A 144,179-nucleotide genomic window follows, 5' to 3' on the forward strand; every position below is an offset into this window, starting at 1 on the left:
ATTACCATAATTAATTTTGCTCATTGCTGTTTCTAAGGCAATATCAAATTAATTCAACAACACTTTGGAGATACTTCCTCTTCTTACCTAACTTGTTAGTAAATTGCCTTAAACTTAAATAAATACCTCTGAAAGGCTGGTACAAAACTAGCAACCTCAGTGAATTAATGTCCAAATCAACTAACCAGCACAGTTAGTGAAAACTATGTGCTTGTCATTGTCTGCCTCCAAATATGATCTCACTGCAGTTGGTTGTCATGAAAATATAAATCTTGGTTCCTCATTCAATAATTCACTCCAAGTTCTGTCTTATCTGTTATCTTACCTGGGGTTTGCCTCAGACAAGAAGTATTGTCTACATACTTTACATACTTCTACATATATAGTATTTTCCTGTGGGATAAGTTAAGGGTTTGCTTTGACAGTCTTCATTTATGTGAATGGCAAAGCCCTTGCAGTCTGGTACAGTCCAAACTGGGTGGTCCATGTTGGCCATTTTTTTGCAGAAAAATGCTGAAGACTTGCATTACAAGGTCAGTACTGAAGTAGTTTGGCAAAAAATTATGCAGAGAAGCTTGCACAGCTCTACCTTTACAATATGTGACTCAAGTCAATGCTGTCAGTGAATTGTTTTTGAGTGTTTGCAGTTACTTGTATCTCTCTCTCCTAAATAAGAAAGTCATAAAAACAGACAGACAGACTCAGACTTTTTCACTGGGCCTTTATTTTTGTGTGTATATCTACACTCTGTGCAAGTATATACCTTTGTGTACTCACACACATGTATGTTTCTCTACTGCATATATATATACATGTAAATATGTATGTGTGTGTGTGTGTATATATATACGTATAAATTTATATGTGTATGTGCGTGTGTATGTGTGTGTGTATAATAGAGAGAAGAAGCATAAGAAGCTGTGGCAGTCCAGACCTATTCTAATCGATACCCTATTTTCATATGTCAACACTTACATCTTTTTTTAGGTGGGATGCTCAAACTGCTTAATCAGCTGATCAAATGTGCTTAATCAGCTGATCATATGGTGTTTCTGTTGCAGCTTGTTATCAAGTGAAGCTGTTTGTTAGTGAATTCTCTTTGAGATCTATATGTAGATCATTACAGAAGCTCACAGGTTAAGGAATTTTTTTTTTAATGACTTTGCATCCTAGGTGAAATATTTTACCTTCTCTGAGTCTTGTTTATTTCTTGTAGTTCTTGATGCGCATGTAACTACAGTAGCTTAAGAACCTCTTCTTGTAAAGTTGAAGCCAGCACATAATCCTTGTGAACACTGTAAGAAAGGCAACTCAACAAAACAAACCTCTTGCTCGGCCTTTGCCTAGACAGGCTCCCTCAAGGCCATGGGGAAAGATGTAATTCCTAAATTTAGAAAGACTGTGATATTGTTCTCAGGAAGTTGCAATAATAGCATTTTGGCATCTAGTCATCTAGTGACTGTTTAGAAAAATGCAGCTGGAACACATATGGGGAGAAAACAATGAAGGAAAGGAAAGGTGGGACTAGTGAAATATGTTTGCTGTAGAAAAAAAAAAACGACCGTAAGTTTCTGGTCAGGGAATAAGGATTAATTTCAAACCAGCAGTACTCTCCTTATGAAACTGCACTTGGGAAATGCCTTACAATCAACCTTGAAAATACTTAAGTACTATAATAAGATGGTGTTATTGGAGAAAAAGGTAACAAATGAGGCATGGTTGCTTTGCCCAATTGGGATACAATTCTTCTGGGTGCTAAGCAGGCTCTTGTGATCTAGCCCATTGCTTACGTACAGTGGACCTACTTATGTGTTTAATGTTATGAGTGTGTTTAAGTGCCATGTCAGAGCAGAGCCAGCATGCAGAATACCTGAAGGAATGGAGCTGTGGGACAGCACTCCCTGGGTGCGTGTGACCTTTAAGTGACACTTGGCATTTGTAGCTCCGGAAAGAGTAAAATCCAGGCATTTGAGCAGAGAGAGAAATACATACGTACAGGAAAACCATCCCAAATAATTAAATATTCATGAGGCTCTGATAAACACGGTTAGCGTATTTCCAGCATTGTTCTCCAAAAGTCAAATAATGCTTATATTGACTGAGATCAAGATTTAGCATTTATGTAAGTAGATAATTGAAAGAAAACCTAGCAAAACAATAGCCAAATATTGATAGTTTACATTAGGTTCTGCAAGTGCCTAAGTAGGTATGCTAGTGATGTTTTTCTCATTTGCAGCTATTTTCTAAAACTTAATTTTTAAGGCTTTGTAGAGACTTTCTGAAGAACATAAGTAGGCATTGGACAGTTGGGAAGTGGCAGGTGAATAATGCTGAAATTGAAAACTAGGGAAGACTTGTAAATGCCTTTGGTAGGAATCTCAAAAATCCAACAAAAAAATAGCTCCTAACAGCCCAAGAGAGAGGTCATTTCTAATGATTGAGCTTGTTTAAGGCAAGTGGAAGTACATCTGCATTACCTTTAGACACAGAATAGGATTTGCCTTGTCATGCTGATCTTTAGAGGAACTCATGAGTTTCAGATCTGCGGGTAAGTTTTATGGTGTGTAGCCAGCTCAAATCTAAAGTTCTGGTAAGAGTCAACATACAGTGTAAATGTGCTAAATGTCTCTCAGAACTAACTTATGAWTTGAATTCATATCATAAATGAAAAAAATCATTTGGAACATTAGGATTGGCATTGTTAGGACCATCAGAACTTGCATACTGTGGCAGGAGATTCATCAGCCAAAATGGCTGAATCAGTCGTGTTGGCTGCTTCTGCATCAAGCCAGTGCTCCAACTCCTTCGTCTTGTGTGCGCTAAATTGTCACAAGTCTGTTTGGAATAGAGAAATCACTTCAGAGGAATTTGAAAATCCCTGAACACCGGGCTCATAGAGCATTTAATTGTCTGGCCTCTTTTTGACCTGCTGGTTGCCAGTGTGTAACATTCCAGCAGTTATTGCTTTGAAATATGTCTAGAAATTTGTTTTTAGGAGTGTTCACCCTCTGCCAATGTCTTTTTTTATTTCTTGAAAAAGCTGAATTGCAGCAGCTGTTGGACTTTTGTTCATTTTGTTATACGAGGAACTTAAATATCTCAAGCAAGTTGTGGTCAACTTACTGTTGAATGCAGTATCTCTGCAAATGGATGAGGCTATAGGTGTTGAAGTCTGCTGTGTGATTAAATGGATAGCAGAGGAGTCCTGGTTGGTCTATCTGTGAGTAGACTGTTGTACTAACAAGGGTCTTTATGAAGACAATTTGGAGAGGATTTGATGGAGGGACAAAACTATGACTTTTCCAGCCGGTGTGACCAATGGGTGGCCCTGCTCCTCTAAACCTTGTATCACTTTTTAGCTCTGCTCCTCCACCTTGGTGTTTTGTTTGCCTCCAGATATCTTCAAAAGAACTTCAATTTTAGGTGAGTTCAATAGTCTCACTTTAGCTGTGAAGTCACTCCTGTGGGATAGACTAGAAGTAAAGTATCGGAATTGCATTCTTCCATTTTTCACCCTTTCAAATGCTTGGGAAAGTCTTGCTTCCTGTAACAAATCAACTGGTCTCATAACAGCGCGATGCAGCTTGTGCTCATTAAACAGCATTTAGCAGAGCTGTGAATTTGTAAGAGCAGGTTTTGTACAGTGCATATGGCATATGGTTATGATTCTTCAGACATTGTGCGTAGACACCTACAGACTGCTGCGTATGCCATATTGGTGAAAGTGCCTGCTGAGAAAGTTGCCTTTTTTGAGATTCAAGGTGGAGAAGTATTCCACTTGTTTAATTCTGTGATTTGTCTCAAACTGTTGAAGGAGATAAAACACTGAGACCAGATGTTTGGGAGGAAAAATGCATGTCCTGTTTTCCTGTTTGGAAGCACGCAGTTCATAAGGCAGAAAACTTCTTCACTTGCTCCAGTAACATTGCATAGTAAAAAAAAAACAGATGTGAACAGTCAAACCAAGGAAACTTTGATTTTTCCTGTGTGTTGCTGTCTGCCAAAACATGTTTTGAGAGTTTAATTTTGCTCCTTTGAGAAGAAGAGAAAGTTTAAGGGTGCTCAGGGCTAATTTTTGAAGCATTGTTAATAAAATGTAAACAGTATTACTGCAATCACTTCCATAGTGTGTCATATTATGTAGTGTCACCTCATGTTTCTACCATTTCCATCAGATTTGCTTATGTTGTGATGTCAATCCTTTGCACTGGAACTATTGATATTCCATTTTTTTAAATCCTATCAATGCTTAGAAAATGCAAAACAATTTATTCTAAATTTCTTTTAAACTCCTGCAAATCTGGACAGCAAATATAGGGGTGCTGTCAAAGAGCTGCAATAAGCAAGTGGAGGTTTCCTCTCCACTGCAAGGAGACTAGTAGGGACCAAGCTCCTTGGCGTGTTTGAGCTGCCGCAGTGGTGGGTTTATCTGGCTCATGGATGGAGCTCCATCAGCTCCCTGGAGTCTGTGCTACCGACCTGTTTCCAGGAGCAGGAGTTGGTGGTARTGTCTAATTTTATGCTGCTGCACAGGGGATTGTGTGAGAGATCAGGTATAGCCCCTGAGATACCTATGGACATCTTTTTCTCATATAAACAGTAACCTGTTACTGCATTAAATTCAAGATTAATTTATGCTGGAGAGGCCAGTGAATGGATAGGAAACTGTAGCCCTCCCTGAAGTGCTGTGGTTTGGCACCTGGGAATGTGAATGTAGAAAGTAATGTGAAAGCCTGTTGTTTTATTTAAATATAAATAGCAGAAGCAACTGCTATTATTATACTGAACTGACTGGTGTAGTGTGAAAGCCAGAGGCATCCCTAACAGTGTGGGGACAGAGTCAGAAGGTGCAGCACTGTCATAATCCATGAATGTTGTCGTTGTCTGAAACTGTTCTGAAATGTGCTGAGATTATATACTGAGGTTATGTGGGGAAAAACAGGTTTACATATTGGCTGTTTAGAAATATAGCGTGGCTCACCTGGTAACAATATCTTTTCAAGAGGAAAAATGGTTTTTGTTCTGTATCTGATGCTGAAACTAAGGACCAAAGAATAATACAGCTACATTCGAGGGGATTTTTATCCTGATACCTGAAAGCTCATCTTCTCAAAAGGGCCTGGATGGCCCTGTGCACTGTCATTCCCGGTCGTGCCCCATCCCAGGGATGACTGCAAAACCAGGCTGTCCCTGGAGGTGCTGCGTGCCCATGTACCACTGTCATATGGGGCCACCTGCTGCATTTCTGAGCCAGCTCATTTCTACACAGTACTCAGCAGAGCAGAGAAGATTAACTTTCTGAAAATGAAAAGGACAGATAGAAGAAGAAGTGCTGCTTATCAAATATGCACATTTCAGATGGAACTTCACACTCAGTAGAAAGATGTTAGATTGCTGTTAGCTCTCTGGAGCGCTCCTGACAATGTGTTATCAGGTCATGTTTGCATGACAGTGGCAGCCCATGCAGGAAACATTAAGTCATATGACTTCTAAGATGGAATCAATCAAGTGAGCAGTACAGCTCCTGAAAACTAATTTCACCTTCATAAGGTCTGGTTATCCGTGCGGCAGACATGAGGTTTGTCAGCCCCATTTCAGCCTGACCAAGCTCAGCACTGCATCAAGAATTTTAATGAACCGATACTGTAATATGTATGAAAGATGACACTGAGATGAATTCATGAAAAGCCAAGTCCCCATGAAATATGAACAATTACTGAAGGCTTCATCCCCCACTTAGCTCACATAAAATGCCCATTTAAAAGGCCTTTGTCTTGTTAATCATTTACAAGTTTGTGTATGCCTTTCATCATCCTTAAGCAATGTCAGAGCTGCAAATGAGGGGCTGACACCAAGAGCTCAGTGTTTTTGTGACATCAAGGTAACATGACCATGTTAAACACAAAGTATTAATTTTCGTAGGACCCTTCATAATGTCATAAAATTATTAGCTCGTAGTCATGTATTTTCAGAAAACAAGAACAGACCTTGGGGAGGGTTGACCATCCCTGCTGTGAACTGTGGGGACATTTTGGTGACTATTGTAGTCTTCCTGGCTGGGGAATAACTGGAAACAGACATTCTGTGGTACTTGCTTTCAGCTAAAGTTTTACTGTCGTTTTTGCTCTAAACAGAAAAGCTACCTTGAGACAAAAAGCTGTCTTTAAGTCAGGGATCAAATTACATAACTGTTAACTCTTCAGTTAATTTTGTGCACTCCGTTACCAAAACACACCTCATCTGGATGCTATTGCTTAGCATTGTGTTTCCCGAAGACTATGTTATCCCAAAGGTGGTGTTTGAGAAAGAGTCTCAATCCATGCAACGGGCTATGGGGAGAAGACTGCAATAGCTCTGGATATATTTTTCCAGGTTTTGGAGAGGCTGTAATGGGTGGGCCTCGAATCCTTGGACAAGGACTTAACATGATTTTATTTAGTGAAATATTCTTTTCTGATCATTCTGGTAATTTAATTGCAATTTCTTATATCCTTGAGCTTGTTTGCTCAAAGATTGCTGTAATGTCTTTTTCTGCAGTAGCACTCATTAGGTAGAACATGGTACAACATGTCTCTGCGTGTTTTAGGATACTTGGCTTCATTTCAGTGCCTGTGCTGCGGTGTGAGAGTTATCCTTCTCTGGACAAAGAAACAGCAGCCTCTYATGGGTGTGATGGGCAGCTTATCTATTCATCCTTCCTCCCTCTCTCCTCTATGACTGTGAGGGTTTATAAGCTCTTTCACTTTCTTTTGGGCAGCTTGTTGCTGAGGAAGGCGTACCAAAACTGTGATGGGGAGAGGTGGTTTAAATTGCTCAGGAGGTTCGAATATAGAAAGAGGACCAGATATTTTACAATATCTTTGCGTTTTGTTTAATACCTATTTGTGAAACACTGCTTTTTGTTTTGCAGTCAGTCTTCCCTGATTCATGTCTAAGTTTGAATTACCAGTTTTGTTCACATACAGCTATCAAATTGTGCACAGACACTGGTAAAATCCAGTGTTCAAGGGTGGAAATCTTCTTTAAGCGTGCTCCTTAATCTTGGGCATCATGCTGTGCTTTCTATTTTATCAATAGAGCCAACATATTCATTTTTGATGATTAAAGAGATATTGCGAGTTGAATATTGTTAGGACAATCCTTTTACACTGTAACAATGTGTTTGAAACCTTGACTCCAGCACCATATTTCTTAGCTATAATTGAAAAAGGAAGTCATTGTAAAACAAGGCACTATTTCAACATATGTATACCCTTCTTTTCTGTATTGCAGTGAGTGACAACTTAAATATCCATTTTACCTTCACATATAATATCTTCATGACAAAAAGCCTATTCTTGATTAAAAGCTTAAATAGATGTACGTGACTGAGTATGCAAGAAGGCACTATGTCTTCCAATTTTAAATAATTTTTTTTAATGCTTCAGTCCTTATTCTCTAAATCTGCTACTGCCATAAATCTGTACTAAGAGGTTTGGCAATAAAAATGAACATAGAGACAGTAGTTTAATGATATGCTGTCCTGAGAGGTGAGTACTGTTTAGGAAGTCCCCCTCCAGCTATGCCTTTCTGTGTATTTACGGGAGTGCTAGATTAACAGCCATTGGGACCATGTTGCAAAACAGCTCATAGAATTGATCCGGGTTAAAGAAGACAATCAAAAAAGCAAAATGAAATGAGGGAACAGGGTCAGTTTCATTGATGAGGTTATGCAGTTTGTTTTGGTGAGTGTTTGTGTGTCAGCACAAGGGAGGGAGAAGTGGGCTACCACCCAGCAGCAGGAGAAGGTGACCACAACAGGAACGTGTGTGGCACCCCGGGGACGGGAGTGTCTTTTGAAATCTTGGAATTACAGCACAAGGTCTGATAGTTAGTGACTCTGTAGTTAAGGCAGAGGGACCAATTTGTTGAGTTAACTGCAAAGAACCAGAAGGGTATAAAGTCTGCACCCTGATTGTGTGTGATGCCATTTACATCTTGCCTTTAAGAGCTATTTTTGTTAGTAAGGTATACTCCCAACAAAAAAATCCAGTCAATAGTTTTTTGCTTTTCTTTTTTCCTTTTTTTCTTTCTGTGCTTAATCACATGTGGCTCAAAACACAAGGCTTATTGTGGATTTTTATCCATCAAGAAGTGCGTTGAATCAACCTGACCTTACTGCATCTCTAGGGAGGATTRCATAAAACACATTATTAACTTTTCCTTAACATGCCAAATACATATTTTCATTTCAATAACAACCTTTAATAGGAAATGTAAAGATTATTGCCCTTTTTATTAGGACTTTTTGCCTTTACTTTCTTTTAAAGCCTTTTGTGTAGTATTACAACATAAAAACTGGGAATTGTCTTTGGTGCCAAAATAATCCAAAAAGAATATCATTTGTGTGTATGAGAAATAAAATGGTTCTTGAAAGTTTTTTTTTCTTTTTTTTGGAAAACACTGTGAAAGGTTAATTGCTAACATTCAGTGACATTAGACTATAACTGAATTCAAGAATTCTTTGCTCCTGTTCTCTAACTTATTGTTCCCACCTCTTTTTTTTTTAAACCTCATACCCATCTAAGGTAATCTTATTTTCCATTAAGTGGAAGAGAGGACTTCTTTTTTGTTTCTTTTTAAGAAATTAGAACACTATACACTATATTTAACTCAATAGGTCAGCACTGATATAAAAATACTGAATTATATGAAATCAGACTATGAATAAATTTGGTAGTCTATATTCTAGTAAATCATGGATTCATTACAATATCCCCATTAAACACTTGTGGTCGTCTGTTCTACCTAATTAATTTTGCAGTATTGGAAACCATTGACATCCCAGTGACATTCCTGTTCTTGTAAGAGTAGAAGTTGACCATACAACATCTACAGATACTCATTCAACATGAAATTTGGTGAAATGAATGAACAGAAATTCCTCATGTCTTTCTTTAGGATGCAAACATGCAATCTCACGTATGAGCTCCGGGCAGAAGCAGTAAATCACGCTGCATACGCTAACTTGTAATATCTGGATTAAATTCTCAAGTAACTTCTGATTGCTGGAAAGTGTGCTTGGCGTATCGTTGATTACTAAAATATGGGAAAAGGAGACTAATGACACAAATCTGCTAACACTACTCAGAAAACCATCATATTGAATTCATTGGAACCATTTGGATAAGGAAGGACAATGCAGTCTGGCTTTCAGGGTTTAATTATTTGTTGGCTTTTCTAAAGTGTTGAATTAAGTTGAGGTGGAGCCTGCCTGTCCTGTTTGAAGCATGTGGATATTTTAGCTTCCAGAGCGGTTTGTACCTACATACAACTTTTTACTATGTCTGCTGACTGTTCATTACCACTGGCCAGTACTAGATGTACCTGTTTTCTTGCACTGTCTACTTCTTTTTAAGTGAAGACTGCTTCCCTAGCATTTGTAGTGCAGGGAACAAAACTCTTGTTATGTTATATTTTGGTTATGTTTGTATTTCAAACATAGAGTTTAATTAGTTTAATTTTTTTCTACTCTTAATAACTTCCAAAATTGTAATTTTGTGGAAGGAAACATAATGTGGTTAATTCACAGGAGAATACAAACCAAAGTATAAGACACTTTTTCCAAAATAATTCCTTGTCTTTTTTTCATTAGCTGCTCTTGGCTTCCACCATGAAAAATCCTTGTTGGTCTAACTGTCTGGCAATCAGATTGCTTTGTGTGTGTATGGGGCCAAATTCATCTCTGGTTTAACTTCATTGTCTTCAAACGAGTTTCACCAGGCATGAATTTGATGCTTAATGTCTTCTCTTTCCAAGGCACTGCATTTGTTTACTCAATAGGAAAAATGTTCATAAAGGAATAATGTTTGTATTTCCTGTGCTAATACAGCTACATTATATCACTTCCAACAAAAGAGAATACAATGATTTGCAAGCACATAATAAAATAACATTTTTCATTCTATATTGACTTAGGAATCATACAGTGTTTTTATGAGATAATGTCTAGTTAGGATGAAATAAAGTGCATTATTTTGAGGCAATAACACAGTGACTGAAAAGTGACTTTACTGGAAAGCAATGGTAGTTACACAGGATCCTGTGTTAAGCTCAGTACTTAGTAGTAGTTTAATCAGGCTTATACCTGGATTGTAAAATTGAAATTCTCAGGAGACTGATTAAATACCCTAAAGTTGCTTAAAGTAAACTTATCTGTGAGAAGGACCCTTATGTTGTGTTGCCATCTGAGGATTTGTCTTCTCTAAAGATTTGAGACAGATGCACCTCAGTGGAAGAAGGGGGACAAAAGGCAATGGAAAAGTTCCTGGAAGGGAAATCACTGCAGTTAGGAGATGCTGGAAACAACAGATTCATGTGGTCTGAGCTTGGATGATCCATGAAACAATTTGGAGACCTTGGAGGAAAAAAGTATTAGCTTGTTAAGCTGAGGTGAACTGTCTTCTGTGCTAGAGAAAGAAAAGAAGTTATACAGGCAGGTAAGAATGAATGGGAAGTTTATGAAGTTAATAGGGGCTTGAATGCAGGTTGGGAGAAAGAAAAAGCACTTCTTAAAAACCTGAAGGAGTCTGCCCTCAAAATAATCAAACATAGGTCCATGATATGTTTTGGACCCAGTTACCTGTTTGCGATGGTACTGTGATTATAGGCAGAGCTTCACTGCATTATGAAATTGCACTTACAACTTCTGCTTTGATTTAAAGAAATGAATTCTTCAGCCTTAAAAGAGAGTAGTCATTTTTCTCGGTAGTCTCAGTTCAGTTCTTTATCGAATATCATTATTTCATTGACTTTTGAACATTCAACATGATTTACCCCATTAGAAGTGAAATGAGGGGATGGCAGGCTGTTTTGAAAAAGGAAAACTTGGTGGGGAGGAACAGGGCAAAGCAAAAATGCACTGTAACTGAGCCAAAATATTTTAGCTGTGTAACATTAATGGGGGAAGAGAATTAGTTAAATAACCACTTTGACTCCTTGTCTTGGCTAACACTGAAGAGTGCAAAGAAAAAACAACAACTGAGTTCTTTGTAGAATTTTTCCACAGAAAAACAGTCTGTTCTTGGAAAAAATGTTCCCAAGAAAGTAGACACTAAAACAAAATGATGGAACTAGGTTAGGTCCTGTCCTAAGGATGTCCTACAGCTTCACCCAGGACAACCTCAAAGAAGAAATAGGAAGGAGGAAACATAGGCCTCTGAATGCTTCCCAAAATAGTCATGTTTTATGCATACAAAGATGTAAGCATAGAATCCTTCTTGCTATTTATGGCATGCGTCACACACTCTAATAACAGTGTCAAAAGGAGAGAAGTTTTCATTTATGGGGGAGTACAAGAGGTCAACTAATTTTCATATTATACACAAACACCTCTTCTGTTTTGGGTGGAGATGTGACCACAGGATTATTTTACTGTCTTAAGATTCTGGATTCTTTATTGAGTGAAAATATAATTGATGGGTGGCTGTACAGGTCCATCTCTCTATAAGAATTTGAGATGTTAGAACCAGAGCTATCCCAGTTGGCTCTGCAACTCATCACATAAAGAAATATTTTGAGAGGGTCCCTGTGTGCAGTCTGACCTCCGATTCATTGCATTTATAGCTGTACTGCACCTAATACAGCATGATGTTTTCGACTTCATGGAATATGGGACGTTTTAGACACTTATCAAATATAGCTTCCTATATTTTTTGGCTAGCAAAGTATTAGTAATCATAAACTACTCATTTATGAAGAAACGCCCCCCCCCCAGCTTTTTATTCATTCTAAGATCCTTCTAGTGATTCTTTCTACTTGTTTGTTTTGTTTTCCATACTTCTAATACTTTTTTTTCCCTCCTCTCCATCACTGTTGAGCAGTAGCTCTGTGACGTTATACATTTGCTGGCAGCTCTGCTAACTATGTCCATGCATTCCTTTGCACCTTGCAAAACTGTAAATGTAATCCAACGCCAGGCTGTCAGAGGAAGCTGTGGATGTGGGATACTGCAAATCAGAGGTGTGGTAGGACAGATGAGTGTGTGCAGTAGATAACTGTACTTGATTAGCTAGATTTAAATAGTGTTGGACGAATTTGCCAGGTGAAAATAAAAATTGTCAGTTCAGTTTAATTTCATGGTGAATCAAACAAGGAAATTAGATTCTGCTACTCTGTTAGTTTGACATCTACAGAAAGTGACAATTAGAGCTGATGAGAGAACTTATATTTATTCCAGAACTCTTTATTTTTTTTTCTGATGGGCATGTAGCTTTTATTTACCCTTGCACTGCAGAAATACCTAAGATAATAATATTATTTGATTGACAACTTGTGGATTTTAGCAATTCATTGTTATGTAGAGATTTTTTTGACAATGTATTGCAGTTAGATTTAGAGATAACCTGGCAAATTCTGAAGTCTGCATTTCATTGAAATGACTTCTTGGGATCAGGCCTTTGAGCCACAGGGGGACTCTGGGTGGAAGAAAAGTGGTAAGAGAAGAGTCACGCTAACTGCTTGAACAAGCAAAGATTACAATTTAATGAAGTAACGATGAAAGCAGTGTGGAAGAAACTCCTTTTGCTATACCTGGTCATTCGGTTTGGTCCTAATTTTCTTCATTAGTCTTGGAAGAAAGGATTAAATAACAAATGAAAACACAAGCACATTTTTTAAAAGCACTCACGAAGTCCAAATTCAAATTAACTGAACTTCACACTTAAATTAGGGTTCAAAGAGCATGAAGAATCAAGCAGAACTGAGGCATGAAATGATTATATATGAGGTTGTATTCACTTCCCAGCCTATGCAGTGGAGTTTCTATCTAGGAAACCTCAGCTTCCCAAGCAATGCAGAAATAGCGTGAGGAAATTATTTCCCACCTTATTTTTCCACTTCAGATAGAAATTCATTGTTGTCTGGCAGTTGCAAGGAAATCATCAAACAAACATAGAAAAAAAGAAAAAAAACCCCAAACATTATGACACATTCTAAAGGAAAAACACATCTCATTCTGCAGTAGCTTACCTTACACAATAATACACTACAAACAATATCTACTTGTCCTTGCTGCAGTTTTGCCTCCTGTAATATGAAGAAAATATTTCTTTTATTTCGTCCTTTGTCTTGTCTAGTTCTCCTTTAAGATCTTGAGGGCAGGAGTTATATGTTTCTTTACAACCCTTAGGAATCAAATGTTATCACTCTACATAGTCTGGGAGCATTGCTTTGGGCCCCCATTGTGTTCTGGTTTTCAGAAGCTGCTCTCAGACTGCCAATATTCATACATGTTTAGCTTGAGCTTCTTGTGTATGGTTAGTAGCATACTCACGTAGCTTTGCTCTGCTCTGCAGTTCCTTCATATTTCATTTGTTTGCGAAAAAGAGGAGACATGCATATGAGTCCTCACGTGTGGGCCATCTCCTACTGCCTTCACCCTCCCCATCAAATGCAAACTCTTTGAAATGAATCCTCAGGAAAGTTCTTAAAAATGGCGATATTTGTYGTGTCCTGCATAACCAGTGTCTGGGAGGGAACTGATTGGGATATACATCCTTTGTGATGAGCTTTATGTTTAAAAATATCCTTTAAAAATGGCTTAAAGGCTGAATTCCAAGATATAACACCCCCCAAAAGCTTTATCTGCACTATAGTATTTTACATAATCGTATAAAACCCCAGAAGATCCTATAAGAGAAACTTGGCCTGGTTTCTATTTCACATCYGCTGAAGTACTATTTGCATCTGGCATGACTGATGTGACCACTTTTACACAGCTCTTCACTGAGGATTGTCTTAGTTTTTGTATTAGCAAGGCAAATATTTTATATTTGGGAGGATTTTTTGTCTTTTGTTTTTGTTTTTTTTTTGTTTATATCTTCACAGGCCCACTTGTCTTTCAGAAATTTGGGTGTTAGAAAACTAATGAGACGAGATTCATTGAAAATTTGGAAGAAAGTGGTTTGTCCAATAGAGATTTACTTCAGTGGCTTTTAGTCAGTGTGGAGTACTCAATTTGCTGTGGTGGTTAACCACTGTGTGTGGAGCCAGGAAAGTACAAATGGGAAGAGAGTTTTAGGAGAAGAAAAAGTTTTAGGAAAAGTAAGTCTGAGCCTGTCAGTTCTGTTTTACAGGAATTCCCGTAAGCGCGAGGCTGCACTCACCATTGCGGTAACCTCTCCGGGGTGGACTACTTCTGTTTGCAGAAATGCAGCCTGTTTGTTGAAACTACACTGGTTGATAGTATCTTGAGAAATTAAACCAAACTTGGATGCTAGAGTGAAAATTCAGCTAAAAACATTGCATCTGTTCTGATACATTTTCTGAAGATGTTTCTTGGAAAACACAGGTTTTTAACAGTAACCTCCCCTCCCCCAGTTTGACATAAATAGTCCTGATAGTAAAACCCAGTTCCCTTGAAGGTAATGGTGCTTCCGAAAATATTGTTAGCATTTTGTATTAAAACTGAGTGAGTGCTTTTGTGCCTATAATCTTTACCTACAAACCTCGAACACTTTTGAAGGGGGTGGTTTTGCTGTTTCTTTCTTTCTTTTTTTTTTTTTAATAATGAGCTTTTAAAATCACTCATAAACTTTTGAAAACCTCACAGAGCTTTGTGGTTCCTGACTGATGCCAGGACTCAAAGCAGAAGTAATAAATTCCATGAGAAAAGATTTTTTTCTCAGTAGTTAAAAGCCAGCTAAAGCCAGAGTGCACTGAAAATCCCACAAAAAACATGTTATTGTGAGTCTTTCTGCCTAATTTTCAAACCAAGAAGTTTGGAYAACTTGAGATTTTTCTTTTTGGAGCCAATTTGAACCTCATTTGTCCATCATTATTATAAAAACCACCTCCCACAGTGTGCTTGTTTTTAGTCCAAATTTATTTGGGCCTGATATTCATGTCCTGGAACTTCTCGAGAGCTGGAACTGCAGAGCTGCATGAAACCACATGGTTTCGTATGCACATAATGTTCATTTCAGTCCATGTAACTGCACTGAAATCTCATTTGAAATTTTACTTTCAAACAAATACTGTTTTCAGAATGAATTTCAGTAGTTGGTTTCAGAGCAATAATGGGATTTTGAAGCTAATTCCCCAGTTGTTACCACGCAACCTAGATTTCTTCTGGGGAAAGCTAAACCAATAGCTCTGCTCCATGTGCTCAGTAAATGTACTCTAGCCCTTAATGGGAATGGAAAGGCCCAAGCTAACAAGCCATCCCTAGACAGCTTCGAACTATACACATTGGGGGGATGTTCAGTCCAGAGGACTAGACTAAATTTTGTCCAGAATAAATCCCTGAAAGACTTGCAGTAGACATAGGGCCCTCAGCATCATCTGCTTTGATTTAATGATCTCTCCCTATTGGGAGTCAGTTTTAGTAACTGAGAGACATTTTATGTGTTGTGTCAAAATATTAAAAAACTCTAACACAGTAGATAAAAACCTGAGGCAGGACTTGAAGTCCAAGTTCCTCCCTGAACTTTGGACGCAAGAGAGTAAGTAACCAAATAATTAAATCTCTAATATTTTTATAGTTTAGTTTCAGGGTGAGATTCCTAACCAACGGGGACCTGTTTTCTAAACTGCTTTGGATATTGCCCAAGGTGGCAGGAATTCTGCTAGTAGAGCTGATATCTAATTTTTTCCATTGAAACAAAAATCTTACAAGAACAACTTACTGGATTTTCAATATTATTTAAAATGTTAGCAGCCAAAGTCAGACATTGCCTTGGATTCCAAATTCCAGCTTGAGCACAAGCATGATTTTAGTTGTGAATTTGTCCAACTGTATTTGTTCTTCTGATAATGGCACAGGACAGGGGCCATGGGGGCTAGGTCCAGGCTACTGCCATATTTTAATATGATTTTTAAATAAACTTAGATTTTTTTTCTCCTGTGTTCCTGAGTTCCCAATCTGCAAATGAATACAGCAGGACTTCCAGATRTCTCTGAAGTGTTCTGGTAGCTGATCGGCTCCTCATTTATGAACAYGGCAGGTGTTGACAAGCAGTGAAGGAATGGTAGTCCCTTATAAAACTGTGGTCTGATGTTCTCTCCTAGTGGCACCTCCTTGCCTGGCTGGGGACCAGACAGGTCAGAAGCTGCTGTGGACACCAGCAGTGCCCCTGGGCGAGACATGGGGATGGTGGTGGTGGTGGTGGTGACAGTGGCCTGCCCTTGCCTCTGCTTCTTTGTGGCAACTGCTGTGGCACAAGAGAGTCTGCAGTGGTGATGGCCAAGGGACCTCACTCAAAAATCTTGATGCTACAGGAATGGGAGGGAAGTGAATAGTTAGAAATGTTAGTGGATGGTTTTTAAAGACTCTGATTTAAATCCAAAAGAAATATTAGGTTAGTTGAGTTTTGTGTTTCATGGTTCTAGAGTAAAAATTTGATGGGACTGGGAAGTTACTCATATAGCTTTGACTGTCTGAGGTGGAAGTACAGACCTGCCTTTTTGTGTGATCTGCAAAAGGGGACCTTGCAATAGCAGCCTTTGTGCATGGGAAAGTCTGTGGATTGCTGTCTGACAGCCTTTTGCAAGAAATGACTAAGTGCACAGAATGAAGTCAAAAATAGAGTCATGATTTCTCCACATATCTGTATAGCAACAGAAGAGAACGGTTTGTCACATTATACTGACAATTTAATTCCACTGTGCAATCAGAAAAGTTCAGTAGATTTGCTTATATGTATAATGAAGGTCTTGTTGGGAGCTAGATGTGAAGGCTAAACTTGACATCTCTCTGTGATTAGGTAGTGTCAAATAATATTCCAAGTTTGCTTGTAGCTCCATTTTGTATGTAGTGTTTGGATAAAATTTGAAGTTAGTGGGTCAGCTCATTGGGCAGCTTCAAGCCAAAGAGTTTCATCAGTAAATGATGATACATTGAACGTGATGTGCCTGGTTCAAAGCGTGTTTTTATCAAGTCCATGGAGGCCACTGGGTTCTTGGTAGACTGTCCCAAAGGAGACCTTGTGGTTCCWGTCCCTGGTCCTCTGGCTTTCCAGTAGGACCCGCTTCCCAGGAAACTGAGGACTTGGCAGACCTGGAGGGATGCCAGCTGGACACCAGCATTCACCAATGAGCTGCTGGGGGGATCTACCATATTGGAACCCCTAGGTGCTCATAACTGAACCTGACCCTGACTCTTGTATGTGCTGGAAGCTTCCTCACCTGGTGGGAGAAGGTGGCCATCCACACCTGTTGAGTGGCCTGCCTGCTTATTGTTAGCAGTGGAGACCACACCAAAACTCAGTTTTTCTGAGCAGGATCTGGAGATTATAAATCATTTCAAAACACCTAGGTGAGATGAAATTGCCGCAGTATTGCTGCTTGCATAGATTATAACTTTATTCCAGTCCAACTCAGGCAGAAAACAATTTAAAAAAAAAGCCCCTAAGATCTCTGCAAAATGGAAAATAAAAAGAAAAATTTGCTTTTTCACTGGTTCAGGATGAATATAAAGAAAAAGCTATACTTTTTTTTTTAAAGTATATTCTGGCACTTCATAGAATATTACTAATCAAAATAGGAAAATAGCAAAGCCTGAGTAGAACCTAATTTGTGGATGCTAAGAAGTTTCACTAGCAACCATAATGTCAAACACAACAGCAAGCTTACCAGTACAATGGGCTTCTGGAAGGAAAATGGTACATGAAAAGAGAATGCAGTAAGAAGCAATAGAGGCACTGATAACATAGCCCAGAGAAAGGGCTGAGATGGAAAGCATGGACTTCAAGATGGTTAAGATGGTGGTTTTACAATTCCTGAAACTGTAAGCAGAGGCTTCTTTTATTTTTTCCCTCCTATTTTAGGGGATTATAGTTATTTACACTATTCAGAACTGCATAAAAGACCTCTGCCAATTTTATGTTCTAGTGGGAACTATTCATAAGTCCCTGAACTTTAGCTAACTGCTCAGCTTGAAAAGGAGTTCTGATGTTTTTCCTCAGTAACATTGAAAACTGGTGATACATTGAAACTTTAACAGTAAGAAAACAATAGCACCCTTTCCTATAGAAATAAGTTTATGTATTTGAGCTTTTTTTTTTTCTGTTAAATAAACATACATGCAGCAGGTAGGCTAGATTAGGTCACATATTTTAAAAACACTTGCTTTTCCTTTTAGGCAAAATACAAGAATAAATGTGTTCTTTATTCTTTCAGTAGACCAGTACCTATTAAACTCTTGAGCTTGTACAACTGATTTAAATGAGTAGCAGAAGTACAGTGCTATCTCTAATAATCTAATAACCTTCTAGCATCTTAGCACACCAGTTACTCCATGACCCYGAAATCTAGAGAAGCTTAAGAACACTCATTCTAAGGCACTTCTTACATGCAAAATTCAATTGCCTCAATTTAAAAAAAATCCCTTCTTTTCCATTTTAAAAATAAAGTACAATAACGACAAACAACTTGAAAGAAGAATAAATTACAGCAAGCAGCTTTTCAGCATTATAGAAGTCTCCACATTTCTACATTTTTTATTTTGCTGAGGAGGCTAACTGATGTTCAAGTGTACTAGTTGAATCATATGAACAAGGTAAATATTTAGAAGTGGGCTATCTTTTGGGAACTCCAGTGAAGTACTTGCTGACTTTATTTTTAAAAACACACAAACAACCCCTTACCCCCAAATCCAGCTACATTAGTGGAGACCACTTCCATTAACCATGCTGTCTGAATTATACACAAAGACGTCTCACTGTAGTCCTGTATTTGCCATTGACGTTAAAGGGAGCTAGTCAAATGCTGCTGAGAGAATGTTCTCTGTTTCTGAGAGGACTGTTTAAAACATTAACTTTTAAAATGTTGACTAGAAAAGAAGTAAAACTTAATCTAACCAGATTTATAAAAACCTCAGTTTTGTCTGAAAAAAATATACAATTTAATTCTCTGAATTCTAAAATATTGCCATATAAAGATAAGCATATTTTGGATGAAGTTAAACAGAAGAGTATCTAGCCCCTTTTTTATACTTTAATATGAATATTTGCTTTTTAATCACTTTTCAGCGGGTGCTTGTGTGTTTATCTCAAAGTACAACTGTCACTGCTCAATATTTAGGCATGATTAGAAATATCATTGCAATGCATCGCAGACTGCATAAAACAATCTTCCAAAATATTAATTATCAGTTTGAAAACTATCTATCTCAGCTGTAACATAATGCCATGGTTCATTACCTGCATATACTCTTTCTTCATAATATCAGTGGTTACATGCAGATATTCCAAATGACTTCATAAACAGAAGAGCACAGACTGTTAAGCAGTGATTAATTTCTTCAAGACCACGTGAGGTCCCATAATTCTTTAATGGTGCCAAAGTGATATATAGCATGAGTACTTGCATTGTCTGGCTCAGCAAAATGCCCATGGGAAGTATCAGGGACACATCTCCTTGGCGTGCTTTGTAGGGATTTAAATCACCTTGAGAAACAAACTATGGACAAGATACTCGAATGAGCAAGTTCTTTGGTTAAAAAGGAATTGTTCTTTTCTCTTAAAGGTGTAACAGCTCTTCTTCTAATACTGACATGTGGAGACTGTACAAAGAGATTGTACTTTTTGGCAAACGCATTTGACATTATCAAATGATAGTATTTTCTTCCTTTTTTTTTTCAGTTCATAGTTTACATTGTCTTGTGTGTTCTCCTTGATACTTTATTCATCATAAAATAAGCTCCTTCTGAATAGTTAAACTGATAGCCAGTTCCATCAAGAGCAACTGAATCCATCCAGAAAACTAAGCATGTTTCTGTAGCAATCAAAATTATTCAGTGATGTGCTCCAGGTTTCAAATGAGCTAGTAGGAGTGATATTGTGATGTCAGCTGGAACGTGCTGCCTACAATACAAGTTAGTTGCTACAAGCAGGATAATAAATAGATCAGATATATTCTGTTTTGATACAGCAGCAAATAGATCAGCTCTTTCCACGTTTTGTGGAAAGTTTTTGTGCCTTGACAAGTTCTGTGGAAGTCCATGAGATTCCCATCAGCATAACACTCTGGCATGGATAAGAATAGTGGTCTTTGGGTCAAGATAATGGTCTTTGCTGTGTTTGCCTTCCTCACGTAGGCCTTGTGTTTTACTAATCATGCAGAATGGTACCGTAAAATCAACAGAATTGTCTGGCGAGTTAGATGCACATCAGTGAGTGAAGGTGACTGATTCAACCCCACTCACTGTAACATCTCTGGGGGAACAGAGCTGTCCTGCTCAGTGCTGCTTGGCTCTGGTACACTGTAAAGCAAGATCAACGTACTAGCATGGCCACARATCACAAACAGTGGTTATGGAAAGTCATAATGTGTTACACCATCAAAGACGTAGAGAGAAAYGAGCCTGTGGAACATCAGCACATACAACTTCTCTTCAGGTTTGGCATAGCAAGCCTTGTGTTTGCATCTCAGTCCTAATGTGCTTTTCTGTTTGTAGGCAAGCTCATCCTTGAGCTTAATGGTCAAAGTATGCCAAATGGCATGTTGATTTGTAGCCTGGACAAACATAGCTGAACGGAAGTCTCCAGTTTCATTTGCACTTCCCACTTAAGACAGTCAAATTGAATTTATAGCCCAAAGGGTTTACAGGCTACATTCACATTTAACCATGTGAACTGCTTTTTAGTAATAAAGCTTTCTGAAAATTATGTTTTGTTTGCTATAATACAGTTTCTTTCATTGAAACAAATGCAGTTATGTTTTTACTCCTGTGAAATGATAATTTTAGCACACAGTTGGATTTGTAGGATTTTTAAAAATGTATGATGGGATTAGGCAACATTGAACCATTGGTGTTTGTTTAAAGGATATATCTGTTGTCATGAGTCTTTTTAAAAAGTTGCTCAAGACTTCTCATTGTTTGTAGAAGCTAAGGGTATAATGCCAGCTTAGGCAGTAGGAGAGTAGTAATAACAAGACATAGAAAGCCTTGTTCTTACAGAGCTTTCATCAAGGCTTAAGATTGTAGGAGGAAGTTATAGAGTCTTTCACATTTAGTACTACAGGTTTGATTGATGGAGATTAAAAATGAGAAGGAAACAGCTGCAACCTGTGGAGTAGGGAGATCGTTCTTTGCAGATAAAAGGGAATTCAGAAAAGAGATAAAAAGTCAGGACTTACTTATAAGAAAGTTTGTAAACAACTTTCTGTCTTCCTAGTGAGGTTGAATCTTGACTGAGCCAGTGTTTAGACAGTCATACCATATTGAAGATTTAAAATTTGGGAAAGAAAGCTAAGCTTTACCTGAGCCATTGACATGTAGGTTATAAAGCTGGGAGAACCTGCTTTCAGTATAGACAGGCTTGAAGTGGTCAGTGGATGTCCRTTTTAGAAAGAATACTGGTGATTGTGTTGAATCATATGGAAACAAAATAATTCATACTTGTACTTGTAGATCTTTATGCCTGACTCAGCAGTCAATGTAATTGCATGTATGTGACTACACTCTATACAAAGTTATAATGGTTCATTAGTTCAGCTCACAAATTAATTTCAAACTGTCCCATCCAAAAAGTCCAAAGTAGCAAGCAGAGAGAAAGAGGAATAGACAGTTGCTGGAGAAGAAAGAGAGGTTTTCTGACAGTTATGGCACTTCTCTGTCAAAATCTCCCTTGAAGTATCAGTTCCTGATCAGAGTAACTCTTTCATGACTATGTAATTGACAGTTCCTGGGATCATCCAGAGATTATTATCTAACTTAAAGCAGATACTTAGTTTTAGCTGCTCACCAGTGTCCTGCACAAAGAAGCAAAGTGGGTGTATATAGGTGTCATGAGCTGATGATGGGAGCAAACCCTCGTTCACAGGGAGAGTGACTCAGGGAGCACTGGAACTGGGCTGAAATCATCCCCAGAGTTTTAGCTATGCCTCTGTCTAATTTTCTGCAGTGCTCTGGTTTTTTTGAGTACCAGTCACACACAGAGATATCTTGGTGGTTATCTGGGTTGTGTTCGTATGTTGGATACCACACATTTGATAAGCAGCTCTTTCTGAAGATCCATTGAAATCAATGGCAAGACTTCTTGGTATTTTAATAGGGCAACAGCTTCAACAAGAACATTTAATGGACTTCTTTCTAGAAGGACAATACTGTAGCACAACAGCCTTTTTGAGGAAATCATAGAATTCCTAGGTGGCAGCAGTCTCCAAGCCTGTTTCTTACTAAGTTGACCTCTTTTCAGCTCTATTTAGTATAGGCACAAAGTTATTGGTTCAAGTGTACCTTCCTTCCCTTTTTTTTTTGAGAAGACACAGCAGACATTTTCTATAGCCACTTTTGTATTTTCTTATTCATGGCAACTGACTAGATGTCAAGTAACCTGTGGATTGTACATGTGGTCTGTAGTTGTGGGGAAAAGATGCTGCTTTTTAGATTACTTGTTTCCTGAGATATGTTTGGAATAGCATTAAAGGGTTCTTTATTTTCTAAATATGTTTTTGCATTCCTTTGTTGTTGTTATGAGTTTTTTAAATTTCTTTTTAAGCCTTTCTGGGCTGAATAGATTAAAAAAATAAAGAGAACAGTAAGCAAAATTCACCTAAACTAAAAAAAAAAAAAACCACCAACCACCTCAACCTTCATAAATAATCATGTCAGTCACAGGGCCTTTTGAGAAACACTTAGAATTATTTTCTTTTAATTGTTCTGCAAGATGTACCCAGTGCAAATTTCTATGATTTTTGCTTTTATCTTCTTTGAATGACAAGCCAACATTATGAAAGAGTGAGAAATATAGCTTTAGTTGTTTTGTGAGTTATAATCATGCCACAATGTTATTTATTGATTTATTCATTTAATTTAAAGCAATTTCAAAGCTTGATCCCAGGAAGTTCAGAGTGCTTTTAACTCTAATTCATATCTCAAGGAAAGGAGAAAAAGGTGAGGGGAGAGCAGGCTTTGTAAATACAGAATATTATGTATGAATACAGAATCTAAACCAAGCAGGTAAAAGCAAGGAAGAGCTAAAAGATTAAGGAAATTTTTAATAGTTTCAAATGATGCAGTGTACATCTACTGCAAACTTCAGATAAAGTTCTGGCTACATTGAAGGTGATGGGAATGTTGCCCTTAAATTTCAGTCAAGCATCAATATTGCATTACTAGCTTTCTCATAAGGCTTGCAGAGCTTTCTGGTAACCCTTCTTTTATCCACAGTGGTCATCATCAAAATGCATCTTCCACTGCTTCACAGAAGTCTTATTTTTTTGAATAAATGCCTCTCAGCATTATATTTTGGAAGTTCCTGGCCACAGCTGGTAGTTCTGGTCTCTAATAAAGCTGCTGAGTGGCGTGTCAAGGTGCTGTTTGCTGACAGGGGGGCGGTGGGGTGCAGGCTGCCCACCCAAATCTGCCTTTTGGCTTTGGTGTACTTTTCCATGCAGGGTTCCCATAGGCCATTTTAAGGGACTTTACATGATCCTGTGAATAAATAACACGGCAAGAAGAAACCCACAGTAGTTTTGATTGTGTTGGCATGCAACGTCATGCTCAGGAGACACGTTCTGTCAGGTACAGGTTTCTTACCTCAGTTAAAAAATGTATATTATTATCATCATTGTAAATGACAGTTTGGTGATCAACATTTACTGGTAAACACTGAGCACATACATAAGAAATAACTTTTTTTCTGTCAACAATATACCTGGAATTTTGCACTACTAAAAGCTTAAACATTAAAAATCCACCCCTCGCCAAAACCTATATCCCAACCCTTCTGTTGTCTTTAACTCATAGGCTGTTGCTTTAAGACAGTCATAATTCAATGGTATAATAACATTAAGGGAAAAAACAGTTAGAATTGTGGTGAGTAGCAACATTACACAGTACTAATCATATAAAATTTTTCATTAACGTTAGTCTTCCAGGATGAAAGACAAAGTCATTCTAGTGGAACATTTTAACAGGTATAATCTTGGTTGCCCTGAAAACAAATAACTCAGCTCAGCACCAGTGTTTATGTAGCAGCAGGATATCATTGTCCACAGCAGCAATCTACTTTTTCCATATCAATGTATTGCACCACAGATGTTTGTATTATTTCACTGAATATTATGTTTTATTAAGTCTGCTTCATAAAGCATCCTGTGACACTTATTGTCAATCATCCATCAATAAAAAACTCCCCATTTGCTTCCCTAGGATTAGTTTTTAATGAGTGAAATTAAAAAATTAAATCTATCTTTTCTGCACAGCACTTGGACATCCTGGTGTTTGTAACAGTCTGAGAAATTTAAAATAATAGAAAAAAAGTAGAAATAGAAAAAAAGGTTGGCTTTTCCGTCAAATGTTTTTGCATATATGCTGGCATAGCATGTAACAACACAGTTATGATTATGACTAGCAATTCAATAGTACTTTCTAGATTTCCTTATCTGAAACTGTGTTGTCAATGGTTGGTGCCACAGGGTGCTGCCCAGGAAGGTCACAAAAACATCGACAGAATTATTTTCATCAGTTAGGAGGCCCACTGGAAAGTTTTTTGACGTGCAAAACAGGGCTTCTGGACCCTTGTTCAGACCTGACCAGCTGTATTTAGTGTTATAAACTAGTTACGATTTGTCCATTGGCCTTTGTGAAATGGCTTGATGTTCCCTAACTGCTTCTTATGGGCTGTAGGTCTGACCTGTAAAGTCAACATCACAGCTGGTATCAGCCGGTTCTTGCACAGCGGAGCAGGAGGACGGTGTTTCCCCAGGTGAGCTTGCTTGTGCTATGCTGGTTGGGAAAAGGGACAGATAACAGTCAGCATCTAAGCAGTGGTAAGAACAAACTCACCTTTTGCAAATATATTTCCATGGAGTCATTAGACAAGGAGCGTAGGTAAGAATATAGAACAGCTTGAATTTCTAGTTAAACTTGAATAGGTGGCTTAGAAAAGCAGAACAAGTGAAAACAGCTATGACTATACACTTTTTCTACTTTCTATCTTTCACTGTCTTCCACTTTTTCTCTTTGGAATATTTTCAAAGATGAAGAGTAACACACACCTTTTAGTATGAACTAGCTATATTTCAGGTAAAGTTGCATCAAGCAGAACAGGTGAAATCACCCAGACAGAGTATGCTAGGTGGCTTCTTAGGATGTGACTACAGACACTTCAGTGACAATACCCTTAGGCTGAGAGAGTCCTCAAACTTTAATGTGTGGTACATATTAAAATATCAAGATATCTTTTATTCTTTCAATACTTATTCTCAAACCAGACAATTCTTTAGAGTCTGAGCATGTGAAAAAATATCATTATAAAGTTTTTGTGGTAATCTGTAGTATAAGAAGTGGAATCCTACCTTCTATATGAGGATACTAAATATTTATTCAGACTACGGAGTCAATTCAGTCACCAAAAGAATTGTTACCTCAAAACCTAGTTTATTCATCGTCTTCCAAAACAATGTTCTCTCTGTGACAACTAATCAAACACAAAATAGAGATAGATTTTAGAGAGATCAAAAGATCTTAAGATCAAATTAATTTAGTGCTAACAAATGTTAATCTATTGTTATTTCTCAGTGCTGTCCCTAATAATATTTCACACTTCTTCTGAGGTCTAGAGACTGCCAATGATTTGCTTTTTGCAGCCTAGTCTTGACTTCCTGATGCAGATTTGAAGAAAGAGGGAACTGTCTGCAGTGATCTTGTGTGTGAAAATCTTAAGGACTCTTGTGTTAGATACAGAAAGTGTTGGAATATTTTTAGAGCTTTCTTCCACATTTGTTACATTATTGAGAACCTATAGTGCTACATCTTTGCAAGCATCTTTAATACTATCTGGGCCTGTAAAGGGATGCCACAGCAATCCTGGGGCAATAGATATCCTCCTGCCTTTGTCATCTTCCTTTGCACGGCGAGAAAGAATGTGTCCATGCAGAAGCTGCTGTGTGTGCCCAGTGTCTAGGGACTCTGTTGTGGCTCTGTTGTGTTGCCTTGGGCAAGGTTTTCCCTGCAGTTCTGATAAAATATCATACTCTGGACCATAGCATTTCTGCTACTCCCTTTTTAAATAGCTAATGATACTGAATTTTTGTTCATTGGGTGAATGTTCCATAACAGACAACTCATCATATTCACGTTCATGTTTGTTGACTTAATCTATCCAACAGGGCTTCCGGGAGTGAGTTAATTCATATCTTCCAGCACAACTTCATGTTGCGTCTTTAGTCTGGGTGCTTTGCAATAGAGCCTTACTGCAGGTAGAGTAATATAAAATGCAGCTGTTATTATGTGCTGAGAAATAGCCCACACATGCACTTAGGCATTGGCTATTTTTCTTGTGAGACAGTATAAAACAAAAAAGGTATGAGAAACAGAACAATTTTGTTTTAAGTGAGATCATCGTGACTTATTGATCTCTTTCTGAAATAACATTGAACTTTAGAAACTCCATGACCTCCTACACTACAAATGCTCCTAACTTTTTAATAAATTTAATGGCATACATTTTGGCATATTTTATATTATTGTACCAACAAATGAAATTAAATAAGAGTAGATTGCAGAATTAAATGTTTTAAAATGAGAAAGTGCCTGATTTAAGGTTGATTGAGTCAACTGAATCTGATCTTCTTTTGCATTATGGTACATTTCTTAATTTTATGACTTCATAAACATTTTTTTTCTCCCACACAGCCCTCTCATAAATTAGTGTATGAGATGACCAACAGGAATAAATCAAAGTTTTTTGATGAAGAATATGTATAATGTTCTTACCTCACTTACTGCAAAATTTGTAAGATGTGTTGTGCAGGTGTTGAAGGATTATAGAAAGAGAAGAGTGGTAAAGGATGGGACTCAATTGCTTTATACACTGGATTACATCTTTGCTGTTGCTGGAGAGTTCCTGTGAGGTATTTTGTAGGCTCTGACTTTCATGGCTGATGACTAACTAGTTTGTATATACGTAATATAATGGTAATATATCATATAATTAAATACACACCCATAGCATACACTTGCAGGAGGCTAAATTAAAGCAGCATGTGCAGCATTGTCTGGCATTCCTAACTTTTTTTTCATAGCAGACACTTACCTGCATATCTTCCATGATCTGGTAAGAACTGCTAAGGGAGAAAATCTTGGGCGAGGAAAGAAAACAGAGGGGTGCGCTTTTGTGGATGTTATCGTGGCAGGCAGGAGAGGAGAGCTGTGAAACACCAGTAGCCTGCTGCAGCTGGGAGGAGGTGGAGGGAGGGCGCGATGGGCAACGCACAGGGCAGGAGCCATGAGGGCTCCTGGCCACCAGCAGCTCCACTGTTGTCTCTAAGCAAGAGCCCAGGAGAGGAAACATTTACATCAGTAAATAGTTGTTGGGCAATAGTGTGGGTCTCAGCAATCAAGAGCACCTGATACCTTGCTGCCCATGCAGACCTTTTAAAGGATACTCCTTACTTGCCCCCCATTGCCTCCTTCCAGCTGTGTGCCTTCTCCACTCCCAGCAGCCCCAGGACCAAATGTCCCACCAGGTACATTTCCAGCCCATAAAAAGGTCTGACCCCAGTTTCCAAAAAAACCCTACTCTACTATAACCTGTCTGGTAACTTCAGAGTAAGATAGGCTCATACTATAGATACTACAGCTGGAAGCCATCAGTCTCCACAGAGAGAATTAAATTAAGCCTGTTACTCAAACCTGCTTCCAGATTTTATCTATTATCAATTTCAATTGTCAGTAAGAACTGGAAAAAACGTGAGAGGTTTCTTTCCGATAATAATAGGTACCAAATTAATCATTGCCAATGATAATAATTAGTAAATTCACCACCTTGAATCTCTTTGATTCCCTTCCTCTAGTTTACTGAAGTTTCATCTATGTAATCAAGGAGCAGAAATATGGCTGTTCATTAAATCATGTTATTATACTCCATAAAAAATGAGTGGGAAGGAGTAAACAGTCAACTGCATGGTGAAAGCTTGTAAATGGAAAGCCACAGACACTGAAAGGTGTTTCCAAATAGTCTTCAACAATTCTTCTGTAATGGACAAATTTTATTTAGAAAAAGCTAGGTCTTTGCAGAAAATTCATAAACAAAGCCATACTCTCTAGATTCATCAAATAGAGGATGTGCTGTGAATATCTCACCCAGCCACATTCAAGATTAAAGCAGAAAGTTAGCCATTCTTCCATGGATGAAGTGAAAGCTTAATGAATAGCAATGGGCATATTCTAATCCTGCTGTGGAACTGATCTGAAATATATATGTGTAACAATAATTTATGCTAATTTGATTTATGAGCATAATACCCAAGCAACAGATAAGACCATATATTCGTATGTATATGGTTCCTTAATTATAGACTTCACGTTGTCTTGATACATCCTGATATGTTTTTTTCTACCACGGTCTATAGAAAACTCTGGTAAATTAAATACATTTCTTTTTTTTTGCCCAAAGAATGGTTTATATGTTAAACCCACTAATAATCAGCACTAGTTAAGCAAAATTTTTTCTTTTCTAATGTATGCATCTCATTTCTTCTTTCTTCTTTTTTCTTAATAGTTGGTTTCTGTGTTTTGCAAATGAGACAACTGAAATAATAGCCTGAGCGTAAAAGGTGTAATAATTAATTACTTCATGAATCACCAGCAAATTCTGCTTTAATACCCTCTGTATGTACAATAAAGGGGAAACGAAATATTTTTTTCTGTGTGTCAACATTCTCTCTCCTTTTACTTCATTAAATCAAGATGATATAAGTCCCAGAAGACAGGAGTGCAAATTTTAAAGATGTATTGATTTAACCTTCCCTTTGTAAATATTTCATAGTTCTATAATGTGCAAATGCAGTCATGCACAGAACAAAGGATTGCACTTTTCTGTTAGTACACAGAAGGGGCATATGACAGCATTTATTATGCCATTTAAGCAATATTACATAGGAAAACACGTGAGGATATTTAGTCATTGTTATAAATGTCAAGGAGGATTGATACAACACTGGTTTTCAAGTAAAATTTTAATTAAGAAAGACTATTTAAAATTGTCACTTTCTTGAAGGAATATAAATCCATTTGTTAATTACAGTTTCAGTACCGTCTCTTAGCTTCTCTTCCCTTTCCCTTCCTCTACCCCCGAGTCTGATGTAGATTTGTTTGATGAAAGCACACTTTTCTCAGCCCTTCAGTTCTCTGCTTTTTTTCAGGGCAAGTTTCATTTCTGAAATTTTAACCTCCCAATAATTTTCATGACAGGTGAGTAGGGGAAGCCTGTGGGGGTGTCTTATCTCACGTCTGTTGGCTGCTATATACTCTTTTGGCAGTACAGAATTCCTGCAAATTGCACATACTGAGGCCCTGAAGAACCCCTTAGTGGTTTGTATGGAGGTTATGACTGTTCTCAAGAGCCTCTTGGTAAAAGTATCATCCAAAAGTAAAATGATTGCCGGAGAAGTTCATTAGTTTTCTTCTGAATTCTAATAAGAACTTTTTTTGATTAACAGGTGTTTCCAAACATTGATATTTAAATTGATTTTATATTTAAAGGCTTCTTCTGAACCAGAAATGCTACTGCTTCCTGCAGTAGGAATCTGATGGTGACAATTTCAATGCTGCTATTGATAGGGTTTAAATCAAAAAGGAGCACTGTTGCTAGCATGCAGAGGGTTCTGGCAGAAATTTTATATTTCACAATCTCTTTCTGGGCTGATTAAAAGTGTAAATTTCAGGTGGAACTTTACAATATCATTCACGTTTCCCGTTCTGCAGATTTTAAAAGATCATACATCAAAATCTGGATAATCTACACCTAACCATAGCCATACTGACATTAAACAGTTAGGCCTTTTTTCTTGTTAGAGGGCGCATCTTAAAAATATTTTTATTGGAGTGATAGCAGYTGGTGTGAACTGAACCCTGGCCTTTTCCCCCCTCTATTAGTAGTTTATCATATCTGATGTTTTGGAAGAATCAAGACACTATTTATCTCCATAAAGTTTCATTATGACACAGTAGCATGAACATTACTGAGGATATTCATTTTAGGAATGTTATGTTACTCTATCTGCTCCGCTAACATCTGTAAGATGTCACCAGTCTTAATTAGCACACAGTTTCCTTTAATGACAGGTGAAGTCTTTTACCATATCAAGACAACTCTTCTTTTTTAATATATTTTGTTTATAACCTCAAGCTTGACTTCAGGTTTTCCTAGAAGTCAAGCTTCTAGGAAAATGAGACAGAAACAATCTGTCATCTATCTATAAATGTGTATTTTTACTTCCCTTCTGCATATCAACACAAACTGTCAATCTACAGAAAACACGCAGAATTTATGCTGTGAAGAGGGGCTTATATGTATGCTTTTCAGTTACATATCTTCATTTTTACACACACACACACAAACACAAACACACAGGCAAACTTTACCTGAAGTGTGGCAGACAAATGCTCATCACCTTCCCTGTCTGCCAAAAAGTAGCCTTGTGATGGTTTAGTAAAACCAAGTCAAGGAAATTAGCAGCGACAGGGAGCCGGTTATTCTTCCGTGTAAGTCCACATAGGCCTTATTAATGAATTCAAGGGGATTAATGTTTGATCTTACATGCAAAAGTCTGGGGGGTTGGGAAGGTTTATTTTTAAAGTATTCATGTTTGTGTGGATAGTTGGCAAGATACCTCAATTTTAGAGAAACTGAAGTAACTTTTGAGAAGGCCTTAAGTAATAATACTTCATTTTCTAATGGTATTTCACATATATTAGGATTCCACCCACATTTTGTTATGTTTCATAAATTTGTCCTTGCTATCCACAATGATCTCTTTGCTCTTTTCATACTAGGAATAGAAGAAGCCTAAAAAGACCTCTTGGTCTCATGTGTTACTTTTTTAGCCTGAGACAACTGCTCACAGGATCCTGATCTCCCAGCAGTGAAACTAAGTGAAGTACTGCAAGAAGTTATCACCAACCCAGTCAGATATCAAACATACTACCATTAAAAGCGTATAAAATCCTGAACAGCCACTGCTTTTCCAACAAAACCCAACAAACCATGATATTGCCGTTTTCCTTAGTTCTGTAAAGTCAGTGTTTCCGTGTAACTTTCCCCTGACATCTTAATCTTTGGACCCAATTCTCTGGTGTGGGAACAAGTCCTACACCTAAAGAAGTGTTCACATTTGTGCTCACAGAGTGAACAATTGCACAGATAAGCAGGTAGTTGTATGTGCAGATACTCACTTTGCTGCATTAAAACCTGTTTGCTAATGAATTAAGAATATTGTTTATCAGAAAATAGGTATTTTGAAAACRATAGGTTTGAGCTTTGAAAATTAGGGAGCTACTACTTGTCCTAAATCCTATGTGTTCTTAATCCTCTTTTGGCCTCAGTGCTTTACTGCTGTTTTAAGGCTCCTTCAAAAGCTGCTGTTGTGTTCACGCTGTTCTGTGTAAAATTCTTTCATCTTCACTCTCGCCCTTCATCCCAGGAACCTCACTTTTGCCTTTTCTCACATATTAATTCCTCAGCAAACCTCAGCCCTTCAGATTTGCCTCACTTCCTGTAGACCAAACTTTCTGTTGTTTGAAAAGGTACCTTTCAAATTAATTTTTACTCAAAGCGTTCTCTGCCTTCTCACTACATCAGCTGTGAAGGGCCGAGTGCAGCGAAAGATCTCCCTTTCCCTGGCTCCTAACTGGAAGGGAGCCCTGTTGGCAAGCTGCTCCTAGCTCCAAAGTCCAAAATTTAAAGAGCAAATGTGCCGCTTTGGAGGGGTGACATACTGTATGTGCTAACCTCCAGCAGCTACGCTATGCTGGAACACTCAACATTATTGATTGCCTGCCACATCAGATATTTCTGTTTTACCTTAATTCACACTTGCAACAGCCTACCTGTGAGCCTCAGGGATAAATGGAATGGTAAACCCTGACTGTTTTCCCCAAGGTTGTCCTGAATATAGGCAGTTCTCCTGAGATCAAATTTATTGTTTATAAGAAATCTCGATCAATTAAGCTGTGGAGAATTTCCCCCCTCCCCCATAAATAAGGCTAACCTAACTATCCAAGTGCGTGTGTAAGTTTGCAATGAGAGAGCCAAAGATTTCTTTTGCTGTACTATTTGAGCATGAAGTTATAAAATTCAACATTTGGAAACTTTAAATATTTAAAATGGTAATTTAAAGCAAAAACATCTTGTTGCAAAGGAAAATGTTTGGAATATTTTTCTAAGAGTAGGCATACTGTAAACATAACTATTGGTAGAATGGAGGTGGGAAAATATGCACACGAAATTACCATATACATTGCTGCATTTCAGTGCCATGAATTATTGGATTTTTGGGAACTAAACAAGTTGGTAATCATTTATTGTTAAAAGCAATCATTTATTGATTTAAAGAACTGGAGAAGTATCACAGGACCRAACCATGAGGTGTCAAGCTATGGGAATTATAAGTGATCCTGATAATATCTAATAGCCTAATCCAAATGCAACAAAAATAATGAAATAAAATAGTAAGAGGCAAAATAAACATCAACTGTAATCAAAACTTGAGTAGTGGACTCCTTGGCCATTATATGTAATAAAGGGCACAGCTTACAGAAAAAAAAAGTCCAATTGTTTTACAATTGTAATTTGTAGAATTAAAATGTAGTAGGTAAGTGGAAGTTTAGAGGAGAATATGCATGCCCTGGTTCAGTCTTTACATAATGAAGTAGTAGTCACTTAAACTTTGATAGGAATCAAACCTAATCTTTATTAATCATAAATTTGTATTGTGGTTATATTACAAATTTGGTTTATGGATCTTAAGCCTCCAGGAAAATTTTCACAAAACACATTTCAATTGTTTTGGGCTTGAGTTTCAATACTTGTAATGAAAACAAACATAAGATGAATACTGGTTTACCATATTAGTAATGAATGCAATATAATCAGGCTTCTAACACTGATCTTGATAGAAGAGAGGAGTAAACAACATTAGTGACATGTGTAGGTAGCTTGGAGTTGGAGTTGTTGTGAACCATGGTAAACTCAGAGAATAAATAAACTGAAAAAAATCAGGTTCTACACAGCATTGCTCATTGAGCTGATGGGGTATACCGAGAGTACAGGTCTGCATAAGAAGTAATGAGGAATCAGAAATGTTGGCTGGGCAAAAAAGAACAAAAGAAAGTTTTAATCTGAAAGAACAAGAACAGTTTGGGGAAAATTATCTCAGGGACACAGTAAAGCTTGGTGGGACAACAGAAATATGTACAGTCTTGTCCTAGTGCTTGTCTGTCTGTCCCAACACCCTCTCTGTGGTTGTGCCTCCCTCCATTTGCAGGCGTTTCTGCTCTTTCATAAAAGTTTTATTAAAAATGAGGAGCCAGGCCACCCACTCGCTCTTGTTTCCCCAGGAACTGCTTGCCTCTGAGCTGCAGTCAATGAGAGGAAAAAACAGACAAGGCAAACAAGGGGAATAAAGGTCCCATGTAATACATTGGGTTGGAAGCCATTTGCTGAGAAAGTGAAGGAGAGCAAAGAAATGCTTACTAGGTCTGATAGCCCTGAGATACTTCTTTGCTTATGTTGCCTTAGAGTTAATGTTCTTCTGATTTTACAGAATTCTTTTAATGTGACAAAAAATGTGCAGTTAATGTGCCAATTTCAAAATAACGTGCTTCAATTATTTCACATACTGGACCCAGAGAGAAGCTGAAGTCTGTCTTTATATGAAAGCTCCAGATGGTGATTACCCACTTGAATGCTTAAAAAAAATAAAAAAACAGATGTTCACACAGAGTCACCCATGCTCCTTCAGACAGAGTGGAATCCCTTACAGCTTTCTCATAATTTACAAAGCTTCAGAGTGACATTTTGAAGTTTTGAGTAAGACTTTGAAATAGGCTGACTGGCCAAGGCAAACTAAAAAGATAGAATGATATATTAAATATGATGTAACGTGGATGCAGCTGAAGAATGGATTAAATATAAGCAAGGGAGGATTGGATAGTGACTATAAAAATGAAGAAAATGTTGGGTTCAGCTTCTTTTTCCCCCACTAAAATCCTCTGTTATTCTGAGCAAATCACATTTTGTCCTTGAATTTTCTAAAACTTTATGAAAAAGAAAAAAATATGTTCTACAGAAAAATAATTTTAATGTTGTGAGAGTGTCACTGAAAATGACTATGCGAGTATGTACAATTAAAAGGTATTCACTTCTGAAGTAAACAGTAGAAATAGCAGTTCAGTATGAGGAGACCTACAGCGCAACTAAAAGGACTGAGAATTTTCCATATTCTTGGCCAGAAGGAAGAAGGATCCTACTACTAGATCCTGCTACTAGAGCAAGGACCGTATGCTCTTTTTCCTTATGATTCATAATGTCTTCATTCAGTACTTTTGCTTCAAATTTATCTTGAAATCCATGTAGTGATCAGTTCCAGTGAGGAATTGTTGACTTGTGACAGATATGATGCCCACTTTAGTTGTATTGCAACACAGAACTCTCAGAAGAGTTGTTTTCAAAATATTTTTTCCAAATACACCATATCTTTATAGTAATATCATAGATAAGCACAGCTAAATGTGCAAGGAGGAAGAGAAGGATTTTTCTCATTTCTAGGATTATGGTATTTGGTTTTAATGAGAACTTCAGAATTAATCTTTGTGCACCTTCTTATCTGATTTTGTTCTGCTGAGCTTTTTGAACGTAAATGTCCTGAAATGAAATAGCAGTAATCTTAAAACATGGAAGGCAGATAACACGCCAGTCAAACTGTTCTCTTTGACGCCGCCCACTAGAAACAAAGCAAGATATCTCTGTTTTTCATCTTCAGCCTGATCCCTGCACCCAAATGTAACCACCATAGAAAATTCTCTACAGGCCGGTGATCTAAGTTTTCCTTGTATCCATATCTATCAGCAAAACACAGTCAAGGAAACTGAGGAAGGTGTTTTGGAGGGAGATGCTGTTGTAGCTAAACCATCAGGACAGTCAGGAATTTCCAAACATGTAATATAAAATCCAAATTTCTTTTTGAGAACTTGGAACTGGATCGTTGGGGCTCCTGGAAATGGGATAAAGCACTTGATGCAGTTGGTCGCAACAAGAGGGACTGTGGTCGTAGCAAAAAGTCTCAAAACTCATTCCAAATAAAGTTTCAAAATCTAGACAGTAACCTTGGGCCAGTCTCCACTCTAAAGGAGGAATTGTTACCAGTGGGGCATCAGGGTTATGTGTCCCCAGGGACCTGTCTTGCTGAGCTAGCTGGAGCAGCTATGTTCTTCAGTATAGCTAGTCTTGTCCTTTTTTGTTTACTTTATGGTCATATCATTTTTGAGCAGTGGGAAAAAATAATGTTCTGGGTTGAAAGTTCATGTAAAGTACTCTGGGTAATACTTTACTAGAATTTTAGAAGCTGGAAAAAATATGATTGCTTAAGAGAAGACTGCAACATGAAGTGATGACTTGGACCCCTTATTCAGCTCTATACAAGAACTCAGCTAGTCTTATCCAGAAAGGGGATTACCATCTTACCCCTTATTTTTAGGCTGACTCTGTGGCATTAAACTAGATCCTTCTCTTCCTGTATGTCTGCTGAGCTTTCAATAACTAGGTCCCGGTTTACTCAGTGAATTAAGTTTACATGAATAGCCCAATTCAAATTAAGTCTAAAATTTGTAAACAGTATAGTACATAAAGGACTGAAAATAAATATTTATTTTGGAATTCTATCCATCTCATTTACCAACAAATGATAGGAATATTCTCTTTCAATTTATGCTCAATGATATCAAAAGAGGGAATAAACGATCATGTTTCCAAACAAACCTTACTTTTGAGAAATCTGCCAATTTACATTATAACTTAAGGCCAGGATTAGTAGTACACAAAATCAAAAGAGCATCTGCAAAAAATTTTAATACTGAAATAAATGTCTCTCTTTTTTAACCAGTATTTTGCAGCAGAAGCCAAGAAGCTCCACAGTAAAAACTATAAACTGAACTCTGAAATACTTCCAAAATGGAATGAAAAATGATCTGCCAGCTCAAACTTTAAACTGTGGTGCCTTAGTTTGGGGCATGTTTTTTGACCACAACTAGTGAGCAAATCTGGCAGCAGCCAAGAATTGCCTTATTATTTCAGAGAAGCAGTAATGTTGCTCATTTCCACCTGCTGCCTATAAGCTGGATTGTTGAAGCTGCCTTTGACATTTTGCAGGAGTAAGCAGCATAACAAACAAACAAAAATAGGGAACATCTTTGCATCATTCAGAGAGACCACCAAAGAATTACTAATCATGGAATGTGGGGTGATCTGGCGGAGAAACTATTGTTTGTCTGGTGACTAGATTTATGCAGCTACCCAAAGAGGAAACAATACAATTACTCTGTGGATCAGATTCTCAGTTCCTGTCATTTAGCACAGACCCATTGTCTTAAAATTTTAATGGAGATTTTCACTACTAATACATACTTTTCAAAGTGCAGATGGAAACTGGGTAGTTTTTCAGATCACTGAGGTGATTTAGAGCACTGATCCACATTAGATTTCTTTGGTGATAAAACTAGTAAAGGAGACCTCTGTAGTCCCACCAGCGTTTTGCCCCATCAGTTGTGCCAGAGCAAAATGGCTGAATGACCAGAATATGAAGTGAGCTCAACAGGAGGAAATAAAATTGTATTTTTTGCATAATACGTTGTGCACGTGAATGAGTGACTCGTTCTCATGTTGCACCTCCTTCACACTACCAGATATTCTGTTATCAGCCTAGCGAGTCCTTGTGGAAGAGATTTGTACTCAAGACCTTACCGCTTTGGTGTCATAAAAGTGGCAAAAATTTGGGTTTGGGGTTCTATTGATTGATAACAGTTGGGTAATGTGTCTAGAATATCTTGTGGGATAATTCATATATAGGATTTGGATTTAGATTCTTTGCCAGCAAGAATGATGTGTGGATTTGCATGTGTATAATGGAAATAAAAGGGATAAAATAAGTTTCTCCAATAACAAAAATTGTAGAATATAGTGTGCAAGCAAAGGAAAAGTAGAAAAGATTCCAAAAAATTGCTTGTCTTCAGGAGAGGTAGGTAATGTGTATTAAAATAGTGAAAAATATCTGAATAAATATTTGTGTTATATATAATTGTTTAAAAAAATCAAAATATTCTGTACTGATCAGTACTGCATGTGAAAGACTGGCTTCATACTGCTGTTGAGTTCTCACTTCACTTTCAGCCATTGTAGGGTAAAAGCTTCAGAAGACTGCAGCAAATTTCACACTGATGTGAATTTCACTCAGAATAGCATTAAATTTTAAAGATTTTAAGTGGAAATATATGGAGAAAATTATATTTGAGAAAGTACCTTTGTTTGTTTTGTATTATTGAATAATATTTAATCAATAATAAGTGGGATTTTGAGTTTTCTTATATTGTTCACAAGAAATTAATACAATACTAAGTTATATTAATAATTTGTTATTCCAAAAATGTCATCAGAACATACATACTACAAATGCATAAGAATAGACGAAGAGTAAGAACTAGCCACTTAACAACCATTTTAGACAAGTGCCTGGGTATATCCTCTGTTTTCCTGCTTAGTTGCTGCCTTAGCAAAAACCTTTAGCACAATRTCAAGTTGAGAGTGCAGAGCTGATCTGAACTAGTACTTTGTTCTTAAACAGATACTATATCTGAGTGATAATTTTACCTGTTGAACCTGAACCATAGCTGAACTGGGGGGGTGGGGAGAGAAGGGTAAAGATTCAGCATTTTAAAAGTAATCAAGACCTTTTCTCTTTTTTTTTTTTATAAAACAAGTATGTAATAATAAGTATGCAGTTGCAACTGGAAGGAAGCCATGAGAAGATGCCATAATGTAAGCGCAGGACAGAAATAAAAAAGATGGAGAGAAAATGAACTAGAACTACATGCTTCAATAGTATGGTAATAGTACAGTAATTGCATTGCACCACAAATACCACCCTCCACATGGTTCATAGGTAGCAGCAGCTAATAGATTGATGAAACTTTGACATAGCTACCAGCTCTCTGGACCCTGTAAGGCAACAGTTAGAAAGTTAAAATAAAAACTACATGGCACTCAATTCAAGACATGCTTAAGCAGTTCTCAGAAAAAAGGCTTTTCAAAGTTTGAGCTTCACCTGGCAGAATGCAGTGCCACTGATGATTTCAAACCTGTATTAAAGTCTACTGACAACACAAGTTATTAGCATGAACAACTGACTGACTGACTTTAATGGTGCTTGATTAAAATGACAATGGGTTTTTAAATGCTAATCTTTTTCTCTTTCTGCTGAATACTCCTTTGAGAAAAAAAGGAAGAAAAAATTCTATGACATGCCTGAGCCATATCACCTGGCAGAAATTATATAGGCAATTTTGTCAACACAAATCAGTTGGAAAGAACATTTTCAGTTCTCAGTTTTGTCCTTTATGATCTRGATAATCCAGAGGACTATGAGGAGATAGTATCAAGCAGATCATTTCTTAAAAAGAAAAAGAAAAAAAAACACATTATGTTTGTTGGAAAGTAGAAAAACCCATTTAATATTAAAATATCAGAAAAAGAGAGTGAGCAATTCAAAATGTCACCTTTTTCAGTTTACTTCCTTTTCAATTTAATATTTGATCTGAACAAGTTCACAGTGGCAATGAAACCAGGAACTTTTCACCCAGAAATTCTCGATAGGCATCTGCCTTTTCCAGGCATGCTAAGACCCCCCCCTCCCACCACAACAGGTGCCTGGAAGATAAATCAGCCTGAAGTCTGGGTCACATCAGAGGTCTCCTGTCCTGCTGCTCGTATTACCTCTGAAGCTGGACTTGATGTCTGAGGTCTCACATCCCTGACAGTGGTGTGGCAAGATGTCAGTTCTCTGAGAGAAGGCAGATGGACTCGTTTCCAACTCCTGAAGCTGTTATCTCTGAGCATTTAATGATACAAGGCAGGAAAATGATTCCCTACAGTGGTGAGAGAGAGGAGTATTTGATTCCAGGCCAGGATGTTAAGACTAGCTGAGGGTTTGGCTTTTTTTTTTTTTTTTCTTTTTCATTTTGCTGTTGTTTTCTTTTACAAAAGAGAACAACTTCAAGAGAACAGTTTAAGAGATTCCTACTTCATATGGTACTACAATTTCATGATTAGAGTCATCCCTTGAGAGATGAGATGAAGTTTTAAGCTCTCCTTCTACTCTTTTGATTTGCTAGCATAGAAGGCTCCTTGCTAAGTGTGCTGGCTTTGATGGAGCACACTTAGATAGTACAGCCATCTTTTGCCCCACAAAAACATCTTTAATCTAAAAGCTGGGTAACTGCTGTAGCACAACACTAGGCTTGAGCTAATAAGGCCAGGAAATAAATGTGAACAGGCTTATTAGTTTGATTTGTCTGTCCAGGTTAGTTGGATTCTGATTTAGCGGTGCTAAATGTGACTAGCTCTGAGCCAGGGCAGTATGAGGTGCTGTCTTTTTGTAAYGGATTATACAGACATCCCTCAATCACACGTGGCTGCCTCCAGTGCATTGCAAGGAAGTTTAGGTACTTCACTGAGGACTTTTATGCTAGGTAGCAGGAAATCTAACATACTGGTGCAATTAATAATTAAATAATAATCTTTTTTACTGTTAATAATTAATAATTATCAGGTTTACAGTATCTTGGTCTTCAATGGTCCATCTACAGAGCAGCTGTCACTTTGGTTAACTCCTCTTTTCCTGCCAGACATATCTTCCCCACTCATCCACACTGCATTCAGCTGCATTTGGATGTCTCAGCCCTTCTTACTTACATGTATTAATAAGGTAAGTTGAGCCAGGATCCACTTTCTGTGGTATGGAGAGGATCAGCTCACTCCAGAGGATGCTAAATTTTGGATGATGTGGATGAGAGTCAGTCCATCTCAGCTGGGCTGGGATCTAGGGGTTCCTTTTCTAGCACGTGTTAGAGATCCATACCAAAGAAATGATATGGCTATTTTGTGTCATAAGTGTGGATATTCAATCAAGTTAATACAAATTAGGCACTTAATACAGGTCAGCAAGGATTGAACAGAGCAGGCGTATCATCTTGTAGAAGTACCAAATTCAAGAGGAAGAGTTGCTTTTGTGTGTGCTATCCAGGGCTTGTGTGCACGAGAACTGCAGGGGATATGCAGAGTCTCATGGGAGTCCTGGGATCTGTGCAGAAACCTGAAGAAAACAGAGAGGGGTGAAAAAGGCCTCTCTGGTAGCTGTTTCCCCTATTTAACAAGGCAACTACTTCATTCTGGTGTTAAAATTAGGTTCTTTGTAAATCTGTAAATAATAAACTGTGCCCTAAGGCAAGGACCTAGCTTTTTTTTTTTTTTTGGACATAACATTGGCTTTTACTTGGCAGATTAAGGAGTGTCCTGTCATCTTATTTCCAGATTCTGACCTTGGTTACATGAATAACACAATGGCTTACATTGGGTTTATGCCATGTGAGGGAGGAATTAGTTTATTGACATTTCCAGTTCTCTTGAACACTAGCAACATGATTTTAAAAGAAGTATGTTGGATTTCCTTTTTTTCTGACAGTGATTGTGTTTGGTTTCCCTAAATCCTACTAATTTCTAGTGGTCCCACATAGGATATATCTTTCCCCTGTCTGACTCACACTGGTTTGCATTGAGCATGCTGCCACATCGCAGTTTGACATGAAGGATCTGGTGCAGCTTGTCGTAGTATGACAGTTTTGGGAGGGAAAAAATAGGTAAAAGTGCACATATATTTTTCTCTCTAGCCCCTTTGAATAGAAAGGAATGAGATGGATACAACACACTTCTGCTTATCCCAGCAACAGTAACTTCTGTTCAGCCTGAACATGCTTGCAATAATAATAAATGGCTCTGTTACACTGACAAAGACCCTATGGCATTTTCCTGGCTCACGGGAGCAGTTCCAAGTTTCATGGATTTGCATGGGTCTCATCATTATTGTTTAGATCTTAATGACTACTGATAAAATATTCATTGGCTTTTCAAATTTTATTTTATTTTGGTTTTTTTTAAGGTTTTTGAAATGATGCTCCTGTGTGGATAACTAAAGGTATCCTGCAATAAAAGTCCACAAAAATGGGTCAACAGAATGAAAGCATCAATAAAATTGTCTTTATAGTTACTTCCAGAGCAGGTTTTCTGCTGACCTGGCTTTTATTTCTTCTTTAAATATTAATTGTTGATTTGCTAGTTTGAAAACATGTCCTGGAGTTCCCTTAGGCACACAGCTACATGTTTTTTGTTCTGCTCTTCCTAATCTCTCTTCACCATCTCCTCCTTCACTTCCACTTTCTTGCTTTCAGCCTCCCACCATGACAAGTAGAGTGGATAAGGCACATTGGTGAAGGGTGCTGGTGCTGCACGTTACTGCAATCAATAAGAGATATTTAGTGTTACTGGAAGCTATGTCTTGCACATCAGTCACCTTATGCAGTCACCTTACTGCAAAAGCTAGTTGGGAACAGGTTTAACAAGCACTAAAAGGCCCAAGAGGAAAAGGGCAAGAAATAATCAGGACAATGCTCAATGCTTTGTTTCGTGATAGAATAACACCTTTCTCACCCCCCATTTACACCACAAACTTACTTCCCTGACTCCTGCTAAAGAGGAGAGCACTGAGAGGCTCTATCCTCTGCAAAGCCTCCTCTCTGTGCAATGCTACCGCTCCAGCAAATGAATCTTGGCTGTGATCTCCTGGTGCTTGCCTTTTACAAAACTGAGAGAGCAAACGCCAGACAAAGAATGGAAAAAGTTACTCAGAATTGTTCAGCTGAAATAATGCTAACATTTTCAATCTGCAAGTCTCGGATAAATTATTCTACTATTTCATCTGGACCCTAATAATTTTACTTGGGGGAGGAGAGTGAAGAAAACCATTTAAACTAGTTACTGGAAATGCCTTTGCTGCTTGCAAAAAACAATTCTTCATCTTGGTGGTCCCCAAGACCCAGCTATTAGGTCTTGATTTATGATCTATTTATTGAARTGGTTTCCAAACTGAGACAGCTTTATACTTCAGCCTGAGGATGATCTTCAACRATATTCTAAGATTTTCAAGATAAAGATGTACTTCTACCCTAAGTTCAGCTGCTTTCTTGAAAAACAAAGTAATCTTGTCTCTCTTACAGAGTTCAGGCTCCTTTCTCTGACTTTTATTGTGTCTATCCTTTGGAAGACAGAGCAGATTTCTCCAGTTAGCAGAGTTTCCCCCATATGGGTCTTGGACTTTTGTGAATGTGTTTTTTATGCTGTCATAGCTGGGTTTCTTGTGATCCAAAGGCAACAGTCCTGCTTGGTGAGGCAGAGAAAGCCTACCCTGAGCCAGCAGGCACTAAGCAAACATTTCTGGAGCTGAAGCTGCTCTTTCTCTAATTCAAGCCTTCATTCCCCATGTTAAACAAACTGAACCTTGTGAGGAGGACAGTTGCAGTCCCACACAGTAAGGGTATTATGGCTTTGCCCTAACTAACACTGCAGTTTGTCACTTAGAACCAAAAAGTTTCATATGCCTGTTGAATGCCAAAGTCTTTCTAAAAAGCACCTGTAATTTCTGGCTCTTAAAAGCATTGCCCTATTGAGTTACTTCACTGTGCTTCTGCTCGCAGCGTGACTGTGGTTAAAAGCAAGCTGTCATTTTTGAGGCCATAGTTTCACCCTTGCAAGCATGACAGGAGTGACAGGAAGGAAGGGCACACATACTGATTCTGGCAGTACTCAAGGTTATTGCCAGTAGTTTTCCCTTTGGAATGCAAATACCAGAATTTTGCCAAAGTGATTCTTTCCTTAACTCTGTTGTGGCTTGGGAGCCCAGGCTACTTTTACATGGATTTATATACCTCCTAACGTGTCCTGCTGTCTGCATCCCAGGTACCATTTTTGACAGTCATAAAATAAATCTTTTTTAAAAAATTAACCTTAGAACGGCTTCTGAGACCACACTTTGCTAGAGAAATGGGTAGAGAGGACTGCCAGGAATACTTCTTTTGCTAGTGAGATCCTATATTTTGGGGGATGCAGTTACTTTTACTGCTTGGTCAGTTGAAGTTAACATGCTAAAGTTTCTTTTTGAAGGGGTTAGTGCTATTTAAATAGATGCACATAGCTGTTCTGCATTATCATTTAGACTSTTTCATAACTGGTGTTACTGCTTTATGGAATCAGCCTTTCTTCCCAGATTGTCTGTAGATAGTACTGCCTTGCAGTTTGTATCCTCCCTGTCCTTTTGACGGTTTTCTAGTAAACTTAATTTGATATGGTTCATGATTTTGATGTTTGTTTTGTACTTGGAAATTTCTTTTCCACTCCAGCCAGAACTCTTTGCAGCAAAGTGCTAAGAGTGGCTCTTTTCTGTAGAGGAACAACCTGGATACGAGCAAATAGATAGCTCCTTACCAGACACTATTTCCTTCTTTCTCAGTAGCCTGATATGACATATCTTGACGGATGGAAATGAGGGCATATTTACAGAGGGCAAGACTGCAAAGCAAGAATTTTAGCATAACCACCTGTGATGGGTTGTTAGAGTAGTTAGAAGGAGACTGCGTGTGCACACCATGGGCTTGTTTCTGTAGCCTGTCCCCCAGGAATCATGCAGTTGTGCCAAAATCCAGCCTGTGCAGTCACAAGGAGAAGCCTGAAAAGGCAGTGGCAGAGAAACCAACGCAATGATATTTCCCAAACCCACAGGGAGCCTTAGGCAACACAGCTAAGGATACCCAGCGCTAAGCAGAGCAATTCCAGTGGAACATGTCCTTCTGAATGTGTTATTTCTGGGAATCATGAACAGAAGATTTTGTATATGGAAGAGGCAAAAAGCTGCTGTAGGTCCTGCTCCTCCAAACAAATACCTGGCGGTTGCTGGGATAAGCACTGGGAAGAGAAGACAGCTGCCCACACTTACTGCCCACTGGCCAAAGGGAAGACGTGCTTGCTGAACTTCTTTTTCCAGGGGATTTTTCTAGTGTTTTCCTGTTGTTGTTGTTGTTGTTGTTGTTGTTGTTGTTGTTGTTGTTGTTGTCAGGTTTAACTAGCCGAAGCAAAAAAAGCATTTTGCTGACAGGCCAGTATTAGTGAATAGATAGAAAAGTAGAAAGAACCTGATCTGTTGTGGTCTATATACCAAAGGGGCTCAGCACATACCTGTAATAGCTGAATACAACTGAAATTATTTCTCTTCAGGCAATCACAGATTCCTGCAGGACTCTTATTGAATTTACTTAATCCATAGTGAGAAAATGATGCAAGCCCAAGGGTATGACCATAAGTGTTATTTAAAACAAGAATTTCAAAGAGCTTATATACTACAGTCTGTTTTTTTTTTTTTTTTCCTTTCTAGAGGTATTTTTGGGAAAACTTGATGGAGGAATAACTTTCTGTAGTATTTTCACAGAAAGTTATTTGATTGCTGATATTGCACAAGTAATAGCATGAGCTTTCATTTGTTGCAAAAGAACTGACAGATAAGGAAAAATTATTTTAAAAATACAAACAATATGTTATATGAAGAAATAGCTATTTTTATGCAGCATTTAGTGAGTTAATTAGCCAAAAAGGCTGGGGTGAATGTTGTGTAGAATTCCTAATCAAAAATATTTTCCTTTATGTAAGCAAAATGGTTAATGTCAGTGCAACTTTCTAAAATGCATTTTACAAACAGTCTCAGAGCATATACCATGAAGGGTATATACTATATGGTACTTTGAGCAAGAGTTATTTGAAGTGCTAATGATTCGTTTAGATGGGGAAGATCAGGAGCTGCTTGATGTCTGATGATCTGTGAAAACAGCAAGAGAACATTTTATATGGAGCGGAATATCTTTTAATTATCTTTCTAAAGAAAGAAAAGTATATAGCAGACATATGAATGGTAACCAGAATCTTAGAGACTGAAAAGCTGGTTGGCCTTGAGAGAAGAAGGATGAATATATATCAACATATATATCAGTACACATACATATGCTCACTCACATATATTTTAAGCATAATATTTATATGCTTATCTTATATGAATGTAATGAAATATAGTGTAATTATGAAATTAATTAGTACAGTGATATATAACGCACTATTTTATATTAACATCTAAAGGCTCTGTCATGATTAATATTGCCAAAGGTGTTAATAATGATTTCTTTCTTATGAAAAAAAGGGTTGATATATTCATTGTACTATCACTGAACATGATGAATTCACTTAACTTTAGTGCAGACATGCTAGGCATTGCTATTTTGTAAGAATAACAGTGTAATGTACTGTTAAGCCACAGTTCATACAGGTAAGGCAATCTTTTAAAGTGCATATGAAACAGTGCACATAGCTCTCCCATAACTATGTAAGTCTGAATCATGCAGGCAGATGTGCATACCTGAGTATACAGCTGAATACAGAGCACTGCTGCTTCAAATTTGGGATTGGGTGTACATTTTAGATTCAAAATAAAGATACCCATAAAAGAAAGTTCAATGATAGTCAAATCAACTGGATAAATATTTACTTAAATTCAACTTCAAGTTTATATAAAAGATAACCTCTTCAAATTTGAAAAGGTGACTAAAGCCCTTTTTGAAAGTATTTTGCCAAAAGCTTTTCAGACACTCAGCAGCATCCTTATTATTCAGCAAGGCCCCAAATTAGCTGAGGTGTTACACTAGCACTTTTAAAAATGCTATTCTGTGAAGTATCGGGCATGTCTGAAGATGGAAGGCACATTTACCCTTCAGAGAGGGAAACAGGAAAAATTAGTCTGTTATGGAGCTCCAAGCAGCAAAGGCAAGAGTGCTAGAATTAAAAAAATTGTTTAAGTATTTTTTACATGAATTGAGATAACCARTGATACAGCTTTCATCATTACTGTCTGGTAGGAATTTAGCTTATATGTAAGTATCCTTTTTAGATTATGTTTATAACTTAATTCACTTGCATTACGTAATTCCTGGATATGTCAGTGCTGGCCCCATTGTTATAAGCACCATGTAAATACATAATCACTGCCTGGAAAAGCTTAAAATCTAAATAGGCAAGGCAGACAAAAATGTGAGACAAACAAGCAATGTGGTCAAACCAGTTAATGCCAGGGAATAATCTTTTCAGTGCAGAGGAAGCTCAGACAGCAAAACAGGTTAGGATTGAGCAGAATGGACTAACACTTGGGAGAAGGAAGAATTAAGAGGGCAAGTGAAGGCCCCAAAGGGTTGAAGAAAAATCTGTGATGGGTGATGCACAGGCGGTTAGCCGTGCTGAGGGGGAAACCTGCCAGCCAGCAGACAAGTAGTGTTGCAGAGCGTGAGGATATCACTGAAGGTTGGACTGTGTACAGATAGAATAGAATAATTTCCGGCAGCTGGACRAGGAATAATTTTCTGTCTGGAAAAGTCTTCAACTCTGAGGCTCCAAAGATGGTGATGGAGCTTGTGCATGCTGAGCTCCCCGTCACACCTGGCCTGCCGCACTTGACTGTTTACTGGTTTTTCTCTTCAAGACAAATGCTAGACAGCTTGGGAAATATTGCAGGTTTTTCTTCGGATATGATCTATATAGTTGAAACTGTCTTAAAATGGAGGAAAACAATCTTTTCATCTGAGTGTCTAACTAGAAGGATTTTGTACTCTTAGTAATGCATGTGTGTCGGAGTGGGAGACGGACCCGGAGTAACGATGAGTCTCAATGTGAGTATGATCGTTCTCCCTTTATTCAAGCTTTTACAGAGTATATATAGACAGGCAATAAGCATGCRCTAGCGATAGCTGTATGACTGGCTTGCAGTTTCTGTCCACGCGCATAAAGCGGATATATGATTGGTGCAAAKTTGCTGTTCCCGTGGAGGGGCTTGTCGGCCCCCTCCTTGACTTGTTTACCACTACTTGTCTTCCCCTTCTGTAATGGTCTAGGAATGTTCAAGGACAGTTCACATAGCTGTGGGATCCTCCCTCCATCGTGAAGACAGGATTGCTCACTTCTAAGAGATCATGCCCCTTTTCACTTAACCATTCTTCCACACATGTGTAATAAATGTTTTCAGAGATTGTCATGAATTCAAAATAATGAAAGAGATGATGCTGCTCTGAGCTACGTAGTGTCTATTAGTCTCTGTCTACAGCTACTAATACTTATGCATGGTTTGTCTGCTCCGTGGAGCACTGGAAACTGAAAACAAGGATAAAGCAATTTTGAATGTCTCATCGTGCCTTTCTCCATATGAATGTTTGAAGATAGAGGAGGTACAATAGTTTAATCTCTTGAAACACTAAAAATATTCAGTTAAACATAATTTGCAAATATAACTGGCTCTATGTTAAGCGTTTTAAGCATATGAGGAACGGCTAGATGAAGAAGAGACTATGTAGATTGGGCTCATTATTTCAGTAAGTGACTAAAGACATTTTCAAATTTTACTTAAATAAGAGATTTTGTGACCATTGCTACCATTATTAAATGTATCATTATATATCATTATATATATCATGTATCATTACTTCACAGGGCTTAAATGGGTGTCCTACCTATTTTCTAGACAAATTATATGTATAAATAAGTAAAAGTACAGCTGGGATATGAACTGATGCTACAATTTATAACATCCCAGTAAATTTTCTATTTTTTTCTTGCTACTGGTTATTACCCTTAAAATCTGGAAACAGAATTTCCAGACTCCTATTATCCATTTCCTCAACATTCCTTGTACTCCAGCATGTCTTGTATTACAGAGAAAAAGTAGCCCATGGAGGTATCAGCATAACATAGCATGCCAATCAGGGTTAGCCAACTGCATGAGCCAACATAAAAACCAATTGTAGCATAATTAGATGCTTTATGTCTTAAACAGTAAATGGCTATAAAGATTGGAACAACAACAGTGAAATCCCTCAGGAGATTTATTTCCATTCCAAAGAGGCAATTTTCAGCTCTTTTCAATATATTTGCCTTTAATCTTGCCATATGTATTAATGGTAGATTGTGGTACTAATTCTGTGTTCTGTAATAAACGGCAGGTTACAAATTAATATCCCTTGGAATCACAGTAGTCAAAAACAGCTGAAAGGCTGGGAGCGGTCTTTGTACTGGCATTTGGTCTTGCCAGCATGATCATGTTTCCAAGAAAATGGGATACAAAGTCAGTATGAAAGAAACTGAGAGAAAAAACTGCAGTCAGGAACTGGGCAGGTGACTCAGTAACTTGATGGCATCCTTTATAATTCAGTAAAAAGAAAAATATCTACATATTTTACATGTACCTGTATCATACACATCTGCATACATATCTAAAAAAAAAAAAAATCCTCCCAAACCCTACATAGATTTAGGAGAAAGAATTTCAATTAAATTTATAAATGGTCTTAGAAAACAAGCTGGAAAGTTCTGTGTCCATAGACTTTGTTTTTATTGTTGTGCACGAGGTCTTAAATAAATCCATAAATATAGTGGAAGCAATAGGAGGTACATTTTCCTGCTCCTGCAGAAAGGTCTACTGGTTCTGAATGCATTTTATAAATAGTTCAAAAATAGTCCACCTGTATGTACAGATTACCACTGTAATGCTGCCAAGCTCAATGTTGTTTTGGGTTATTGGATGTGTTAGTGCCAGTTTTGTGACCCAAAGCTGCCTGTGCACCTGACTTTTTCRAATGTATCTCTTGATTTTGCTTTGGGAAATAATAGTTGTCATGCTCATTCAGGACAGGTCACGTTTGTCTTCAGATTCACGATGTAATAGAGAGAGGAAATAGAAGGGAAACACTGCTCTGCCAATTTTTCGGGTCTTCAGTGCGTGAAGTGTAAGGACAACTATATTGTAATGAAAATGTACTTTTGATTTTTTTTAGGTTTCACAACTGACAAGTGATCCCAGAGTTTCATATTTTCTCCCTATTGCCTTGTTGCACGCTACTGAGGCTATAAACGAATCTTCCCCTCAATTTGGTATTAAACACATTGACCTTGGTAAAGTCTTTGAGGGATACACAAAAGAATATCATAGGTAACTCCAGGAAGGAAAGCATTTGGTTTGCTGCTCTTGCTTGGTTTAATTTCCAGAGCGTCCACTGCGTTTAATTCTGAAAATAACTGACAGGACCCATTCACAGCTTGGTCAAGCCTTGGAGCAGCTCTATCCCATTTAGGGAGACGCTGCCAGAAATAATCTCTTCATCTGGGGCAAAACTCACTTAACAAACCTCTGTGTTCATTAGCATTGTGGGTGATTGGAAATTCTCCAGGGTACACTTATACACAAAGAAATCCCCAATGGATTTAGTGTAACCCAGCATCTTGATAATTAACTTAATTAGGCTATCAGTTTATGAGTTTTCTGCTAATGAAAAACTGTCTGACAGAGAATTAGGGTTTGACATGCAGAGATGCTTTTGTAAAGCTGCCTCATGGTAGGTGGCCCCAACAGGGTTTTCACCTGACCTGTTAGTTGACCATTTATTCACCTGATGCAGGTACACTACTTTGTGGCACCACTTTGTGGTACACAGAAAAATCTGAAAAAACTGCTAATTCAGGCGTATCTATTACTAATTATTAATATTAATTAATATTAAATTAATATTAAATTAATTAATATTAAAATATTAAGTAACATTATATATTACTAAGTAAGTACATTTTCCCAAAACATTAAAATCTAGAACTATCACTATATAATATTTAAACAAACTAGGATATATATATTTTTACTAGCTAAAAGCATAACAGGTAAAAATACAAGACTGGATAGCACTCAGTCAAGATTTACTATTTGAGAAACCCCATAGCTGAATTTAAAAGAATGAATTAATTYTTTACTCTCTAGCCCTGTCTCTAATTTTAGCTTTTAACTATGCCACAGCCTGATTTTTTTTTACTTGTCTTCAATTTTAACTCACTATTCTTCTTTATTCTGATCATCATTAAATCCCCCATAAATGTGGGAGAAAAGTATCAGAAGTAAGTACTAAAATATATAAAGTAAGGGATGGCACTTTTTAACCGTGCTGATGAGCATGGGATAGATTCAGTTAAACTAAAGCAAACTAATACTAGGCCCAGTCCCTTTATAGTAAAGCTATTACCTTTTGTGAAGAATGTACCTAGTCTGCATATTTGCTGCAGTAATTGAATGTATGTCTTTAATGCCATAGCCGTTTATAAATAAAAAAGCAATTTCATCTGGTGCTATGCAGTTCTTTCCCAATATAACAGCAGGTATATTTAAAATTTTTCAACTGGAAAACTTGTGTGCCATACATCAGATATGAAAACTGCAAAATTACTCACCATGCTCAACTCTGGGCAAGTTAGGAATTAGAGATTCTAAAATCTTAAGGTTAGTTTCAACTGTAATCCAGAGGTGAAATTCTGGTTTTATGGAAATGAACTGAAATTTTGAACATTGACTTTACTGGTTTAACGTTTTCACTCTGAATGCTTTGCAACAGGACTGAGCTTTAAGATAAAAGTAAAATATCATTGACAAGAAGCTGCTAGAAGAARTCAGTTGTGTTGTGAAACACTCCAAGTCATAATTCCAATTACTGGCCCGTGGTTTATCTTCTCAATATCTTCTCATTTTCCTCTCTGTATAACACAGTGAAGAATCTAGAGACAAATAAGACCTCTCTTGAATGAGCATGGCAAAAGTACATGATTATTTACTCAAAGTAGCTACTAAACGTTGTCATCATAAGTTAGTATAGAGATAAAGATTTAAGTTAAAACCTCTATGAAATGCCCCCACTTATGTCAGTGCAATCTGTCCTTGTTCTTCTTGCTGTCTGAGTTCTGAAGACACCAAAAGCTTTGTTTTTAGGTATTTTCTCTCTCTGTCTCTCTATCTCTCATTATCTGTTTCTCTTGAACTTTAAATTTAAAAGAAAAATCCATGGTCTTGGTGAGCCTCTGCTGGACCTGATCCAGGAATGGGTATGAATGCTCCAAATATGTACTGCCCAAAACACAACTGCCTCTATTCTGGACAACCTAACTAGGGGATCCTTGGACTGTCTTTATTGTTTTATAATGGTACTTGAAATAAACAATGTAAAAAACATAAATATTTGCGTGTGCACTTACTTCTGGAATCCCTGATGTTAATGCCTTATGGATTTTGATTAGCTAAAATGGAGAAAGCAGATACAGAGAAATATAGTAACAATTTGGTGAGGGCTTCAGAGTGTGTGCTTGAGTGTCTGTATTTGCAGCTCTGATAGCCTGAGGATGAAATTGTAATGCTTTTTAAACCCATGCCAGCTGGCTGTCATCCAGAGCATAAGTACCATTAGAAAGCCAGCGAACAGTCTAGGTAGGAAAACTTGGTGCTTTCATCTTAGATCCTGAGTCAATAGGTATCTGGAGTAGAAAACCAACCTCATAATCTTCAGTCATCATTTTGCAACCTACTTTCATCACATATGTTAAGGTCAGGGTATGCTTAAAGCCTGACACATTTTTCCTTATAGATAACTGTTCCTTCAGGCAGAGCCTGAGGTGGTACAGCATGGACAAATCTTTCCTTGAAATTCTTCACATGTTAATCACTGAAGTCTTCCTACCAGAATTAAGCCTCCATAAAAAATCAAACCAACCTATTTTATAATTTTTGTGTAAGTTCAGAATTTTAAAATTTAAAAAGCTTAAAATGGCTCTTTAGCAAGACAAAGATAAAGGGAAGAGATGGATCAAATCAACAAGAACAAGTTGTTACTGAATGTTGCTTGGAACAGTTATCTTTGGCAATTCCTTGTTGCTTCAGGAAGGAGATAAGTCTAATCCAGAGCTTCAGGTGCTGGCTCAGTGGACTGATCAACAAACACTGCTGAACTTGAGAAAGAAAGGGGAGATCATTAAATCCAAGTTCAAATTCAAATTTCTTCCCAGTGTTGGCATATAGTATTTAGACCTTATAAAGTGAAAGGTCAAAACATAGCTCTAAAGTCAGGTAGAATTATTTTCTTTATTCATTTCCACATAAGATATGTTATAATAATATAGCCATACATTGATGCAGTTTATTATTATCATGCTAGTTTTCTTGCTGCTCTAAGAGTTTATATTTTTCATTAGAACAGTGGTCAAAACAAAAAGTAAATATTTATACAGCTGAAAAATATTAACTCCTCTGCAAGAAAAATATCCCCATGAGTAATGTAGAAACAAATTGCCAGAATCAGAGATAAGTGTGTTTTGAGGCATACAGATGAAAACAGTATTTAAACTRCACTTAGAAAGTTTAGCATTTTGTATTAGACACCTAATATACTTTTATTAATATACAGTATGCATCTTTATGATTGATACATAATGTCTGTTTACCACAAAAAGCAACAAATTCCAATGAAAACATTGTGGAAGCATCTACAGAAAAGCATATCCTTAATGATGCATTTGGAGGAATGTGCAATGAGATTTTCTTAACCACCTCAACAGTAAATGTGCATTAATGCAGAAATTCTCAGCTGAAAATCCACGCTACAAAGAAAGCTGCTGAGGCTGGAGGTCATGTCACCTGTTAGGGAATTCAGTGGTGTTCCCACATTTGCTCTCCTCTGGTGGATCTGCTGTGGAAACAAAAYGGGACTGCTCAGTGAACTAGACATATAAAGAAAAACCCTTGGCCAGGTTTCTGTTCTAAGCATTGGGTAGAATAATTAACTTTATAAAGCTTAACAAAATTGTGACCCAAGATAATTAACTAATAAGTGTTGGAATGCACATCAGAGTAGGTGGTAGAGGTTAATGCAGAGAATATGTCAACATTGAACCTGACAAAAATACCACTATCTAGGGTTTTTTAAAGCATGTTTCCAAGTATCTTTGATTTAGTTTGCTACTAATATTGCATTAAAAGTCAATGTAACTTGTCAGGATGTTACTCAATCTATATGGGAAGAAAAATGCACTCCATGATATTGCATGTCTGTTTCTGCATCTGTGAGTATGACAGGGACTGTGGTAATTCATAAGTATAGATTATATGCCTGGATCCTGAGAAMACTTAGCAAGAAGCTAAACTTCAAACTTTAGAGCACTCCAGTTAATCATTTATCACAGCCTCTTCCTGAAACATTTGAAGCACAGTTTACCCCAATTCTGTGTACTAGATTTTCCAATGGAGGAGCTCCAAAGTGCAACAAAGACATACATGGTTTTCTTCAGTATAAATGGATCATAATCAAGCTGAGTGAATGTGTAAGCAAAAGTTAAGGTTCAATAAGCTCTTTTGCTCTGTCTTATAATTTTCTCTTACTCATAATTTTCTGAATTTGTCATGTTTTGGGATGAAAATTTCTAGTTAGCTTTCTCACAAAATCACACATTTCCTAAAAAAAAGTAATATCCATTTTAAAGTAATATGAAAGTTTTAGTACAGAGGCACACACATTAAAATTAATAATAATAATAATAAAAAGTATATGCTCCTCTCGTTATTTACTCCACTTCTGTCTTGTGCTTAACTAGTTGCTGTAATACTTAATTAGCTGAAATTAGAAAATTTAAGTTTTCAGGAAAGATGTCTACACAGTCTGTAACCAGCTAGCATCTGTTTCTAAGCTAACTGGGAAATAACATGGTGATTTCTCATGAAAGAAATCTTTCTTCCTGGGAAAAAGGAGTATTTTGGCATATTTGCGGATTTGAAAGAAAACTCCTCTTAAATTCTTTGATTCAGGAATTACCTGTACTTCATGATCCATATCTTTAGTTATGCCTTCTACGACCTCTCAGTAAAATGAAGTTTATATACATACTTCCAATTTATCCATGAGCATTTGAAGCTTCTGAAAGGTTAAATTGATTTAAATGACTTTTCCTTTGATATTGTGGACCAATGTCCATTTTCTGGATGTCACACTGAAGAATCATCCCCCCCAAAATACAGGAACTCTCTGAAAACGTCTGTGCTACATATGTATGGCTAAAACTTTAGAAGGTATATTTTTATCTTTAATCCAGCAGTGCAGTCTACAAGTTTGTGTGAATACAGGCAACCCTGCTGTGTAAATGAAGTACTTGATACCCAGAGCGCTCAGCGCCTTGAAGAATCGAGTTTTTAGCCTTTCTTGTTGTATGAATACATATATATGCATAGGCATATACATACATACATATATATATATTTATATATATAAGGATACTGGCTTCTCCAGGCTCTAATGCATGGGTTTGCCAGAAGAACAGTGAAGAACGGTGAAGTTAAGAGCAGTCAGCGGAGCACAGCAGTGCTCCATGCTGCTGTCCTAGCCTGTCCTCAGGCTAGCGAAGTGTGGAAGTTTCTCCAGAGAGCGAAGCTAGACCAAATGATGTTTATTTGTTTAAGATAATGTATTCTCCTTAACGCCTTCTTCCAGTCATACACCAGAAAGGAATTTTCAGTGAAGTAATAGCTACCAGGAAAAACAGGTAAAATGCCTGAACCAGGCAAGTTTTTGTTGGCAGTTCATGTTCGCAGCTCTAAAGTGAATGTTTTCAAGCTATGTCCTCTGGGGAATTCAGGAGTCATTTACGAAACCAAACTTAAGAAAATTATAACATTGTCCCCTCATGCCATGTAGTCCAACAGTCACCTGAGATGTGAGAGAGTGAGATTTATAGCCTTATTTGAGAGGAGATCAGACAGAGGATCACAATAGACTGTTCTGGTCTTGAAATCTACAGAATTCTCTGTAGGTTTTCACTGCCTCCATACACCTAATTTTTTGTAATGAGAGAAAGAATGAGCTCTTAGACTGCTTCCTCCTTGTGCTTTGAAATGCAATTTATTCACTGTTTTTCAGACAGATCCTGTCCTTCCCTACATATCATAAGTAAGAAAGCTGATGCCAAAGTGTTCATCAATGAGCATCTGAAGTAACTATTCACTGAGATCACTTTGCAGTTTTACCAGGCAATACTAACTTTAACACTTCAGAAGTTTCTGTAAATCTTGATATTACTTAGACCTCTTTAATACCTTTAAAATTTCTATGCTATTAAAAAGTCTATTTTTAAAATTCAAAATACAATGAGATGATGGAAAATTAACACATTATCTTAATAAATACAATTTCTGTGATATTTGAGGGCTTGTATTTCCATAAATATCCATAAGTGTCTATATACAAGCTATTTCCAAGTTCCTAAACCCTCAAGTTTTATAAAAATTTTCCTTTATTTCCRGTATATATTCTCTTATATTTAGTAGGCGGACGCAGTAGCTACTAAGGCAAACTTGGAATTTTTGCAAGGAAGATGTGATTGTATTATCAACAACATTTTTTCTTATCTTCTTTTGTAACTCACTAAAAACCAGAAACAATTTTTTGTAAGTAAGAATTCTTGCATAAATCTTACTACTGGTTCAGAAAGACTAATCCTACTTTGTTAAAAGACTTCCTATTTTTGAGAGTTCAGAAAAATCTTTCTTTTCATATGGCCAAGCTTGCCTTCTTCATTGTCTCCTTACTATAAAAGTAGCAAGTCATATAGAAGTTGCAATCTGAATCAGGCACCCATCTGTACAACTTAAAAGGTCTGGTTACTGTTAGGCTTTTCGGAGGAGATTCTATGAAAGCTGATGGTAGCATTCAGTTTGTTTTGCTGTCCTCTGTTGTACTTCCAGAATCTCTGTTTTGCACCTTGAGGTATCATTCGCACAGGAAAGAACTGTGATCCTCTTCATTCCCAAGTTTTCATTGAGCAGTTCTCCGTATAAAAAATGTTAATAGGCTTCTCAGTGTTGATGAGGATTCTCAGTGACCTGCACTGTATATATGTATATGTGTTTATAAAATATATATATACACACACACACACACACACATGAATGTACATATTAGAAAGTTTTATATATATGTAACTCTTTCCAGTGGAGCAGGTCTTACATGCAACAGTGCATTTTCTTGTTCACTTGGRTTTATCTTTCTCAACTGGAAGATGAGGGATGCCAACAAGGAAAGGAAGGCTTTTATACCATCTGTATATTCAAATATTCTGCCTGCCTAAGCTCCACCAGAACAGCTTCATTTGACAATTCATTTGAACTATTGGAACCATTAGGCTTTTACATCAGTGCATTCATATTTTACAAGGGAAACATCAATGGAGTCTGCTTTATGAGTTTTGTAGCCCCTCACAAAAAAGTAATCTGATTCTATTTTTACACTAGTTATTTACTCTGCAACTTGAACTTGACAGTGAATTTTACCTGACATTAAAATCTACTTTTTTTCTTGTTTTGTTTTTGATGTGCATGTTTCTTTGATTTAATCCAAAATGATCCTTCTCTGGTAGCTGCATATCTTTTTCCTACTAGGTGTTTGCAAAGTATTTTATTTCTGTTACTTTTAATCTGAACATCTTAAATCTTTAATCTGATTCTGAAGAAAATAGAAATATGTATGTTGTAGATCATGGAGCAAAACCAGGCAATTTAAAATAAAAATCCTCTTCTACTCCTAGTACAAATCTGAAAAAAGACTAACAATGATAGTAGGAATGTGAAGTCATGTTTAAAATATATAATGAGATATGTGATATGAAACCAATGTGTAAAAAGAGTGTAACAGAAACAGTACTAGGCACTTGGTCAGTTGATTATTATGTATTTTATTTTATTTTATTTTATTTTATTTTATTTTATTTTATTCACTTGAAAACCTACAATGATTTGTGACTAGAAATATAGACCACTTGGTTTTAGGTATGAAAGAAAAGAAATTCCCCTCACTTTGACAGTAAGAAGCTTCCCTCTACTTACTTGCTTCAAAGCCAAGCTTCACAGCTCAAAACAGTACTCTTTAGTACACAAATACATGCTGTACTATTTATGCAAATGTTGGTGGCATTTATGCTTCAGTCCTTGCAGCATAAGAAAAAGAACAGCTTTTATTGCATTTTTTAGTATATACATTCCAGTGTCATGCACTCTTTCCTCTYATGTATTCTCCATATTCTGGAGAATCCTAGGACAGACTGTCTCGGTCCCTTCACATAAACATTTTATGTGATTGGCAAATCAGGAAATGTTCAATCACAAGACAGCTATAAAGATGTTTTTCATCTCCAGTAACAACAGGATGCTAACAGGAGAGTTAAGAAGACCAAAAAAAGGGGGGGGGGGGCAGGAAAAAAAAGGGGAAAAAAACACATTGATTTGTTGACAGAGGCCTAACAGCTGTCACGGTAAAACACAGTTCTCTTGCACTTAATCAATGTCAGCCTCCAACCAAATCGCTCTGCAGCCCAGATGCAAAGCAATCAAGAGGAACACCTTCATAAGCATGAAGCTTGAGAGATGGAGTTCAATGAAGTGTGGTGTTAAGCTTAGGCACTCCAAGTGTGACACATGACCCAGAAGCTAATCAGAAACTCTTAACCCTTCAAAGGAAACAACAATTACCAGTCCCTTTTAAAAACAGATAATATGTTCACATCTTCATTTATAATTTTTAGAAGATACCGTGTGTGTCTTGTTGTGCTGCCTTTTTGTCTGTCTGCATAGGCACATTGCTAATCATGGCTTGCATCTCCCACAGTGAGTGACTGCTTTAAGTGTATTTTATTTTTGTTAAAGGCAGTAGAGGAAAAGTGACTCATTTTGTTACCAGTCGTGCACAGTGCCAGTTGAGAGTTCCTAAAGGACTAAAAGATGCTTTCCTTATTGTTTTTACGATAGCTCAGAATATGCAGTGCTTTGAAGACTTAAAAAATTCTGTTGCTGCTTTGTTTCCAATGGCAAGTCAAAACACTGATTTTGCATTGTAATAGATTACTTGACAGCTCTCCATGTAACTAACTTAAATTTCATGTTCACTTTTTTTTTTAATTGACCAAAGCAGAGGCTAAAATAGGTTATAGAATTATGCTGTCAAGTTCATTCAATTGAAACAGTAAATCAGACAGAGCGCTTTATTTTACAGTTCACTGAAGGGAATAGGCTACATCAACAGTCTTCATTGCGTGCCACCAGCAGTGCGCAGTGTCACACTCTTGGCACCTGTAGTGGTTAGACTTCTGACAATGCTATCTTTAGTGTACTGGCAAATGATATTTTAAATATTCCAGTAGCTCTTTCCCTGTTAAATTAATATAGCCTCTTAGAAACTTTTTTTTTTCCTTTACCCTAGAAAACAGCTTTTGTGGCAACATACTGTATTTCTAATATACATGGTGGATAGGAGAAAAGCTCTTTTTTACTAGTCCTGTCTCATGCTAAATATTTCTGCTAATATATACTCTCCAGTCCCTTCCTACTTGCCTATGGGCTTATGCTTTCCCAATCAGTTACACACTAACAGTCAGTAAACATGCCACTACTGATGTATACTCAGGTCCCTTCAAAATGCTACAACTGATCTTTTTATTTATTTATTTCAGAGTCTACTGGACAGCACGTTTTTCTGTTCTAAAGATCTAGTTTATCCATCAAGTAGTCAATGGAAATTGACATTTCACTACTTTGCAGGTGAACCTAATGTTAATTAAAGCTTGATGGTTCACTCTTATCCTTTGTATTTTCACGGATTTCATGCCATTATAAAATCAAGCTGTTTCAAAATATGAATGCATATTTAAATTCAAATGTCAGACTCCTGAATATGAATGCAAATAACAGGACATGTACATTGTCATGTGTATATTGAAGTTTAAAAGGACTAGAAAAAAGGTTGATACTAAGGCGCTGCTTAAATTGGGAATACAGCTTTGTCAGCTCGCAATGATTTCCAGAAGTCCATTACTTAGGATCACATTTTTGAAGTAATAATTATCTGTATTCTGAGAATTTCCAAGGGGTGCTTTTGTTGTAATCTCCATGTAGAAACATGGGAAATTCCTGTGTTTCAAATAGCATAAGCTCAGGACCGTATTCTGGGAAAGCATCTCTGCCTGCTTGACCTTGACCACGACTACCCTAGAGCTGTGTAATGATGCAAATACGAGCCTGGTGACTCAGCCAGGAAACAGCAGCAATGCAGAATGTGCCAGAAGATTTCCCTTTACAGTTCAAGTATTTTTTAGATCACGTTCAGGACAGATTCAAATTCAGCACCATTGAAGGTGATGGGATGTAGCCGATCAGAGACGGATTTGTTGCCAAGTTAGGGGAAACCCGAGGAGCTCAAAATTCTGCTAAGTCTAGTGCAGGAAAAAAGCATTGGAAGATAAGGGCAGTGAAAACACAAATATTTCTGATTTTACTTCAGGTGCAAAATGCCTTGTGCATTGTCAGAAACCAACTGAAATGACTGCCAGGTTGTGAAGGAAATGTTGAACACTGACTGGAGTCTGATTTCAGCAGAAAGCCATCTTTCTGTCAAGCAGAAAGCTGCCATTGTAATAAATTCCCCCTGGTCAAGTCTTTGGAGTAGTGTGTATTATGGCCAAGTAGAAAACGCTAAAAAGGAGAAGTCTTCCTGGGTACTCTCGCCCCCCGCTCTCATTTCGCACCCATGATTTTCTTTCCTTCTCTTGTGATTCTAGTGCCTGTAGGGACACACTATCGTCATCTGAAATGACAGTATTTTCGCAAACAGTGGATCTTAAACCATGAGTTTTGGGGTATATGGCGTGAGTGTTGAGTGCCACAGCTTTCCTTGGAAAGGCTCTGTGTAGACAGAACTTTTCAGGAATTGTGGGACCTCTGTGCATGGCAGGTCTTGCTCTGTGGTGTCAAAGCACGACTCACCTGTGCTGCTTGCTGGTGTCAAAGGCTCTGGCTGAATGATGAAGTATTTCTCTGAAGTGTTACTAGAGAGAACACACATTGGGCTGTATCATGATCGAGAAACAGCTGTAGACTGAATGGCTTTATTTCTCCTGCTGTCATTTATTTATTGTATGGTTTTGGGCAAGTCATTTTACTCAAAAGTGTAGGTTTAAGGACCATTTTTTTACTGTTTGTTTGTGCAGTCTCTATCTGAGTAAGGTACTATAGATACAACTTTTACATCAATAAGTGTTTACTGTTCATCTTTCTTTTAGACTGAAGGTCTTTAGAAAGAAATAATGGTCCTGATGCAGTATCCATTGAATTCAATGGGATCTGGATCAGGGTCCTTTCCTGAACAAGCTTGGCTCAGCTCAGAGGTGCAAATATACTGGAAGGAAATGAAGCTACCTCCACTGATACACTCTAAAATAATTTTGTAACTTCATTTCTTGACATGATGCTACACAGCACATCATAAATTTATCTCCTAAAGTCTAGGATTTATGTCTGCTTTACACCCACATCACGTCATGCTGCAATGCAGTTTGACACACCATAATTTCAGGAGCTGTGAGAGCATCAAGCCTTGTGGGATTTATTTATTTATTTTCCCTTCAGAACTAGCTACTGCTCTGATTTTATTGTGACTTCAAATGAATTTAGTTATTCTGTGATTCGATAGGATGGGTGGGAGTGTGTTTGGAATTTCCTGATTTAAAAAAAAAAAAAGTTATCACAGAAAGATGGTGCTATCTGTCACTGCATGCTTTGCAGTTACAGTTTGTTTAGTGCAAATATTTCACCAAAGCAGTGCATGCCACATGGCTGACGGAGTGAGATGAAGAAGGGGAGGGTTAGGTATTTTTGAGTTCTTGCCTGTAAACATGCAAAATAGAGTATAATAGTATTCTCTGTAACCACCATACATGTTTTCCCAATGCACTTAATGTTTCATCTAGTGTATGAATGCACGGTGCACTTTTTCTAGATGGTCCTTTAATCTTCCCTTAATGGTATGCCTCTGCATGTGGCTTTTGGGTTGTAGAACTCATATCACAAGTAGTCAGTAGTCTACATCAAGGTTTATTTGTTACTGGTATTTTCCTAAAAATTCTCATAGATATTTGTATTAAAAATATAAATACATTTTCATCTTCTGCTTTCTACCTCTCTTTTCTCTTCCTCATCTTTCTTCATCTAAACTCCGGCTTTTTTTCACTATGCCTACTCTTTTATTTTTTATAATGGTAATTATTATGCTTATCTCTTTGAAATGTTACTAATAGCAACAGCATGACTGTTTAGCAGCATTGTCTTAAACTATCTTCATTAAGGAAAAAAAAAAAGGCAGTTATTTTGCTTGGGGAAAAAAAATCCAGAAGAGGCTTGAAAACCTAGTTAGCTCCTTTATTTTGGTAATTTGAAAAAAAAAATCTGTTGTGGAATAATACTTTTTTTTTTTGCTTTTTCTCTGTTCAGAACAGATTCATCACTATTGTTGATTTTCTGGGTAACTAAGAGTTATTTTACTAGGACTTCAATTAACTTTTTTTCTCTGCAAGGTCTTTTCTTTCTTGCAATGTATGTTTTTTGAGGTTTCACTTTTCTTGTGATTTAGCAGCTGAGGTGCAATACTTTAAGAATCACTGGCATATGGTACATTTCAAATAAGGTGACTTTTACCGCTTAGGAAATCAAAAGCACAAGGTTTGAGTCGGTAGTATGTGGGCACGTTCTTGCCTTAGTGCAGTGATTCCTTTGCTTTAGAGCTCAATTAGGAATCAGTCCTGAACTCTGCTCAATGCCAATGAGTTGCAGCTGTTACCTCAGAGAAAGGTGAATGGAAGCTACAAAAAATACTGTGAACTTGTGGTAGCTATAAATATTTCAAAGAAAAGTGAAGTATATGGTGATGTGATAAACTTCTGTAAAGCTCATTTGGAATTTCCAGATCAGACACGAAGAAAAACAACTGGAAGATTGTTGCAGGATAGAAAAACCCTGATTTTCCTGCTACTCATATATTTATGTCTTGACTCCTTTACTGTATTTTTGGATAGTAACAAAGACAAGCACTTGTGTGAACTAAGTAGTACAATGAACAGGTACCATGGCATCTCTGAAATGCTTCTCTTGATTTTCAGGAGTTAGACATAAAATACCTTTATTTCATATCTTTCTTCACTTTTGTTATACTCTGTCCTCAACTTCATTTACAGTGCAATTATGTAAAAAATGTTTGAGTCCTAAGACCCATTTTCAAAAATCATTGAAAACTAGTCTAACAGAAAGAGAGTGGRATTTAGCAGCTCAAACCATTTTCAACTTAATATTCAGACTATTAAGGAACACAGGATGCTGTTGAAAGTTTCACTCCACTTTTAGGACTAAAACTTGTGTGGTTTTACTCACCATTAAAAGCATCAAACTTTGACTTATGGTTTACTATAGTTATCTGATTAGTCTGCTTAGTATCTGATGACAGGTTTAAGGGCAAGTATCTAGTGACCCACTGGWGCCTTATGACAAAAGAAGATGATATATTAATTGTATTGCTCTTTAATTTATTATATGGACACCACTCAGTGTCATGTTTATGTGTGTATGGATGAATATTTAGTGGGAATATTCCTATGGCAATGCTATTAAGTTTTCAGTCTAGCCTGCCCTTGCATGCAGTGTTTGGAGGGTAATTCAGAATTTTGTTTGATCATCAGAAGTGATGAATCATCTTAGTTTAGCAATGTTGTTATGTAGCAAAATGATGAATGAGGAAGTGAGTGGTGCCTTGGTAAGAAAAGTAAGGATAAGCTATGTAGATGTTTATGCTGTGGACTTTAAATAACAACAGAAATGTACACATGTGAGGAAATTCTAAGTCTAACTTCATTCTCTTGTTTCATCCTGTCAGTAACCTTTTTCCTAACTCTAAATCATTAAATAATTACTTTGGTACAATATACTACTGCAAACTAATGCCCTGACCAAATATATAACACCCAAAGTTTCTCTTTCCAGTGGTTTATGCGTATCAGTGCATTATGAAATTTACTCTTTGTTCTGTGGCTGCAGAAGAGAATCTCAGTAAGCCAAGGACAACCAAAGGAAGAATTTCTTAGTAGAAATTTCTTTTGTTTCATGGGTTTGTTTTTCCTTGCTCAAGTTATAACAGTGATATGGGGATTTTGCTATCAGTTCTGGCCTGAAGATGGTGTTGGGGCTGGCAGGAGTAGAAGTGTTGGTGTAGGTCTGCACCAGGAGGACCAGAGCAAATGGGCAGCACTTGAGGCTTGGGACAAGCTGCTGCAGCTTACCCTAAAGCTGCTTTAGGGCACAACACGTGCTCTTGTCCCCATGTGTTCCAGCTTTTGTGGTTATACGCATTTCTCTGACAGGAAAAGGTAGTCATATCACAAAGCTGAGAAGTAATCGCTGACGCACAAAAAATACGAACTTCAAAAATATACAGATTTTTGACTTCTCCTTGCTTATATGTGTGTATCTACACAGTCAAGTACGAAATCTGTAACTTTCCATTGGCAAGGATGCAATGTCACAGTTGGAGACTGCATCAACAGCATGGAGATGGAATGGACTGGGATACTAAAAGCACTTTGAGTCGCAGATATATTTAATGTTAACGAGTGACAAGTCCTTGCTGTCTCACAGAGGAGATGCTGCAGCCCAGGAGTGAAGCCAGGCAGGTCGGTGTCACAGCTTTGCACACCACCTCCCTGTCCCGTGGCAGGATGTTCTGGTCAGGAGGAAGTCGGTGGATCACCATTGTGGTCCTGGCCCAGCCACTAGCAGGGTAGTTATAGGGGAGTCATCTGAGGATAAACCAAGTTTAACCAGTCTCAACCCTACGCCAAACTGCCACACACATACAGACTCATACACCACACTTGCCTGTAGCATGAACTATCCCAAGAGAAAAACATTCTGTAAAACTATGATGTAATGTGGGATAAACTACATGCATTCTTAAATCAGTTGGTGTGCAGACCTATTTGTGAATAATGTGCTGACTAATCTTTAAAGCCCACTGAATATATCCCACAACAAACTTGATACTTTGTGAGTGGGCAGAGTGTAATGTAGCTGTGTTGGACAGTTTCCATAGAGGGTGATTAGTGAGTAGGATTTCCATTAATTAATGCATCTTAATTTATTGAATAATTTGAATTATTAATGTGTCTTCAAAATACATCTTAGCTATTGTGAACAACATGTACTTTAAAATAATGGCTTCCTATTGGTATTATTATTAGTGTCTGGTAGTAGCCACAGATCACTGAAAGACTTTTTGCTGTAAAAAGGCTAGAAGAGCATCAGTGGAATTTACAGGGCAAAAAGGTAAAGCAGAAAAGAAGTAATTAGTCATGTCCCATTCAGAATGTCAGGTGTCAGCTGACAAAGCAAATACATGTAATCTTGTAAGTTCTTTTTCTTTCTTTTAAAACCAGTTCTAGTATTAGTGCTTATTATGCAAAGCACTAGGTGGAAACCATAGTGGCTTCAGAAGGCTTCAGAAGGTCTGCTTTTTGCCCTGCTTTCTGATTTCAAGACAATCATTTAATGTGGTTGAGGTATACACATTTTCTGTAATTTAAGAAAAATTACTCTCTGAACACTGTCAGGCAAACAGTTCAAAGACTATAGTATCACTTTGACTAATTTCAGGCAGTCTAAAAAGTTCGGTACGTCTCCAACCGGATGTTGAGGAAACAGCACTCATGTTAGTGTGGGTGCTGGTGTGCCAAGAATTGGCTGCAGAAATACAATTATCACAAATATCTAATATGTGTGAAATGCATGTTGTCTTGCTCTTATATTCCATCTTCTGGTCGTATTGTGGTTTTGTTTATTAAATGGGAATAAGAGGTTAATTAAAGCAGTAATTGAGGGTATTTGAACAGAAAAAGATAGAACTGGTGACAAAATATTTTGGAAACACTTCAGTTGGTGCAAAACACACAGCACTTACAAATGTTCCTTCAGAGCAAATAGATTTATCTAGGCTCAGGGGTGAAAAAAAGGAGTGTCTACAAGCTAAATATAACCTTTTTTTGTTTTTCCTGTGCTCCCATTGAAAAGATTACATCTATTTGTTTAGCAAAGGTTGGTTTAGGTCATCCTGCTTATCACAGATCTCAATTCGTATGGGACGTCTTGCAAGCACTGGGCCCAGTTAGGCCTGATAAGTAGCTGCAGGAATTATGTTAGGTGTAGTAACTCCAAACGTAAGCACGGAAACTGGAGGTTCAGGCATGCCTGAGTGGTAACGATGAAATCTACTTGATTACCCCAAATGCTTACAGCCTTGATTTCTTTTGCAAAGTTTACCTGTGTCCAGTCCTTAACAGACTGTTTTCTAGACCATGTCACAAAGCCAGTTTTGATAATAGGTATCAACACGGTGTGCTTCAGATAGACCATTCTCAACAGCAGCAGCAGGGAAGACAACATGTTAGACTCCAGAAGAGCTTACTTTACGCTTAAATGCTTTTCTGCACTGCAGACTAATTGAGTAAGGAAATACTGTTTCCCCCTCTATCAGGGGTCATTAACAGCGTAGTCAAAGGAATTTCACACTAAATCTCCACTGTCTGGTCCTGTTCACCTAGAGGTCTGTGAAAAACTGTCTTTGACTTTAATGGTAGCGGGCACCTTGACTTCTGTACGATTTTTTGAATAAACAGCAGGCTTCGGTATATGGTGTTGTTGACTCAGTGAGCTGTATGTGTCTTTAAAGTAGCAAACAAAGAAAAAACACTCATTGGAAATAAATTATCCATTAATTCTTCCAAAGAAATACATACATATAAATGTTTACTTAGTGTGGAAAGCTGTCACTGAACAAACCTACAACCGAGTTGCACCCCAGCAAAACTGTTCATTTTTCTTAGGAAATGGCAGAGAAGGTGAAAATGAAGACCTTGTCCAAATGCAAACCCACTCTCAATGAAGTGTGAATGCCAGTAAATTAAAGGAGTGGTCTGGCAAGCACAATTTCAAACAAGTTTAGACAGCAGTACCTAGGTGTTATTGCTGGCTCTAAAATGTGCTCCTACAGATTTAGCAACCTGATTAGGTCTGTGCTTTGACAAAGCAAAACAGCTATTCTGCCACACTAATGTGAGAGAGTTTCTGCATTAATGACTTTGACAGCAGGATTATAAGCAACGTGCAAAGTTCTTGTCACAAATGCATTCATTAATTTATATACCTTGCTTTCTATTTTGTGCTTTGCATAGAAGAACAAGACATGCTGAAATCTCTAAAAGTAATGGCCGGGGGGGGGGGGAGGCAAAGCAACATGTTCAGCACTTCAGTCTAATTTTATGTAGCTTTTCATTTTAAGAAGATGAATACAATTATTTCTGCTGTTGCAAAGACCATCAACATTGCCTTGAAATCCCATGTACATTTTTGAATAAACCTCCATCTTCACAAAATGTGATAGGAAGACTTTTTAAGCTGCATTTGTCACTCTTAACAAATCTGCTAAAATTTTGGAAGTTTTACTAATGCAAAACTCTAGCAAGCCCACTTAGGAAAGTCTCTCAGGGTCCAATAAATACGACTTTGTACCATGTGATATTCTCCCACTAAATATGTTTCCTTAGTTTGAATGAAGAACCCCCCCTACCCCCAAAGTAAAGGAAATTCAGTTTCAGAAAAAAAACCTTGCCCCAAAGCAATACAATTTTAATTAATTTCCATATGTCATAACTTCCTGGTTTCATTTTAGCAGGTAGATAAGGAAAACAGGAGGGATATTAAGAGGAATGCTAGGAGAAGGACAGGAAGCATGATGCAGATAGTCAGCAGTGTGCTGCTCATATTTTAGAACGTTGTGTATAATTCTGAAGAATGCCTTCCCATTTCTCCATATATGAAGAAGAGCTTTCCTAACCCTTCACTTAATAAGTTATTAATCAGAACAATATGATATTGTGTTACAGACTTATAGGACTCTATGATATGTCAAATAACATTCAGAGAATGTGATTTTTTTGTAGGTATTTTTTGTAGGCAATGGATTTTGGAAAATTATTGGGGACTTTGGGATTGTAAGGGAGAATGTTTTAAGTGTGAGGAGTGAAAGGATACATACAAGAAACAAAGAGATAGGGAACTGAAAGGAAAAAGGAAGATTTCAGGACACAATTGAATGGTTCTTCTGAAGTTACTTGCAGATTGCACTGAAACCACTTATACTTTAATGGACTTTCTCGAGACTTGCACTGATAATGCTGAAAGCAGATCTGATCCTGGGTGTCACCAAACCAAAATTCTGAAATAAATAAAGAAATAAAGCAAATTTTAATGCCACATTTCAGCTGAGGTAATTTAGGATGTACATTGATACATTTTGAAAACTCTGTGTGGAGGGTAAGAAGGAAACTCAGGGCTTTAGAGAATGGGAAATGCATTGCTGCTGGACATTTCTACATACTTTCAGTGCTGTATGTGCATAAGAAACACAGCCAGCAAGTGGGAAGGATGTTCTACCAGTCAGAAATTGAGGGAACGTAAACAAGCAAAAACAAGCAAACTGACTTTCACATAATAGCTAAGCAGTCAAAATTTGCTTGAGGGGAAGGAAGGAGGAAGAGGAGGAAAGCTGTTAAAGTACATTGGGGAGCAGAAAAAGCAGTTGCTTTTTGAAATGAAGGCTTGTGTGGATTCTTTTCACAATATGGCAGTAGTGTCAGAAAGTCTCAATAGTAATATTGATCTTTCATTGCCCAACATTTAAGACAGTTTTTTGTTCATGTATTAGCCTATAGTCAAGTCATATGTATCTAGCATTAAATCTGTGGAAGGCTTTTGTCTGTCTGATGGTTTTTGCATTACATACAGGAACTGTTAAACATTTTCTTAAGCTTGCAATGTGTCTGCTAGTTTATGTGACTGCATTTCTTTTTACTTTGGATTTGGTTGGTTAGTTGGTTTTTTAGATTAGACTTTTTATCATAGTACTGTTTATGCTTTGTTCTTATCTTTGTGCTATACTAAGAAAATTCCTAATCAAAAATTAAAAATATCAATGCATTATTTCATTAGATGAGGGTTATGTGGGCACGCGTGTTTTTTTTTTCCTTTTTATTTGCATACATTTATTCCAAATGTGTAGTGGGAATTCTTTTGCGTTCCCAGGTGTTTGTGATTTAGTCTTGAATTTCTACAAGAATATTGCAGACTATACCACTTCTATTCTGTTTAAGGCTTGGCAGGTTTCAACACTGATGATTTGGACTGTCTGAAGTGCACACTGCTGCCCCTGTTCTGTAGTGGGAATAGTGTTAATTAAGGTGTTTAACTATAACTTTTTGTAATCATCGAGATACTGTTTCCAGATGTGTGATGCACACAAGTGTTAGGAGGAGTGGGTTGTTCACTACCTGCAGTCATTCATGCAAGATTTTTTAAACCACTGAAGCACATGCTTGTATGCTTTGCTCAATTAGTACCTCAGAAATTACTTAATCTTTCTGCTGAGGCTCCAAGGTTGAGCTTGTCACTGACATTAATGACTTCTTGTCTCTTGGTAGCTTCCTATGTCCATTCCTGGGCTGAGATGAGCAGTTCATCTCACAGATCATCCAGCGTTTAAGCTATATTCATCGTTATGCTTGCTTTCACAAAACTGTCTGCTAGACAGTTTGAGGTTTCTGAATGTGTTGTTCACCAGGAGAATTTTAGTGTCTGGGGGCTGAATGATAATAGCAGGTACAAATAACGTATGTACATCATGCTGTGGTCAGGTATGTGAGTCAGAAGTGAGGTTCTCTCTTTAGTAGCGAGCTGGTTTTACCTGGATTGTTGTTATAGTTAAGCTAAGGAATGATCTATTACTTTCTGAAATTAGTTTCTAGTTTTTCTAGAAATAACATACCTATTTTCATTACCTTCACAATCTTCCAGAAAAAATATTCTTGTTAGAACAAATTATTTTATAAATTATTCTTTTTTTTGTATTAYTGGCACAACAAAGTAAATGTTTTTCAAACTTTTCAGTCAGACATCCATTACTTGAAATAAAATTTAAAAATTACTTCCTCACATTTACTGTAAAAGGGTAAAGAATAAAATATCTGCTTGCATAATTTATGGCTGTATTTTCAAAGAGACTCATGTTAAATAATTTATCTTGGAATGTTAGAGCCAACTAATGCAGCTAGCAAGATTTTCTCACTTTGGAGTATAATAAGATTGTCAGTGACCTGTTACAGCAATGATTAAAGCTATGGTGGCTCAAAGAAAGAATTGATCACATGATTTCTAATCTGGGAAAGTCAGAATTGAAACTTTTCAGAAACTTGATTGCATTGATGATCTGTATGCATAGGAAAACACAGGGAAGACATTTTCCATATGTTGAAATGTTAAGTTTTGTCACTCCTAGAGCAAAATCTTTAGATTTGCTGCAAAACTTGCTACTGATAGGGGCATGCATGGTGAACATGCCAGCTCACTCAATATCATCTCAGGGATCCACTGCCCCGTGCTGCTTTGTATGATGTGTGCATGACTCTCTGTCATTGCTACTGAGCCCCTTTTCTTTTGGGGAGTTATTGCCTAGGCTTTTTGCTTGGTGTTCTTTCATACATTTCTAACCATTTTTCCAGTAAGGGGAACCAGATCTAGGAAGAAGAATGTGTCTTTTGTGAGTTAGGCTTTAAAAAAAAAAAAGAAAAGAAAAGAAAAGAACCCCCAAAACCTTGATTTGCTCCGGAAAAAAAAATACTAGTGTTTCAAAAATGCTGTAGTTGCCTTAATTTCCACATCAATAATGATCCAGAAGGTGGTCCTATCTTGAAGTCTTGCAGAAAATTACCAAGAATTCTAGGTTTAAGATGGAAAAAAGGTTTGTATACCTTCCACAGGAGCTTTGTTTAAATTTTCTGAATAGTATTGACCACAGCATTCCTAATAAATACTTTTTTCCATTTTTTTTTTTTTTTGATCCAGAATTTTTCTCACCAGAACTGTTGTGCTTTTGGCAAAGTAAAATAGATGAATAATATTGCCTTTCATATTCTTATTTGCAATGCCTATCAGGAAAATGAACATGCTATGCCATTTTGTTCTCATTACAGTCTTAATACTGTATTAAAATAATGAATGTTATGCTTTTTTGTCTGTTCTTTCAAGCTTTGTAACAAGACTGATATAGAACTAACATTCCTTATCTTGTTCTGGTTTCAAAGGACTCAGCTCAGAAAAAGATTAGCTTTGTACTCAGGTTATATTAAGTTTGTGTAGTTACAGTATGTCAAATACAGCAGATTATTTTTCCAAATTCAGCTGTATGTATTTGGAGCTTATGTATCAGATAATGCAAAACTTATGTAATACAGTTATACACAGTGCTTACCATCTGCCTTCAAACATTTTAGTTTTTGGATTGTATATGGAGAACTGGACACAGTTAATGATTACAGTTACCCATTTGCTAACCTTGAAATACTGTAACACTGCCCTGAAAGGTGAAGTACCCAAATTACGATGCAAAACAATAAGCTGTGGTTATAAAATTCTGAATATGTAATTACACATTGAGACAGGCAGGTGGGTGGACCTTTCATCTTTAAGAGGTCATGCTTAAACCATCTCTCCAAAGAATTTTTTAGCAAAGGAAAAACTGGTAATATCTGGGATCCAAGGAGCTCTGCTCAAATCCACACTCTCTAGCATGAAACAGTGAACCCAGATGAGAGCCACGTATACAGCATAAATAGCTGCATAGGGGAGAAAAGAAAATTAACAGCCATTCTAATAATGAAGGTGGATAGTCAAAATGAAGGAAGCAGTGATGGAAGAACCTGACACACTGCTTCTAAATTTGCTGGATTACTCTTAAGTACATTCTTTTATGTAGTAGGAGATGTTATTAAATGAAGAAAACTATTAAATAATAAAACATATAATTCAACATATACAGAATATGTAAATAAAAATAAAGTAAATATAGTTTCTTGAAGTTTAAAAAATGTTAATTGCTATAGAGAGGTTTATTCCATCTAATAAGTCAATAATGTTGCTTTGTAGTAAACAGCCATACAGTGAACTCAGTGCAGAACTTTGGATGCTTTTCTGTACTTTAGAGAGTGCATGGAGTCTGTAGCCTTTTAATAGAACATTTAAATAGGTAAAGACAAGTCTGTCATCTAACTCTAATAATAATGGTAATATATGTTAAGTGAAGTTAATGCACAGCCAAAGTCACAGTAAGTAATGGGAATTGTTTTCCCTAGAATAGAACATATGGTTTCTACATTACAGAAATGGAACTATCCTCAGCGTGGAATACTGAAACTAGGTATTTTGAGACACAGGATATATGGTATAAAATTAAGATAATACAAGAACAACAGTCATCACAGAGAAACTTGTATTTCAGCTCCCATATATATTTTGATGCAAATACCCAGGAATTCTTGAAGCCAATATTTGGCCACTGCTAGGTGAATTGGAAAAATAAAGATGGATTCAGTAAATTAACCATAGCATGCCTCTAATACAGTTTCAGTTAGTGCATTGTCTTCTGCACATGTGCTAACTAGACTGTCTCAGGTTGGCTTCCTCTAGAGGCTCTGCTTGCATTCCAGGCACTTGATTTAAGGCTTAAACTGTAATTTAATAATCTGTCCCAAGCAAGAGCCAATTCAAGGCTATCCTGAGCCAGAGAAGCCTTGGAAACCAGCAGCAATACTAAATGTCAGATTCTCTTTGCTTCAAAGAGCAGTTAGCTGCTACTGGGCCATTCTGTAGCAGATGACTTCTAGCTCTGTGCTGGCTGAGGAGGGTAGACCTGGGTCTGCTTCTCTAGCTTTGAGAAGAAGGATGCCCACAGTTTTTCAATATTCTGTCCTGCACATGCGCAGAAAGCTTTCCCATATCAAAATATGAGAATCGCACAGCATACAGAGTCCACTAAACCTCTCTCCCCTCACACTGCAGTGGGAAGTGTTTTAAGGTGGTAAATTCAGCTGATGAGAAGACAAGAGATGTTTTTGGTTACCTCTGAAATCAAATGCCCTGTAATATGGTCTTTCATCACATGAGTGCAGATTGTATTTTCCATTTAATTTGTGACTTGTGCTGTGGACAGGATGAATGGTGTTCAGTCAGCAGTTAATCAATATTTTTTCCCCTTTGCTCAATGTGTAGCACTTGGCCTTCTTTATGCTATTCAAACTATTTTCCAAAGAATGAATTATTCATTTACATGTGGGCTTTCCTGTGACATTTGTCATTAGAGCGCTTCCCAAATATTAATTTATCTTGCAAAACCTCTCCAAGGTGAAGAAGTGTACTATTGCATTTTTCAAATGGGGTGAGAAAGATAAGAGAGCTTAAGGTCAAAAGTACCTACATTGGGCACAAAATCTGTGATACCCAGGACCTGTTTTTTTTGAAAGAGTACTCCATATTAAAGCATCCTTTGAGTATTAAAGTACAGCTTCTGTTGACTTCATCTGTCTCCAAGGACCTTTCTCAAAGCAGATCTCAAAGTCTTGAACTGGGCACTGAAAAATGAGGAATTCACAAGTAGGCCTTCCGGACTGTTAGTATTCAGTATCATGCAGGCATAGGTGGTAGGGTCAAGGACAGAAGCAAATTCCCAAGTTCTTCATTTATTTGTCTTCACCATGGAATTCACACGTCTCTTCCTGAAATCAGTTGCTGCATTGAAAAGGAAAGAAGTTATTAAAAGGAGTTTTCTAAATGCCATAGAAATGAGGGTCATTCCAACTGTTATTATGAGGGAAAATCATGCCTACTTTTAAGATGAAAGATGGCATGTTTTGGTAAAGGATTTAGGACATGGTTGCCAGTGATAGCAAAGAATGACTTAATATCCCAATAGATCTCTCTAGTTCTATGTTTCTACTTATCTCCTAAAAAATAATAAATCAATAGGAAAAGAGCACTGATTTGGGGGAGATTTCTAAATTTGTTAAAATCTAGTGATGGCATCATTTTTTATTACTCACATCACTAATGTAATTTGATTTTTCTTTATGTATAGATACAGAGTAGATAGAACATATCTTTCTTAAATACTGTTTCAAACTGATATATTTCAAAAGTTGTACTGAGAGTCCATGTGCAAAATGAGCTGTTACTAGAACATTTTTCTCCAGTAAGATTTGAAAGCATGACTAAATTCAAATATTGATATTTCCTTTTGATATCTGTTTTGAGAAATAACTTTCTGATATAAAAGTGATATATACATAATCAGTGTACTATGTTTCTTTTGTGTTTAATTGCTTGCAAAATTTTGGCATTAATGAAGTATTAAAACAGTGAGATTTCCCCTAAACTGCAAATGTTCCCTAATGCAAATGTTGAATTGTTTGCAACCACTAAAACAGTATTCTTTGATCTGAAACTGTATAATATGGTTATGTTTAAGAATCCTTCAACATTTTGCCAATATTTAGCTATTACTTGAAAAAATTTCATCTGAAATGCATCATCTGCTTTTGGTCTTGATTTTCTTGTCATCATCCCGTGCAATGCCTGCAGCCCTTTGCATGCTGCACTTTAACAGTTCCCTGGAATATTTCCATGCCTTGAAGGCTCTGTCAGGAGATTTTGTTGTGCCAAGATCATCTTCTGGACAACGTTTGCCTTTCAAGTACAAAGATAGCAAACAAACCTGAATGTTGAATTTGTTACTTTGCAATATTCAGGCAATAGGATTRATAAAAAACGGTTATAATTGAAAGCCTCGTCATGCATAACAGGATATGAATCAAAGCTCAGCTGAACTGCATGGTCATTTTGGACAGTGAAATATCAACAGTGCATATGCTTACTACTGAATTCCCTTTTGTCGGCCATTATTGAATATCAAGTGCCAGAAAATCATCTGAAGCTGCAGGGGTAAAGATTTGAAATAAAAGAGGTGTAGCAGTTATTTTTTAGTTGTTGCTCTTGGTCCTTGCCAATGTTTTGTTGATGATGCATCTTTGCTATCATAAGATCTTTAATATTTCATTTTGAACAGTTGTACCAAGCATCAGCCTTAGTAACGTCTTCTCTTGTCTTTCTAATACAAACAGTAATCAAAAGTATGTTATAATGCAAACACTGATTCTTTGCCTTGTGAACTTTATTATTTCTTTACTTGGAAATGACAGGAAAAGAAACCTCAAAATGTCTACATCCACAACATAAGGATGAACTTCAGACAAATTAAAATGCACGTCATGCATCACACATGTGCTATGTACACGTAAAGTAAATAACTACAGACTTAGAAAAAAAATGAATATGTCTTTACATTATGTCTAGAGAAAAAAGCATTTGTGTATGCAAGTAATCATCAGTTTATTGATGATTATTTTATTATTGCTAATCTTATTTTCATTTTTCCATGTTTTAAATACTCTTTATAGAATCAAACCAATACAAAAAAAAGTCCCACAAGTGTTCCTCTGTTCTTTTTCCAGGTATCTCATTGTCTCCCTCCTAAAGTATACAGAGGCTCTTGTATAAACAAATGAGTTTGTAGCAAATATGCATGCCAAGCAGCGTCCTAAATTTCGCCCTGTTTGATAAAGAAGCTTACAGTTTGAACTACTACAATTAAGGATGACCCCTTCACTAATTAAAATGATTTTCAGATAGAGCAAATTTTAGAAAAACACATTTTAAAATTTGTGACCGGGTGAGCTAAAAATGTTTTGCTTTCCCTGTGGTTTTATAACAATTTTCAAAACACTGTTGTTTTAAGAGTTCAAAGACTTAAGAGGCTGAAGACTGAAGAGGAAGTGGTAATTGCCTAATGCTAAGCAATATATTAAAAGCATATGAGAGGTTTTAAAGTGGTTTTGTGTGGAAAATAATGAGCTACAGAATTACTCATAGCGGTAAATTGCCAGAATTGTGCTGTTCTAATACTGTCTTTACAACAGGTTCTCATTCTGAATCAGTAATATGCTGTTTGTCTTTCTTTCATTATTTTTAAAATATGTGAAATTAAAATTTCTGAAAATATATTTCGGTAACTTGACAAAGGCTGCATGCCCCTGCAATGAGCTGCGGCTTCTCGTTCTACAGAAGCCGTGGAACGTGATGCTTCCTATGTGGTCTGGGAATTCTTCAGAAACTCAGCAATCCCGTAGAAATGAACATTTTTCCACCAGCACACAGGGTTAAGGAGTGTTTGYTTCATGTCAGATCCTTGGCTGGTGTTAATCCTTTAAATGTAAAGGGTTTTTGACAATTTGTAGCACCATTTGACAGAAAATACCCATATATACAATTTTCCTTACCTCCTTTCCAAACTAACATGTATATTATCTTTGATAATCTAACAATGACACTTCTCAGATATAGAAGACATTTATGAAGTCCATTGACTAATTTAGAAGTCTGACTTAAAACACCATGGAAATTTCTATGAGGTGTGAGCACTGTTGAAGGCCTCAAGCTGTCTCTTTTTTCCTTAAGACCCTGAGAGCCACATTTTCAAAAACTAAAACCTAATGCATGAAATTATAGATAACACTAGAAGGCCTGGGTCAACAGAACTTTTAATCATTTGCTTACTTGCTGCCTTACATAGGGCTATACTTTTGAAAATACTTTGTATATGTGTCAATCCCTCTGAAACCAAAGTTAAACACGTGAATGAATGTTTAGTTGAATATGTCAGGCTTAATGGGACTGGTCATACACATTTCTCATGAACGTGATAAAAATTGACTTCTGACTATTGACTTCAGTGGAGCTCTCTCATTTCCTATTGTTTGAGGATCTACAACTAATTTTATTTACCAGTTTCTAATGTTTCTTTTTAGCTTTGTTGGCTACTGAAATGAATTGGGAGTGGATATATACAGGCAGAGCTGTTTAGAAACTTCAACATGAGAATAACTAATCAATAGATTCCAGTTTGTGGAAGTCAAAACTTTGTGGGAATATTTCAGTTTCAAAAAGAAGTTCTTTTCAGGAAAAACTTTCCTAAGTCTAGGATGCTTTTTTCCACTCAAACCAAGGCACTAGAGAGGAAAACATCTGTGGTGGTGAATGAACTCGATTAGGTCCTGCAATGGGAATGGAAAGCTGAATGGGAAGAGAACCTAATTCAAGACAGTGCAGAGATCCRAATGTGGATTTCCCACCATGTCCTTGAGCGCACTGGGCACTTCAGCTGTTTCTCATGCTTTTCAGAGTCCTGCTTGTTGTAGTTGTTGTGGCAGAAGCCCTTTTTATATTCCATTACTGTTTGAAGAACAAGAACACTGTTTTTCCCTCTAGTTTTGGCATAAACCTATTTATATTTTGAGCTTAACCTTCCAGCACTCTGTGGTGATCTATTTTTCTTTAAGCAGGGGCCAGTGGATTTGAAACAATTGTTTTGAGTTTTGTTCCATGTCCACTCATTCTAAATATTTAACAGCTATAAGTTTTTCTGCTTCGTGTATTTCCATTCAAGCTACATCTTGCAAAGTTTTTCTTTTCTGCCCTAATGAAATGTAACAAGTCTTCTTTTAATATTTTGTGACTGATTATTTTTCTTAATTCCAGTTTGGATTTCCGGCTATTGTAAAATGTATCTGGTTGTTATCTGCCTAGCTAAATGCAATAGCTAGGTTATCCAAACTGTCAGTGCAAATTGGAAAGATTCAACTTAAAAGCTTGGAACTACAGTGTTTAAGGCACAAATTCTTTTCGGACATCTTATTTCTGAATATAGATCTTTGTTGTGTTCTTTATAACTTTTGTTTTCAGTGTTTTGACAGAGTATGAATAAATTTCCTTCATACCAAGAATCTTTTGCCTTATATGCACCTGTAAAGGTATTGTTGGGCTCTTTGACCATATGATATATAACAAAACTCAGAAATTCTCTTTTTTTTTTTCCATATCCTTTCTCTTACTATCACTTGCTGTATTTTTGTAGTCTCTTTACTGTCTGCCTCTCTTCTTTCTCTTTTCATTTTTTCAGGGCTGATCCATCTCAGTGCCAACGGTGACGAGTGAGAGTACTTGAGGGATACTGAGCTTCATTAGGAATTGGTTTGATGTAGCACCTTGATGACAGTGCAGTGTGTGATTGTAAAAAAAACAGGGAGGATGTTAGGCCCTGGGAAACTTTAGAACAGCTTAATTATCACAGACGCATCATTTTTTGCTTTCATGATTCCACCAATGTCTTATGGCTTCAGTCAATTTGTAATATTTATGATATCTCTAATAAGGCAATATTTAAGAAAAATATTAATGAATCTAAATTTTTGTGAGTTTTTTTTTATGGAGATTGATTTTAAAATATATAAAAACCAAGATATTTTTGAGTAATACTTAATTTTTGCCTTTTGCATTTCTGCCATGTTTTGTTTGTAAGTCATTAGCAATATTGTTTCCCAAACTGTTTATTTCAGAGAGAGTGGCAGGGAGAAGGCTGTTAAGTTTTCTGGGTATTTTGAAATTTGATTTGTTCTCTTGGGCCTTTTCGAACACCAGAGAATGTTATTTTGTTGAACTTCCATTTTTTTCAGTATCTGAAAACAACATTTTCAGATGCAAATAGGCAAGTTACCTTAGAAGCCCAAATGACATTACTTCCAGTCAGGCTATTACATCTGGAATGGAGTAATACTTCTGCAAACTGCAGCTTGCATTAATGATGTGACACTGGTTGTGACTGGTGATGGGTGAAAGCAAAGACAATCTGTTTACAGCTATCAGGGATTAATTATTGTTGCCTGACAGGCTGAATTTTGCCTGACTCTTGTCTACAGACCCATGAAATCAAGGCAATTGTGACACAATGAAACACCTTACTATGAATTGGCCTTGGGAACTTTTATTGTCTTTCCTTTTAACCTTGTGAGTACCACTGAACATCTTTGCTTTAACTTTCTTTTCTCTCTCCTCCTCTGCCTTTATCTTCAATTCCTAATGGGTAAATAAGCTTATTTTTCCTTATTTTTAACTATTGATGGTTTCTTATTTTCCTCTTTATTGTCAGTCTCACCTTCTTTTCTTTCTTTTTCTTCTTCTGATCTGGTATGTCTTGTGACACTTGTTTTCCAGAGGTTGATACCTGCTTTTTAAAGAAAAGAATTTCCATGTTTTCTTTTCTGTGCTTATTTATCCGCTCTTCTTTCATTTTTGACTTCACCTGAATGGCCTGTAGGTATTGAGGCATCTTCCTGCTACAATTGACATACTGTGTCTCATGGCTTTTGGTCATGTAACTTCATGCACTGTGAGTAATCCCACTGAAGCATTATTTAAAGCACCTTTTAGTGCRAGCCAGTGGTTGCTTTGATAAAACTAGTGGTTATTATTAATGATTTTATTTTTTATTTTTTTACTTGTGGCCTAAAGTGTTAACCACAGACTCCATTTTTGTAGACACAGTACTGACATCCTTGAAATAGAGTTAATAAGTCAACATGGATAAATTGTTGAAAGTCAGATACAACTGAAAAGGTGCATATGTTCTATATTCTTCTGTACAGAGCAAATTTCTGAAGACTAACTAACACAGCTTTATAGCTTAAAAATCTGTCTTCTACATTATAGTTTCCTCAAATACTCTTAAGGACATTAAGAATTGTGTGGCTTTTGCTTTCCATCTCTTCTTATTTAAATGTTCTGCCCCATAATGAAATCTGGATCAGAACCCCAGGACTCTTTTATTTAAAAAAAAAAGAAAAGTCTGAGTGAGGAGTGTCTTACTTTGGCCATTAGTGCACAGAGCTTACTGCTGGGAAAGACTAATGCTCAAAAGATAGAGGAAAACAGCACCTGCTTTCTCACGCTGGTTTATGTTTGCAGTCTTGATAAAAATGCAAGACAGCATATGCAGAAACTGTGCGGAAGCACTATTCACATGGTAATTCCTTTGTATTTGAATAATTTCTTTTCAGGTGCCTGAATGAATGCCAGACTACTGGGAGGATTTGAGCATCCCCTCCCTTAAGTTTGTCCGTTGCCATATTTACCATCTAACTGATTTCTCAGATCAAAGTCCACCACTTTGGGCACTCAGAAATGAAAGGTGGGCTCACTGGTCCAAATCAAATCCAAGTTCATCTGAACAACTTGTGTTTAGATAACGTGATCCCAAGCTGAATTTACCAGAACGCAGATTTTGTTAGATCACAGGAAATGGCATTGTAAAGTTTTTCTCACGTTATTGCCACTCACAGTTAGTGACAAAACACAGAACTGGGCTGACGCTTGCTGAACCTTAGACACAAAAGCCTACGTTTAAATAACTTTGTGTCACAGGCCAACAAAAGCATGTAGAAGAACTCCTGATCAAAGCTGACATTCATGATATGGGAGAAAAAAAAGATCAAATTTAGCAGCATAAGTTGAGACTGGTGGGTCAGAATTGTCACTGAACTCTCCTAACTTTCTCTGGTTAGTGTCATAGCATCTTAATCTTTGCTACTTATGTTTAATATTTTGAAGTGCTGTGTATCCATGGCTTCTGCTGGCTGTTTGATGTGTTTGAAAATCAGAACAAGTAATTTTCATATGTGACAATTCTCCCTGTTGTTTTGATGGGTTTCTTAAGCTTGGCCAGTGCAAACTGGTAAAATAATACTCTGCACAGAAGGAAGCAACTGGTGAAACCCTGTCACCTTTCTGACGCTGAAAGTCTGGCTCCGCGTAGCCTCTTCTCTCAGTTTTAGTTCTTGTATCTAAGTATTCTGGTGCATAGCCTAAAATCTATTTGCAGTGTAAATGGAGCTAAGTGATTGGTCCAATAGAGAGGTAAGGGTATGCAATAGCAACACTATTTACAGCCACTGGTCATTAGGCTGCAAGCTACTTAAGTCTAAGCCCTCATCTTTCTTTTTTATCTGCAAAGTAGCATCTGTTCCAGCATTACTGTTCAGATTTGATATAGGATACAGTGCAAGATAAGAAGAAGGTGTATTTCAGTTCACAGTATTTCATCTGTGCACACTCCTGCTTGGGTTGTCTACTGTCTATTCATTAAGGTTCTGCTGACCCAAACAACTGAAGGCATGATTCATCTGAATGTCTTGCTTGCCTCATTTTAAATCAAAAGCTAACTTAATTAACATGGTTTCCCACACAAACAGTGAATCTGTCCATATCCATTCAAAGCTTGGCCAGGATTTCTAACAAACTGTGCCCGAGTATACTCATAGTTTTGCAAACCTTCTGGCATCCATGGGGTAAGTGTCATCTTGGCAGTGAAACAATAAGCTAGGCTCAGCTTTGCATCTTTTTGGATTTGCTTATGGAAAGATTTTGTGGATTTCTAATTGTTGACATTCATTACAGTGAAGAGTTGGGTTATTTTTTCCTTAGAATAAAGAATAGAATCAAGTCTGCATAGAACTAAAGCATGCTGAATTTGGCAAGTGTTCCTGAAAGGAATGGATCTGTTTTCCTTGCAGCAAATTRTTCAAGCTATTCACAATATGAAGGGGAAGAAAAGTATCAGTACTTTTTGATTGTGTGATCCTGTACTAACCAGAGAGTTCTGTGTGTTAAAAACAAGAATTTTGCTCCTTTGCTGCTGCTGCCTGCAGGAATGAGAGGCCTGTAGATTCCATGGCTCAGCAGCACAGTGGCGGGTGGAGATGCCCACGCTCCTGCCTTCCAGCAGCGTGTGTTGTAGGTTGCTGTCGTCAATCTGCAGAAATGTGGTAGATCAGATGATTTGTTTCCTGGTGGAGAGGAAACCAGCAATTTCCATCTTTCCAGGGCAGAAATGTAGGTGGCAGGGCCAACCAGAGGTGGGGAACTCCCCATTCCAAAGGGGACAGAGCTCTTCTCTGCAATAGGTACAGTCTCAGGAGCAAGATGCAAGGGAAGATGATGGACTACCGAGTATCATCATCCCGCACTAAAAAGCCCTTATCAAAGCATATTGTTTCCTAACTCAGATTAAGAGCCAATCCAGATCAAGTGCTACGATAATATAGAAATTATTGAGCAGAAATCCATTTAAAAACACCAACAGAAACCCCCTCCCCCCTCCCAATACCTCTCCCCTCATTCATCCCAGCTCTGAGGAAACCATGGGCTTTGAGTGATGCAGATAGTTTGCTGGATTGCTTGAAGAAAAAGGACAAAATATGAGGAAAAGGAGAAAAGATATCTTTCAATACTGAGTAGTTTATAATAAATAGATTTAACATATTATATTAAATTTAACATTATAACAAAAAGAGATTTTGTGTTTTTTTTTTTTTTTGCTGTTTAGTAATATTCCTAATGAGGATTTTAGAGTTTTTGATAACACTTGAATGATCAGTGTAGTCTAATACTTGAACAGTGCAAAAATCTCTCTACTGACTTTTTCCTTCCATTAGTGTTTTTTTCTCCTCCTTGGAAGGCAGCTTTCTTCTATGTTTAAGTTAAATCTGGGATTTTTTTGGTTTATGTATGTCTCTGTATGTTTGGGATATTTGTCAAACAAGCCTTTAGTTGTGGGATAACCACGTTATGCCTTTTGTAATTAGATCTGCCACATTGTAAGGGGGTTGTTGGATACAGTGCCAGTCAGTAAGCGCATTACCAGCCAAGATGAATTATAGATGAGGATATGGGTTTGTGACTGTTAAGGTATTGTGCTGGGGAGCTGTTCTAGCTCTCTCTGTTTGTATATATGAAGGAAAGGGATTAAATGCAAATATCACAGCCTATGCTTTACTTGTAGGTTAGGATTTTATGTTTTTCATTTCAGTTGTTCTCAAAATCCAGTTGGCTTATGTTTATCAGGTCTGGCTTGAAAAAAAATCCACCCTCTTGTTCTAATGCTGATTGGACAGATTTCCTAAACTATAGTCTGAGGGAAAACACATTAACTGTAATAAATAGGTCTTATAAAAGTTTTAAATCCCACTATAGCTAATCAGTTTGAACAAGACATTTAAGCTGTAAATAGCATTTAAAAGTAAACAGAGCCTTACACAAAGTGACAGCTACTATTACATTTTCTGCTTCTGAGTGTGAGAAAATTAATGTACCAAGAAAGTGCCGACTATTTAAAGGCGTCTTGCTCCAGACATTTTTAACAACTGAAATTTGCAGTGGGTAGACCACTGAAGTGTCTCGTCATTAAATTATGCACTGTACATTAGAAACAGATGTACCACTGGAAACCTTGCATGACAGCTCAGTCTTCAATATTTGCCAATTAAGATACTGCTAAAACGGAAAACAGAACATGACTTACAGATCAGCTGGTCTACCAAAGCAAGAGATGGAAGGGGAATGACAGTTTTCAGTTGTGCTGTACTGTAAGTCTTAAAAAATCAAGTAGCGGCTACATTTTGTAATTTCTTTATCTGAGAAGGAAGCAGCATCATTTGATGGTACAGACGCACACATTTTCTGAGGTATTTTTTTCAATTTAAACTAGCATACTACTATACAATAGGAATATGATGTACTTTTTTGAATTTACTTTTAAGAATGTACTTTCCTGAATTTGGAGAAATAAATTGACAGAAGAATTAGAATCGGGATAGGACAGGTGTATTAGAAAATTAGATCTGAATTGGTATAATAGTGATTTTATGGGAAGTGATCCAACTGCTGCTGTCCTTTAAGATCTACATGCTGTCCAGCAGTTCCTTTTTGTATTTTATTTCTTTGGTTGTGGAGTTTTTGTTTGCTTGCTTTTAGTTAGATAATGAGATATCACTTAGTGATGCTGTGAGTTACAATGATTTTTATTTTATCGCTCAGGATCCCTCATACCACAAAACCTCAGACTATTTTTGCTTTAGCGGTAGAAATTTCTGTCTTAAGCAAATGATTTTATGACATCTTATACTTTGTGTTACATCTTTGTTAGAGATGAGGCTAAAATATGTCACTTCTGTCTTGTAAACAAACGATGAAGCCACTGGTTGCTATTAAAAGAGGAGCAAAACTAAAATGAAGAAACCTGGTGTAGCTGTGTCTTTGGGGCCTGATCCAATACTTGTCAGAGTTCTCTGTGTGCAGTAGGTTTAGGATGATGGATTAGACATCGGCTTTGCACAAGGAAGGAGTCTGACTTCGTTTCAGGTTTTGGATGTTCTCCCCAATACATACTATCATCATTTCTGCTCTGCAGAAGTGCTGATGCCATGGTCTTCAGCCAAGGGGAAGAGTGAATGTTTCCTGAAGGGATGATGTTGGTGCTGCTCAGCAGTGGGAATTCTCTGGAGACTCGGTCAGTACTGCCAAGAACAATTGACTTTGCTGAGTGAAAACAGGTAAATCTCGCAGCTAAAATCTGTGTCTTTTGGATATATGATTCTCCCCCCACCCTGCCCATGAATCATTTAATCTCTAGGTTGTTTCCCTTCCAGTACTTTATCCTACTATCATCTCAATTTGAAGCACTTTCATCAACRGAAATACATTTAGGTGGAAATAAAGGTAATGCTAAAATCCAGCCTTTGAAGAGGAGATTAGTTATCTCCTATATCAGTGATTCAGACATCAAAATTGAGGGAAATAGAGAAAACAGGAACCAAGAGCCCAGATGAGTTCTCTTCTTACAAATATCTGTTTCCAAACATGGTTTGGATATGGGTTAGTAAAAATAAGGCAAGAAGATTTAGATTTCAGTATCTTTCCAAAAGCATGTTTATACCACTGTGCTAACTCCTTTTCCGTGAGTATGAACTCAGACTCGCTGCTGACAGTCATTGAGAATAACTCTCGCTGAAATATCTCGGCACAGGGACAAACTACTCAGCGCACATATTTTGAAGCAAAATGAGGATTGAAGCCCTTTATTAATTTATTAATGGCACGTGATTTTGCAGCAATTGGTGAACTGTATGTTCAGCATCACCAATGAAAGCACACCCCAGCCTCAGGCGCACGGGTCCCCCACTTGCACACAGCACCGGGGGCAGATGCAGGTGCTGTGGCACTGGGTGCACCCACGCGTGCAGCCCCTGCGCCCCACTCTGACCTGTGCGCCAGGGAGACCCCCCCCCCCCCCCCCCCCCCCGAGGCCCTGTTCCCACACCCCGCACTGTCAACCCCCAGCTGGGTGCCGGCTGCTCCTGGCACCCCATGGTGAGGCTGCTCTGCCAGTGCAGGTGCAGGCAGGAGTCGTGGTGCCCCGGGGCCACTTCTGGCAGTGCTGAACCAGGTTTGACTGCTGCTGTTTTCAGTCCCATCTCTCTCCTGTATTACAAGTTTTCATGTGTATTTTAGACTTCTTTCAGGTGACTCCACCCTTATTGTGAAAGTCTCTTTGAAGATCCCCTTGCTGTTTAATCCGGCTGCTGGTTGGCTTCCTCTTTAACACCATGGGTTTGGGGCAACYGCCCTGCAGATGGTTTTGAGCATTCAAGTCGCACACACTGCACGCTTGCTTCTTACCAGGTGCTGTTTTCCAGGCCATTTGCCAAGGTTGGGCTGTGCAAGCACCCCCAAACATCCCAGCTGCTTGGTTTTCACTTTGCAAACCACACGGGGAAGTTTGAAAAGAGAATGAAGAGAATTAAAAACTATTGTGACAGTATTAACAGTACTTTAAAGTGAACAACAATTATCCTTAAGGTTGCTTCAAGGTATCTTTAATTTCCTGGCGTGCTGTATCTGGGTTTTATCAGGACTGGTCAAATCAGAACTTGGATTATTTAAAAAGCATTAAAGATGCTTGAGAAATTATAGATCTAATACTCTCTATTAAAAGTGACTGAAAATAAATGTTGGGCTACACTGACCATGCTAAACAGCCTTTCAATTACAGTCATCTTGTCTTATACAAAGTCACCAGTGCTCACTTTTATAATTCCTAATTTAAAAGAGCTGAAGGAGGTGTGATATCAGGCTAGCAGAAACAGGGGGACACAGGAAAATTTCAGGACCTCACACTAAAAATTGGTCTGGAGCTGAATTAAAATAAAATCCTTATCCTGACTAAGGAGGAACAAGATGATAGTTACTAGGGGCTAAGAGGTGTTGTTACTGTATCTGTTTGTCTCATTGATTCCTATTCTACACAGCGCCACAAATTCTGCCTTTGGGTGTATCTGTATAAACCTACCAGGTTTGACAGTGTTGAAGGAGTGGAAGGTCAGCAGATGACACTATATATGTGCATATATTATCCTTCTGTTTTCTGTTATATACATAGTTTCCCTGAGATTTTGACAATAACAGCTGGTTTTCTTAACATTTGCCTACACAATGTTCCTGTGCTCTACATGTATTTATTTTTATACAAATTCATATATTACAGATTAGCTATTTTAAGAAAAAAAGCAATGAAACACTGAACTGTAAGTAGTAGATTTTACGGAGTTCTAGTACAGCCTGATACAACAAGTCAGCAAGGATCTCCAAGGTTCTTTTGGCTGTTTCTGTTTTTTTTTTTTAACCTACACTATGATTTATTTCTGAATAGGCCATTGTCTGGTCTCAGATTTTATCTACTCTGGCAGGCCCAGTGCTGTCTGATTTCAAACATGACCAATGTTTGATACAATCACTATCACCTTGTGATTAGTAGCATCCTTGTAGTGAACTTCCCACAATAAGCAATCCAGTATTTTGTGGTGTCAGCACGGCAAACTACTCAGTTCCATGAAAGCTGTATTATTATAGTCTGACCTTACGTAACCATGTATCAATAGTTCTCCTGCATATAATTACATACTTGTTGTAGAATTTTATTGAAAAGAGCTTTTTTTTTTTAAGATAAGGTTTCTGTTTGCAGTTTATTGGAAAATCAAAAAGAAGTCTATTTTTATGAACCAGATCAGGTCTGGGCTTGGTCATAGCCAGTGCAGCCGCACGAGGGGGCCCTGCTGCCCAGCAGTGATGGTTTTTCCTTTTGACAAAAGATTAAAGAGGCACCTTATCCCTGGATGGTAAGCAACTAATCAAAAGCTTCACGACAAACAAAGTGTCTAATGACAAGTGGAGAAGGAAGTAATGAACTTGGTAAGAACACTGAGCCATCAGTCATTTTGTGTAGCCTCATTATAAGAAGGACCAAAGATTGACGTGGATTCAGCCTTCTATGACAGCTCAATGTTGCACCAATCTTAAAGGTGGTTGTATGGCCAAGTTATATTCCTGGGATATATACTATAACAAAAACAGTTCTGCAGGCACCTTCTGAGCTGTGGGCAAATGTAGGTGATGATTTGGGTAGCCATGAAGAAAAGAGTAATTGACAAATATATTTTACCTGGTAGGTCAAAACTTAGGAAGGTGTGGCTTGGAAAGAGCCTGAGGGGAAAATGTACGGTCTTGAATCAGGCACTTACCCTTCAGGAAGAAGCATAGTTGGTATATTTTCTATGTCAGCCTCCATGTGCAGTACAAAACTTGTTTCAGACAAGTTTTCTGGCGTTGAGAGTAGTAAAACTGAAAGCTAGCATGGAAAAAAAAACCTGAATGCACAAATATGTGGGCTTAAAGGTTTCTAGAAGTGCTCTATTTATTTGTTTGTTTGTTTGTTTGCTTATTTATTTTAAGGTACATTTACAATACAGTCTGCAATGACCACATTTTCATTTTGCTCTGCTGTTTTAGGTGGGAGGATACTAGTTCAGTGTGTAAATCATTTGTGAACTCCTCAAGCAGCTGTGACAAAGAGTAAACTTCTAATTACTTCTGTCTTCCACTCCAGAAATGTAGCCTTTCTTGTAAAATTCTTAGTCTCAAGGGTAGCAAATCTTTTAAAGGTATTCAAAATCATGTAACCTTGATTTGCATCTTCAGGCCAAGATGAATAATGAGTCACCAGTTAGAATACATACTTTAACACTATGATTTACAACTTTTAGTTAGAAAAGACTGCTGAGAAGAGGGTAGATTTTTGCAAAAAGTGAAATTGCGCAGTCCTATCTTATCTTGATATCTTGTGTAGGCAGAAGTGTAGATAGATACTTTACATAAGCACCATCAAGTGATCGTCACACAGAAGACTGACACAGCAGACATACAGTGCATGATGTTAATTATCGAGACGGCTTCTGACTTTTTTATTATATCACAATTACGTGCTGTCAGCTCTATGTGACCATGAAATGACAAACAGGATAGAGTATTTATATACTTTTTTGAAACAAGTGTAATATTACAAGAAACAGAAGATTAAAAGCAAAATAACCATTTTGCATATGGGCTATAGGCAGATGTGTGATCATCTCAACTGTTTTTAGCTGAAATGAGTTAGACAACAAAGAAAAAGAAATCACATTCTGCATTAGAATGAAAGAAGTGAAGCACTACATCCAACATAAGCAAGCTATAATAAAAATAGCCAATTTAAATGTTCATTAGCAAATACCAGTGCTGATACTGTAAGTTTCAGGTTCTTATCAGCTAGAAGTGAAATGATACAATTCAAATGTTAAGAGAAAATCCTAAAAGACCAAGGGTGCAGGTCTAAGTGACAGAAATCTTGTTTTTAATTTACACTAGACTAAAGCTTCAGTACTGCACAAAGTATAGCATTATTCAATTATGTCGTATAATTCAACATGCATATTAAAAAAACACAACAAAACAAAGAAAAAATGACCCTTTATTGCAAAGTCAAGTGTCTGCTAGGGAGAAAAAATATGTATTCTTTGGAAAAATTTGATTTTTAGATTTCAGTATCAGATTTTCTTCAAATCTGAATTGGAAATAAAATTTCAATGAAAAGTTGTGGACCCTCAGCACAGCAGTATGCCTAATGGACTATTTCGTGACCTTAATTCAAGCATAACCATGCTCCCCTGAAGTCTGCCAGGAATGTGGACTGATGAAAACCCAAACCTAATGAGATTATGCCTAAATTCTGTGAAAATYAGGTGCTTTTCCCTAGGGGCAGGGCCAGGAGTGGGTCTCTGTCCTCATCTGTGAGAGTTGTTTTCTGATTGAGTGGTGCCATGCGAGGGAGATGCAAGAAGAGATAAGCAGGCTTAGCTGACTGAGGGATGCTGAGCTTCAAAGAGTCTCTGCTGAGGTAATAGCCTAAACTCTGCAGAGGTGTGGAGAACGGTACGACCAAGGCAATGCAGGAGCAGAAAGAGGACAGGAACTCCCACAAAGGTGTAATAAGGAAGCCGGTGACTTCTGGCAGCAGAAGGAAGGCAAAGAAAGGCTGCACCAAGGCCTTGGTAGCAGAGGAGGAGCAAAAAGCTCTGCTGAAGGAATCTTACAGGCCTGATATCTCTGCTCATTGTATTAGGACCAGCACTATGAAGAGAAAGCAGTGAGTGGTTGGTGACGCACTTCTCTACGGGACAGAGGCACTTGTCTGCCCACTGAACCTGTTGTTTAGGGAGATCTGTTGCTTACCCAAAGCCTGAATCAGTAACGTTACAAAGACACTGCCAAGACTTATTCAGACTGCTGTTTCTCATCCCTGTAAGCATCAACAAGACAGCTAGTGGGGATGTTGGGCAGACCATAGGTGACTACAGGGCTCTCTGTAAGGCTGAGGAGTAAGGAGGACAGCAGCCCGGGTAATGTTCCCCTTAATCCTTCTGGTGAAGGGCCTGAATAGGAGCAGACATATCTAGCTGGCTAATGCCTTCCTGCTCAGCTGATATTGCTGACAGTGCCTTGGCTTCTTTGGTCATGGTTTGAAAAAGGGCTCCTGGAAAGAGGTAGACTCCACCCAGTAAAGAGAGGAAGAGTGTCTTTGTGAACAGACATGCTAACCCAGTGAGAAGGGCTTTAAATTAGGTTCATCAAGGAATAGAGACAAATAGAAGAGATACAAGTTGGCGAAGGCTACAAGGGAGACTTTCATACTCTTGTTTAGAAGAGAGGAAATTCAGAGACTTACTCCAAGAGTGACAGTGCTGTGATGTGGTGAGAATCACAAAGAGTTGGTGGGATAGTATACACAGCTGTCATGGATGGGTACAGGTTGTTTAGATAGGATAGGCAGAGAAGATGAGGAAGGGGAGTTGTGCTATATAAAGGAGCTCCTCAGCTGCCCAGAGTTCCAGGAAACTGCATATACTTGTTGGGAATCTCTGGGTCAAGATCAGAGGGGAAAGTACACTGCTGATTATGTGTTGGAGATCTGTTACAGGTTCTTCCAACAGAAAGAAAGATTAAGGCTTTTTACAAACAACCTGTGGAAGTCTACTGACGGCAAGACCTGGTGAGGGTCTTCATGAGGGATTTCTATCATCCATACATGTGCTGGGAAGACAATGTGACTTCAGGCAACCCAGGAAGTTTCTGTGCTGCGTGGAGACAGTTTTCTAATGTGAATATGAGAGGCCAACCACAGATAATGTTCTCCTTGACCTCCTGCCCACAAGTGGGGAAGAGCTGATGGCAAATGTGTTCACAGGTATAGCTTTGGCTACAGAAAACAAGAGATTATTGAGTTTTAGGTTCTGGAGGAGGACTGTGAAGAGTCAGCAGAGTTAGAAAGCTCATCTTCAGGAGGCATAGCCTGTCTTGGTAAAAGGCCCTTTCGGACAGTTACTGTAGTAAGTGTAGTCAAAGTTCACTTTACTAGAATTCAAGCTCTGATTCATTTCTAGAGATTCCAGTAAGTTTTAGGTCAGGCGTTRGGTGCGGAGAACTTGTGAAGTGTAGCCATCAGACCTTAAAGCAAACTCCTTATTTCCATCTCCTGTTCTTTTCCTTTTCTAACTCCATTTTTCTTGCTGCTGCTCGAGTCYTCTTACACCACACATCTTTTGCTTCCTTTACACATCTCTCTCCTTCTCCTTTGTCTTTGTAAGTTTTCAATTATTTAAATATTTTCTCAACAGCAATTGCTGTTCTTGCTAATAGCCCACTTAATTCTCTGTTCTACTTAATCCTTGCAGAGGTGGGGATGGTCATCAATATTCTGAGGAATCAGAAGCAGAAGCAGGTTGTGAGGACTTACTGGAAGTGTAGCAGAAATGGCCATTTCAGAACACTTTAAAATCAATAGTGCCCAGATGTCTGAAATTTGAGAAGAGGGAGAGGAGAAGGGGAGGGAGAATGATGTGCCTTCCCTCATCCCTGAATATCTGTAATCCTAGTAAAATGCCTTGAAAAGGGATTTATAGTAATGAAAGAGCATGACTTCTGCTTTGTTTTAATTAATCAAGTGTGAAAGTGCTAATGAGAAAGCAGTGCCAGCTTCAGGAACCACACACAGGTGAGTAGGAAGCCTACCACAGATTTACAAGGCAGTTTCTTAAAGTCATATAGCTCTATGGAAGATGATGTACTTTTGTAATAAAAATAAGAAAGAGACACATGCAAGATATTTAGAGCTGATCTTAGACTTAGAGAAGAGAACAGGAGTATGTCCCATGAGAAGAGTGAAAGAAATTTAAAACCCGGTATAATACAATATTTGATAATAATTGAACTCTTCAAGAATGATCTCACCTTTCCCTGCAAAGGGAACCCTTCCCCCTGCCCCCCCCCCCCCACATATTAAGACTGATTTCATTGCCTACATACAGAATAACAGAAATTCAGTGAGAAAGTTTAAAAGTCAAAATAAGAACTTTTAAAAACAATGCTTAACAGTATTTAATAGCTTAATAAGAAATAAGTCGTATTTTCCTTATCTCTCACCTTAGTAGACAAATCTACATGAAGGCATGGTTATATTATTTAATTTTGGAGATGGAGAGCCCTTTTTTCCCATCAACTCTATATCTGTTTAGAGGGTTGTCAGCAACGAGAGGAATTAGAGGTCACAAGCAGAATGTTAGTATAATGGTACTGCTTGACCTTCCTTTTATTTCTTCCTCTAAGTGACTGTTGAGCTGAAGCAGTCAGCACTGCCATGCCCTGATCCTAGACACCACCTTTAGAGTAGCAAGAAGCAGGAATCTGGAGTCTTGGCTCTTTCTGGCTTGAAAAGAAAAACAAGATGCAGGTTTCAGCAAGCTGCTTCAACAGCTGATGGAGGCTGAAGCTATCTTTGTTGCTTGGGTTGTAACGCTGGGCTATTGAGTCTAGTTTCATTGAATGAGAAGAAACCGAACTTTGCAGAAACCAAGCTTGAGAAGAGGTGAGAGATGAAAATATGTGTGCTGGATGAGAAAATGGAGGAAGTGAATCTGAGAAGCTGTGGTAGGGGTAAGGCACTACGGAATGTATGTGGTGGAGGGCTGGAAGAGGGGAATACTCCTATTTTCAGTAATATTGGGGTGGCATTGCCAGCTCTGCTTGCCATGAAGTGATAAGATGGCCTCCTCCTTTAGAGTCTTGATAGTAACAAAACTAAATGTGTTTCAGAGGATATACTTTCCAAATTTTAAACTTGCAGGAAGATGCGTATATGTGAACATGTGTGCACAGAGAGCGGTATTTTGATATATACAAAATGTGTGAGAGATGAGGAGGCTCTGCTGTGACCAGAGAGAAGCATACTCTGCTATCATGATGGCTAGAAGTGGAAAAGAGTCACTACTGAGCTATGATATAGTGCATAAAACTGATACGGTCGTCCTCTCTAAGGCATTTTAATACTGCCCCTTGGCATCAACTTCAACCACAGAACAGACCTTGTACTGCTCAGCAGTCTGAGATGGAAGGATGAGGTAGAATCCCTAGAAGAAGTTGTTTTTAGCATTTTTTTGTTAAAGTGTATTCCTATGGAGTGATCTTTCCTCCCAGCACTTCTCCTASTAGGTGGACTACAGAGAGTTTGCTGATAACAGAAAAAATATGCCCTTTGGTATAGTATGCATTATGAATTGGGAAGTTTCAAGACTAGAAGTATGCTCTGTGTAAGCTATCTGTATAGCAGAATACCACAGGCGAGGAGGGATGAGGTATGAACAAAGCTGGAGGATTCTCTGCTGTATTCCTCCTTGCCCTGTAGTCAGTGTCTGCCACAGATCCATACTATTTCTACTCAGGTGATCTTCCTATTATCAAATGTCCCACATTTACAAGTGGTCTAACTGGGCTGTTGGAGACTTATTCCTAAGTTAATGAATGACAAAGCTTAAAAATACATTTTTCCTATCCGTAGATGAACTTGTTTGAACTTTTTACTTTATTCATGTGAACAATTACTACAATGGGACCTAAGGATACTTTTGAAAAGTTTTAATTGCTAAGGTTTTGACCATTTCTTTATCAGAGGGAAGCACTCTTAGGAATTTAAAGAAGCCCAATGGTGCCAAACATGTCCTTCCCACTCCGCTACTGTTTCTAAGCCAGGCGGTATGTTTGCTAGAGAGTGCTGGTATCTGGATTTCATTGTCAAGGACTGCCCTGAAAGGTGAATTTTTCTCTGCAATAGAGAAAAAAAATTGAGAGTTATGATAGAGAGAACTTGAAAGACAAATATTTATTTTCCAGATATGGAACAGAAGAACCAACTGAAATGTGTAAAATGTGTGTCTGAGAGAGAGATGAGTAGGTAATGTATCATAAATCCTTAACATACATACAGTTACCAGGTGTCCGCCTCTTAGAAAGTTTGATACAGTTCACTACTTATGTTTTCATTTTCTTTGTTGCCTCACACTACTAAGAAAGAAGCAGCGTTAGATTATAGTTAGAGAAAGATGATGCAATGAGGGCTTCATGTTAACAGAAGGCAGATCTACTCACCCATAGGTCATCTGTATGGGTACCCCCAATGATGGTAGAGACCTGAAGTCGTTTCTCTCTGATGGTTGCTTGGTACCATAGATGAGTGAATTAGAGATCTTTGGTTCCTTAAGGACGTGTCCCCAGTGCTTATTCCCTGGCTTTGTTGACAGAAACAGCAGAGACCAAAGTTTAAATGCGACTGTTTAGCTGTAGTCTATAAGGAACTGGAGATCCTTGGACCTTGTGTGATGTAGCGAAGCTTAGCTTGCCACTTCTAGTGATTTTGATGGACAGAGGACCAGAAGATTGGAGCTCAGTAACTTACATGTACATCAAGTTAAGGAAAAAGCAATATCCAGTCCTGATCAATAATTACTACTAGGACTAGAATATCAAGATTTCCTGAGGTCACATTTCCAAAAGGAAACAGGATAGTTTTATATATGTGAGGTTCCTGTGAGCAACACAATGGACATGAAATACTCAATGTGCTGAAGTACAAGAACTGGGCCAAGTCCTGAAATACTAAGCTCCMATCTTAGCTAAGCATATGTCTGATCAGAAACTTTTGACTGGTCTTTTTGTCTACTTTTAGGAGACAACAAATGGGTCAGACTGCAGAGGAGGAAATAATATTTCCCCTATTCTGCCCCATCCCCCCTTCAAGGAATCAATTCTTTTAACTACTGTACAACACTCCTAACACATAAGTCAGAGGCGGATTGCCAAAATAAATGACCAATGATCATCTAAAATCACCAAAGCCGTGTGAGTAGATTCTGAGCCAGGATCTAAGGCTACATTCACTAATGGTACAGGCCATAATAACTGAATTGTAGCAAAATTTTTACTATTGTCTGTTTAAATGCAATAATTGTATTTCTCTTCTTGGAAAAAAAATAATTTCATCATTCTGAAAATCTCTTTTAACTAGAGGCATTTTGGGGGGGCTAAATTTTTTTATCTGAATAGTTGTTAGAAATCTGTGTGAAACCAGAATCCAGGCAAGAACTTAAATTCAAACCATCTTGTTTGGATGCCTGCAGTCAAAACCAAAGCTTTAAATCAATCTAAATGTGTAATAGTACTCCAGTGCTGTTTCTAAAAGTGTATCCAACTTGCTGCTATAAAAATAATATATGTTTTTTCATACTGGTTAGTTTCTGCCAACTCTTAACTTTTTCAGCCAGAGAAGTGCCAGGATTTTTCTTTCTTCTAACATTGCCTCATTTCAAAATTTTTTCAAATATTGTGTTTTGTTGCTGTTGTTGTTATGAAGCTTGCTAGGCCACACACTTTTTCTCAAAAAGAGAAGAGAAACTGTCACTTAACTCCACAGTGATTTTAGATATGGAAGTTTATAGTATCTAAGATTACTCCAAAGCTTTTGACTGTTCTTTCTAACACTCAGTGACTATGTGACTTTGAAAGCAAATAGGTCCAAGCCTTCTGAATTTTGCGGGAAAGAATCTAATTCTCATTTTCTGTTCTTTAGTTTAACTATTAGAGTATGAAGGTGTTTTTCTTAAGTATCGACCTTCACTGCATTTATTAAAATTCTGGAATAAAAACTATTAAGTATATTTGGGTCTAAAATAGCATTAAAAGGTCTGCTGTAGTCAGTCGAACTGTATCTCTAAGATGCTTATAAAGGATATATGGGGACTGAAACATCATGAGTACTGGAGTTGGGTAATTAAACATGCTTGTACAAGATCCTAATAAAAGTACCTTGAATTTAGTTAGTATACCTGTCTTTCAGTCAATCTAATAACAGATAATGTCCCCCAAATCATTTAAATTTAGATATGTTAATAGCCAATAACAATTATATTGGATTGCACATTGCAGCAGGAGGTAATGAAAATGAAAAACAAGATTTTCAGAGATCATTAAAGCGGGATAGGAATTCTGAGCAGTGTTCTTCTTAGATTGCTCTCTTTTTTGCAGCTTTTAGCTGCTGAATGTCTTCACTCTAATATGCTGTGTCAATGAAAGGAATTTTTAATGTGTCCTTCTTTCATGGTTCCTTTTCCTACCTGCTAAATTACTTTTTTTCCAAATAGTATTTTCATTTTAACTTTCTTCTGCTGTACATGTCAAAGATAGAAGAGCATGCACTTCATGAGAAAATGAGTGTTAAGTGAATGTCTTAAGTTCCTTTTTTTTTTAACTTGTATACCCCAAGTTCAGACTTCCTTGTTGTTTATACTTTTTAAAAGTGTAGCGCAGTCAAAAATTCTTTTGTCCCTTCATTGTTTCTTCATGTAATGTAACTATTAATTTTCTGACTATCTGTTCAGGAGATCCTTATTTGCTATACCTATCTGTAAGAAGTTCCTAAACAGAAATGTATGTGTGCATGCAGTACACCTGGTGTGTCCAGAACATTTTGGATTCTGTCTGTGTGACACATGCTCAACAGTTTTGATGAGTGGCAGGTTTATCACATTTCTTGTGAAGGTATTATAAATTTGATTTGAGTACTGGGCTTGCTCATGATTTACAGGAGTTTTGAACAAGTGTCAAAATGTTTTAATTTTCATTGGGACAGGATTTCCAGGCAGAGAAAGAACTGGGGAACTTGCAGTTTTATTGCTCTTGGTCAAAGGATCTTCAGTTCCTTATAGGCTATGTCTACTTTAACAAACAGTGTGGATGTATAGAGCAAAACAGTTAATGTTGAAGACCTGATATTCACACAGAAGCATTTTGTAGGGTTTTTACTTCAGGCAATTGGAATGCATCTTCTAGTTTAGTTTCATCCAAAATTCAGCTCATGTGGCCCAAGACTGCTCTGTGATATGAACCAAAACATGACAAACGGGGAAAACTGGAACATTTGCTTCAAGGGCACATTCCCAATCCGAGTAAAAAGCTAATGTACATGCACCCGTAGACTGCCAGTTATGCTTTTCTGATTTTCCATTCTTTGCAAATCTTTTCCAGATAACTGTTCTCCTTTGACTGTCTCTACTCTCTCCCTCTGCTATTATTTATGATTTTGTTTTGTGGAACATTTTGAATTAAGATGAATTAAATTATATTTAGAGGCTCATAGAGTTTGGCTAAGAAAAGATTAAATTTATCCCTTTTCATTCTTGGAATAATGTTATTTTTCTTGTAAAAATATCATGTGGCAAAGGGATTTAGTTGTCAGGATCAATAAGGAGTGGTGATTTTTTTGGAGCTTCTATAAAGGAAGAAAATATGGTTCTTACCTAAATGTCAAGGAATGAGGAGTCCAAAGAGTTGCAGATTATTTCTTGTTTGCATGCGTGGGTGACAGGAGAAACTGTTGTGGTGTTGGCAGAAACTGAACAGAGCAAAAGTTAATCAGAAGGTAAGCTAAGGAGATCATGACAGGTAAAAAGAGGCACAGAGTATGTGATGTTTAGTCAGTAGCATATATGAGACTTCATCATTTTGGATCCCCTGTGTCTCTTAACACGGCAAAAGCAAAAACAACTTTCTAAAATATAGGACAGATGAATTTTATGAACTGGGGAATAAATTTGATACATAATGTACTTTTGAAAAACACTGTAAGGAATAATCCAGCCTGGAATAGTTTTCAGATTAATTGTTGTGACTGTGATGTTCCAGTACGGATATAAATGTTCTTTATATAATTTTGGGTTTTGTGTTTTCCTTTTGAACTCTCCCTTTGACAATAAAACTTTATTCTTAGAATGCAATTTTGACAACTTATACTTAATGAAATGTAGCACACTTTTTTTCTGCATCTGACATGTTCTGCATTGGGTGGCCTGCATCTTATGTTTCAAGATGTCAGAATAAAAAGAAAAATAAGCAACAGAGCTTGTGGGTTTTTCCTGCCATTAAAAAAAATAACCTTATACATTGCTGAAAACATCATTTTTTTGAAGATCTCTATAACCAGTGACCTCAATTTCGTTTTCTATTAATTTACATTCAGATATCTTTCCAAACTTAAATTTTGATGTGCATCTATACTGATACGCATAATTTCCTTAGAAAATAAAATAAAGGTGTTTAATAGCTTTGGACATTTTGGGTCTCTTTAAGTACTTTTTGATAATACAATAATGCAGTTCTCTAAATTTACAATTGTTGATAGTCCTTTTGTTAAGAAAGAAAAAAAAGTTATAAATCCATTTGCTTGTTATTTTATATTAAATTGCCCATAACTGTGGGAGTTGAAGTAGTTGTAGCCTCTTTGCTGCCATTGTTTAATTCCATGACAAGGATGCCCCCAAAAGAGATAACTATACCTCTGTGTAACAAAATCATTGTTACCATGTGATCACAGCTTATGCAGTGCTGGAACGAATGGCAACATTTTAACAGAAAATGTAGTCAAAGTCCCTAGCTGATTTAGGGAATATTCTTCCTTTCTTGTTCCCACCATGCACACTCTCCTACTAGAACTGAAATATAGACAGCGGAAAGACTTTTGCCATCTGGAATTTAATAACCCCCAAAATATTAAAGATTATTTGCTTTAAAAATTATAACTAAAATTGTTCAGATTTATTCTTGGATTCATTTTTATTAATTTTGTAATTGCTTGAAACTAATGCTGGAATCATTTCCAAAGGTGGAAAAAAAAAGCTATAACATTCTTCAAAGGATTTTAAATGCAAGTAAGATTTTAAAAATTGTCTTTAGAGATCCAGATTAACATGAGSTGGATATTATTCCCTGTTTATGTTTCCCTGCTTAACTGGGAACAGATTTTTCAGTGTTGCTTCTTTTCCAGAGAGACCTCTTTATGCTAGTGGGGATGTAACTTCTTTTGTGTGTGTGTCATTTTAGTATGCTTCATCACATTGTTTAGTGAAATGAATAAATGAAGGGTCTTTTTATTTTTTTACATGCTGATATATGTGGTTTATGTTTTGTATGCTTTTAATTTAGTAGGGCAGTACTTTCCATTAAAAAATGGCTCTCATTACAAGGAATGTTGTTATGGAACTGTGTGCATTAAGTTTAATTCTCACTCAATTTAAAAGAAATACTTTGGAAATGAATGCATCAAAGACAGAAAAGTGGTTAGTAGGCATTCCTTCTTCTTCTTCTTTTTTTTTTTTTTTTTTTTTTTTAACAGATGAGCAGATTCATGTGACGAGTGGGGCCTCTGGGGCAGATAAAGCAATCAAATTAACTTAAATGGGGTTGCAGTATCTGTGTAAATGACCTTGCTGATCTGTTTGCAGCTTTCCTGCTTTCCTTTAATGACCACTTATCCTTTCCCTCCAGCTGGAAAAATGATGCATGATTTTCTTCCAAAGCTGACCAGTTTAATGAATGAACTCTGTTTCTTTCTTCATCTGCATGCTGAATATACAGCACAAGATCGATACCATAAAAAGAAGTACTCCCATCTAAGGAGTTTGCTTCACAGAACAAAATCCCAATTAGTTAGCATATTGTGTACTTGGTTTCCTGTTCAAATCCTATATTGATCTGTTGCCGAAATCTTACTTACATTAGCTGCAGCTATATGAAGTGAGTTTGACCGTCTCAGTCTGATTCCTAGTGAACAAATATGCAATCACAAAAAAGCTCTGTGCTTTCCACYAACTTTCAGCCTCATAGAAAAGCTTGGTAAAGAGAAAACAACCAGAAAGGACATGAGAACAGAACTAGCTGCTCATTCACTGAAGTGATGTTTTCTGAGGAAATGCAGTCAGGTTCCCATAAGACTCAACGAGGTTTTTGGCTGAAGTGTCAATTGCATTGTCAGTTTGCAAGCTGAATTTCTTTTATAAGTAAATGAAGGACTGTTTCTTTAGCACCCTCATAAATTCTATATGCACATAGAAGGGAAGGAAAACTCACATATTTTCTGAGAAAATGAAAATGATCACTTTCTCTAAAATCCATGTGAAAACATCTGGAATTTTAGTTATCCAGTTTTTTTAAAGTCTATATACCTATATATATATATATATGTAGCCTGGACTAAATCTTCAGTTGTAGTCTTAGTCCCTGATTTTGCTGCTAATTCATATAATCAGAACTCTGGGCCCACAAAGAACACAGTTTACTTCAATGGAGGTTTCAAAGGGATCACTGCTAGCACAATATGGAATCCCTGTCTGTGTGGATTGCAATGTCGTTAGGTCCTATAGCCTGAACTAATTTTAAAGATTAATCTTTTTTCTTTGCTTTTCCTCCCTCCTAAAAATGTCTTTTAAAAATTACAAAAGAGTTATCTAAGGCTTTTAATTTGTTAAAATTTTATAGCTACAGTGAAATCCCTTCTTTCTTACTATAAAATGTCTTCATTGCTTTTTGAATTTTAAACTTGCCATACAGTGGCATAAGTATACTATTGCTCATGACTCCAAGGCTTTAGAGTAGGCTTTATTTTTTTATAAACATTAAATCTATATTCTAAATTAGTTCTTAATTCTAAAAAGAACAGAAAATATTTTTCTCCAGGTAAAGGGTACAAGTTTTCAAGTTTGTTTTGGACATAGTGATGGTTGAAAAATATTACTCAGAAGTTGATAAGGACTTGAGTGAATCAAAGCTAAAGCAGTGTTGTTAAATAAAATATTTCATGCGCTGGTTATGACTATATATAAAGCCCTATAATTCTCACTCCTGACCAAATATCCATTTCAAAGCCAGTAAATTGACCCTTTTGAACTTCAAATTTCATAAGAAACCTCATTTCTGACCCTTTCGGCTCAAGCTATCAATCTCTTGGTTAGTGGCCCTTTAAATTTGGTGGCAGACTTTAGCCTTTAGTCTGTCAAAGCCAGACYCCATCATTATTGTTCACGCCAGCTGGACCAAAGAAGCAGGACTGTCTGGCTGTTCTGGCAGGCAGAGTTTTGCAGCTGGTTTGTCTAGCTGGTCTCTGCTAGATCTCCAAGTAATTAGCAATTTGGCCCCAGCAAAAGGCTTTTAAATGGGAAGAGGTGCCTGAACCAGATGGTAAACCGCTGGCCCTTTTCCACTGTTGGGTCTAATAAATATAGCGTGGTAGATGGTATGCACTTGTTGCCTAAATCCCTGATGTTCAGCTTTTAGTCCTGCTCAGCCTTTTGGAGATCTCTTTCGGAGAGCTGACCAAGGTCCTGGCAAAAGTTACTGGTGAGCAGAAAGCATACCAATAGGTATTTTGATGGCTTTTCTTGTCTCCAAAAAAATACCTCCCCCCCCACCAAAAAAACCCACCCCAAACCAAAATCCCTCTTTTTACCCCTTGATAAATTTTGAGGGAATCTACAAAGGAAACTTAGTATGCTTAGTTGTTTTATGTAATCCATACCTTGATTTAAAAGCTTAAGCTCCTTTGCAATTCCTGGCTATAGCAAACAACTGCACTTTATGTAGTCTGATAGTTTAAGACAGTGATAATCCATCATCCTCAATGTGTGTATCCTTAAGCATTTTTTGAGTAGAGGTACAGATTCTATAAGACACGTGATATAAGAATGTAACTTTCCTTAAGTCACCTTTTGCAGAACAGTTAAAAAAATACTCTGTAAGCTCTCAGGCATCTAGGAGTAGTAGCTTTAAGATTTTTAGTCTGTGGATAGAGGCAAGGTTCATAGGGTTAGGTGGTACCTCTTATATGGAAATGCTGAAGAACAGGATGTGTCTTAAATGACTCAGGTGCCCAGAACAAATCTTATACTGTACAGCAGAGATTCACAAATATAAACCTTCTTCTTTATGTTGAACCAACCCTTTCTTATGGAAATGTATCTGAATGAAATGCAGAAGAACTGAAAAGCACTTCCACAACATTTTTAGTGAGTATACTTCCACAGTATATATAGTAGCACACCGGTAAAATACTTCACTAACAATGTGGAAACCGGTGATTAGAGCTGAAGGTGGTAATTGAATAAGCAGCTGAGTCTTTAGCACCCTGGACGCTAAAAATAAGGATTCTTCCATAATGTTGTGGAATGTAGTAGCACTGGCACAATAAAATTTCTCTCTCTTGTTTTGTACAACATGGATAGGTATAAGTAGGTATGGATTAGAAGGGATAAGTAAAGGGATGCCTGATCTATAGACCCAAGCCCTTTTTCACCTATGTGAAACCTATAGTGCACCTATGTGCACTATAAAAAAGACTAATACATCTTTTAAAATATCTGTAAGTATACTTTTTTTGTAACTCACTTTCTATTAATTCAGAAAAACAGAATTCCAAGTGGAGGATATATTAATTTTCTATAACCTTTTAATCTGTTTCCAGACCCTAAGTATGTGGCAGTATTTTGCATCTCAGTGGGGTTTGGACTACAAAATCATGAATCTATGATCTGCCTTAGCCACAATTGTTCTCACTTTTCCTGCATCCCTCAGAACTAGGTAGGGATGATCTATATGAAAGTTTTTTTTCTGTGTTCTGCACATTCATTAGAAAAATCACATAACACCTTCAGGGTAGCTACATTTTTGGAAAATTGTCAAATTGACTGGCTGCTTAGTTAAGTTCATTTTGGGCAACTGAGGCAGCCAACATTAGAGGCTACCTTTGAAAAGGGTTTCCTAACAGAGTTTTATGAGTTTATTTTTTTTAAAGCATGTTAAGATCCCTGCATAGAGTTACCCTTAAAAATACAATGTTATCTTGTAGTTGAAACTTCCAGGAAAAAATGTGTCTTTTGCTTCTGTTGCTGGACTGTCAGCCATAAGGGGTGGAAATGTCCCAGAACTTGTCTTAAGGAATGGTGCGTTGAGATAGCCCTCACATGGATAACGTGAGCATAATCACATTTAAGCAAATGTTTTTGACCTGTTCAGAGACTGTGCATGTGAAATATGAGTTTCAGTGATCCTTCACATTTTTAGGCTCTGTGGTCTTCCTCCTCTCTGTCCCTTAGGTCTCATTCAATCTGAATTTTCGGGCAATGAAGCTGACACAATGGGCCATATTTTGCCATTAGATATACAGTGCCAGAAAACCTTATAATGTCAATGGGAGCTGTGTGTATGCCTGTGAGGGGAGAATTTGTCCTGCTGTGGTTTCCACACTGCCCTATATTATTGTGTATTTTCCAATGATATTAAAGGGCAGCCTCTGTCTGTCTTTCAAAGCACAATTTTGCCACCCAGATTTCAGAGGCTTTGGCCTGGTGTTGCTCAGTGTGGAACTTGAGAAAGGGAAGGAAAGATTCACATGTACACAACAGAATTACAATTTCCTTATAGGAAAATTGCAGTTCACATTCATGGGGCGTGGGAGGATTTGCCAATTTAGCGGTTAAGTAGACTTTTACACAGTACCATATGACACCACAAACTATGTCCTCACATCATAAGCCTCTCTGAAATGAAGAACTGTGAAGTACATTGATTCACACTATTTAAAGTGAAAGGAAGATGACAAATCCATATTTTACGCTGACCAATGGAAAAATGACTTTACAGGTACTGTGATCTGTAGACCTGCTGAAACTTACTGGTTTAGGTGTAAAGTTGCTGTTTTAACAAGTCCTACTTTGTAATCTGTCAAAATAAGCTGTACAGAGTGTGTACTGTATATAATTATCTCTTCTGGTTTGGCTTCACAGGCCAGGGTTTGGAAGACATTCAAATTTATAGTTTTGTTTAATTGAAGTGTTTTATTTAGTCTACTGGTATAGTCATTCACTTATCATGTAACTGACTTCCAGGATACTTTATATGTCCATTTTTCATAAGCTAAACTCCATGCTGTGGTAGGCTGTGGTAGATCTTGTATTTTTTTTGGATATGTGAAAATAGTAATTTTTGTCATTCATCTCTTCCTTTTCTGGTCTAATCACAGATCAATATATTGGACTGAGCAAAGCATTTAGAAGACTGCATAAGCTCAGTTGAGAAGTCTGCTTTCCTCTTAGAAAGATAAAGCCCACATCATGTTTAGTTCTGTGGATTGTGCAATAATTAAGGGAAAATAAGGATATAATTAAAATTGATGATAATTGTATAGGTACCTGAGGTAAGAAAAATTACTGAAAAATAAGTGCAAGGAAAGATTTTGCTATTCCTGGCTTTGTTTCAAATGAGATTGCACAAGATGTAAAGCCAGACAAGATGCAAAGCTGATTTTGTTTTCTGGATAGAAAGGATTTATGCTGGGCTTTATGGAGGGCTACCCTTTTTTCTCTCTTCCATGTTGCCTACTACACTCAAAGCTTTTCATTCTTTTTGTCACATATCTCCTTGTTATTTCACCAATGACTAGGATTCTACTAGAAGTAATTGTGGGAGCATTCATATGTTCATGAGTCACGGTCAGAAACATTTGAAATACCACACATTATGCAGCTGTTTGCAGTTGATTTGGGTGTATAGTTAAAATTAAACATTAATGCATTATCTTGAGCACCCCTTGCTCATGTGACTGAAAAAATTGCAGTAGCAAAAATGAAGACAGGCTTATGGTTTGCTGAAAATGAAATACTTCTATTGAATGACAGAAGAATAATAGGGAGGAGAGGATCTTAACGATATTTACCACATTATTTTGCATACTCACATGTGTAAAGACTTTTTCTTTGCCAGTTTAAAATTATTAAAATATTAGTCTGCTTTAATTCTGGTGTATGGTAGAATCTTGTCCTGGTACATTTTTTTCTATAGTTTCTGGATAATTTCTTCTTGTTTTGCTGTCTTAGAAGTACCATTCAGTCAAATGTATGACCCACAGCTCTTTATTAATCCATACTGGGTTGTGTAGCCTCCTCAGGTCCAGCTCATGGAGAGTTTGATTTCATTAGATCTCATTCTGAAACAATGGCTTTTTAGCTTAAAGTGTGGACAAATGATATGAATGACATCATGAAGTTGAATAGGAAATGATGATTCCTTATTTCTTGTAAAGTAAGAAGCAGGAGAAAATTTAGAAATTTATCAGGCACCAGTTTTAAAAAGCAAGTATTATTTCTATGGAACATATCGCTGAATCATGGAACTCCATAGCTCAAGACTTTCTGGAGGCCGAAGGTACGAATGAGTTCAAACAGTGATTAGACAAATCACGGAAGTCTGATGAAGGCTATTAATCCAAAGATCTGGATACAACCATTGGCTTAGAAAGCCTGATAGTGCAGCTTGTCAGAAAATAAACCAGTGGAAGTAATCATGGCATCCCTGTCCTGTTCATATACCATTCTCTTAAACAACCACTCTGGGCTGCTCCTAGAGCCAGTGTTTTCAGCTGGATAGCTTTTTGATCTCAGTTTATGTAGATGTTACTAGACATGTCTGAGCTGCAGAGGGCCCCTAGTCGACCTAGAGTGTTGTTAAGATAATAACCATCATGTTTTCTTTGCTTTTAAGMCCATTTAAAATGTCATACAGAAAGCAATGGCATCTTTGAAGGTGCACATGAACAACATCGCACTAATGAAAATAGAGGACTGTGTTATAAGAATCAAATCAGTAAGTGCATATCTAGTTCCTTTGCTAAATAAGTGTAAACTCCTTGATGGGCTTTGTATCAGGACATGGAGAACATGACTTTAGAGACAACATCAGGTTCTTATCTTATTGAGGGCCATATCTAATTAACATACACGTCCTTCCCTATTTGTGCCCTTGTTTGCCCTATGTAAACAACTTGAAATAGCTGCTTTCCCCCTGTGTTCAGACAAACAAAGGCCTTTGATACTATGAAGAAAATTAGTAACAGGTGAAAGATTGTGTTTAACAATGTTTGGACAAAATGGCCGTTTACTTTAAAGTATTTCTCCTCTAGTCTTCTTTAATTCCTCACAGATACTAATTATTCTCTGTCATCAGAACTCACATATCTCAATTTTTCTGCAGATCAAATCACCCTTTGTGTATATGTAAGAGTAAATGTGGAAAAAGACTTTAGCAACTTTTCCTCATAAACAGTGAAAAAATGTGAGGGAACATGAAATCACTGAGTTTTATATAGGCACACTTATCTTCTTTTTCATATTTACTTGAACTGCATGACAGAAATTGGATTTGGTTTTCTTGCTCTATGGATAAGCTGTTAGCAAAATACCCATGTGTTGTGATCAAACATAGTGAAGGTGTTTTTGTTATAAAGGAGATAGATAGTAACTTGCACTGTTCTGCATGGATTTCAGTTTTGGACTATTAAATTTGTTTCTTTTTATGTATTTTTTCACCATTGGCTGTGCTTTTTTGTGGCCTGCTTTCTTATACACAAAAGAGGTGGAGTAATTTTTTAAAGTGTTCTAATTAGGTTCCTAACTATTCCAAAGCTCATCCAAAATGCAGATGCCCTCTTCACATTTCTGTATCCCTTGAAGATCCATTTTTACCTTTTTTGCATTTTTAATATGAAAGACATTCATTCAAATTTGCCAATAATGAATACTTTATATTCATTTTGTTCTTTATCATTAAAAAGTCTGATAAAACAGATTTTTTTCTTTTAAAAGATTTTTCTTAATTCGAGTTAGAAATCTCAGTCTCCGTGACACCATTATGTTTGCTTTCCAAAATCAGAGATTTCTAATGAAGATGGATTGCTGGCAGGTATTCAGGTGCAAAGACTGTTAGCAAGAGCTTATCAGTTGTTCCTAACTTCTGCACTATGCAAAATAGTCCTATCATATAGCCATCCAATATAAAAGGAGTTTTAAAGATTAATATTTCACCCCAATTCACTTCATTCAGAAGTGACACAGAGAAGAAAGTCAGTACAAAAACAGCTGTAAGATAGCCTATATCATGCCACTTCTTAGACTCTGACTGGTAAAGATCAAGAAAGTTTGGGGACTACAAAAAAATAGCAGCTACTTGTCGACATAGAAGCTCAAAGAACTACTAAATTGCAAGGCTGCATTCTAGGGATTCTTCTGGAGAGTTTGAAACCGACTTCTTGAAGGGATAGTGACACTTGGCCTTTATTAAGGGAAGTGTTAACTGTCACCAAGTACCTCAGTTTGACTTTATCCAACATACTGGATATTGGAGCATCAGTGCTCTCAAACTTCTGGTATGTACCAGAAATTTGTGTATTTGAAATTGATCACAGTTCAGAAAGCAATAGGTGACACAGTGCCTCCTACAGTTTCAACACACATCCCAAAATGATAAAAATATTGGCCTTAGATCTGAAATTCTATTCTGTCAACGTCCACATACATACACTTTGTTCTCACCAATATACTAGAAGAAAAGAAGGGGAGTGGGTTTGAATGCACCAATCTGTAATTCAGCTTCTAAACAACAGAAAAGTTTCCAAACTATTTTTTCCTCACAAATTGCCTGAAAGATATGAAAAACATCAATATCTTTTAGCAAATGCGCGTATGGCCAGGACTGAGTGAAATAAGACTGAGGTTAGAGACCCAGTCTGATGGAAAGAATAGCAAGAGCTGATCCAGTGCTTCTCCATCATTAAAGAGTGTTCCTTTCTACAAGTTATTGGTGAGCTCCTCTGTGTGTGATACCACATGAGACAAATATATGTCATAATTTGAAAATGAGATGGTATATTGCTCTGGTATTTAACATAAAAGAACTCTCTTTCAGTCTGTGAAATGTTCAACTCTCTTACCAACAGCCTTCTGTAAAATATTCAGTTGTGCTGGTCTTAAATATAGCAGTACCAATGATCTTTTCCAAAGCAATTCCCCAGGTTAAAAGCCTACCAAAAACGCAGCTGGAGTGCAAAGAATCCCAGAGTCCAATCCCAGAGGAATCAGCTTCTCTATTAGTTTCCTTAGCTTTGGAAATACAGTTCAACAACCTGACAGACGGACACTGAGGCCTAAATAGGAGTACTCTCAGCAAGGGAGCTGCTTGGTTTCTTCTTCTCCTTCTACTCCCTTCTCTCTACTGTGAACATGCTGCAGCCTGCATGCAGCATCAGAAACATCAGTAGACCTGGTTTTTGGCTTTGGATTTTTTCCCCTTTGATGACAGCTCATTTGGGGTAGATGTTTTATTTCCTGCTTTGCACTAGCATAAAAGCAATTGAAGTCTTTCAAAAAAAGAGGAAAAAAAGAAAAAAGATAAAGARACTTTCTGTGTTAACTGGGCCATTAAATTAAAAACAAAACAATATACTGTATGACACTTAGAATAGAAAACATTTTTTCGATGTGCCCTTGATAGGAAAACCAAATAACTACTCCATTACAGCTCTTTATCCTTTCACTTGCCCTCTTTCTATCCCTCCCCACTCTCTCTCCTCTCCCCCTCCTCCTCTACTCTGCCTTTAGCCCCCCTTTTTGGGCCTGGAACATTCTGTTTCTTTTACAAGCTAACAAGTTTGATGTGGCCCTGTGTCTCATTCCCTTCCAGGCTTGCAGCTGTTTTGGCAACAGAAGAAAAAATCCCCATAACAAATCAAATAAAAGCCCATTCTGTGAAGAGGAATTGAAAACAGCAGGCCTCAAAGAGGACTTCACATGAGATGCCTTGTTCTGGCTTTCAACACAACTCAAATCAGAAACACATTACCATAATCTGAAACAGCCCACTGCTAACACAAGACAGATGGTGGGTAATAACCCATGCATCATTAATAAATAAATTCCAGCATTAAAGGCTTTACAAAGTATGACAACATTATCCGGGCAAAATTACTGCCCCTTTTCCATTCCCCAACATTATTTCACTATGTTGTGGGTCTCTTTTGCTCTCGCTCTCTCCTTTTTTAAGTTTTTGTACTTTTGAAGGAAGTTAAATGTGGTGCAAGTTTTAACCAGATGAAACCCATCTTAATGCACAAGACAAGTCTGAAAGTCCAGAAGGGAAAAATAAAATAGATGCCAAAGCATAATAGCTCCCATGTACTTCTATTGGATCAGCAAATGACAATTTATTGCATTGCACTTCTCTGACTCTCTTTGCCCTCTCTGGTACTCCACTGTTTTTATATTTCAGTACACATTTYGAGTAAGAATTTTGGCATCGTGTTTGCCACAAAACTGAAAGATATATGTATCTTTTCTCAGCTTTCCTTTTACAAACTATACCATCTGTCTTCTCTCCTTCTTTGCCCCCACCCTCCCTGGGATTATTTTGGGTAAAAAAAAAAAAAACCTTTTAACTTTAACAAATGTTGGATAGTATCTAAAATAAAATAAGATGGATTTGTGCTACAAATGCATTTGTGGCTGACCACTGTGAGTATATCACTTTTAGAAGGAGCAGAGAGGAGGGAGAGGATGAGAATTTTATACTGTATTAGAAATTTATAAGCACAGAGCTTTAATTCCAGGTGGAATTCCAAATTTGTGTGTCTCCAGTGTGTGTACTGTTACACTGAGCACTGTGTTTCAAGTTCATCATAGAGACAGAACTGAGGCTCAGTATTTGGCTGTGTATGGAAACTACCATGATTTTGCAGTGGAAATAGGATGGTGGGATATTAAGAGAGAGATGGTGTGAACAGAATATATTTTGCCCTAGCCTTTACCCAGATTTCTGGATTCTTCAGTAATTTCTTTAGATGATTCAACAATGACCATATTTCCTATGAAGTGAGCTGAAGCAATGGCTACAGCATGATACTTGGGAGCAGCAGGCTGGCTAAACTCCAATCTGACTGAATTCCAGTTTGAATATTTACATTTTGAACTGTATAAATTCAATTAGATACTCTCTCTATATTTATTATAGCTTTTAATTCCTGACCTGAACTGCTCTGTAGCATTCGGTATAGTTAAATGCTGTGTGCAATTGTAACAGTGATTGAAATTCTCCTTTGCTTGTATATTTGTCTGGTTCCATTTCACATGGCAAACTAGATAGATGCAATTTCCTTTGAATATTTTATAATGAAATATTCTGAAGGAATGAATTTCACAGTTAGTTGGAGGAATTGTACATCTCTTCTCAAGAGAGTTTCTAGGCTTGTCATACAAAAAACACTGTTTTTCACGTACATTGCAGCTATGTGACTGAGAACGTCTTTGGTCGTAACTATGTCCTTGCAACTTACCATCTTAATCCTACAAAGAGCACTGCAAGGGTAGCTCCGAAACACCTACAGAAAGCTCATCTTCAGCAGAACACAATTTCGTGCTTGCTTATTATCATCAGATCTAATGAAGGTTAAGTGATGGACCACATTTGAGCAAAGGATCTGATCCACACCATACATTTCTAAGGTCAGTACTGGTATCAAGTTTCTTTCCAGGCACAATTAAAGGGTTTTTTTTTTGTCAGAAAAGTATGTCAATAGTTGGGCAGAGCTATCTGAGAAATCTACCTCACATGATAGTGGTGAATACACTCCAGCGATCAGTGAGGGTGCTTTCAGCAAACCCCCAATTTCAAGGGGTTCGACAGAGAGATTTCAGTGGAGTGTATATTATGCAGCTTACTTTTTTCTTGGTTCACCAAGAATCAGGGATTGTTTGCTTTTAGGGCTGCTGCCTAAAAGCAGTTTGCTAAACAACCTCTTTCTCGGCAAGCTTTAATCAGCTTAAAGCAACAGGAGGAGTGATTGAAGATAGTGATACTTTTAGAATCACAGTAATGGTACAATGTACTGAAAAGTTAAACATTTAACTTCATGCTCTTGCATTGTATTCTGCACAGTTTCCACACTATAATGTCTTAAATGAAAATTAGAAAGCAGTGTTATACCTTTATCCAGCTATTTTTCAAAGCTAAGTAGGGCTAAAAGAAGAAGAAAATAGGAAAAAGGTGTTACAAGTTTTCCTGTAGATAGAAGCCTATAAGGAAAAAGGAAAAGAGACGGGAACAGTGTACGTAATCAGTACTTACAGCTCCATAACCTTTGGATAAAATTTTGCGCAGGAACTGAATAGAACTTGGTTTCAGTTTGAATCACTAGCAGTCACTGGCAATTAAATGAAAGAAAGAGCTTTCATCAAACTTTTCAAGAAAGGATTTTGGATAGTTTGTTATTAAAGGCTTCCATCCAGACGTTTGACTCTTAGGAAATTCAGAAAACAAAAACCTTTCTTTTCTAAACACACCCATGCTCCTTTTAAAAAAGGACTCTCCACACCAAACTGAAACCTATCACACAGTTTTTCTGACTGAAAGTTCATCAGGTTTGTGGTATTCTTATCATTACAGCAAATGTTGCTTGAAAAAAACTGATGTAAAAACTATACTCAAATTTACCTATGGAAAGCAAACATTCTATAAAATTTATTTAACAGTTTCCCATTTTTCTAAGTATTATAATAACTGTGAATAAATACACAATAGTTTTCAGCTGCTCTTAAGATATAATTATCCCAAATGTGGCATTTGTTGCAAATAAGTTACACTAGAATGAAACTGTTTTTTTAATGTCATCAAGCATTTTCTTGGTTAAAAACTTCTGGTAAGACTTCTTGAGAGCTCTGAGGCTCTGGATATCTGACTGGTTATTGTGAGAAAGTATCTTTCCATACTAGCAGCCCTTTTATCCCATACCACAGAATTTTACTACAAGGTATTTAGCCATAAAATTATTGCTTTCACATTTGTAACAGTTTTATACTGCACTGTGCATCAGAAAATCCAGCGGTGTTATGAAGAAAACTAGGAAAATGTTCTAAAGAAAATACTGTGAAACTCTTCTCTGGCAAAATGAGAAAACACACATTAAACTTCTGCATTCAATATCTGCCTCATTAGGTAATTTTTAAGAATTAAGAATATGTTAAAAGCTTTGTCAGTAAGAACTGGAAAGCCTACTGAAGACTCAATACTCTGCTCTGTGTGCTTCACACTATAAGCAGGCTTCTCACTATAACTTATTTGAGAGCCTCAATAATGCCTTTATTCCGAATTTCTCTATGAGTTTAAGAAAAAGTTCAGTCATGTAACTTCTGTTCCAGTAATGCCTCTTCTCAGAAAAGACCTTATATTAAAAGAAAGGGAAGAAGAGAGAAGAGTTACAAATTCAGACTTACTGATGTTCTGACCCACTTATCACCATATATATTTTTATTAATGTGTTACAGTAGTCAAAGAGCTCAGTCAGGGTATAGGACATTGTTGTAGGCTATGATTTTCAATTTCAGATAGGGATTTGTTATTTCAAAGGTTTTCCACTTATCCTTTAACTTTGCAATAAGGAGGGACATCTCAGAAGATGTCCTTATCCCTGAAGAGTGGCCGTTTGTATGATCTACTGTCACTAGGTGTATCTTATGAGATTTTTTTCCCCAGAGTAATGATCCGCTGAGACAGGACTTTGCAACTAACGTAATAACACAATATTCCTTTTTCAGTCTAATTTTTTTTAGTAGCTAGGTACCTGCAGCCAGGATTCTCAAGCTATATCATGAAATATCACAATCATCTAGAGCTGTCAAGAAAAACATCACACTCATGAATGTGTGTACAAGTTGCAGAAATGCAAAGGATCCGTTCATTAATGTTTGGCGTACATTTATTTTCATGTAAAGTAGTTCTAGCTCCTGTCCAAGGCAATACTCTGTTGAAAATAATCTGTTAAAGGAACAGTACAATCCAAAGGAAAAGTGATGAGGGAGTAAGTCAAACTTGGACAGAAGTGATAATTTTTCTAGAAGTGGTATTTTTCTTTCTTAAATGTTGTTATGTTTAATTTCAGCGATGTCTTTTGTCCAGTGCTGTTCAATTCATACCAAACCTGCGTCAAGAGTCTTTGATGGATTAAATTATCTGAGTGTGTTAGACCAGCTCAAGGCTCTTCGCACCAGTTCGTTTCCCTTCAAGCCTCAGTTATTGTTCTTAAGCGATACAGATTGTTCATGGAGCCTCCTGCTCTGGGGAGGGATTAAATGGGAGTATGATAAACCGATCTATAAGTAATTAACTGATGTGCATGCTCTGCCATTATGCAAGAATATCCGTCACTGTTCATAAGTTAGTAGCTCAATAAAGTTGTTCTTATGCATTATAAATAGCTTTCTGAGACGTAGGCCATGGTTCAACAGACTGAATGTCCCATAATATGAGAATCCTTCTAAAGCAAATTCTCTCCAGCAGGCCTAAATTAGGGTTAGAGCTGTATGTGCAGAAGTTCAGAAATTTCTTTAGGACCCCAGGTTCTCCTTCACAAATGTGAACAGTCAATACCTAAAATTAAATAACTCTTCCTAATATGAAATACAGAACTTTCCACATCAAATGCTCTGTTGGAGCACTTACCCTAAAAAGGCAGCACAGAACCAAAACCAAAACTTTGAATTTTTCTAATTATTTTATCCAAGTGTTATCAACTGATGTATTTCTGCTGAATTGAATGCCATTTTTCCTTTCAGGGAAAGAACTGCATTGTTCTAGAACATAACTAAATATTTTATCCATTTTTTTCATTTAAGTTAAATTCCAATATATAGGGGATACATGAAGTGCAAAGGTATTTTACTTGATTAGAAGTCTGAAAAAAATGTAATTGTAAGCAGTTATATAAATTTAGATAGAAAGAATGCATTAAGTTTATGCTGACTAATAGCATAGATATTTTTGTTATAGAGTAAGCTGTGCATTCCCTGCTTATCACTGGCCCAATTTTCAGTTCATAAGTGTTAGTTCAGTTCAGTGTTAGTTTCAGTTCATAAGCAGTTATTTGCTGCCTGTAGAAACAAACTGATATTTTTATTTTGAAGTCTGTAAATAAATTAAAATTAAAAGAAAAATGTAACTCCATTTAAGAACTGGGGTGCTGAACAAATAAATGTTGATGGTGAAAAGACTGAATTATCTTTTCTCTTTTAGCTTCCGAATGCCCCCAAAAGGTTAATTGTGATCATATGCATAACACAATTATTTTCAAGAGGATGGGAACACAGATAAGAATAATGAAGGCTTGGGTTAAATAATTTTTAGATTAGTCAGATAGATTCTAATTGCCAGGGTCTTAGGAAATTTGCCTTTGACTGTTTAAGGACTAGCTGAAGCAATCTATGAACCATTAGCAATGATCTCCAGAAAGCTGTGGATGACCAGTGACGTCTCAGAGGAGTAGGGAAGGTCAAATGCAATACCTATCATTAAATAGGGAAGAAGGAGTACCTAGGGAGCTATAGACTCTTCAGCCTAAATGTAGTACCAGAGAACTACTGGAACAAATTATTGAACAATCAATTTGTAAGTTCTTGGAGGATAATCGGGTGCTAGGGTACAGTCAGTGTTCATTTGTCAAGAACAAGTGGTGTCAAACCAATTTAATTTCTTTTCCTACAGGGTACAGGGCCTTCTGGATAAGGAACACTCAGCACAAGTGCTGTTGCTTGACTCTATTAAGCTTTTGAACACATGACATCTTTTATAAGCAAACCAAGCAATTATGGCTTAGATATTACTACTACTAGCTGGCTCACAGCTTGTTGAAATCTCAAAGGACAGTTGCTTGCTTTCTAACATGATTTGGCATTATTTTTTATTTAGTAGTAGTAATTATAATATAATTATAAATATAATCGTAATATCATATAATTATAAATTAATTATATTCATTTTTATGCTAAACTTTCAATTTTCTGTCTTTCACATGGTGTAATAGCAAACTAGTGGAAGTCTATAGATGACACTCAGAAGTGAGAGGTTGCAGGCCCTTTAGAGCACAGAATTACAATTTTAAACAAACCATCTTGATAAACTGATGAGTGAGGAGACTAAAGTACCAGATGTAGGAAGAAAAAGAATTGCAAAATGGAAAATAACTGCTTAGAAAACAATACCACAGAAAAGGACATAGGTGTTGTCTGTGCTCTGATACAGACTGAGCATGGATTGACAATGTGATGATATTACAAGACAGGTTATTGTCATTCTAGTTGTACTAAGAGAAGCGTTAGACATAAGAGGTAATTGTTCTCCTCATGTGCTGCCGTTCAGAGGGACCTTGACAGGCTGGAGAGGTGGGCGGAGAGGAACCTCATGAAGTTCAGCAAAGGCAAGTGCAGGGTCCTGCACCTAGGGAGGAATAACCCCATGCACCAGGACAGGTTGGGGGCTGACCTGCTGGAAAGCAGCTCTGCTGAGAAGGACTTGGGAGTGCTGGTAGACACAAAGTTAAGCATGAGGCAGCAATGTGCCCTTGTGGCCAAGAAGGCCGATGGTATCCTGGGCTGCATCAGGAAGAGTGTTGCCAGCAGGTCAAGGGAGGTGATCCTGCCCCTCTACTCAGCCCTGGTGAGGCCCCATCTGGAGTACTGCGTCCAGTTCTGGGCTCCCCAGTACAGGAGGCACGTGGCACTACTGGAGCAAGTCCAGCGAAGGGCTACAAAGATGATTAGGGGACTGGAGCATCTCTCTTATGAGGAAAGGCTGAGAGAGCTGGGCCTGTTTAGCCTGGAGAAGAGAAGGCTGAGAGGAGATCTTATCAACGTGTACAAGTATCTGAAGGGAGGGTGTCGAGAGGATGGGACCAGACTCTTTTCAGTGGTGCCCAGCGACAGGACGCGAGGCAACAGGCACAAACTGGAACACAGACGCTTCCATCTGAACATGAGGAAAAACTTTTCACTGTGAGGGTGACAGAGCACTGGAACAGCTTGCCCAGAGAGGTTGTGGAGTCTCCTTCTCTGGAGATATTCAAAAGCCGCCTGGATGTGATCCTGTGCAACGTGCTCTAGGTGACCCTGCTTGAGCAGGGGGGTTGGACTAGCTGGTCTCCAGAGGTCCCTTCCAACCTCAACCATTCTGTGATTCTATGATTCTTCTTGGCAGTCATGATGGACTATTACACACAGTGTAGGTCATACAGCTTTAGTAGAGAGCAGATAAAATTAAGACAGTCAAGGGAAGACCAGAAGTGGTTTTAAAGGTATTGTATATATATATTAAAAAAAAAAGCTGAAAGAGTTAGGCGGTTTTTAATCTGTGGAGAATAATCCTGTAAGAAGTGTGACAAGTCTTCAATTATGTAAAATTTGGTTTTAAAGAGGATGATGATTGACTGATCATCTATGTCCACTGACATAGGAGAAAAGTGATAAACAAGGGGTATATGCTTTGMAAGTTAGGAGAATCTTTTAAAGGGAACAGTTTTGTGATGGAACAAATTATCAAGGTGCGTTCAATCCCTCTCACTGAAAAGATTTAAAAAACAGGTTAGAATAACATCTACCTGGTATGATGCAGACGTGGTTGTTCCTGCCTTAGCCTGAGGGCGGGCTTGCCTGCAGCATTCATAAGGCTCTGGGAAGACACAACGGTCTGTAGTGTCCACAGTTATTTTGATCACAGGTCATTCTACACACATCTTTCTCACTTCACTTTTGCCTCATGTTTAAAAATATTCAAGCTGAATGTGTCCTTTGCAAACATCAATCGTTCTGTAAATCTTTCTTTTTGACCTGTGCAAAGTTTCTTAGCTCATTCCTCTTTCAAGCATCCTGTATAGAGTTTCTTACTTCCTTTTGCATGTGAAATAAGTTTTTCTCTCTGTAATACTAGGAATTTGTCAGATCTATGAAAAGACAGGAGATTTTTATGGGTATGTTTTAATTCTAGTATCTGTATTACAAGAAGGTAGCCCAAAAAATCCAAAGCACCTCTTTCAAAGAATGGTCTGTAAAGGGAGGTAATATTCTGACYGCAGCACAGAGCACTGTATGGTGCTAATAATTTTTGGAGAAGACTGAGCAGGAGGAATAACCAGCTACACTCCAATCCAGGGTTTCAGTCAAATACACATGAGACAAAAGTGAGATCTGTGTTTACTGTGAGAGTTATTTACATATCTAGAAATACATTCATATACAGAAAGTGAAAGAGAGCTGTGGGGACTATGGAGCTTCAGGGACTATTTTTATTTACAGACACTTGGGCATTTAAATATTGCTATGTAAGAAGAATCCTTGAATATTAGTTTAATTTATGCCTACTTTTAAGAAATGTAGAACTGAATTTAAGTATATTTTAGACTGAGGAAGAATCTCATCATTCTAGAACAGATTTTACCAGGTGATCTTTTTCATGGCAGGTACGGGAAGTTCTGGCTTGAATTTCAATTAATTGTTTCTGTGCATTTGTGAAGAAGTTTGTGAGCTTCCAAACACCTCAGCAGAGGTCAGACATGCAGGAGACAAAGATAAACAAAACAAAACAAAACAAAAAAAAATCAAGTTATATTTTTACAAGAACAAAAAGTACAAAAATAGCTATAACAAGAAACAGAGAAGGAAAACTGTTTTTCCTTGTACTGCCTGTAAAGCTAACTGATCTAAGTGATAAGTGGCTGGAAATTTCAGTTTGCCAGTGAATGAAGAACTGAGAATTTGCAGGTTTTGGAACAAAAAAAAGATTCTATGAGCACCTTCTCCTCTCCTGCAGACATGAAAAAGAAATTGGTACAGAAACAAAAAATAGAAAAAATAAGTCTTATGAGGCTAATGTCTTAAAAGAAAGAAAGAGRAAGAAGTCCTGAGGCAATACTTTTTAAGACATGTGAGATGTCACTCTTGAGATGAACCAAAAGAAAATCTATCCATGCCCAAAGGAAATTGTTTTTGAGCAAGTGTCTATTATTAGTAAAAGGTTAGAGAGGAAAAGGGTGAAAAATACTAAACTGACTTGACTAATGTAAAACTAGTGATTTTTGCCTTGAAACTTTTTTGGTGAAACTTGAAAATGCATATATATCAGTTTTTCACCAGTTAGTAAAGGATACATCAAGAATAAGTTAACTTCTCTTTTAGAAATTGCCTTACATAGGTTTTATTTGTTTTTCTAGCCATTCATTTTTGTGGTGAAGAGGTTTTGGGACAACAGCAAAATGTTTAAGTTTGGGACTACAGTTTATTCCTAATAGTGTTGTTTATCTATTATCGCATATTTCACAGTCCTCATGTATATTTAAGTACCAACCTAAAAGTAGATTTTGATCTCTTTTCTTTAAGTAGGTCACCCAATAAACTTTTTGTAGGAAATGTTTTGTTCTTTTCTGAAAGAGTCCTCTTTTTAACCAAAGACTATAGTTAGCATTGACATGAGAGATGAAACACCCCTTATGGTTCCTTGGCAAACTGTCTGGTCTTTATTTATTTGAGGGAATAGTAATTAAGGTCCATTTAGATACACATCCAGTTTTTGATAAGTATGTGGGAAGTATTTAATGGTGCCTTGGGATGGAAGGGATTCATTCACTTTTTTCCAAACACTCAGAAAAGACTTCTGATTTGATAATAACTTTTGCTGTTTAGATTCAACTACATAGTTTTTCTTTTCTCAGTTAGCAATTCATACATTTTTTCTATCTTTTTCTAACTCAGGGTTCTTGGACCATAGTACATGTCCACTGTACTTTTCATAATTTTGCCTGAAAGAAATATTAAACTGGACAGTAGGATGAGAAGAAAGACAGGAAAAAGTGATGCATTTGGGAATAAATCCAGACTCAGGTAGTGTTTCTTGTTGATTTCTGTTTGTTATCTTTTTTTTTTTCATTTTTTTTCATCAGGCAAATAATCAACATCAAATTTATGGTAGAGGAGATTCAAATAACATGCTGAGGAATTATTCACATAGTGCATGTACATGATGTATGGCTAGGAAGCCTTCTGTTGTAGAGGGATTGTAGAGTGTTGAAGGGTTAATTTAATAAGGGTGTTTTCTTCTGTAACCTTGCTGATGCAGTTGACAGGTCTTGTCTTTATGCAAGGAAAGGGAAGAAACATGTCTCTTTTCTTCAAAGTTTTGTTACACCACTATCTTGAAAGTAAAATATGGGTCTTCAAATAGCACATATGCTTCAGACACACTATTTGCGACAAGAAGCTAAAGAATCAGTGAGGTAGGACTGGTTCAGAAAAACACAGGTACAAAACTTGCAAAAAGAAAAACAAAGGGTCTCCTAGTATTAATATTTTTTTTATTTGATAGGAGGAATGACATCTCTGAGGGTTTATTTGAGACCCATCAAAATAATTAAGAAGACAGGCTTAGAAGCGTTAGCTGGGAATACAGTTCAAGCTACAGCTGAGGACCCACTGGCCAAGCATACCTTGCTGCAAAGGTACGTGGTTGGAAGGCAGGATTCAATCTTAAGAAATTGAGTGTCAGAAAACAGTATTAGCCAGCACTTTACAAGGCAGAAGTGAGTTTTTTTCTAAACTCGCAGAAAGAGCTAAGCCCTTTTTATGGTATTGTATACATACTAATTAATACATACAGATAAAAATGTACATCATGTGAGGTCTTATGTCAAGAACAAAAAGAAGAAAGGAAGAATGAATTTAGACCTCCCCTGATATTTTATGGTCAAATGCTGGAGGGTTCCAGTATTTGTTTTTAATAACATAATTGGCAAATTATAAACAAAGACAGAATCCAATCTTCTAATAAAGAGATGCAAGCTAAGCGGAAGGGATATCTAATCTGAGTTTTGAATTCTGGCTTAAAAACTAAAAATAAAATAAGCTGTGTGATCAGAGGACCATAACTGATTAAGAAAGAGTAGATGATGTCCAGGGAGAAAAGAATATCCTTGTTTATAATTTGGCAGGGAAAGTCCTCTGGCCATGCACTGCTCCTATGACACAGGAGAGCTTCAGGGCCAGACTCTTCAGCCACAGTAATAGTGGGAATGAATAATGTTTTGGACGTCTGCTGAAGCAAGGGGATCAACCTGGGCAAAATGCCCTCACTAGATTTCACTCTAGGCCAAACCTCGCCTGTAAGTGTTAGTAATGGGTCTTTTGAACATTTTATGTCAAAATTGCAGAAACAGCTGGGGAAAATAACTTGTCTCTGAAGCATTTACTGGGTTGCTAAACAGTACAAAACTGAAACAATCCTTTAGTGTTACTTCTTCGTAACTTCTTTAGCTAATTTGAGCAGTTGTATTTTAACCAAGCAGAAACCTTCCAGCCCTTAGTTTGCCCTAAACACTGATAGGTTTGGCTTCTCTGTCCTCCCGTTCATCTGATAAATGGGAGATTTGGTCTTCATGGCCCAAATGATAAGCCAGCAACACTAATCTGGTTTTAGATATATTGGGCAGGAAATTAGAAACAGAAAGTGAGACACAGGACCCACTGAAAGTGTGGAAAGATGGCCAGACTCTTCAAAGTGATCAGGGGATATTTTATCATTTGGACCACAAAGATCAAATCTCCCAAATGACCAAACCGTTGCCATTTCCTCTCCCTTCTTTTAATTTTTCCTTTGMACAAAGTGCTTTAAAATTGAGTGTAATTCAAGGATACAAATATTGCTCTGCTGTATATAATCAAACACCTACTGAACAGGTGGCCTAATTCGTTTCTTTTCAAACATGAGCAGCACTAGAGTGAGTCTGAGAACACTGCTCAGCCCTACAGTGATTAAATCATTTCCTTCTGCCCCGTACTTCTGATGTAAGTATCAAATACCTTGTGCTTTTTAAAAGCACTGCCTTGCACTTCTTAAACCTATGGAAACCTTAAAAGATAAAACATATATTTAATAAACAAATATATAGGCTATTGAGGATTTCCTGTTTGCAAACCACTCCTTATCATCCACAGACAGATGGCCTCGTGGAATGATCTGATCAGACACTAAAACAGATGCTGAGGAAATTCATTGAAAATGAACAAGGAGATTGGGATGAATTATTACTCTATCTGTAACTGCTTGCAGCAAAGTTCCCTGAACCTCTGTAGATTATTTATTATTTTAATGGCTGCATGGGAGATTACTGTACTGGAAAGCATTCACTGTAGAGAAGAATTTTGGTGCTGCAAGAAGAGGTATCAAACTGGCTGACACAAAATTAAGAAAGCAATCATGTATAGTAAGGCCATTCAAAATTAAGACTGGTGTCATATCTCTAGTGCAGTCCTTTGTGGCACTATATTATTACTTGTGCAATATATGGTACTGAAAAATGACTGCTAAACAGGCTAGTATTAACTTCAAGGAATTAGTAAACCTTTCTGTTCACAAATGGGCATAGAATAGGTGTATATATATGTATATAAATGTGTGTACAAGATCTATGTCTGTGGGCCTTTATGTGTCTGAAGCTCTGTACAGACAATACGAGATAGTCATTTAGATTTTTAAAGGGAGAATTATATGTACAAGTGCAGTGGTTTGAATCTGACCAAAAAAATAGACTGCCTTATTTTAAATAAGTTGTTTTTTCAAAAAAAGATAACCCTAATACTTTCTATTTGTCACTTTATTCTGTATTTTCTGGGGGATCATAGCATAGACGGGATTGGACTTTGCTAAAAGTATGACACGCCTAATAGAGATGGTCTAATGTAATTTCTTTGTGTCTCCAACATCCCATTCCTCTAATACTTACCTTACAGTAAAATCTGGCGTCTCTCCTCTCTGTAATAATAATATGGATCATTGACACACCAGTCCATGTAGTCTCCATGTCTTCCATTATGTACAACTGTACAAGTCTTTCTATAACTTCCTAATCTTAAACAATGCCTACTGTATCTTATTTACGATTTTTACGTTTTGTTTGACTTTCTTACATTTGTTTTGTTTTCTTTTTTAAATCCTAATTTTGAGTAATTTAAATATACACCTAAATTCACACAACAGTGACTTTACTGTTTCTAATATGTGTTGGTTATATTACAGAGATACAATGCACTTAGAGCTGTAGAATACATCAATATAGTGGTCGTATTTAACAACAAAATCAAACCCAAATGACTTAACAAACGTTGTTACTGAAGTTATAAAGAAGTTGTTCCAGCCTCAAAAATTTTACAGTGATTTCTGTTTGAGAACATAATGGACAAAATAATTATATTTTCAGAATAGTGTTTTTACAAACTAACCTTCATTATTATGTTTATATAAAACTAAATAAGCATGCCATATACTGTTTTTTTTCCCTTCCTCAATTTTAGAAGTGGAAAAATAAAATTAAAAATAAAATAACAAGGTTCGTTCTTATATGGAAAAAATTATCATCCAAGATCACAGTCAGCTACATAACTTTACAACTTTTCTGAACCCTGACAACAAAGGCTTGCAGAGCCTTAGCTAAAGCTGTTAGTAGCTTAGAACTTTTAAGGAATCTTTTGTGATATGAACTTAACTTCTATGTTGAAAAGGTGAATGACAACAAGAGGAAATATCTGAAAGACCAGATGGACTTTGAAGGTTTGCCCTAATTCAGTGGTTGTTTGATCAGCTGGAAAGTAATGTTTTGTAATGTTTTCCTCCCTGCGTGTAAAATATATCCCAAGCTGCAAGCCTTAACACTGTAAAATAATAATATACTTGTCGGTCATTTGAAGGAAACATCCTGCCTTTGCTATTTATCATTGGGATAGTACATGCTTATGAAGTGACAGAATATGTCCTTTTGGTGGTATGTGGACAAGACTTGGTGCTTCACACTCTTTCTTTAGGGTCTTTAATACATAATGACAAAGCTAATGAACTGAAGGGAATTTAGATAAACTTTGAACAAAGACATCAAGTCATTTGTGACTCAATTTTAGCATAAGACGGGAATAATTAGTCTAGTTTCTCTTAAGTCACTGGGACTAAAGTTAAATGCCTTGAACATTCCAGTGAAATTCTGTTGGATGAACTGCTCTAATAGTCTGATATCTAGGGGAAATTTTACAATGATAAAAAAGTAATATAGTACAATTATTCTTTGTATCTGATGTTCAGTCAGACAGACCTCTTTTCTGAACATCAAACTGCTCATTTGCAAAGCCAAATTTGACATGGAAGCTTAAGGAAAACTTGCTTGGGTTCCTGCTTCATTGGGCTTCATTAAACCCTGCTCATATTGTGAGAATATTCCACAGAATAAGTGTACTGAAATTGATGTGAGTAAATTTGTATCTTTTTGAGGAGAAAAAGGCAGAAAATTCTCAAAAATCTAATAAAATGTACAGTGATGCTTTTGTCTCTTTCTTTCTCAGTCCTTCATTACAAATCTATTTGTTGATTTATTTCAATGACATCCTAGAGACCATGACTGCACTGGCATGCGACCAGYGTAGATTTTAATGGTGAGGCAGGTTTGCTCAGATGTTCAACCTCCAGCTCTGACCTGAAGAGGGGGGTATCCTAGCTGAGTGCACAGCAGCTGCCTCCCTGCCTGTTGTGGCCCAATTTCTTTCCAGTGGAAAAGCTGGCAAGGAGGGGAGATGGTGTGAACTCAGGCTGTGTACTGACATGCAAAAAGATACCTCTGAACCTCAGGGTGACATGAGCCTCTCTTGGGACGAGGCCACTCTGCAGATCACCTTTAGCTTCAGAAAGAGACATATCCAAAATGTAGCAAGGCCTTCTTATGATCAGCAGGTTACAAATGCAGAGCGTTAGGCAGTCTTTGCCACAGGGTGGTCATAGCCTAGATGGATATTGGACTGCAGAGAAAAAGAATGAGTGGGGAAACAGGGGTGGGTGAATGGCTTTCTCTGCTCTCCCCTTGTCCGCAAATATGGTCATTTTATCACAGAAGGCAGGTGAAGTTGGTCAGGCACCATTTACCCTTAGTAAATCCATGCTGACTGTTCCCATTCTCCTCCTTCTTCCTCATATGCCCAGAAATGTGCTCAAGAATCCTTGTTCCACAATTTTCCCAGGAGACTGAAGTGAGGCCGACTGGCCTGTCAATCCCTGGATTGTCCTTTTGTCATTTTTTGAAGATGGCTGCAACATTTGACTTTCTCCAGTTGTCAGGGACCTTCCCCAATCTCCTTGACATTTCAACGCTGATAGGGAGCAGCTTCGCAAGGACATTGTCCAACTCCCTCAGCACCCCCAGGTGCAGCCCATGGCATCCCAGGGACTTGTGCAGGTCGAGTTCTSCCCTTGCAAACCATCCCTGACTCATCCCTCATAYCTGGCTGGTAGCTCCTCTCCTCCTTGGGCCCTGTCACTAAGCAGAGAGGCCTGGCAGACCTTGGCAGTGAAGACTGAGGCAAAGAAGGCAAGGAGTATCTCAGCCTCATCTGTGCCTGCTGTCACTAAATCAGCTGCCCCATTTAGCACAAGTCCCACATTTTCCCTGTTCAGCCTTTTACTACTAATATAGCAGTAGAAGTTCTTGTTGTCCTTGATGTCCCTCCAACTTCCGGGAGATGTCAGGGAGGTTAAAGTCCTCCAGAAGGACTGGGCTGTGTGACAGAGACTTCCCTGAATTGTTTAAGGAAGTTGTCATCCACTTCCTCACTCTGATCATTACCGGACACTCCTCTGACCCTGACCCATAGGGTCTCACCCACCTGTCATCTGTCCCCCATTTCCGACTGCCCCTTCACAGGGAAGGCAGCCTGCCTTCTCGTCTCCCTGCCTGACTATCCTGAAGCACTTGAATCCATCACAGCTCTCCAGTCGTGTGAGCTGTTCCACCACCTCTGAGTTATCCCAGTGATGTCGCAGCTCTGCGACTGGACTTGTTGTTCCAGTTCATGATAGAAAATGTTTTTAGTATTTCTTGAAAAATGGATCAGACAGGAAGCCATCATTATCAACATTTTCATACTAATATTATTCAAAAAAAGTTTCAAAATCAAGAAACGTATGAATGTTGTAGATATGAAAAATATAAAATGTACGTGAAATTGTAAGAAATGGAATTTTAATGATCTAAGACTCTGTTCTTTTGATTTTTGTTTAGTTCTACCTTGGTTAAAAGGCACTGAAAGCTAAAAACTGCTGTGAATTGTGTAAGCAGTACTATGAAAAGATGTATAAAGGATGAAGCTTGAGGTTTGGATAAATCCCTGTCTTGGTCTGTCTTGCAGTCCCTGTCTTGCAATCACTGAACTTGTGTGTTCAAAGCAGGTGTAAATGGTTCTTGGTTTGGAAGTGTATTACAATTATTTTGAAGCGTATATATGCCTTTACAAGGTATAAGGCTGTGTGACTACTCACCTCAGGAATGCTTGACTGTTTCTGGTTGAGACTCTTTAACAAAGTAAGCAGTCAGGTTCAAATGCTAGTCGCATAGGCCTAACTGGCAAAAATACAGTGTACTAAATCACATAAAGTGGTGCCATTTTATTTTTCACTTTCCAGTTATTCCATGAATGTGGATTCTTATGTTACAGCTTTTGGAATAGTAGAGTTTAGAAATTAATGTAAGGAAAGAAACTGACATTAAAATGGTGCTACATTAAAATGGTGGTACATAAATTTATCCCAGAATGCAACTGTGTTATCTAATGTGATTTAACCTACTTTAGTAATGGATTAACTGACAACAGAGGAAGGGTCCAAGGATAAGTTTGTAATGCTAATGGTTAGAAAATCTACTTACTCTTATAAATTAAAAAAAAAATGCTTCATACATCTAAAAATCTTTCTATACCTGTAAAACAAAGCACATGGGTTAATAATACCAGTTAATGAATTAATGCCTCCTATAGTGAGAACAAAACCTTGAAATCCCCAGTGCTCCAGCTATGAAATAATCAGTACATTTTAAATCACTGTAAGTATTCAAAATGTGTAAAGGATGTAGAAGGTCAGTAAAAGCAGGGTTAGCTACGCATATGCCAATAAATACAAAATTTTTAGAAATAGATAATCATATTACTTGAATGTGACTGTAGATGTCTTCTTCCTCAAAGGTAGATAACCGGAACAGTTCAAAATGAATATGACTTAAATAAAGATATCAGATAAAGATGTCAGTCCTGGCTCTGTAAAGAAATCACTGATCTCATCCAGACCTTATTGTATTAACTTGTGACCTTAACAGGAGTGAGAGGTGCAAGTGAAAAAAGAAAAAAAAAGTTTTTAACAGCATTTCTATGAGCATTTCTATCTTTTCATAGGTTTCTAGACAAGCAGGGACAATTAGCTTGACTCAGATAGCCCCTTTACTAGGAATAAAATGGTTGGGTTGAAGGCTAATTGTGTTTTGCATCTGCCACCTAATAAAATTTTATATCCCTGAGGGTTTTCATATGACCAAGATTCATCACTTCTCATCATCTTGAATTCTGAATCCCTGGAAGCCCATGCAAGAGCCGACAATGTGACCTAGGTTCATCTGATAAATCCCTTGAGGAATGAGGAGGGCATTTTGTTTTAGTCAATCAATTTAAAACGGGCTTATATTTTAAAGAGCATGGGGAGAGGTTTTAGGCTTAGCTGGTTTTATTACGGAAACCACCTTGAGCATCCTGAGAAATGCTCTATGATTGTTATAATCAGGGGAACAAAATCAGGTCAAGGGGAAACTGAATAATATAATAGAATATTCAGTGAAATCTTATGGGATAGGAGCTCAATAATGATAATTTCAGTTCTTTTGTACAAGCTTTCAGTGCTTTGTTACCTTCAAAAAAAACATTTAACCTTAACTAATACTATGTTACTTTCCAGAGTGAAYTTTGAAATGCTACATGAGCAAACTGTATTATTTTTAAGAATAACCTCCAGTGAAGATAAATGATAATATCCTTGCTCTCTCATGCCTCACTGGGCATTTTCAACACCGAGAACATGTGCCTTGAACCTAGGCAGAAATGAGCTGAGGAAGAAATTAGAATGGTTTCTACTGTTTCTCCTTTTTCTCCTGTTACTGAGGATTCTCAGTAACAAGGACAATAACTAATGGCTTGCCTTCCCCTGATGGGTGACAGTGGCCCCATAACAAATACAGAAAAAAATCTGCTTCAGCAAGCTCTGCTATATAACTTGCCAGGAAGAAAAGCACAGTATAGAGTGAAGACACCAATTGAAATTATTTGCTCTGTGAAACTGGACATGAAGTGAACAGGTTTAGCCCAACTACATGCTAGGGCCTTCATTTAAAGTCTTTTGAATGGCTCATATCTTTTGTCAGTAACCTATTTAGCTGAATAGCCTGCAAAGATCTGAAATTCTGGGGTGCATGACACCACAGAGCTCACAGGTACATCAAGCTTTGGCTTTCCATTTTTGTGTTGTTTATACCAACAAAATTTTATGACTTGGAAATAGCTGAACGTGATATACTCTTCTACTAAGCTAGTAATGATGATATTTGCAATATTTTACGTTATACTGAAAAAAGTCATTAAGTGCTACTTAGTGTTGATTGGGTATATTGTTTCTAATCAAAGTTTCTTATTGTTGGAAAGTAATACTTTGAAACTTGTAAACTTGTCCTGAGGTAAAATGAATGTTAAATTCTGCAAATTTCATAGGAAATGGAATTTCCCTCCCAGAAGACTCAAATGGGGGATATTGGGGAGAAGGAATTCTAAAAAATCCTAATGAATTATTAGAAATACAGTGAGAAAAATTTAAATATGCATCTCACTGATGTAGTATTGCCTCTACATTCAGAGAAATATCTGAGAAACCTAAATATTCACAATTTTACTACATAAAATTGTAAATTGTATCGAGTTTTCCAATACCTAAGATCATAAATTCACATATGCACACAAATATATAAATAAATACTATTTGCCCTAAAAAAGCACATGGTCTGATAAAGTTGAATACTTAACAATTTAAATATTTCTATAAATGGCAGAGTATATTATACACATTTGATACTTACATTTTTTAAATGGCTTCATGTGCCATTTGTCAGGTTTAATTGATTCAGCTTTTCGCCAGTGTTCATCATAATTTTTCTGGAGAAGTTTTATTGTAGTTAATCATATGTGTAGATATTTTTTTCAGACTTAGGTCTGTTATTTCAATTGTCTGTTCTATGTGCAGTCTGCTTAACTAACTTTGTATAGTTACGAAAAGAGAACTCGGATCAAATTTCTTGTGCACATATGATACTACAATTTAAATTCTTGTTTAATTGCTTAGCGTGTCAGAATTATATAAACATTTAGCTAACATCATATATTTAATTTAGGGTTCAGATAGACAAACTGGGTCACCTAGGAACTTGCTTTAGAGTTTTATGCTATGTTTTTGTCTTTGAAATAAACATTGCCTGCAGCTAATTTGTAATCTGTAGCCAAGACCGGACCTGGGGCCTTGTAAGCATATACATCTCATGAAATACCCAGAAAATGCAATTACACTTAAAAGCTAAGTTCCTGCCTAAAGTCTGGTGTTCCCCGTGACTTCAGCCATACCACACAAAATCTCATTCATTCAAATTCTTTTTAGAATCAGTGCTTACAAATTTTCTCAAAAAATATTTACAACACTTGACAATCTTATTATCTACCTTGTTTTTCTTTCCTATTAATACTTTGTATTTTCTTATATACAGTAATGGTTCAATCAATATTGAGAACTGATTTTTGTCTCCCTGTCCAGTAAAAGATTAAAGAATGCGATTGCCAGAGAAGCACATGGGAAACTGAGCTGTGGGCACATGATCGACGCTGTCAAATTACAGACATTTCAAAAGTTTCTGCCAACTACCTTAACAAACTCTGTGTTTGTGCATACTGTTTCCATTTGGGAGATAAAACATGTTAGCTTAGACTTCCCTGGAAGAAAGCAGACTTGCAGACATACTGTATCTATTTCCTGGCCTACTAATTAGGGTACGTCCACACTTCAGAGAATAAAGTGAATCCCAGTTGCATCAGCACGGCACTCTGCCCAGGCTCATTATTTTGTCCAGCAGGGCTAATTAACTCAGGTGCAGTACCGCACAGCTACGGATGTCCTGCTTCTGGCATTAGTATTTGCACGGTGCTGCTTGCTTGGAAGAGACATCAGCTTTTTCAGAGCTAACTGGCTGTCTACAGGATGCTGCACTTTGTAACGCAGACATTCACCTTAAATACTCCAGCGCCTTTCTCTCATCTCTCCTTTTCCACTAGGAAATTGCTGTAAAATTTATGTTCTGGAGGATCTTGTCCCAGCAAATTTAGTGTTCAAGGTGCATGTTCTGGGTAAATATGCATTCTTGATCAGTAGCTTTCGTATCCATACCTTGACTCCAAAACATATTCACAAGCAATATTGTCCTGCTAACCATGCAAGGCCCCATTCTCAGCTAGTGTAAACTACATCACTGAATTGAAACTAAAAGCCCAATACTGTTTAACTTGTGTTGCCTAAAACATACCGTCTTTTCTTTATTTTTGTACCGAAACAAAAATTGCTAATTTTCTACCCTTTTCTAACTTACTCCAGTCATCCCCTCCATGGTGTTTTTTTCAGCTGCTCTTTCTATTTTTATTTAATACTGCAATTTGTACATTATTTTACTATGTTAAGAGAGCTTTTCCTGATTCCAAAGAACCATAGAAGAATGTAACATTAGATACAACATTAAGGTAGGTATATCCTAATAACATTGCTTGCATATGAAAACAATAATGACAATAAACCAATGCAAATACATCTCCTAATAAATATTGGTGTGAATTAAGAACTAGCAGGTATTTAAACATCCTCATAGTCTCAGATAGGCTAGAACATAACTCAAATCAACATGTTTGGGAACTCTGAAATCAGCTCATGTAAGATGTCAAATCCTATAGTTTTCCTTAAACTGGCATACTTTTTTCTGGAATCATTTCTGCTCTGAATTGCTTGAACCCATAATTTTAATTGTTTCAGAAATTATGAGATAGTTATGAGATATCATGAGATCAGGTAGTTATACTACCTGATTGCACTCAGATTCAGAAATTTTGAAAGTCTAAACATTTGCACCTGAAGTTAACTGTGAATACAAAACTGCAGTTGTAAAAAGATGTTTTACAAATCTGGCTCTCTGCATAGGAAATGACATTTCATGTGGAGTCTGTTTCTGCTTTCTTGAAATCAATGACCACATCACTGCTTAAAGAGTAAAAACTTCTAAAGATTAAAAATATAGACTTAAATCAGAGAACTGCCAACAGATCTCAACCCCTTTTTGTTAAAAAACATGAGACACAATTTATATAATATCTCATTTCACTGGTTTGTGTGGCACTATATAGTCATGATTTTTATATGCATTGTAGACTCACTTGCTGGGTATTCAGAAATTTTCCCACTTTTTCATAAAGTTATAATAAATAGACAGTAGCTTAGGTGAGATCACAGACTGACCATGAGTTTTACTTTTGTTATGCCTGTATTTCAAAAACCAACTTATTTTCTCTGAGAAGCATGCCTAGCCGAGGAAGCAAAGCCACTAATTGTCACTTTCCTCTTTATGCTAGCCAAATATTGATATGTATTTTTGATTGTATATTTTTGTAGCAGCAGAGATTTAGTGTATCTATATAATGTGTATAAAATTAAACTAAATGCTGAATTCAGCATCAATAAGTTTAAACATAATCATAAGGAAGTAAAAGATAAACACTTTTATTACGATTGCAGATTAGAATTAATACTGTCATTTCAAAGCTTATGTTTGAGAAGTCAGCTGACTTAGCAAAACTCTCAAAAATAACAAAAAAGCAACTGAAGAGCAGGATATACCTTTATATAATGTAAGCAGAAAATAAATACTTAGAAAATACTTTCCCCAAATTGTTTTAAAATGTGAATAATCTGATGATATGATTCAAATAATAAATTATGAAGCCTGACAGTATTCCTTTAGAATGCCTGTGCAAGCTTCGTATAAACGAATTGAAACAATAAGGAGAGAGAAAGACTCTATTATTCCAAAACTGAATACATTTTTATTCAGTACAGCAAAAATTACATCTGTTGTTATTAAACGTGTTATTGGAGCATTATATAACACAGTCCATTTATTATTAGAGAAGGTGATTTTCTATGTAAGGCTTGAATCATAAAAAGTTGTGCATCAATTGTTATCATTTACTGTTTCCTGAGGCACATTGCTTTTCATAAGGTTTCATTAGTCCTTTACTAAAAGTACTAAGAGCCACGAACCTGTTAGGAAGAGAAGAGGCATTCCTGTTTCGTCAAGGAATATAGCTTAATCTCCTTAACATATGAGTATGCATGTCTATATATAGATACACACATATACAAACATCCTGAAAACATCTCTGGGAAGGAAATTATTTACACACAAAAAAGGTATTTGTATTGTAGATCATCATTCCTTGATCCAAGGTGCTTTCAGTTAGAAAGCCTTTTCTAAATCACTAATATTCCACACCATTTGTTTATGTAGTCTGTGGTAACACCTACAGAGTGCAATTGCAAGTCATTATATCAAAATACCATCTACAGTGAAATCTAAGTAATTTGGAAGTGAAATATAAGATAGATAGGATCCATCGTATGAGGTATGTCACATGACTTGTAAAACAAGGATATTTAAAATTTTTATTGTTTATGCATCTCTCATTACGGTTGCTAAAACCTAGCTTTGTTATAGGATTGGTACAGACTTTGTCATAAGCAGCTGAGGAGAAATTATTTTTCCACCAGAATCTGTAATGGGACCAACTGGAGCCAGACAATATTTCACCCCCAGCTCTTCTGGAGTGCCAGGAACAGGCTAGCCCTCATGTGGCACACATATGTGTGTACACACACACGCACACAGACAAAATATAAGAAAGGGCCATTAAGAATGACATGGAAGAAAGAAACATTTCTGTCCTTGGCCTTCCTCCCTCGTTCCTCTCTAGTCTGCTTTGTGTTCTGGAGTTTTCCTTTGGTCATGACTGAATTTAAATAATGAAGGAGAAATCTTAATCAACAACAGGCACACACTGAGGTTAACTACTTGTTTTCTAGCTATTTTCATAGAAACCAAGCAACGGTAAGTCACTCGCACTCTGTGCTGTGTAGCAGGGATGCGTGACTCAACTGAAACAATCTTGTTGCAGATGATACTGCCCTCAGATGATCATGCCCCAGTTTCTGTGCAAGTGGCCTCATATCTGTGCATGGAGCCCCTTGAATCTCTAGAAGCTAACACTTCAGAAAAAATTACTAAATAGAAGCTACAACTCAAACCCTTCTCCAGCATCACATCTATTGGAAGGGTAGAATTCTTTAAGTACTAATCTGTTATCTGCCTATAGTAGAACATGATAAAATTGTCATTAAAGCTTTTCTCTAAGATACTGCTGAAATCACATCACTGGGTAGAGTTTCTCTGTATGTTAACATTTATGAATTAATCAATTAGACTCATAGAAAGGCTTTTCTGTTCAGTCATCTTGCTAGTAGGTACTGCAATCTTTATAAAGTTATTGAAGCAAATTATAATCAGTTTATATTAAAGGAAATTGTATTCAATATGGGAAATGGAGTTAGCATTCTACCTCATTCAGAAGGCATGTAAGTAAAAAAGTGGGAACTGGACAGTCAGGATGAAGGAGGTCCAATAAAAAAACAATTTTTTTTTTGTAATTATTTTATAGATTATCAAAGTATAGAATAGGGTTAAATGTATTTATACAGAGAAGTTTATGAATATAAACTAGGGTGGTTTTGAAGAACCTATCCATTGCTGTCTTCTCCCCCTCCCCCTCCTCAATCTGGAGAACTATTTCAATGAAAACTAGGAAAAGGAATCTTAAAATTCTAGAGAATTTAAAGAAAGATGTTTGCTTTTTTTGTGTTTCCAGGGTTCCACCTTGCTTCAGCTCGTCAACTGGTCTGCAAAAGATATAGGAGCTTGGAAGTGTGTGTTTCCAGTGCACAACTCAGAAGAAGTAAGGTGGGTAAAGCGGCATTAAACTCTCCAAGTTTCCAATGGAAATTTGCATGGTTTTTACCAGAGCCTTTGCAAAACTGAACCACCTTTAGGGAAAGGCTTGATTTTGATGAGTTCAAATCCCTTGCTGGGGAAAAAAAATGTAAATCATTTCAGAGACCTTCTAATCTTGTCTAAAAGCAAGTGTTGCTGAAATATCTGTATTTTAACTAGCCCTAAGTAGGAGAGGAAGGCTGACTCACCAACTAAAACCGTAGTTTCAAGTTTGTGAAGTTCACTTCCCACTGGAGCCTTGGAAAATCACTTTGCTGTGACGTGAGGTGTTCAGATACCCATGCTATTGACTATATATGTGTAGTTGTGAATATATGGAAAATGCTTTAGTTGGACCAATATTTTTACACATTAGAAGCTTGAATTCATGCACTGCAGCCATCTTTATAGAGAAGTGAAGAGAACATTTCATCTCTTCCTCCCCTGTTGCAAAAGGGTGGTCAGCATTCTGTAAGAAGTGAAGTTCACTCAAGAACCTCAGTTATTTTGGTGCCTTCAATAAGCACAYTCAACTTCTCTTCATGCTTGAAGTGGTCAGTATGCTGTGTACCATTAGTGAGCTATTAGAAATTTGAATAATTTGTGTAGCATATATGGCAAGCCAGAAGGTACAGTGTGCATATTCTACTGTAGTGCCTTCAGGCTTAGGTCTGCCCCATGGCGTGACTCAGTGCTACAGAAGGTGTTATCCGCAGCCGTTCTATTTTGAGTGTACAGTCTCAGGAGGTGGAGGTGGGTGTCATCTATAATTTGCAAGCCAGACATCCTCACATCTTCACTAGCAACATCTGCTATCCAAGCAACTGGCTTAGCGTGTACTCATGATCTTTCTTATTTCTTTTCCCCACCTCCTTGCTTCTTTCCTTAATCATTCCTTGACTGGTTTGATCTAGAGGATTGAGATTCTATCAGTAGAACAGCAAATTCCATCTTCATTTACTTCTTACTACTGTTGTACACTGTAAATGACACTTCTAAATAATCTAAATAATAGTGACAATTTTATTTTCATAGAGTTTTGTCAAATGCCTGCAAATATTTAGATTGTACCATGTTATGGTTTGTAATGAGTTGTCACTGCATAAATGAGTACTTCTGCTCAGCCTTAAATATTTGAGGATTTTCAGTGTTCCCCTCTGCAGTGTTCAAAAGAGTGTAAGATAGTACTCAGGAAGTGTACTATCAAAATGTTATTTGTAGAAAATGCAAAAGTATACAATTACAGAAAAGATTATAATAATTTTATGGAATGGTTAAAATTCATAGGTTAGGAGACAGATCTTCAGCTGTCTAAAATCACTGTTGCTAAACTGCTTTACACTGTAAGTGATCCCTGATTTACTTACTTGTTGTCAGCTAAATCTCTGTGAGGGTAGTTTTGAATTCAGAGAATAGCACAGATTTTTCCTAATGAAAGAAAGAAGCTGTGCCTGTTAAATTTACAAGTTAACAAATCATCCTAAAATGCAATAACTGTAACCATTTCACCTCCAAAATACATTCCATACAGCTAGTCAGAAACTCCATTTCATATTCATGAAATTGGCAATCTTAAACATTCATAACAAAGCTCCTTTTGCTTTTAGTTCTCTATTGAACAAGTAGCATTTGACTCCCTCTCCAGCCACCTTCCCTTAAGCCAATTTTCAGTACTTCAAGTGGAAAATTTCTGATCTGAACATATGGGAAAACTGTATTATTTTCATGGTTAGATAACTCAAAAAAAGCTTAAATCTTACTTTGAGCAGAGGTCAGGCAAGGAAAAATTCACTCCAAGAAAGGAGAAAATGAAGAAAAAAAAATAGGGCACAAGGCACAACTCAGTATAGTTCAGTTCTTACAGCAAACAGCATATGTAGGTGATAGAAACCTTGGCCCTCTGGAATTCAATGGCAGAACTGTCATTAACTTTGGTGGGGTAAAAATTTTGTTGAACTTTCCATTTGTTAGCCTTCTGTACAAATAGCAAYCAGTTAATCCTTCCTGTATTTCCAAAACCAAAGCAAGTAGTTTTGTTTTCTATTTTATACATGGAGACACACAGAAAATTAAGGGCATATCTATATGCTGCAATACAGATAGTGGCAAAAGAGCTGCTAGGTAGTGTCGTGCAGAGGTAATTAACTTGAGTCCTGGAAGCAACAACTGCATCCCTGTGCTGATAAAGCCCTGCTGCCTCTCAGGATGGAGGACCAAGTGGTCTTGATGCAGACCAAGTGGTCTTGATGCAGCAACAGGGGTTGCTTTTGAATTGGTTGCAGGGTCCCTGCACTGGGGCACCTTGTTTCGCACGCCCTGTGACGTGGTTATCACGGATGCTCTCACTGCAAAACTGAGACTGCATCTTAGAGCAGCTGGGACTGTATTCATCTCCTAGGGCCTCTCTGCATTGAATTGTTCGTGTAAAAACTGTAATCCAGTCATGACCTAAGTTTTAATGAGAGTTTTACCTTTGTTTTTCAATACGGACAATACTAAGTCATGAGGGAAGGAGTAATGGCTAACGGGAATGAAGGCATAGAAATGAAAACTATTTCTGGGCTAAAAGCCACGCTCAAAGAACAGTATACACTGGAATAAGGTGATAACTGTCCCTGAATGCTGAAACATTTCACACATTAAACTACAACTTCAGTAGCAAATGTTTCCTAAGAGCTTGTGGCAATGACTTCTGCCATTTAATTGTGCACTGATTAGGGGGAAAAATCATACTGATTTTGTTTTAAACCCACTTATAGACAGTTCACTAAGTACCTCCTACCATTTGTGTTAGGAGAAAGAGTGAATAATTATTCCTTATTCAACTTCTCCATGATGTTCACAATTTTATAGATATCTAGTATATTTTCTCCTCCTATCTGCTGACTCTTTTCCCAAGCTAAAGGGTTCTCAGCCAATTAATTGATCCTCATATGAAAGTAATTTGTTCCTTTGAGCACTGTTGTCCCTRTTTTCTGTGCTTTTCTAGTTCTGGTTGTATCTGTTTTAGATGGAATGATCATGACCACGTTATATTTTAGATGTGAGTTCATCTAGTAGCAGAGTGATAGTGATTTCTAATTTTGTCTCAGTTCTTATCTGTTGCTTCCTAGTATTCTATATGACATTTTAGCTCTTGCTAAGAAGTTGACAGTTTCAGAGAACTATCTACTGTGACTCTTTTCTGAGGAGTAATAAGTTATTAAGAATCCATCACTGTCTTAGTATGCTTAGAGTTACTTTTTCCATGTAAATTTCTTTGTGTTGACAAAGACTTTGTCTTGACATTTCATTTCACCATATTCATTCAATATTGTAAGATCCTCCTGCAAATCTTCATAGTCAACTTTCACTTGGCTTATCTTAAGTAATTATTTACCACCAGCAAATTTTGTAACCTCACCATTTACTCTTTCTTACATGAGTTTTGCATGCAGTCTGCTATCACAAATTCTCATAACTGGCATTCCTCTGCTGTGAACACTGGCATATTAAATCTTCAAAGAATGCTTTAGATTGTGAAAGCCTTGTTGACTTTTCCCCAGTATTGCATAATACTCCAGGTGAGTATTATATTCTTTACTATAGTAAGGAATTGTATTGCTAATTTGCTCAGGGCAAAGGTCAAAAATAATGGTTCTCTGGATCTTTTACAGATCCCTTTTTAAAAGCTGATGTCACACTTTAATTTCCATTCAATTGGTACAGACGATAATTGTAGTGATGGGTTCCACATCACAGCAATTTAGGATTTTAGTTCCTCTGGAACATTTGGGTGAATACCAACTTATCTGCAGTTTATCACTGCAATTTGATATTGTTCATTTAATCCATTTATTTTAAATTCTATTCTACTGATACTTTAGTATGAGCCCATTTCTTGTCCTCCATGAAGAATGGCTCTGTTGGGAAACTTCTGTAAGCACTTCTGTAAGTGGACACTGGCAAAAACAATTGATTTGTCTTTTCTGCTATGGATATTCTTCTTTGATATGTTTTTTACACCTTAATCGCATATTCGTCTGACAAACTCTGTGACAAGCTTCCGGATTCTGAGATGTTTGAAAATGCTTTTTAAAATCAGTCTTTATAGTTTTTAACAAGTTGATCCTCAGAATGTTTTCTGGCTTGTCCTGTTATGACTTTACACCTGCCTTACCAGACTACATGTTCTACTTATTCATTTGGAACTGGCTTCTTTTTTTTAAAAGATGTCTCTTTGCACCCTTTTCTCTGCTGTTTAACTTTTGCCAAGCTTTCTGTAAGGTCCATTTAAAGTCTTTATTGATCTCTCTGGACTTCAGTGAAGCATTTCATACACATGGGAAATTATTAACCAAACTGGAGAGGAGGATGATCGATAGAGAATTTAAAGGTGGATAAGAAAGTCACTGAAAGGATAACTGTCTTGAGTAAAAGGGGTTGGTTACTAGGCTAGTTCCTCAAGAATTAGTCTTAAGACCCATGCTATTGAATACTTTAATGACATAAGAATGGAAAGCTTGCCTACCTCATACAGAGAGATAGAAGTCTTGTCTGCATGGTAAACTCACAGTAAGATATCATGCCAATCACTCTTCATTACTTACATTATACTGTTCTTTATCTAGACGTTCTCCGTGCTCACTAAGAGGGAAATGGCTAAGTATAGGACCATTTCCAAAGTTTAACATAACATATTTTTCAGAGTGAATAAGCTGTCTTGCAGTCAAAAACCCTTAAAGTACAATAGAAATGATCACACAGGGAATTATAGTAAAGTAGCTATTATAACATAAATTCCTATCCTAGCTTACTGTGCAGTAACTCTGCTGTGTAAACAAACCTTTAAAAAGTATTGCTTATTTAGCCTTGCAAAACATAGTCTGAGAAAGGACACAATAATGCTCTAAAATCCGTAAAGGATAGAACAGTTTTAGCTGAAGTATAATGCTGGCACAAGAATGAACAGAAATGAATGAGATTAAGCTGAAATTAGAGGTTTCTAACCATTAGAGAACTGAAGTTCTGAAGCATCTGTTAGAGTCTAATACTCTCTGACCAGGTTGTTCTAGATATTCCACACATGGAAGGTGTAATGTTTAATATCAAAATTTACTTATTTGAAGATATTTGATGTTACACATGATTTTTGATTTAGCTTAGTGATACAGCAATATGAAGAAATTACAATACAAATGTAAGTAACACTTAAGAAAATATAGCAGTTGCAATATACAGTTCAATCGCCATACAAATGTGACTCCCATTACCGGTCTCTATAATATGCTCACTGTCATGACGCTGGGTGTCCCCAGTTGTCAGGAAAGAATAGGTGGGTCTAAACCAGCGCAAGACATTTGCTCTCTTCAAAATTCTTTTTGGGTTTTATACTCTGTGCTGGACTGAGGCATGTATACATTCCCACCATGATGCTCTCGTTAACCCAGGGAGACATTCACACTCTTCTGATGAACTCCAGGAGAAACATTTATACCACCATTTGATCCACATAACTGTGATGTAGACAGTTGATCCACTCAACTAACATAGCTGTTTATCTAAAACAAAGGCCACCCCCGTGTCTCCTTTGTGCTGAGATAAAGTCAGCTTTCTGTGCAAGAGTTGTGCTGCATCACACCCCACATTATTCCCCGAGCTTCAGGAGCACTTTGCCGTTGCCCATCTCCTCCGAGCCTTCTTGCATTGTAGGAGTTCATCGGTCGGTCACAGCATCCTTTCAAAAAAGGAATGATTTCAAGGTGGAAATGGAGAAGTTAATGAACAGAATTACATGATATTTTTTACCTGCAATAGCAAGACACAGAACTTAATAGCCCGGGAAATCCCCACCATTCCTATTTCCTTTGTAGATGTTCTTCACATGCCAATAATGAACATATTGGCCAATTTTATTAACTGGCTCTGAGGGGAGAAGGATCAACAATGTAGTACACTTAGCATTGGTACAATAACTATGTATATTCACTTGTAACAATACAATTAGAAACATGTCTTTAAAACATGTCTTTCTCTGCTTAGTTTTATTACCTTTTTGTTACTGTTTTCATTGTTATATGCTTTTGAAGAAAAAGATGAATATTCAAGTCACAATTGAATACATTCAGACAATACCAGATCTACTTCTCAGACATGAAATCAGTTTGAATGAACAGATTGTTCTGTTTATCATTATTAAACATTTATTACGGATTTAAAGCTTTTTTGCAATCCTTCCTCATCTGGATAAATCTGTTTCTCACATATTATTTTTAATATGAGTTTTCAAATGCTGAAATACCTGTATTAAGCAAAAGTCTTATGTTTTCAGATACAGCGAGGCTAAGGAACTGTCCTCATTTCAGCTATTAATGACCTGTAGTATATATAACCAAAGCCAAACCATTAGGCTATTGTAGAATTGTCATTGATGTTAGTGGGCTCAGTGCTACACCTGCATAGTAGCTAACACTCCTGTAACCCCTTGTAGCTCTGCCTTTTGAGCATTTCCACAAAGATGTGCTTGCTTAGAATGATTTAGAGCACTTAAATTTAACTTATGCTCTGAACCGCTTTCTAAGCAGCCCCTCTTTTCACTGGCTTTTGATGGAGGCTGAGGACTAAGGAAAGACACAGTTTCACCTCCTCTTCTGTTATTGTCAAGCACAAAGAATTCATACCTAAGCATGGATTTTTGTTTAAATAGTTTGGTTGAGGGAGGGGCAAATTGAGGATCACCATAAAAAACTTACTTCGTAAGGATATATAAGGATATAAGGATATATCATATAAGGGTAAGGTCCAGAAGTTATTTCTGCCACATTTTCCTTTGATTCTCAAGCTATAAAATAGGAATACTAATACTCAGAGGTATGGAGATGAAGCTCTTGATCATTTTGAGACTTTTCACATGCCATAGAGATAGTGGCCATGTAGGTGTTCCAATGGATAACAGACTGATGGAGTTTCATGTATTGCATACATAACATCTTGGGTAAAATGATGTTCAGTAGTAAACCCAATTTAAGCATGTAATTGCTCTTGCTTTTTGCAAATTGGGTGGCTGTACACCCATGACTAGGTAGATACTCCCACAGAAACCTTGAGCCTTATTATGGAAAGGCGGTCCTTGATGATTCCTATATCAAAGTAAAATGAGTATGTGTGTCCTTTAAGAACAAGTTGCCAGGGATTTAGGTTCAGATAAAACACACATAGAACAGGATTTTCATTTTAATTTTTAATGACTGTAATAGTAATAGGGTCAGAACATAACCCTGTACCCTGTTACCCATATTAATTGTAAAGCCAATGAAAGCACGAAATTTATTTCAGTCTGTTGGACCCTCAAAAGTAACTAATGCAGCTTTGTTTGAAACTATACAAATGCAATGCACAAATATTCTTGTAGCATTTTAGGGCTTGTATAAAAGTACTGGAATAATAATTCTATTAAATTTGTTTGTATGCCTGCTAGGGGCTGGTTTCTCTGACAAATATTTTCAACCTTACAGAATATCAGATGGATCAAGTTTTGATCAATACAGTATGCAGAAGATCAACTGTGTAGAGGAAAAAATAAAGCTCTTTGTAAACTTTTTATCTCAGTTAGGTCATCTATTTATTTTTCTGTTCAAACATCTGGGTTTTCAGAACAGTTGGCCRGTATTGCGAATGAAAGTCCAAATAGTAAAACAACAGCTACTCCAGGTTAGCAGCATTAGAGGAAGGAATGCATCAGGGTGATCCACACCATCAATTGATTTATTAGTACAGCTGGTAAAAAGGACCAGCCAAAGCCCTGTATTCAACTCGACTGTTTATTTATGTCACTGCCTAGACCCTCTGCTATTTCAGGAAACTGAGTGAGGAAGCTCTGCCAAAATTCTTTAATAGCTTTTTTGAAGATAAACTTTAAGGACCACCATAAAAATAATGAAGAAAAACCCAAATCAATAAAAAAAAGAACATACTGTAACCATTTGTCCCAAGAAATTTCCCTGGTTTTGTATTATTGATATTGTTCATGTGGTATTTTCTGATATTTAGTATGTATAATTCAAAATCGGATTTCAGAAATAACTATGCTGAAGCCTTGACTTTGCTCTGAGCATATGCTTCACTTCTTTCATATCAATAAGTCTAATGATTTCAATAAGAATACACCCAAATATTTAGAGAGTAACCATAGCCCCCCAAATTATCCCATAGGCAACTGCTACAATTTAACTTTTGTTTTTAAATGCACAGGAAGCTTAGGAAGAAGTATCTACATGTACTGAAAAAGCTTATAATTGCTAAAAGTATGAGTCATTTGGACATTAACCAGAGAACAGTTATTTATTAGGGATTTTGAGGTGATATTTTCCAAAATGCTTTGCGTCAAACATTATAATTTTTCTTTTATTTTATACAGTTCTAAATAATTTCCTAATCTTAGTAGATCTGTTGATTTGTATTAGTGACCTTCTCATCCTACTTCAGTCAGGGGAAAAAATTAACTTAACTTAATTGCTCAGTGAATGGTTCCCAGTCTGTATTTGTGCGTGTGTTCCCTTTCCCATTTCCATTTTTAGTGACTGACAAATACAAGTTGTCATCTATAAAAATTCTGTAACCCTCATTCATGCACAGAAGGCTTATTTCATATTTGAAAATATTTTAAGTAATTCACATGGATTAGGAAGATACTGACTCAGCAAGGCTTTTGAACATGTACACAGCTTTAATATGTGTGTAACGTATGAGTAGTTCCCTTGAGTCCACTTGCTCTAAATCTACATACATGTTTTATTACTTGGTAAATCAGGACCTGAATGAATTTGCTTCTGAACAGGCATCCCGAAGTCAGAAGATGATATTTTAAAGATGGGAAAATATCTACATCATTTCTTACAAGAGGTTAGTTATCAAAATTGGTGAGAAAAATAGTGTTTTTACTTTTCAAAAATATGATTAACTAATATTTAATTCAGATGTAACCATTTAGTACTGACTGTGGAGTAAAACTGTACCACTTTTTCATAATGGAAATTACACCATGTAGTCTTTGCAATCCACCGGGTGGTTGCTAAGGCAAACTTGTCCGTATCTGAAGTTCTCTAGTAGTATATGATAAAGTATCTGTTTCCTGAACAATAAGCAGCAGAAAGAATCATGGTCGTGTTTCACAGCCTCAGTTAAATTCTCCCTAGTACTACTCAAGAAGAGATACATACTGCTATTTCTTGCTACTGTATGTCAATACATAGCAAAACGGGGGAACGGTCAATCTAAATTTTAGTTCTTTTCTGTCAAGAGGAAGCTATAGTTGTTAGAATTTCCTCTCTGTAAGGCTCATTGGTTTTCAAAAGGGCCTGATCTGAGATTTTGAATGATGAACATTGATTGCAGACATGCCGCTTTTGCAGCTAAGGTCCTGATGCTGCAGGAGGAAATGTCAAGTAAAGTTAAATGATTTAGCCAAACTTTGCTATCCAGAAAGGAATTATATTTTGACTTGACAGGTTTAGCTAGTATGGTGGTCCTGACTAGTACATTTAGTTTTGGGGTTCTGGTTACATCACAGAAGTTGTAATATCATTGAAACACATTGATTTTTATTTTTACATGTACGGTCTGTCATTGAGATCAAGCCTTTAAATGGAGACTGGTTTTAATCTGACTTAGACAGCAAAGTTTCCAAAAAGCTGTCACATGTTTTGTTTGGGGATTGTTCTAAGCTTAAAAAGGAAGATTTCAGTAGTTTGTTTGAAAGGATTTCAGTTTAGTATTGCATTCTTCTATCCTCTTTCTGGGTCAAATTGTTCAGGTTCTTGGAGGTTGCAGAGATTTCCAGGATTGGGCAAATCTGCATTTTGGGCAGTGGTTTGGTAAAGATCATCAACTGTCTGTCCAGTTATTTTTGCTCCCACTCTTACAAAAAAATGTAAAAGCATTATAGATATGATAAAAATAAATATAAAGATGATGACAGTTCCATGGAGTACAAATATTGTTGTTGTGTATGGGAATCAGAGAGCAAAAAAACAGTTTGTGCCTATGGGAACTGGCAAACAATTTAAATCATTTCCTTCCTGATAGTAAAGCTGGAGGAATATCTCTAAGCCCAGAGAAACTTCCTCACAGGGATCTCTGACCCAAGACAAGGAAGTAGTTTCCATATTCCCTATTTGGTGTCAAAGCATGTGCACTTACTCATCAGAAAAGACTGAGAAATATAATTCATTAGGACTGAAGGAATGCAGGAAGGAGAGTGTGCTTTCAGTTAACTGAAGTATTCCCAGAAAAAAGGAAAGTTTGATTCCTGTTTAAGTAATCCGACAAAAGGAATTTAGCCCTAGGTTAGAAGTGACAAGAAAAGAAAAAGTGAAGAAGGATGTATATTGTCTAATTACATGTTTTGTTTCAAAACCTTGAGTTCAGTTTTCTGGTTTGGTGATAAGTGGACATATATCCAGCATCATACATTTAAGTTAAATGTATCTCAAGATGTTGCTCGTGATCCAAGAAAGCAACAGGGTGTCTTCAGTACTTGTTGATGTACTGAGACTYTGAACTACTCAGGAAAACCAGCTAGGACTAGTAATAATACCTTACATTAGTCAAAATTCTTCTCAGGCACTGTGTTTAATTTTCTTCAAAACCAAAAAATATTTCTAAATAATGGGGATGGGAATCTTCATAATTCATAGGTAGGTAGCTGAGATGAACAGATGCAATATGCTGTGTAGGAAAATACTTACTACAACTGCTGTTTTGTCAGTAATGTCTTATTATAATACTAGATTATATCTAACAGTTAAAGTGGCCAGATTTTATTCATTCTTTAACTAATACTTAATTAAAGGAGCTTTCTTTCATTTGGTAGTTTATTTTAAAGAAAAGATTTACCCACTTTTCTCTCAACTGGAGCAGAAACTGTGGATGTTTATTGCAAGAAAACAATGGAATAGCTAACTTTAGCCAAACAGGAATTAAAAAAGAACTAATTGAATATGAATTTGCATGTTCCATATGATTCTTTTTATTTAAAAATGCTTGAGACATAAACTATGATAATGTACTCCATTTTCCTATTGTAAATACTTTAGACTAGAAATGATGCCTTCCCACACTAAGTAGGTTTAAAAATCCAAATGTACTGAGGTTCTGATACTGCTGTCTGTCAGGGTCTATGGTTGTAATGAGACTTGAGTTCATCAAAATTTCTCAGAAGCAAACTATTTGAAGAAGTATAATTTTTGTTTACTTAACTTGTCATTCCTTTGTAAAGCTTAGACCATTCTGACCATCTGGGTAGGAAAAAAGGAGGACTGAAAATCATATGCAATAATATTGAATTAATTACTCATATTGACTGAAGTTATGGACGTTAATAATAGTTTGACATGTTGTACTACTTAAGTCTTAGCAAAAAGGAGAAAATGCAGCTCACTAATTAATTCTTTTGAAGTCCATAATAAACCAATCTCAAGAATTGTTGCTCTATCTTTAGATAATACAGACTGTGTGATATAGGTTGCAAACTTGTCCTGCTACCAAACCTCATGTGGGGAAATGAAATCAACTAACTGGTCATGAAATTTGCCCTTTGGACTTAATGACTTCAGTTTCTTTGTAAATAAAGACAGGAAATGAATTAAATTACTTGTTGACATATAAATTGTATGAGTTATAGTTTCTCATGGATCACCATTATAAAAATTTCACATGGATTCTGTTTTGTCTAAGGTTGAGTTCTTGGGATCAGATTCTCTCCTTTTTTATACCTTTGCTGTACCAGTTAGTTTTATAACATACATAGGCATGTTCCTACAGAGAATACTTCCTGAGAAGATTCACAGCATTATTCAAAAGTTTAAGCTGTGGTAGCTGCACACGTGAATAAGTAGTTTGCGTTCTGAGGGTGAACAGAGCAGCAGGGCCTCCAGGAAACTTAGATTAAATATTTACAGATTCTGGCAGTTAGCATACCAGTAGCAGTAAAGCAATCCCTTTTAATGGTTCTATCACATACATTCTACGTTGTATATAACGTTCAATTACATATTTTACATACTCTGTGTTTAGCTCATTGCTACTGCTTTTACTCAGAACTGTTCAGTATGTCTGAGAGTCAGGGAGACTGCTCAGCTGTAAAATTGAAGATGAAAATTGATCTCTTTTTCTGTGAATGGTCCAGCATGTATTTTCTTCATCAGACATTTGAATTGTTTGGTGCAACAGGGCTCTAACGTTACCTAAAGAGAGGATGTAGAAAGGCAAGTAGTGCTGGACTTTTGCTTATCATCTAAAACTTTGTTTGCTTTTCTTTTCTTTTTTTTTTTTGCTAAGTAAGTCGTGAGTGTGCACTCGCACACACTCACAGCACGTTTGGATTTCATTTCAGCGGAGTCTTTTCACCCAAGCAGTATTATGCTGGCTAGTTACCACCTTTGAAGCCCACCAGCTTCTCATCTTTGGGAAATAACTTTCTTACCTAGAGTGCTCTAAACAAAGTACCTTGCCAGTCTTGCTCTTTGCCCAAGTTCTAACAGTCTTTTTAGCAGGAGTAAATATATGCTTTCATCAGTGGCAGCAATGGTGAGTGTGTTAATATAGCCTGAGTTCTGCCATGTTCTCTAATACAGCTTAATATGACCATGTAATTAAAAAACTGGAAGAAAGTAATACCTTTTTAATGTCTTAATGCTTTTGCTTTTGCATCTCTCAGCTCCTACTCCTATTGCTATTGGTGAACCTAGACTAATTTTAAAAAATATGGGAATTATCTTAGCAAAAACAACTCCCCCGCAAAAAATTAAAATCGATCAATCTGATCACAGCTATATCTGTTTTAAGAGAATCTACATGTGGCCCCACTTTTAGGCTAGCCAAACCTAGTGCTGCACCATGAGCATGTGAGCAGCTGAAATGACAAGTCTGCAAAGAAAGACCTGGCTGTTTAGTTAACTCTCTATCTCTGGGAACGTTGCACTACAAGAGTTGTCTTTCACTGTGCCTGGGGAAGAGAATGAGTAAGACTGTGTGTGACTGAGAATGAGTGACTGGATGCACCTCTGAGCCAGCACAGGTAGTTCTGTACCCTAGCAAAGTAATGTTTTCTCCRGCAGCTGTGTGATATAGTTAGTTCCTGCTGTCCTACAGTGCTTTTTTTCTGTTATTTTCATTTTTTTGTGAAGTGGCAAAATGCATACAAAATAGGTACATTAGGAGACCTGTATTTAGTTCAGAGGCACCCAACTGTGAGAAAACACTAACCTTACCTAACCAAGGTCTTTGTGACCTTACTTCTTCTGTCCATGCATTAGCAAAAAAAGGATTTGATTATAGAATTTTATATTGTTTCTCCTCCTGTTTCCTCAGCAGGATGATCTTTGCTTCTTTCCAAGCTCAGATTATACACGTACATTGTGTACACTGGGAACAGAATTAAGTTTTAATAGGCAATCTCAAATCTAGGATTTGTTAACTTGAAGGTCTCTTGACCCCTATCTTTATTTTTTATTGTTTATTTGTATATCTACTGAAATGTAAGGGTGTTCAACATTTCATGGAAATGCTTAGGATTGCAAAGGATTAGTGTTGTGGAGTGATATGAATGGCTTCAGTTAACCCTATGTAAGTTGTTCCCTGGTGTTTAAACTACAGCTTG

Source organism: Apteryx rowi, unplaced genomic scaffold (assembly GCF_003343035.1).
Source record: "Apteryx rowi isolate R43461 unplaced genomic scaffold, aptRow1 scaffold_588, whole genome shotgun sequence".
Taxonomy (NCBI): domain Eukaryota; kingdom Metazoa; phylum Chordata; class Aves; order Apterygiformes; family Apterygidae; genus Apteryx; species Apteryx rowi.